Source organism: Ambystoma mexicanum, chromosome 12, assembly GCF_040938575.1.
Source record: "Ambystoma mexicanum isolate Mex_15411 chromosome 12, UKY_AmexF1_1, whole genome shotgun sequence".
Classification (NCBI taxonomy): Eukaryota; Metazoa; Chordata; class Amphibia; order Caudata; family Ambystomatidae; genus Ambystoma; species Ambystoma mexicanum.
Window position 1 is genome coordinate 1,211,439,624 of NC_090936.1, and position 144,179 is coordinate 1,211,583,802.

Consider the following 144,179-nt stretch of genomic DNA (forward strand, 5'->3'; position numbering starts at 1 on the left):
TTTGCAGGGCGCAGGCGGGGGGGGGGGGCTAATTTTGAAATGACTAACCATGGTTCGAGTAAAGCATTTCAAGGCTTACCCTATTCTGCCCAATATAGACACTGCCCCAGGTTTTTATTGAAGGTTAGTGGACTGTCTGCGTGTCATTCCAGTTGGTTCAGCTCATTCCAGTTGGTGCAGCAGATAGGAACCATGGCTGTGTCTGGACGCTACGGATTTGAGAAGTTAGTCTGGTTTGCACAGATTAGGACAATGACCGGTAGTTGGTTAATGAGCGATGCTCCTTCCATGACATGAACATGGACATGAGCGAATCGGGGATCTGCTAGGATAGTTTTCAGATGTTGGATCACAAGGTCGCTCCTGCTTCCTTTTAATTGCTCTAAATCCAGGCCCTGAAGAAGACGAGGCCACCGTCTTGATAGATATTTGTCAAAACTAGTGTTTAGTAGTTAACAGAATTGGTTTAGGACAACATCAAATATTGCCACGTTCGTTCAGTTAGGATTTCACAGTCAGGATTACTACTGAGCGCACATCTTTATTGTATTGTATTGTACTTCCGATTCAAACCTCTGACATGCCGCTCTGAAACGCAAGTGCAGAGCTTACTAGCAGAAGTGGAGGACTTCAGGCTCATCCTCGGACAAACTGGCCTGCCGCCTGCTTCAAAGGCAATTCAGACTCTCTGTCTTACAGCCTACTCTTCGCCCTCTTCAACTAAACCAGAACAGGACTGCAAGACTTATCCTTGGCCTCAAGCCCAGAGACCGCCTCTCTCCAGCTCTGAAATCTCTCCAATGACTCCTGGTGGCTGCAAGGATGAAGTTTAAAACACTCTGCATTATCCACAAGGCTTTCTCAACACCCTATACCTAAATATTGTCCTGCTAGAGCCCTCTGCTTAGCTACCTCAAACTCTCTGTGGTTCAGACGATTCTCCAAACATAGAGTTTGGTATTGATCACTCTCCTCTGCAGGAGCTTGCCTCTGGAATGGCCTCCCTGGCCCTCTTAGGCTTGAACCGCATCACCTGAGGTTTCAGGAGCTGCTCAAGACCTTCCTCTTCTCTTCTTCCTTCTCTCTCCCCTGATAATCAACCTGTCTGCTCATCCTGACTGGTGGCGTGGTTGCCCTCAGAGTCTCACAGGGTGCCACACCCCCGCCTCCTTGACCAGTCACCCTGTAGTGCCTTCTGGCCTAGCCAGCACTTCTGGTTTGGAACTGCACCCGTGTGGTCCTCTGCCGTCCCCGCACTTACTCAGAGCCATGCTGCCCTGACTGCACTTCCCTTCTTGCCCCCTCCTTGCACTTCTCCCCTCACCCTCTCCCCCACACTTGTCATTGCACTTGCACAATCTGAGTGCCAATTTTCTTGTGGCACCTAGAAACACTGTATTGGTGCATTATAAATACCAAATCATATCACATATCAAATCATATCATACTTGTCATTTGTATAGTGCCAATTTTACCATTATTATAGTCACAATGCGCTGTTGGTGAAAACACCCTCAGAAGATCGAAGTCCAGAGTGTTGGAGGTCGTGAGGCACGATTATTATGCATGTGTGCACTTGACCAGAAAAGGATTAGCAGGGCACGCCAGGCTCAGGTAGTTAAGCTACCCATGCAGTCAGTCATGTGGACGGGTGCAGAGAGGAGTAGGGGAGTCATCAGTGCTACAGACTCGATATGTGTTCAGCGAGCCCTGATTTATTGTAGAACTGCGCTGCATTCTGCTATCAGAGGTGTTGAGGCGTAGCCTGGTGGAGAGTTCATGTGGACAGCATGACTGCATTTCTGTCTAGACCTAGCTGTATACTGATGTTGTGGATAGCCGTGCCTGCATTTCTGTCTAGTCCTAGCTGTATACTGATGTTGTGGATAGCCGTGCCTGCATTTCTGTCTAGTCCTAGCTGTATACTGATGTTGTGGATAGCCGTGCCTGTATTTCCGTCGTAGTCCTAGCTGTATACTGATGTTGTGGATAGCCAGGCCTGCATTTCTGTCTAGCCCTAGCTGTATACTGATGTTGCGGATAGCCGTGCCTGCATTTCTGTCTAGTCCTAGCTGTATACTGATGTTGTGGATAGCCATGCCTGCATTTCTGTCTAGTCCTAGCTGTATACTGATGTGGATAGTCGTGCCTGCATTTCTGTCTATTCCTAGCTGTATACTGATGTTGTGGATACCCGTGCCTGCGGCCAGTCAAGTGCTGCATTATTTGCACCTTGCTGCCCGCTCAGATATTTGGCTTCTTCTAGTGGTTCTCGTGTGTGTGATAAAAACGGTTAACAGCAGCAACAGTCAATGCTCCAACTAAGTGCCACACGAGGTGGTACTGTTGCTCTGTAGGTGCATTGTTTAAGTTGAGGGTCATATTGATGAAGCGATCATGGCACAATCACAGGTTGTGAGTATAGTGTTGTAGGACTTATACAAGACTAACAGTATACAACATCTTCAGACACTAAAGAAAGGGGAAGTAGGCCAATGCTGGAAAGGTGTGCTTACTACTATCAAAAGAAAAGTAAAGCAGGTGAAATATATTGTTATGTTATTGTTATGTTATTTTATTGGGCATTTGTATAGCACCTTTCACCATTAATTCGATCTCTATGTGCTCTGGGTTGAATGCCCTCAAGGACCGTAGTGCTGTAAAGTGGTGAAGTAGGGTAGTAAGTAGGATGGCTTTGCACTCAGTATGTGTGCAGCTAGACTGAATTCTGTGCTGGGTAAGTGCATTCTAATGCTCGGAGTAGTGTGGGGGTTGTGAAAGACCAGTAGTATGTGTGCAGCTAGACTGAATTTTGTGCTGGATATCAGAATTCTAATGCTAGGAGTAGTGTGGCGGTGGAAAGACCAGTAGTATGGTGCAGCAAGGCTGAATTCTGTGCTGGGTAGCTCTATTCTAATGCTAGGAGTAGTGTGTCGGTTGTGAAAGACCAGTAGTATGGTGCAGCAAGGCTGAATTTTGTGCTGGGTATCTGCAATCTAATGCTAGGAGTAGTGTGTCGGTTGTGAAAGACCAGTAGTATGGTGCAGCAAGGCTGAATTTTGTGCTGGGTAGCTGCATTCTAATGCTAGGAGTAGTGTGGCGGTTGTGAAAGACCAGTAGTATTCTTTGTGCTGGGTAGCTGCATTCTAATGCTAGGAGTAGTGTGGCGGTTGTGAAAGACCAGTAGTATGGTGCAGCAAGGCTGAATTTTGTGCTGGGTAGCTGCATTCTAATGCTAGGAGTAGTGTGGGGGTTGTGAAAGACCAGTAGTATGTGTGCAGCTAGGCCACATTGTCATGGGTAGCTGCATTCTTTCCAGCAGAGGTGGTGCTCGTATATGAGATTATGTGTGCAGTTTAACTGCTTTATTCCTGGGGGATAGCTGTGTTAAGATTGTTGTGGTGTGCATGGTGGTGTGTAATTAGGCCAAAGTTAATCTTCTGGGATAGCCGCATTCTATTGTTTCTGGTGCAGAGGAGAGAGTCAGCATATTGGTGGGTAACTGTGAGTATTCGTGTAGTTGGAAGAGGTCCCCTGTTCCTGATTACTTTACTGTGCCTACCAAATTCACTTTTGGTCCCTTTTATAGAGGTTTGGTGCTTTAGTTCGCCAGGCAACTTTCTCAGCCTGGATTAGCAGTACAGTGCCTTGAAGCACACCTCCTCTTTTTACCTTAGTCTTGCGGCACCAGGATGCATGTAGGGCATGGGAATCTGAGCGCTGCGATTGTCTGACGAGCCTAAGGTATTCACGGACTGTCCCTCCTGTCCGATCGGAGCTAGTGCACACCTTGACTGGGAGGGGGCGGCCTACAAGCTGCTCATTTTGCAAAGATGCGAAGTTGCGAGAGAGTCTGTGGGAGTGCCTCTCGCCAGCAGGGAGCACTACTGAGGCCCGATTATGGATGCAGTCTGTATTTCTTACTCTGACTTCCGGTTCAAATGTCGAGTGCATTCCAAGGCCCCTCACCCATTTGCGGAGTGTCGGCCTCTGCCTGAATATCATGACTGTCCTAAGTGCGTCAGCCCACCCCTCTGGTGCCTGAAGATGATGTGTGTCATGCTCATGTTTAAGTTCAATCCACATCGTTATGTGGAAGGTGGGGCTAGGGCGTGGGCGGGACATGGGTAAGGTGTGTTTGGAGTTGGCGAGTGTGGTGTCAAAGAAGCGGGGTTTGCGGGGTGAGATCAAGGCTTTGCGTCAGGCGTATGTGGCAGGGAAGGAAGGGTGTAAGGTGTTCACGGATGTTTCGAAGGATCCGGTGTCTGGGAGGGTGGGTATGGCATATTATCTGGAAAGCACTAGGGAGTATAAAGTGGGGAGACTGACGAATGACGTGTCAATTTGTACGGCTGAGTTGGTGGTGATTGCATTGGCGATTGATAGGGTGTGCGAATTGGGGTTTGAGAAGGTGGTGGTGTTTTCGGATTCATTGAGTGGGTTGCAGGCGATTGTGGCAGGGGATGGTGATAGGAAGGATGTGATTTTGGACATCAGGAGGAAGATTGATCGGTGTGTGCCTGGGGGAATGGATCTGGAGTTGCCGTGGGTCCCCAGTCACAGTGGCATTTTGGGTAATGAGTTGGTGGATTTGGCGGCAGGTATGAGTAGAGGAGCGCTTGATGTGAGGATATCTTTGGGTGTGGATGAGGTGAAGGCCGTGGTGGTGAAGCGGGTTATGGATGAGTGGCAGGAGAGGTGGGAAAGTGGGGTGAAGGGCAGGTGAATGTTTGGTGTTCGTGAGAAAGTGTCTGTGAAGGTGGATTCAGGGAAACTGGAATGGAGGAGGAGGGAGGAGGTGATGCTGAACCGGTTGAGGATAGGGCATGTGGGGCTGAATGACAGTCTGTTTCGAGTGGGGAAGCGTGAGTCGAGGGACTGTGCGGTGTGTGGGGTGCCTGAGACTGTGGGACATTTTTTGCTTGCGTGTGAGAAGCATGTTGAGGAGAGAGAGTTGATGAGGGTTCGGTTGCCTGCGCTGGGAGTGGCTGAACTGAGTGGGAAGGCTTTGCTGGGAGGAGTCGAGGTGAGAGGCAGGGAGAGGAGCAGTGTGCTGCTAGATTTTGTGGAGCAGACAGGGTGGTGGGAGGAGTTATGAGAAGGTGAGGGCTGTGTGTAAGATTGGGGGGGTAGGTGCACATCATCCTTTTGGATGGGGAAGCGCGTGCGTGGGTCCGCCCACGCATTCGATAATTGGAAAGAAAAGAAAGAAAGAGGTACCAGGCCCAGTCATGGTCATAGCTATTTCAAAGCATCAATTATACATCTTTTAAAAATAGCTGCTGGTTAATAGGGGGTGGGCGCAGTATATTCAAGAGAGCAGATTCTGCCCCTGCCGTGAAACCCTCGCCCCATACACTTCCTGTGAAGCGCTGATTAGTTTATGGCTAATAAGCGCACTTTAAAGGCTACATGAATGTCAGGCCACAGACAGGGCATGTGTGTGATATTTTTAGAGATTTGCCGTCTCGGCGTTATCCTTGAATCGAGGGGACATGTCTGTGTGTTCCTCGTGCCTCCTAGCCACACCGTGCCACTCTGCCTTTCTAGGCTGGTGTTGACTATTCAACCATGCTTTGTTTTCAGGGTTGCCATAGGCTCCCAAGTGAAGTATAGAATGATTGGTCTCTAGAATCACTGCAACCACGCCCAGAGTAAAGGTGGAACACTGAATTGGTAGCATGTTATATCTGTGCTTCATTTTCTGATTATCGCCAATGCATGCGTGTCTGTACTGTGCTGGGTTTTAAGCATGGTCATGTTTGAAGGACAGCCCGCCTGGCTCACAGAATGACTGATGCCTTTTCATTACAAAAAAAGCGAGTCTACAAAATGCCAACAGAATAGTGAAACACAAATTGCCAACATCAATATGAATGCCAAAATGACTTGTTTTCATTTAATATGGCATTGGCGTCAGTGCCAAAGTGTGACAGTACGATAGCCGACATCAGTGCCTGGGACAAAGTGCACCAGTAGCCTAAACTATAGTGCCTGTAACACTGACTGCTACTGCCATTGTCAGGATCTTCACCTGTGCACCAGTACTCTAGTGTATATCAGTCATTGTGCCACAGAATGCCGGTACCTTGTTTATCATCCATGACAATGCCACAAAAATGTGTTAATCTATTTTAAATTATTGCATGTGCATTGGACTAACACTATTATGGTTTTATCTGTTTATTTATTTAGTTAGTTATTATTTGAATGGCGCTTATACAGCAAGACAGTGTTTAAAAGTGCCACAAGGCAAAGAGAGGGAACAAGGGAAGGAAACAATAAAACAATGAATAAACCCTTGAACAAATATCAAACGTACTAGATCTTGTGACATTCAAAACGTGCAGGTGCAGAGAGAGCAGAAAGGGGTAGGGGGTAAATGCTGGAGGATCCCTCGGGGGGTGGGGGAGTGCTAGATGTGCCTGTTGCAGAAGTGCAAGGGCGGAGATGTTGAAGGCACGCCCCTGAATGCTCATGCCAGAAAAAATACAACCCGCTAGGGAAAAAGGCCAAAAGATTTCTTGCAAGGATAACAAGTTTTAATCGCACAAAAAATTAATATCCCAGCAAAGAACTCTGCTGCTCGAGAACGTTCTGCCGAAAAACAGTACACGTTGAGGGTATAAGGCAACACTGCAACACATTGTCATTACTACATCATACATACAGTAAAAACCTGTGTGGCTGGTTGGTGGGACCCTATACATGGGTGGCCTTCTCCATAGGGGATGCCAGGCTGTGATTGCCCACAGCCCCGTCCGTCTGTCTTCCATCATTTGGGGTCAGCTGGGCTCATCTCTCCAGGGACTGAAGGTTGCATTCCTCATTAGCTAATATTGTAAGACAATGCTACTCTACAATTATGGTGTGCACCTGGAAAACTCAGGGGCTGGCAGAGGGGGAGGCTCAAGATCATTCTGACCCACACACTCTTCACTCACTTCATATTGAACTCTCCCCACGCAAGGGTTCCACCCTCACTTTGGACTATCATTGATCCCTCCCTGCAACTTGCATTACAAAGTGACTACATTTGTGCAGTGTGCTGCCAGTCAGGACATATTTTCTTACAATAGCATAGCATGTTTTACTATCATCAAGGGTAAAACCAACATGATAGGTTTTCTTAGTGCAGCCAGCCAGAGCTATCTGGAACAAGCAGTAACATCAGACTTTGTTCTGTGGAGGCCTGCCAGGTTTATTTGAAAGCAACATTCAGTTCATGGCTTAATTGCTGCTGACAATGCCTGCTGGTGTAATAAAAATGTCTTAACCAAGAGCGCGTTCAGCCAATTGATTTATAAACAGTGTGTGCCTTTGCCGATAACGTCTTGTTAAAAACAAGCATCTGAAGTATGTGTGCACACAAGTATAAGCATACGTAACGTATAAAGACAGATAGAATTAAGCAGAGGGGGGTTTTATTTGTATTAATTTGAAAGAAATGTAGACAGAACTTTGCTTAGTACTTAAGCCTGGTGGGTGATGGCACACCTGCTGGAAGGGCAGGCCCGGCAGCACAGATGGCCTTGTTCATTCGGCACTCTGCAAAATAACTGCCCCTCCTTGCATTCTACTTCGGCACAGCCTTTGATTATATTATAGACACAGGCTGTTGTAAGGATATTTGGCGTGTTACAGCACAGAGTACAGCACTACTGCACAGGTAGCAATTTTTTTTTTGCAGCACCACCACAAGGGTGCGGTGCATTGCTATATGTGTTACCAGATTAACAAGGAAAGACAGGCCACTCAGTCAAAAACGATTTTAACATATAAGATGCAAATCTATTTTTACAGTTAAAAGCACATGTGCACACCCAAAAATGCACACTATTTTTCACCTGAAATGCCTATGGTGCAAGAGACACATTTGAAAATAATAACTAACCTTACTGACAACTAACATGACTAATGAAACATAATCCACTAATAAAAATGTGTCTCCACTGCAGAATTAGGCCTATTCTGAAAGTGAACTTTTAAACGCACATCCATTTTTTTTTCTGTTCTCTCTGCTGCCCTGTCCACATAACTACAGGAAATCAGTGGTTACAAAGTATTACTATAAAAATGAGCCATTGTGTAGAGAAGGAGGAGATGGCGTGATTAATTCTGATTGGAGCAGCGTCATAGCAAGTATCATGCTAGAGGGAGTGATCAGGCTTTTGCTGGGGGGTTTTTGAGAAAGGAGAAAGGCAGTCGAGATTGGGGAGAGCTGAAAGAAGGACCTTTCCACTGGCTGAGGCGTTCCTATCTGCAAAAGCTGAGAATTCCAGGCAATGACCCCGGTTTGAGAAGGCCAGCGTTCCTTTTTACTGGAGTTAATCTTCAAGGGAGCCACATTCAGAAAGAGGACCGCCAAAGAGAACAACTAAAAAGATAAGGTAATTACAGAAATGTGGGAGCTGAGTGTGTACGATAATATGCAGTCAGTGTAGGATTCCTGTGCATGCCTTAATCAAATGCTAATGTTGCAATTTGAGTTCTGTTCTCCGCCACTCTCTTTGCAGTGTGTCATAGACAATGCTTTTACTGTACCATTTTATTTATTTCTGTAAAGAATGAGATCGTGTTTAATTGCAACTTTTATAATACAGAAAAATATTTGAAAACAGACGGGTGGTGTATTTACTATTTACCATTACAATGCTGATGATGTGGGGAGATTTTAAACAGTGCAATGGTCATTTTAAGACAGATGTGTGCATGTCAGATTCAGTATGAACAGTTGTGAGTGACTGTAGCATAGCTCGTTGGAGGTACATGAGCCAACGGGAAGAGAGACTCTCTGAACATAGCTCCCTGCCGTATATAAGGTAGTGGAAATTACCACAAGATTACCATATATAGCTCTCTGTCGTAAATAAGTCAGTGAGATCGCCCATGGTGGCACACTAACACTGAAAAATGTGGTATTCCTAAAATGTAGGTCTGAGGTCTCTCTAGTGATTACACGAAAAATCTAAGCAAAGATAAGGGATTCTGGACATTGGGGCCACAAATAAAACAAGGGAATTATGCTCACCAAAATACCACCAACCGCGCCTACCACCCACGCATACCAAATATGCATGCCTGGGTGCTGAAATAATGCATGTTCACTGTATTATTGTTGTACATGGCCCAATCTGAATACAAGGAGTGATTGTTGCTATGTTATATTTCGGCGGTAAGAAAATACCGTCAGGCCCCAAATCGCCACAAAATACCCTACATATTTATGGTGCGTTGCAGGCCGGGAAAGTGATCATAGAGTACCTACTGGGCGTGGCAAGCGTGTCTCACACTGCCATTTGCACATTAAAGGGAACCCATTTTATAATAGCAGTGTGCCACTAAAAACGAATTTCAGAATGTCACAAAGGGAAACCACATTCTCAGATCTAGTGCAATATTTAGAGGCAAAGTTATTTTCACATGGGAATTGGTCTTCGAATAGCACGTTAGAATGGAGTAACCGCATTCAGGGTGAGGTGCAGAAAGAAAAACTAGACAATATTTTTGCAGAAGGCAGCATAATTCAGGTCTGCCTTACAAGATTATTGAATGCAGCCGATAAAAGTGCAGAGAAAGACTGTTTAATACGGCTATGCGGCAAAATATGGTTTATTTTAAACAAGTCCCTGCGAATGCAAGAGAATGATACTCAGCTAATTAACAGGTTAAAGACTGAATTAGAGGGGGCAAGTAAAAATCAGGAAATGTTGAGAGCAGAATTGGATGTATGCCAAAAAGACATGCAATTAAAATGCAGAGACTTTGATACTCAGTTATCCAAAAGCAAGAAACAATTTAAAGATAGTGAGCAAGAATTGGCACACTTAAAAGCCTTAGTGGATCACATTAGGCAGGATAAAGATGAGGTTGTTTCAGAAATGCAGATTTTACAAAAAGAACATTGTGAAAAAGAAGGTGATCTCCAGAGTGCAGAACAAGAAATGATTAAAATGATCCAAGAAAGAGACAAGAGAAATAAAGAGTTCAATGAATGCCAAATGCAAATGTGCGAAATGCAGGAGGTGATTAATAAAATGAGTGATGAAAATAATTATTTGCATGATGAAGCCAACAGACTCCTTAAAAAGTGTAAGGACTTAGAACAGCAAATGTGCATTCCCAGGTCCCAGGAGAGGCGGCAGGGTACCACATTCAATGGAGTGGAGGTGAATTCTAGCTCTGCCCAAAGAGCTAGTGCTCCAGTGACTGGGCCGGTGACTGAACTTGGTTGCAGCGCCCTTGGGGGATTTGATACTCCCATTGGGGGGAGCCACCAATATCATACACCTGAAAACAGGATTGAATCACAAAATAGTGCAATTCCATGTATTGCAACAAGTAGCCCCATAAAAATAATGAAATCCATTAAAGCCCTGATCAAACCATTTAAAAAGGGAGGTGAATGCTGCATTGAGGATCACTTAGAAGCGGTGCATGACATTTTTAAAGCACTCCAGATACCTAAGGAACAGTACAGACACTATTTTCATTTAACTTTAGATGCCCCGACGGCCAGCATCATAAGGGGATTAAATGAACAGCAGAATATGACATGGCTGGAGTTTGAAAAAGAAATTAGGCGTCATTTTTCTCCTTTTCAGTCATTGCAGGAGGCAAAGAAAGTCGCGTACACAATTACTGCTGGACCTAATACATCCCCTCGCCAATTTTTACAAGACTTAAAAAGAGCATTCTCTCGCTTTGATGTATCTTTTGACTCAAATTCCAATGAGTTTAAAACTGCATACTTCTATGGGCTACAGAAAGACATCATACCCCAATTGGTCCGTGAATTTGACCGTGACAAGTCCCTTGAATGGATTGTACATCAAAGCACAAAGCTATATGAGGTACTCTATTGTCAGGGTAGAGAAAGTGATAAAATGAAAGATACTAGGCCTAAATCTAAAGAACCCTCAGCCACAGTAATGGAAATCAGGTCAGCCAAAATGTCCCTTGAGTCTGCTCAAAGCCAAGGTAAAAATAATGTGACACCTGAACAAAGGGGTAATCAACAAAGATCGCCATTTCCTGTACCAATGTTCCAAACACATGATCCTAGTAATAGAGAGAGCTACATCAGCCCTAGGTATTTAGGGGATAGACCCCGGGTAGGATATCAGCCTGATATGGCAGGTATGAACAATAACCAGAGAGAAAATCAAGATCAAAGAAATGATGGTCCCTACCAGTCATTGGGGACACAGAGTAGGTTTGATCCCAACACCATGATATATGGTAATCAGGATAGGCCCCGATATGTGGATCGATTTACTGATAATGGAAATCAACATAGGGGCCAGTACCCACAATCTGAGAGACAGGACATGAGGCAAAACGTGAACTACAGTCCACGCCAGTACAATGATTCCCCACCAGGGGACTATAATCAAAGGATGGGTGCAACCCGCTCCCCTCCACAAATGAATCAAGAGTTCAGAAACCATCCCAACCGGTATCAATCACCTGAGAGGTATCAGAATAGATCCAATCAGGGGGAAACCAACCAATATCGACCTAGGCCACAGAAAGAGGATCCTAGAGAGATGGAAAGGTTCCAGTGCCTTGAGGCCCAAGTGAAAATGTTAGCTGAGCAAATAGGAAAGCTCTATACAGCGCAAAAACAACCTTCCAAAGAGGGGGCTGATGGCCATAGCAATGACCGGGGGGCTTCCGAAAAGTGACTAAGTACTCATGATAACTGCAGTGCCAAAATGACAGATTGCTCTGATATAATTTTGCATAACGACTCTGAGATGCCTAATGGATTAAAAATGAAAGTACCAGTAAATGAAATTGTGATAGAAAGTGCAAATACTTCTAAAAAAGAGGTACGGTTTAACCTAGAGCTAAAAAAACAGTAAAGATTTGCACAAATGAAAAAGAAACATTAGGAATTCCCAAAGAACAAAGGAACAGATTTGAGAAAAATGACTCATGCATGGGGAATACCAGTGAACAGGGAGTAAGTGGGGATGCCATAGCTCCTTCCCTGGGCAAGCAAAACAATGACCAAACACAGACAGAAAAAGGAAATACTCACAAGGAGGGTACAAGTCAATCACCTGAAGAATTCTTTGAGCCACATATTTTTGAAGAGGCTGAAAGGGCTGGTATTACACTAAATGATCACAAATGCACAGAATTAAAAAATGACAAATTGCTGAATGATGTTGTTACACATGTTCAGTTGGAAGGTTGTAATGTGGTCTCTGATGTTACCCAGATGGATGGGCGAACAGTGGCCACACTCCAAAAAACCTCTGAACATGGAGAAATGAATAAAATATCTCGCACAGAAATGGGTAAAAAGGAGGGAAAAATGTCTTTTCATTTACCAATGTGCTTAGCCAAAAGTGAAAAAGACCTGATAAAGGTGAGCCCTGAAATCAGTAAGAATTCACATTTCTTATGTGTATTAGAGGAAGTTGAGGACAGATATTATGCACCCATCACTGTAGAAGAAAAATGCCACACCTTCGCTATGATTGACACTGGCGCACAGGCCACAATTATGTCCAAGGAGCTGGTAAAGAGTATCAATGAAGGGAGGCCTCCACAGAGTCAGATCACAGTGAAGGCAAATCAAGGCCCAGTGCATAACTTTAATGGGGAGGAGGTGCCCATCATAGGTGTAACTGAGGTTGACATAAAAATAGGAAAGCACAGAATGAAACAAGAGGTATTGATCACATCTATTTGTGAAATTCCATTTCTGATGGGGACGGATTGCCTGAAAAGATTGTCTCCTCTCATAGATGGGGTGAATGGAGTGCTGTGGTCCTTAACCAAAAAACCATTGAGGCCTACGAAACTAAAATCACAAAACAGCAATATAAATGAATGTCACACCGTTGCCAAAACAAATGATGCTGTGGAGGTATATCTCCAGAATAGCTGCATACCTAGTGTCACTGTTATATTAATGTGTCAAGACAAAATGCAGAGCGACAATGAAAAACTACCTGTACAAATATACTTGGACCCAAGGAAAGATTGGCAGACTGCCATAGATGAGCACACATTACGTTTCTATTTAAAAGAGAAAACATGCAAACAGAATATTGTTCCTAAAACAGATTCAGAAAAACACATTACCACTCTGGCAGAAATACATATGGAAGATGAGCAACCATGGGTTCATGTTGGTATAAATGATTATCTTAAAACAATAAAAGCCACTTTAGCGCTTGAACATGAAAGGAGTTTCATTAATGAGAAATTGTTGCAAAAAATTATGGAGAGGGAAGAAATCCCGAAATTTAGGATTAAAAACCAATATGTTACTGGGTTGGACAGTCCAGACTTTGAAAACCGAATTGCAGGCAGATGCATGCTTAAAATTAGCATTGGGCAGAAAACAATTTACCATAATGTATGGATAGTGAGTGGAGCACAAAATGAATTTTACATGGGCAATGACATCATGCACAGAATGTGTATGGTGTTAGATTTCCTTAATCAAAAAATATGGTCACGCCTAGGTGGTCCGGCACCTGAATTTGAAGACAAAAGAAGGGCTTATCATTGTGCACAACTGGTTCCTTATGCAGTCGAATTACAAATGAGGAAAAATACTATTATTCCTGCATTTACAAAACAGTTTGCAATAACACTGAAATGCAAAAATGGACAGCAGATGAAAGGCTCTGATGCATTTGTATGCCTGAATGAATCCATAAAACAGCAAGGCCTGGATTATGAATACATTCCATTGGTAGACATTGGTGAGGGATCTGTAAAAATCATGGTAAATAATAAAGGTTGTCAGGATATTCATTTAGAGGAAAACTCCCCATTAGGAATGGCCATACAAAAATCACATTATACGGCAGATTTAAATAACATGGTGATTGGGAATATTCCTGAAAAATATGTAGATGCCAAGGGCGAGTTGCCAGAACACCTGGACTCTCAGCCCAAAGGAATATTTAAAATTCATTCTGTGTATCCTTATGATTCAAATGAGACAGTGTGCTGCCATCAAGAGGATTGCATAATATTTAATTTAAATGAAAATGAAACAGGAAATCAGCCCATTGAAGTGGAAGCTGATATGCCAAAATATTTAAAAGTGGCAGCTCTACAAAAAGACACAGCCACACAGTTAGAGGAAAGCGCTGAGATTCCTTTACCAGAAGAGTTTCCAGAATTTTCCAGAATGGTAGAAGAGCAGATCTCCTTAGCGGATGCATGTGACAGCGATAAGGATAGGGACGACCTGAGGGAAATATTTATGGAGTTTAAGGATGTATTTGCAAAAGATGCTTATGATTGTGGTTTAACTGATTTACATGTGGCCACACTACCAGAAGGTTGTAGCAGAAATCCAGTGTTTGTACGCCAGTATAGACTACCGCTGGCATGTTTAGAATCATTGGCAGAGATTATTAAAAATTTGGAATCACGAGGAATAATCAGGCCCATTCATAGCACATCCAATACGCCTATTTTAGGTGTGTTAAAGCCAAATGGTCAATGGCGGCTGTGTGCAGACTTAAGAGAGTTAAATAAAAGAGTACCAATATCTAGATGGCCACTGCCATTCATTGATCAGGGCCTAGCTCAGATACATGGTTCAAATGTATTTACCACATTAGATCTCACCTCTGGATATTGGTGCGTGCCATTGGCAGAGGAGATACAACACTTATTTTCCTTTACATTTGACAGGACTCAATATGCCTGGCGTAGAGCTCCATTCGGGTACATCAATAGTGGGAGTGAATTTGGCATATTTTTGAGAAAGGCCATGCCGGATGCAGCGGAAAGAGGAACAATAGTTTATGTGGATGATGTCCTGATAAAAAATGAAAGCCTGAAAAGCCATTTTGATGAAATAAGACATGTACTTGGCCAATTGCAGAAAGCAGGCGCCAAAGTATCTTTGCAAAAAGCACATTGGTGCAAGAAAAAAGTGAACTTTCTAGGGCATGAAGTGACTGAACATGGGCTAAATCCACAAAGGAAGAAAATAGAGGCCATACAAAGATTAAAAGATCCTAAAAATGTGAAAGGAGTAAAAAGTTTATTAGGGATGACAGGCTATAACAGAAAGTTCATTGAAAATTATGCAGAAATCACTCAACCATTGACTAAACTGCTTAAACTGAATACTCCCTGGAAATGGGAAAGAGGGCAGTCTGATGCAGTGGCTAAATTAAAGGAATGTCTTGTAAAGGCACCATGTTTAGCATACCCCATAAAGGACAGGGATTTCTTTATAGGAATAGGTTTTTCTGAACATTGTATGTCAGCAGTGTTATCACAAAAACACGATTTGAATCACAAAACCATTGCATATGCAAGTAAGGCATTTTCCCAAGTTGAAATGAAATTTAATGAATGTGAAAAGGCCCTATTAACCACTGTGTGGGCGCTACAACATTTCCGCCCCATTGTTCAGGGAGAAAAGGTGATTATTGAAACAAATCATCAACCTTTGCAATTTTTAGAGAGTAAAAGAATTAGATCAGGCAATCTAGCACAATCCAGAATCACTTCATGGACGCTGGCATTACAAGGTTTTCCCGTAGAAGTGAGATATGGACAAAATAAAAAGAGCCCAATTGCTCAAGGGTTAGCTGACTTACATGACTGTGCAGCTGAACAAATACCAAATGAAATGGAAGTGGAAACTAGTTTACAGGAATTTGAACAATCACCACACAAAGCTTTTGATGAAAAAACATGCAAGGATTTGCCAACTGTATATGTGGATGGGTGTGCTTTTCACATTGAAAATGACAGTAATAAACAATTAGTGGCAGGAATAGGAAATGTCTGGTTGAAATGTGAAGGCGTTCCCAGTATAGGGATGAGGATTGGAGATAGGAGCAGTCAGGTGGCGGAATTGGCAGCCATTTATAAAGCAATTGCTACTGCAGTTGATAAAAAGTTCAGTGAAATTGTCCTGGTGACTGATTCTGACTATGCACGGAATAGGTTTGTGGAGTATTTGCCTGGTTGGAAAGCAAGAGGCATGGTTACATACAACAAAAAGCCACTTAAACATGGAAAAATGATACAAGCCATAGACAAATTGGTGTCAGAAAATAATTTAACAATATACTGGAGAAAAATTCGTGGGCATTTAAAAACACCAGGAGAGGATAAGGAGGGAAATGATAAGGCAGACCATCTGGCTAAGATTGGGGCTGTGATGGGAGAATTGCTACCTATTGATTATTTAATGGGTGAAATACAAATTGATGCAGTCACACGTTCTAAAGCACCAAAGGAGGTAGATCAACCGGTGGTGCAGTGGAGTCATGACACGCCAGACCAAGATTTGATTGAGGCACAAAAGAATGATCAAATTTTGGGAATCTATTATAATCATTTGATAGACCCTGAACAAAATCCTTTAACAGAAAATGATTGTATGGGAAAAGAAGAGTTGAGGGTGTTATTAAAGAACAAAACACGAATTAGATTACAGGATGGACTCTTGATTAGAGAGTCCATAACAGGGCAAATACAGTGGGTAGTACCCCTTTCATTCAGAGGACTAATGCTACACCATGCACATGATGCCATAACTGCAGGCCATAGAGGTTCACAAAAAACATTAGAAATACTAAAAGATTATGCTTACTGGCCTCATATGTCCCAAGATGTGGAATTATATACTAGAGGATGTCTAGTATGCGCCCAATTTAAACCTGCTTCACCAATGCATAGAGCACCATTGATGAAAAGAGGCCTAACTCTCCCATGGTCAGATTTGCAAATAGACTATGTAGGTCCTTTAAAAAGGTCGAGCAGGGGACACCGTTATATTTTGAGTGTGGTATGTTTGATGTCGAAGTGGATTGAGTGCATTCCTGCACCAAATTGTAGTGCGCAAACAGCAGCCACATTGCTGGTGAACCATGTGTTCTCAAGGTTTGGGTTGCCACAAAGAATTGAGTCAGACAGAGGAAGTCATTTCACAAATACTCTAATGAGTAAGGTATGGCAAATACTAGGTGTGAAAAGGAAACTACATATCGCATATCGGGCGGCGTCTTCAGGTACAGTTGAAAGAAGCAATAGGTCTGTTGTGGATATTTTAAAGAAATTTGTGGCAGAAGCAGGTTCCAGCTGGGATTTGCGTTTACCATTGGTTTTGATGGCAATCAGGTCGACTCCTGCCAAAGCAACAGGTGTTAGCCCCCATGAGGTCTTAACAGGTAGGAAAATGGTGTTACCACAACACCTACTATACAGAACACATGAGCAAACCCTTGTGAGTGCATCCACAGTTCATGAATATATTGATGAACTGAGGAGGCATTTGCAACATGCTTTTGCTTTTGTGCAGAGAAATCTGGAAAGAGCTGCTGACAGTGCAAAATCATATTATGATAAAAAGACATCAGTAAAGGAATACAGTGTAGGGGATCAGGTGTACAAGTTTCATTTTGGAAAAAGTAAACAGAAAAATTCTAAATTTCTAGCAGCCTGGCAGGGGCCATTTCGAATTATAGATAAGGTCTCTCTTGTGGTTTATAAAATTTTGAAAAATGAAGGTGAAACAGCAATAGAGCAGTTTGTCCATGTAAATCAAATCAAACCATGCCATCCCAGACATGAGATCAGGCAGCTTGAGCATGTAGAGACAGATAAAGTCCATTAAAAAAAAAGAGAAAATAAATGGGTGTAATCAGGAGGCAGTGACAAAGAAGTTAAAAAAAAAAAAGTTGATTGTGATGATGGTACATAAACACTGTAATATATGTAAAAATATATAATATAAATAAATAAATAAATAAATAAATAAATAAATGCACATATAATGGAAGCTCATGGTTGGTGTGCAGAGAGAGAGTGTGTTAAATATTGAATATCTGCTTGTTTTCTTTTAACTTGTGTTTAATTTCAGAAAACAAAAAAAAAAATAAATAAAAAAAAAAAAAAAAAAATGAAATATTTTTACCAAGCATGTTTTATTTTTGGCAAAAGGATGAAGTTAGTATTACGCTATGTACTTAATTTGTTATTTTCTATTTTGATTTAGACAATTAACATTATTTGGTCGGAGGTTCCGGGATCAGAGCCCACGGGAGAGACGATGGAGTCCTGGAACCCACGAGGACGGATTCCGGGAAAGCCCCAAAGAGGGGTGAAGACCAAGGCTGCAAAGGGATCAGCATTGAAGATGATACCGATGATCTGGTTGATGATGATGATATTTGGAGGGATCTTCAAGAATTCAGAAGCACAGGTTGTCATTGAACCTGGACCAGCATCTGGTATTGCGGTGGAAGAGGCACCAGGATTCATCATGAGTGATAGAAGGATGATTTTCCAAAATATATACATACCGTTAAATCCTGAGATTTTGATTGAAAAACACTTGAACAATACCGGAATTAAGATTGAACAGACTAAAGAGTGGCTGGAAATAAGAAAAGAGGACGCTAAGCAGTCAATAAGAGATTTATTAATGCAATTGGAAAAAACATTTGTGAATTCAGCAGACATTAAGAAGAAGAGAGGAAAGAGAGGTGCGGTGATGCTCGCGATATCAATGGTAATGTCTATAGTTGGAGCCATAATAGGTACCACAATATCAACAGCCAATTCTATTTCGGTAGGAACACTGAGTACTAAAGCACAACAACTGAGTATTGACCTAGAAATAATACAAAAAACATTAGATGGAATTAGAGGGGGACTGGATGAACAAGTGAGATTCATAAATGAAACTGCAATCATTCTAAATGAACAAGCGGATGTAATGCAACGGGCGACTAAAATAATACTTAAGCATGACAGAACTTTAAATGAAATATTGAACATAATGAGTCCTATTGATAGACTATTAACGAATTATATGAGAGAAGTTCAAACTGCAGTTTCACAATTGATTCAAGGACATATTCCATTGTATTTTGTTTCGCAGGATATCATTCGTCAAATGATAGAAATATTGACCAGGAGGGAAATTGACATAATACAGGTAAAAATTGCATTCGAAATGGGGAATGCAATGCCGTTATATGTGGACTTGGAAAGACTAGAGATCGGATTTTTGCTATGCATCCCATATGTAGCCCCTGAACTTATTTATCAAACGAAGTGGGTACACAACGTGGGATTTTGGCAAGAGGACAAATTCATTAAGATTAAGACTCCAGAAGTGGTGGCATTTCAGTCATGGGAACCTGAAGTTTATTTAATACCAAACCTGGAAACATGTGTAACATTTAAAGAACAAAATTATATGTGTCCAGGTAAACCGTTTGTTCCTGATGCCACAGATGCTATTTGTGGTTTGAAATCTGACCCAAGTATATCAGAGGGATGTGAAGTGATTATTAGTAATATGGGGAGTGAAGAAATGGCACAGGCTAAGATGGTCAGAGGTAAATGGTTGGTCAGCACCTGTTTAAAGAACATGACGGTAGTACATTTAAACCATGGAACATACGTGGTTAAACAGGTAAAATATAATGTTTTTTATTTACAGGTTCCAAAGGATGCAATTGTGTCAATTGGGGGATTAACATTGTTTCATGTAACAAATGATGTTTGGGAAAGCCAAGTGGAAAATATCGATTTTTTTCAAAGGGATACTTTTCCAATAGATCCAGATGTGGAATATTTATTGAATCACAAAGAAAGACATGTTATAAAAATGAATTTAAGAAAAAACAATATTACAATTAGTAATCTGGGCATAATAGAAGTGGAAAGATTTAATTGGGGAACCTGGGGGGAACGCTCAATAGTGGGTTTGGCTATCCTGGTGCTAATCATGGGTGGATGGTTGATTGTGCTATCAGTAAAAATGAAAATGTTACTGATTTTACTAGCTACGTCAGGAAGAGAAAGATATCCCAATACACATGCATTTTAAAAGAAAAAGAAAGAACAAGTTGTTTTAGGAATTGGCTTGGATCGTGGCCAGATTCTAAAAACAAAAGGAGGGTATATGTAAGGATATTTGGCGCGTTACAGCACAGAGTACAGCACTACTGCACAGGTAGCAATTTTTTTTTTTGCAGCACCACCACAAGGGTGCGGTGCATTGCTATATGTGTTACCAGATTAACAAGGAAAGACAGGCCACTCAGTCAAAAACGATTTTAACATATAAGATGCAAATCTATTTTTACAGTTAAAAGCACATGTGCACACCCAAAAATGCACACTATTTTTCACCTGAAATGCCTATGGTGCAAGAGACACATTTTAAAATAATAACTAACCTTACTGACAACTAACATGACTAATGAAACATAATCCACTAATAAAAATGTGTCTCCACTGCAGAATTAGGCCTATTCTGAAAGTGAACTTTTAAACGCACATCCATTTTTTTTTCTGTTCTCTCTGCTGCCCTGTCCACATAACTACAGGAAATCAATTGGTTACAAAGTATTACTATAAAAATGAGCCATTGTGTAGAGAAGGAGGAGATGGCGTGATTAATGCTGATTGGAGCAGCGTCATAGCAAGTATCATGCTAGAGGGAGTGATCAGGCTTTTGCTGGGGGGTTTTTGAGAAAGGAGAAAGGCAGTCGAGATTGGGGAGAGCTGAAAGAAGGACCTTTCCACTGGCTGAGGCGTTCCTATCTGCAAAAGCTGAGAATTCCAGGCAATGACCCCGGTTTGAGAAGGCCAGCGTTCCTTTTTACTGGAGTTAATCTTCGAGGGAGCCACATTCAGAAAGAGGACCGCCAAAGAGAACAACTAAAAAGATAAGGTAATTACAGAAATGTGGGAGCTGAGTGTGTACGATAATATGCAGTCAGTGTAGGATTCCTGTGCATGCCTTAATCAAATGCTAATGTTGCAATTTGAGTTCTGTTCTCCGCCACTCTCTTTGCAGTGTGTCATAGACAATGCTTTTACTGTACCATTTTATTTATTTCTGTAAAGAATGAGATCGTGTTTAATTGCAACTTTTATAATACAGAAAAATATTTGAAAACAGACGGGTGGTGTATTTACTATTTACCATTACAATGCTGATGATGTGGGGAGATTTTAAACAGTGCAATGGTAATTTTAAGACAGATGTGTGCATGTCAGATTCAGTATGAACAGTTGTGAGTGACTGTAGCATAGCTCGTTGGAGGTACATGAGCCAACGGGAAGAGAGACTCTCTGAACATAGCTCCCTACCGTATATAAGGTAGTGGAAATTACCACAAGATTACCATATATAGCTCTCTGTCGTAAATAAGTCAGTGAGATCGCCCATGGTGGCACACTAACACTGAAAAATGTGGTATTCCTAAAATGTAGGTCTGAGGTCTCTCTAGTGATTACACGAAAAATCTAAGCAAAGATAAGGGATTCTGGACATTGGGGCCACAAATAAAACAAGGGAATTATGCTCACCAAAATACCACCAACCGCGCCTACCACCCACGCATACCAAATATGCATGCCTGGGTGCTGAAATAATGCATGTTCACTGTATTATTGTTGTACATGGCCCAATCTGAATACAAGGAGTGATTGTTGCTAAGTTATATTTCGGCGGTAAGAAAATACCGTCAGGCCCCAAATCTCCACAAAATACCCTACACTGTACAGCAAACTGGAGAGTTGGGGCATCCCCCGAGGATTGTTAAAAATGATCACTCTGCTGCAGACTGAAACAGAGATATATATTCGGTCGAATTCAACAGATACAGATTGGGCTACAACATGCACTCTATGAAATGGTGCGTTATGTAAAAGACGATTATTTTACAAATGAATGCTGAAAAGGCAGTGATTATGATTTCTAATAATGTCAAATAAACATGTATATAATTGGTATATTATTAATAGGCTGCTGTTTGTAGCTCCATATTTGAAGTGTTCAGTGCTTAAGTTGTGGTCGTGTTTGCTGGTGGTGAACACCAACACCATTTTTTCACCACTGGGACTCTTAAAATCTGTGTCTGACTATGCATGCCATCTGCAAAGATCTTGGTGCTGTGCAGCACTGGCCGCCGTGTAGTGCGCTGTGTTGGGGCCTCTTTGCTTGAGACTGCAAGAGTAAACTGCCTGTCGAGTGAGTGAAGGTTCTCAAGCAACAGAGCACGTGGAGGGGATTAGCTCACGACTGCTGCCGTTATCGGAGAAATGGCAAGTAACAGTTCATTCTCAATGGAGCGAAGGCATCTGAGCAAAATGACTGCAGAATTATTGGTCACGCTAGAATAGATAAGGGAGTGGTGGAGTGGCTTATGGTGCTGCCATCGAAAGTCACTCTTAACACCCACTAAGACAGCATGCATTTGGTAACTTCAAATATACGACTCTGGAAATGACCTCACACACAGGCAGAGAACACACACTAACCTTCTATGGGCATGTAGAGGAGGGGCAAAGTGCCTCTACCAGAAGTCCTGCCCCTATTTTGCCTGTATTTTGGAAGCCGGAAATTGTGACATGCACAACGCCAATAATGGTCCCTGTACCGCGAAGAACCCTCGAAGCAAGGTATCCATTGAGAAAGCTCTATATGATGTTCCCGTGGAGAAATGACAGTCTTTTAAAGGAGGTTTCGAAGAAGTGTGATGATTAATGGAAGGGAAGACTGGTGACGTCACATGAAACAGAAATGATGCACCCAGAAGAGAGGCCAATGAAGAGAGTATATAGACTTTATAGAATCTGATGGCGAAGTGAAGAATTGAGCAACATTTCATGTGCGGAATGAAGATTGCACGTGCAGAGAGCACTGAAGAAAATGCAAGCCATTTTATAATTGTACAGATGCTGAAACGCAAGAAAACTAAGTAATCATGAAGGCTGGCTATACGTAGTGAATAGACTGCAGGCGGCGTTGCCAATATATATATATATATGCATATAGAATCTGGATGTTCCACAACGTGTTTTAGCAAACCAGGACCGCGTGAACAGATGGGGTGAAAGTTTGGCGCAGTAGAAGAAAACAGCTGACGATGAGGGAAAATTCGAGAAAGGTTGTCTGGCCCAGGGTCAAGGGTTGGGGCAGCCAAGAAACTGGTTATCTATTCGAGAAGATACAATGAACATGAGAAGCGAGGCAAGCTCCTGTTAAGGTGCAATGGAAAAACACTGAAAGTGCTAGGTGTTATTCATTTAATAGTGTTAAATACAAAATAAAGAGCTCAAACTCGGTCACCTGTCACATGGTCTAGATGAAAATAGACTTTGGGAAAGCTACACAGAGACTTGAAGATACGACCATGCTCACACTCCCTTCTATTCTCAGATGCAGTGCATACTTTGCAAGGCTGATTCTGTAAAGAGCTGACGGATGACAATTCGAATGCCAGACAGCAGGAGTGATGATGGATGTTGGTCTAATTGGGTGGGGAGGCATGGTCAAGTCCAACCCGCCAGCACCTGGGGTACCACCTTGCGTGCTGCTAGCGAGTGGATTATTCCAGAAAGGTGCAAGCGTGTCAACCAATCATAGAGGGCCACATAGCGAAGAGCCCTATAGTTTGAAAGCCAATGAAACGTTGTGTATTTCATGACACTGAAGATGACTTGCACTAGGGGTGGGAACAAGTTGTCCACCTGACCTTAGAGACCCAATCACAATCCTATTCTCCATAGCAAGTATACCTGGATGTTCCCCTTAAGCCTAGCACAGCCTTAACTAGGTGTTCTTATTTTGCCACGTAGTATGACATCAATGATGATGTGTTTTTACTATAGAACTGTGTTTTTTCATGTAAATCGTTGTGCCTTGAGCGAACGTCCGTTGATGTCCGTTGTACTTGGACAATTGCAGTTAAAACCGTTATGATTTGTCAACTTCCTGAGTGGGTCGTATTATTGATGTAAGAGTAAATTCTGCATTCCCACATAGCGCTAGCTTGCTTAAAGGGCCTACGGGTCCATGCACATGCTAACACTGTGAAACCATCTGGTTGAATGCATAGACAACCTCCTGCTATGATTTCTTCTATGATGGATTTCACATTAATTACTGATATTAACAAATCAATGATGTCCCTCAAAACAATTCTACAATTTGACCAGTGAATTTTTATTTGTTAGACATTATTTACATTTCTTTTTAAATGCATGGTTACATACATTTGCTACTCGTGATTTCAAATGTCAACATGCTATATTTAATATTTTTTTCTTTTTATTGTGCATTCTAGTTTGATTTTCAAAAAGTTTCGCACATAATACATAAATAAGAAAAGTACAAATTTGTAAAAATCATATATAATACAATGACATTCACCATTTAAACACACAAATCAAATGATCACACACATACTTAAAACAATAACGTTTGCCACTGAAATACATACATTAATTACCTAAGTAGCACATTTCATACTATAATAGTAATACATTTTCTGTATTCTGTATAGAATTACAAGAAGTGCAATCCATTTCAATTTATATCAATCAGATTCCCAATTTCTTTACCATTTCCTTCCATATACCAAAGGCGGCGTTTGTAAACACGATTGATTGTGCACTGTATTATGTTGACCAAAACTGGTTGTTCTGGATATTTTCAATTTTCCTGACAAAGTTCACATACCCTTTCATGTAAGATGTTACCAAATAAGGGCAAGCTGTCAACACATGGCGCGAGGTTTCTACTTCACCATGGCATCATCTACAGAGGTTATTACCTTCCCCAGAAGATACTTTACTCCGGCACATTTCTATATATTCATTTGTTGGGAGGAGATTTAGACCCTGATTCATGGATTATTTGTGCCGAGAAAAACAGGATTTGTGCGCCATTCTGCCCGCAAATCCCTCTTTAACAAATGGGGATTTGCGGCCAGGATGGCGCACAAATTCAATTTTTTTAGGCGCAAATAATCCATGAATCAGAGCGTTAAACTCAGGTACAGAATAAACCTCTTCAAATCAATGGAGCAGATCTTTGTCAGGTAACTACAGAGTTTATAGCAGGCAAAGCTTTGGTAGGAAAATTCTTTGTATCTTTTTTTGTGTGTAATGCATCAATGTTCAGAGACCAGTCCCACATTTATTTTCAAAATTCAGCGTGTTTTCAAAGATATCTGCCCGTATGTCCAATGCCACGAGATGTGTTTGCGCGTTATTTTTATATCCTCAATGAAAACATTTGTCTGGTCCTTTGCCATACTTTTACCCAAAAGTTTTAACAGCTCATTTGAGTTGGAATCAGTTCTCAAAAGTTTAGCATATAACAGGGTACATCTAATGATTTTAATGAACACAGACCATACTCCAACCTAAGTGCTTCAGCTGGGACAGATTTAGGAAGATTTATAATGGTTCGTAACAGTTTACCTTTGAGCTTGGCCAACCAGTGTACATGTGTACTAGGGATTGCATTGAGAACATAAAGAATAGAAGGTGTAATGCTCATGCGATAGACTTCCAAGAAGCCTTTAATGTTTTGGCCACCTCGACACTCTATATAGTTTTTTAGTACACGCCACTTCTTCGATATTTTATTCCCTATCCAAGCTTCATAATTTGGTGTCAGCTTGATTTTTATGGGAAAGCCCAGGCAAAACATTCTATTTTCTTCTGTAGCTCCATTCCTTCTAAGTACCATAGAAATTGATCTTTTTCGCAACTACCCTTGCTTAAGCACATATGTCTTAGTTTTTGCAATGTTTATTGTCATGTGATTTTTATTTGCATAATTTTCTAGCGCAGTTAGCGTCCGATGAAGGCCAATTGAAGTGTAGTCGAATCATATTAAGTTGTCCACATAGGACAGACAACTTGTATGAATGCCATTTATTTTTGGTGGGAAGTTACAGGAACTCTTTAATTCGCTTTCTATGTCAGCTGTATAGAAATTAGACAGAACCAGACCCATCACACAGCCTTGTTTTAGGCCCCTATTTGTATGTTGGAATGCTGTGTGCGTACCTTCAAGATTTAAACGGATGGTTATAGAAGTATTCATATACAGCTGTTGTATATGGTGTAATAAGGTTGTATCAATGCCACGTTTCTTAGGTTTTTCCCGCAATATTGATCGAGAGACAAAATCAAAGGCCTTTGTAGAATCCACATAACAGCAATGTAGATTTGTACCATTCTTATATGCATATTTGGCTATCAAATATTGCAGTGTGTAAATACTAGTAAGGGTGTGATACAACTTCCTAAAACTCGTTTGGTAAAGGCTAAGTATTTGATTTGATTTCAGCCAAGTTGTTAATTCTCCCAATAGTATGGTCGCAAAGGTTTTTTGGCTCAAGTCCATCATCGCCAAGAGGCAATAGTTGGATGGAAGCAATATGTCTTCGCTTTTAAAAATGGGGACAAGTACAGACTTTCGCCAGCTTTCTGGGATAGAGCAAGTTTTTATTACGTGTGTATAGATAGCATTTAAAACTTTGACCCACACTTCAGGTCTATCTTTTAGTACTATATTTGGGATGCCATCAGGGCTGGGAGCACGGGAAGGCTCTATTTTTTAATGATTCTTAATAGGTTATTTTATCCTATATAAGACTATAGTTTTTGTCCTTTATTTTTCCTGGATCTTTACCACTAGATTGCAGCCTAGCACAAGGATCAATTTCTGATAGGTCCATGGTAGAATATCGACCTTGTATTTATTTTCAAATTTCTTTATTGGCATTTATATAAGAGACAGTTGCATCGTAACATTGTGCGATCACATTGGTATAAGTCAGGATTAATCAAGATAGGCCAAATAGAAATTAACAATTAAACAGAAACAACAAAACGTAAACAACATTAACAAGTCTCCGTATGGTCAGTGGCGTAAGCAACGTAGGAAGATCAGGCAACAAATAAGTTCAAGTTATGGACTGCGCAAATGTTCTGTGTCAGATAGCATGTTTCGATAGTGGCAAGTTACTCAAGGGGGTTTATCGTCATTGGGGGGGTTAAGTAAGGCCCAGGTGAGAGTTTTCCAGGCAGAAAGTGCCAAGCTCGTGTCTTCGGGGGATGTGGTGACCCCATCCTCCCAAGCAGAGGTTTCTGCCCCTATCCAGCGCTCCAGTTCGTTACGCCATACCTGGTATCGTGGGCCTCCAGGTCGCTTCCAGGCCATAGCAATGGTCCTTTTGACCAGAATGCATACTAGGTCCATGAGCTTAACTGAGTGTTTGAACTTGGCCAGTCTGGGATACGTTCCGAGAAGGCACTCCTTTGGGGTCCACTCATATCTGGTCATGCCTGCCTCGCTACAGAGGAGTTCCACCTTCGCCCAGAGTTGCCGGACCTGGACACATCCCCAGAACATGTGTAAAAGATTTGCTTCATCTCTGCCGCACCAAGGGCAGTTATGTTGGGGTAGCCCATATATTTTGGCTATTCTAAGTGGTGTCAGGTACGAGCGATATAACATATTAAGCTGAATCAATTTAAATCTAGAGTTTCTAGATACCACGTTGGGAAACGCTAGTGCTCTACCCCATTCTGCTTCAGACAATTCATGCCCCAAGTCTCCTTCCCATTTGAGTTTGAGATCCTGACTGCGGGGATTGGGCCTATCGATTAGGTGGCTGTATATACGGGACACAGGCCTCCATCCATCTCCCAAACTATATAGGAGTGTTATGAAGGGGTCAGTTTCAGGTTCTTCTGGCCACGCGTCCCATTTGGTCCGAGCAAATTTACGGATCTTTAAGTACCAAAGGAATTGGCCAGCCGGGACGCCATCTACTGACTGCAAGGAGGAGAAATCCCGGAAGGAGCCCTCGTTATATAGATCCCCCCAAGTGTACACTCCCAGCCTTTCCCAGTATCTAATGGAAGCAAGGTCTACAGAGTTCTGACACAGGTCGGCCAGGAGCGGTGTGTCCGGAGTATATCTATGTTTCAAGTGGAGAAGAATTTTAACCCTTTGCCATATCTGACGACCCAGGGTAGCTAAATATGGGATCCCATCCACAAGACATTGAGGGGCCCAGATGAGTTCGTTTAGCCGGATCGGAGCAATTGAGCGTTGTAAAAGCGCTGTTTCGGGGGTGTCATCATCAGCTAGCCATTTAGCCACGAAGCTTAGTTGGGCAGCCAGGTAGTATCGCTCCAGATCAGGGAGCCGAATGCCTCCCTGCTCATAGGGTAGGGTCAGCGTGGATAATGCAAATTTGTGCCTACTAATTCCCCACAGGAAGTCTTTAAGTATCTTCCCCAAAAGGCGAAAGAAGGGTGTCCTAATATAATAAAAAATGTTTTGGAAACCATAAAGAAATCTGGGGAGAACAATCATCTTGATGATGGAAGCCCTGCCCATCATGGATAGGGGGAGGCGAGCCCAAAACTTAATCGACCTGCGCAAGGGAGGCAGCGCCGCTGCCGTGTTGTTGACGTGCATAAGTTCAGGCGTGTGATAAATATTAATGCCCAGATAGCGGAACGTGATGGGGCGCCAACTTATACCCAGCAAGGGGAGGTCATCGACGTGTGTGTTTTGGAGGGCGCCTAACGGAAACAGACAAGACTTATGTCTGCTGAAGTGTATGCCTGATACCTTGGCAAAGTTGCCGAGGACCTCCAGCATGGTCGGGACATTCAACTGCGGGTCCCTCACATAAAGGAGGACATCATCTGCATACAGGGAAATTATGTGGTCCACCCCGTCTAGCCTTATACCAGCATCGAAGAACTGTTTCCTAAAAAAGATGGCGATGGGTTCGAGCCCAAGTATATATAACATAGGGGAGAGCGGGCAGCCCTGCCTCGTGCCCCTTTGTATGTCCCATGCCGTGGAGATGAGCCGGCCAGATTTTACTCGTGCTCGTGGTTTAGTGTAGAGAACTGTGATCCATCTAACGAATCGTTCTCCAAAGCCGAACTCCCGGAGCACCGCAATTAGCCATTCCCAGAAAATAGAATCGAACGCCTTGATGGCGTCCAAAGAGAGCAAGGCATAAGATTCCCCCACATGAGTGGAATGTGATAATACATGTTGTAGCCTACGAAGGTTGGCAGTGGTGTTGCGGCCCGGCACAAAGCCGCTCTGGTCGGGGTGCACCACTCCTCCGATCACCCTGGACAGCCGCTTAGCCAGAATGGTTGTAAGAATTTTGACATCATAATTGAGCATCGCGAGAGGGCGATAGGAGTCACAGTCATCTGCAGGTTTACCTGGCTTGAGGAGCGGAACCACCAAAGTCTCACGCATGCTCCCAGGCAGGATACCCGTCTCGTAGGCCTCTAGGAACACCTCGTGCAGCAGCGGAGTCAATTCCGGCTCGTAGGTTTTGTAAAATTCGGCAGGTAGCCCATCACTGCCCGGGGCCTTACAAGTGGCCAGAGACTTGATGGCATCGGTTATGTCATCTATGGTGATATCAGCATCCAAAGCCTCCTTATGTGACGGCGGGAGTAGGGGCAGGCCAATTTCATCCAAGGTGTTTGAAATTTCCTCAGGGGGCACCACGTCATTATGGGAGTATAGTTGGGCATAAAACTGCCCGAAAGTGTCGTTAATCCCATGTTGGGTCCGATGTAATGTGCCATCAGCATCTCTTAAGGCTGTAGTCGGATGTTTAGGGTGTTCTTTCCTACACAGCCAGGCGAGCAGTCTACCAGGTTTATCAGCGTGGGCGTGTGCTTTATTGGTTCTGGTGATATAATCAAATTTGGCCAGTCTGTCCCAGGCTTCCTTGCAGGTGGCCCTTGTACTGGCAAGCCTGTCTTCCTGCGGTTGGGGGTCCAGGGTGTTGGATTCTAGCTGTTCTATTTCAGTCTCTAGTAATTCAAGTTCAGATCTTAGGCGTTTTCTCATTCCTCCAGCCTTTGCTATGACCTCTCCCCTTACAACAACTTTGAGAGCATCCCAGACTGTGCTTAGGTGGTCAACGCTGTCTTTATTCTCACGAATGTAGTCCTCTAGGGATTCCCTGAGATCTTCCCTGAACTCCGAATCTTTAAGTGCCTCGGTGGGCATCCTCCATGTAGGTATAGGAGGTCTGGGGCCCGTAATGTTCCATTCAATTACCAGGGGGGAGTGATCAGAGATGGTACGGCCCAAATAATTGGAAGAAGCAATCTGGGGAAAGCTTTCTCTGCCAGTAAAGAGGTAGTCAATTCTGGTGTGAAGATTATGTGGCGAGGAGTAGAAGGAATAGCCTCGATCCCCTGGGTGTTGCTCCCGCCAGATGTCTACCAGGTCTAGGCGGTTCAGCATGACATTCATGGCGGTGGTAGCGGTCGACGGGCCCCCCAAGGGAGGAGCAGATCTGTCAAGCACTGAGTCACTGACGCAATTAAAATCGCCTCCCCAGATAAAGAATGTGTCTCTATACAGTGTAATCTTTGTGTACAACATAGCAAGGTGCGCGGGGATATTGTTGTTGGGGAGGTATGAATTGACAATGCATACCTCAGTTTGTTCGATGTGGCCCCAGAGTATCACGTACCTTCCTTCCGGGTCCTGTTCGGCTTTTTTGAGCTGGAAGGGGATGTGAGGGCTGATCCAAGTGAACACCCCTCTTGCGAATTTAGAATAGGCGGACCCGAACCCCTGTCCACCCCAGTATGATTGGAGCGTCGCGGTGGATTCCTTGGTTAAGTGGGTTTCTTGTAATAGGGCCAGCCCTATCTTCTTCCTGTGTAGAAAGGATTTAACTCTGTTGCGGCGTAAGTAGGTACCCAAACCTCTCACATTCCAAGTGGCGATCTTAAGGCGTGTAGACATGATGGTGGCAGAGGAGTTGGAGCGCTGAACTCATGGTGGTCTCAACCGTCTTCAAGCCAGCTTCGTGTGCTGAACAAATGCCCCCTGGGTCGGCCGTCAGCAATGCGCATTGTAATCTTCCTGTTGCCCATGATTGTTGTGTTGATATATTAAACGGAGACTTATGAACAAATTTAACTTCCACTCGAACAGGTGGATCGAATATGAAAGATAACTGTGTGTTGCCCCCAGCAGTCGTTCTGGGAGGACAACGCTCGGGGGCTTCCGCTACCCATAGGCCGATCCGGGCCGTGAGGTGCGGATGTGGTGTTGGCCATAGGCCAGCCATGCTTGGGGTGGGGTGGGTTGTGACAATGTCCATGGGTAGTCCTTATAGCTCCCGTCCTTGAAAGAACCAATTGATCATTACAGCAAAGAGATCTGTTCGTGATCAGCCGTTGGGCGTCAGGGCGTGATCCTCTCCCTCAGCCAAATTATTGTGCTCCATCCACATAGTGGCTGCTGCCGGAGTCTCCATGAAGACAGCTTTGCCTTTGTATAGTATCTTAAGGCGCGAGGGGTACAGGAGCATGTATTTGAGATCCAGCTTCCGCAGTTGGGCTTTGACAGGTATAAATGAGTTCCTGGCACGCTGCACTTGTGGGGTATAATCTGGGTAGATAACGATCTTGGAGTCATTGCGTCTGATCTCGCCTCCGTCCCTCGAGAATTTGAGGATCGTCTCTCTATCGCGAAAGTTTAAAATCTTGGCTATCATCGGGCGTGGGTGTGATCCCGGTGGGGGTCGTTTTTGTAGGGAGCGGTGGGCTCTCTCGACGGAGAATCCCTGTGTAAGCTTGCCAGCTCCCACCTCTTGTATTAATAGGGATTCAATGAATTCCGTGGGGTCGGTACCTTCCATCCCTTCCGGAACGCCAAGGACTCGGATGTTACTGCGGCGGGCCCTTCCCTCTGCTTCCTCAGACCTCGCCTCGAGATGAGCCACTTGTTTCTCAAGTGCGATAACTTTGTGCTTTAAGTCCTTGGCAGTGTCTGTGGTGTCCTGCAGTTTTATTTCCACCGTGTTTATTCTTTCCGCTAGGTTGCGGGCATCTTGGCGGATGAGCTGCATGTCTACCTTAAGTTCATCTATCCTGGTCTCCATGCACGTTTGGAGTGTAGCAATGGCCTGCAGCACTTGGGCGTTGCTGGGGTCGTCAACTGTTGCAGGGGGTTCCGTCTGTGTGGGGATCTCATATTGGCTGGACTGTTTAGGTTTAGCCCCTGAGAACGAGTCCATGATTGTTGCACCCCTGTTTTTGTTTCGTGAGGTAGACATTAGTCCCTCTTAATGTTGTGGAGGCAGATACGAGCCCTTAGACGGTGAGTAACAAGGCGAGCGTTATGCAGTGATGCACAGTGTTAGTCCGTGATGGCACCGGAGAACACAGGGGGGGTGCAATTAAGTATACGCTCCTGCGCAGGGTATTCTCCCGGTTGGGCAATGGAGTGCTCCGCCGCTGTCCTGTAACCCTGCTAGGCCCTGCTGTCTGCGGCACGGGCGAGTTCCTGCTCCCCGGTGTTGGGTTAGGGTCTGCAAGTCTTCCGGTTCATCTGAGCGTGGACCGTTCCCTCTTCAACCGCGCGGTTGCCTGTTCAGGGAGGGAGGAGGGCCCCGTGCAGTACGCTGTAACGACAGCGGCAAGGGTTCGTTTACTCTGCTGCCTCTCTGGCCCACGGAGCCCCACCGCACTCGCGGCTGGCAGTTCACCGACGGGTCTCCCTCGAAATGGCAGCGGTCCGCTTACCCCCTGTGTCTCCTCTGCAGCGGTCCCAGGGCCTCGGATGTAGTTCCGTTCGCTCCCCTGGGTAATGCGGAGGCTCTCCTGTGCGCTCAGGGGCTTCTGGGGGGGAGGGAGATCTAAGGGCGGCCGGTCCTGCGCCTGGTTTCCACTGGGGTCTTTCCGCTCTACTCACAGGGACTCCTTCGACGCGACCTTCTCCCTGCTGCCTCGCTGCCGGCTTAAACTGCTCTTCCGTCAGGCCTCGGCGCCGTCCGCCATCTTGTTTCTCCCGGGGGTATCAGTTCGGATGCTGCGTTTTCAGGGACGCCGGCTCCGTTTCTCTTCGTTCCTGCGCCGGGCAGGGCCAGAATCGCTTCCCCCACCGGAGTATGGGCTTGGAACTTGTTCAGGTCAAAATTTTCGATCGAATTAAGGATCTAGGCCAGGATCGAGACGGGAGCTCCTCACAGACACGTCTTTACACCATCGGCGCTGGCCACGCCCCCCATCGACCTTGTATATAGCTATACCAGGTGTTTTCAGGTATCAGATTTGATTCTATAGGTGTTATCGCTTTACAAAAATCCTTATAATGTGACCAGAATCTTTGTGCGTCGAAGGTCTTCAACCATCAAAACAATCGTAGCCAGTTTGCATTTTTTAGGGAGCATTTATGTGTTTTTAACCAATTTCTATATTTGGTTTCCAAATTCAGGATTCTAGTTTGTTTCTCCCAAAAATCCAGGTCAAAGCGAACTCTGACTGCCGCTTGTGTTTTTCTAAGGGGGATTTTCCTTTTGTTTATAATGGTGTTGTATGGCACATTTGCTTTATTCACGTTGTTTTCTCTAGGCCCTTGGTTTTTCATTCCACTTTTCTGAATTATTACCGAAACCATGTTTCCCATATTCCAATTGGCCGTATGAAGGCCCTTTTCCAGACTTTCTTGATCGTGCCACAGTACTTTGTTCACAATCTTTATGTTTTTGCCCGGCCATTGTAGTTGGTTTGCCTGTATATTTGTAGAAACATCTATATTTCTAGTAAAGTTTGAATAATTTTCTTTGATGTCAGTGCACCAAATAAACCTTGCATGATCACTAAGGCCATCATGGGTGATTTCTATATGGCAACATCTAGGCCTAGTAACTGGATACAAGTACATAATCTATATGAGTGCTGACAATCCCATTTGAGTGGTTATATTTAGTCAGTTCTAAGAAAGAGTCCACAGCTTTTACCCCAATGGCCAAACCTCCACTGGCTCGCCCACGCTTTGAGTAGGTGGCGTTTCTAGTGATAGTCCTGAAGCCATCTATGGCAATATCCTTGCTGCACCAAGTTAATTGAAGGAAGAAAACATCACAGGACTCCAGGCACTCATGATCCTTTGGATGAACCAGAAAAGACCGATAACCTAGCATATTCCAACACATACATTTTTGTTTGTTTTGTCTCGAGGGAGATCAATTTGCACCGTTCGTCAGGCGTTCAAGCTTCCAGTATTCTACAACAGATTAGGTGGACCCTGCCATGACCATTTGTGCTTGGACTGCTCGCAATGCCTCTCTCAGAGGGTAGGAGAGCATTTGCCTTAAGGCCTTTTTTATGCTTGACGACAGGGCTCACACTCCTTTGTTCTTTGACTTTTCTGCAAATTAGCAGCGATAGACCCGCTGTAGTGAAGAGATATGTGTGTGAGTTTAATAACGCCACCGTCAAAGGTGATGCAAATTCCACCAGTGCCCAGTCCCGCTGTAGTGAAGAGATCTGCGTGTGACCTAACTAACGCCACCGTCAAAGGTGATGCAAATTCCACAAATGCCCAGTCCCGTTGTAGTGAAGAAATCTGCGGGTGACTTTAATAACGCCACCGTCAAAGGTGATGCAAATTCCACAAATGCCCAGTCCCGTTGTAGTGAAGAAATCTGCGTGTGACTTTAATAACGCCACCGTCAAAGGTGATGCAAATTCCACCAATTCCCAGTCCCGCTGTAGTGAAGAGATCTGCGTGTGACTTTAATAACGCCACTGTCAAAGGTGATGCAAATTCCACCAATGCCCTGTTTGTATGACTTCAAAACCAAGGTAGTTCAATTTTGGTTATATCTGCTGATGTGATTAAATCAAAATACAGCAATTGCTTAAAAATTGCTAGAAGACATGACCTATTGAGAAAAGGACTTTGGTCTGCGGGGTTTATTTCCTCTAAGATAATCAATTTTCCAAGATCTTTCAGGGCATATAAGGAAATTATTGGTTTCTCAGTTTCTTTGGCAGAAGTATTTTCTGGAAACTCGTTTTCATTAACTTCCATGATCGGATAGTTCTATGTGGTTTCCTTTTCACAGCATAAACACCCTATAGCCAAAGTCCCTTTTGCACTCGCTGAAATGGGTTTGGTGGGCTCAACCTGACCCTTACCTGCATTTTTAAACAGCCCGTGCAGTTTTACCTGCCGCACTGTTCCGTCTGGCAGGTTATTTGTGATCAACAGTGGTTTTTCACTTAGAGTCGTAATTTGCAGTGTCTTGAGAGAGCCAACGGTTTGGTAAGTCTTCCTTCCAGTCCTTTAGAGGAAGACGCTGAGTTTTTAAACTGCACCTTCCTGTTTTGCTTAGCAGAGGTCTTAGCCAGTTCCAACTTAGTAGGGGGTTGGGGGGTATGTGAATCTCCTCGTAGTCTCAGTCGTTGTATGGGGCCTCTGTTGAGTGGACAAATGGGCATGGGTCGGTCGTCGTTATATCCTCGACCGGGGATACCAGAACACAAGAGGCAGTCTTTATACTGACTTTTTGTTTCCTGTTTTCAACTTTTTGTTCAGTATGAAATAGCTTTGCCTCTCTTGCCAAGCAGGATATTCTTTCCATAACTTTTCCTAAGGTTACATCTGCCCTATGCTGTTTCTTTGCTATGATCTCCAGAAATGCATCAACTTTCAATATGATTGTGTTTCTGCCATTGAGCCCTGGTCGTAGGTTTCCCAGTTTGTTTCTTTACCCTTGTCATTTGGTGGCACACTTTCGTGACTCATCTCAGACACTTCCGCTGACGGGGAGGCCATAGTAGCCAAGTCAGGTGTATTAATATCCTCTTCACAGAAGTGGCTAGGTAAATCTCTGACCCCTCCAAGAGATGCCCGCTTTAAATTAGCAACCATGTTTACCAGTGAGTTGTTGTTATCTATTGTACGTGACAAGGATTGATCAGACCATATGGCAGATGACATCCAAGGGCTATTTCTTCTTGGATTTGATTTTGCCTTGAAACAATCTGTAATATCCGATTTTGGATGTCTTTGGGAGGATGCTCGCCCTGGAAGCAAGACAACACGCGTTCAATCCCCGGGTCTGCGCTTAGAAACCTCTGGGTATTAAGCACGTTATAAATAACCCATCATATTTGTGATTCCACAATGATAGATTTAGTTACTCTTTCAGTTGCTCTTCGAATTTGGCTGCACTGTCTACCGTTTGTGTGTTTTTAACGCTGGCACTTGGCAGAGTAGATTTTCGAGGTGATGGCGTACAGATGAGAAACAATTCCAAAAACAGGGAGCTGTTTCCTCTAGGAGAAAGCGCCTTCAAAATACTTCAGATTGCACCTCAGATGTCTGAATACCGAAAGTCACTGTAAATTGCGTTTTCCACGAGGATAGTTAAGAGGCAATTCCAAAACCAAAGAACAGTTTCCTTAAAGTGAGGGCGCTTTTAGACTAGTTCAGTTTGCAGCTCAAAGGTCTTCAGACCGGCAGTCACTGCAAGTTGCACTGTGCACACGTGCAGTTAAGAAACAATTACAGAATCGAAAAACAATTTGCCTTAGATGAAAGCACTTGTAAAGTAGCTCAGTTTACCGCTCAAAGGTCTAAAGGTCGGCAGTTACCGCAAGTTGTCCCCTTCCTTCCCCCATATTTAATTCAAGAAAACATTCAGTTAATTTTTGAAAAGCACATTGCTCACAAGATGGACACTTCCAAAATGTGTTTGAATAACGCACTCCATGTATATGCATCCTGAGCATCAAGAAAATGTACGGGTTTTAACAGGTGGGTGTGAAAAGGGCCGGTCCTTTAAAACAGCAATGCTTCATAGGAAAAATATCAGTGTGGGAAGGAGTTACAGTCATGTGCAAAGCAAGGGGAAACGGTCTTCTCAATTATTTTAAATTGAAGCATTAGTAATGAAATAGCTGTAACTTGGAAGATAACAACGTAATGCTGAATAAATATGTCCCAACAGATTAAAAACACCCTTCCACTTGACTGAGCCTGGTTGTTTTGGCACGGTCATATATAACGTGTTTTTCTTGATGAACTTGTGTACAAGCAAATTCACTGTGCTGGACCCGTGCTTCATTTTTGGGTGTGTGTGTCAGGGCTCAGCAATGGCACTTATTTTTAAACCCCGGCACTGATTGTCGCAGCCTCACTTTAATTATCACGTGGTGATACTCAGTGCATCCAGGGTAACCCAAAATATGCCGACATTGAGGGGAGCAGCTATGGATGATGAAAGCAGCAGTGCCCGCCACAGTGTCACAGGAGTGCGAGAACATATTTGGGCCCTGCCACTTCTTTTTTTTTTTTTTTTACAAATTAAGCACTTTACTTTTACTTTACTATATTAGACACTTAGACCCTTAGGCTTTAGGGCGCAGACCAACTTATGACAAAAATCACAAAGCACTGGCTGTATTTAGTCTAACCCCTCTATAGTAAAGCGGGTGACTCATCTAACCATGCCAGGCTGAGGTTCATAATATCTTTATTCACTCAAATGAGTAAAATCAAAATGAAATACTGTAGATTTTCTTACAAAACATCTACTGAACTTTGATAACTCGAACGTCATTCCTACTATACATATGACCTCGAAGTGGCAGAACCATTAGAGAGAGACTTGAATATGCTCGAGGACTATGCAAAGAATGTGCCCCCTAGCTTGCCAATGGAACTGACTATGCAAAGAATGTGCCCCCTAGCTTGCCAATGGAACTGACTATGCAAAGAATGTGCCCCCTAGCTTGCCAATGGAACTAATTAGACCCGAGCTAGGCCTGCAGTCTATTCAAGAGTCCATTTCAAAGAAGTATTGGCAATGCCAGCAGTTTGGGCTTTTGTGTAGACATGACAAAGGCACTTGCCAGGCACACCGGTACTAGTATTAACTGGCTAATGAAAGTAGCAGCTGTAAAATGGGGCTAGTACCTGGGCATCTAATGGCAGTGCCTGGCCAATGTCTAATTCTTTCACGCAAGCCAAAATTGTTGGCTTTGCCAATGCTTGTTTGTAACAGGACTTCACCAAAGGATATGCGTGGTGCTTATGAATCGAGTGGCTGAAGGCAGACCAGGTTAATACATTTACATTACACCAGTAGCAGGTTTACACCGGTCATCAACTCTCAGAAGACTTCTTTAAAAATCACTGGCAGGCACTTTAGTCCTCATCAGGAGTTGGGTGGTAAGCAGGCGCAAGAGCGGAAAAAGCGTTACTGCCGGGACCCGTGGTGCAAATAGCACTGCATCACAAGCATGCATACACGTGCACACGGCTGCAGCGGTAACGCTAAATGTGCCTTCTGGAAACAGCACCGGAAAGCAGGCTTCCGCCTAAAAACCCAGTGCTAAAAGTGATATTGCTGCCTGCGCTATTAGCGCCTGTGCAATTAGCATCCACTATTAGCGCCGGTGGGAAATACGCACAACCGGAACGGGAAGCATTGCAGTGGCCATTTTGAAAATCGCTATCCATCAAAAATCAGAGCCCCTGGCAGCCATCCACACTCCCAGAGTATCGGAAATGTCTCAGGAGGGGGTAAGGCAGCCCAAGATCGCCTGCGTATGCCCACATTCCCTGACTCAGAGCTCGTAGTCTTGGTGGATGAGGTTGTTGCCCACCATGCAGAGCTCTATGGGGCCAGACAGCGCAAAACAACATCCCATCACCAGTGGTCGAAGTGTACGAAAAGAAGTAGTGGAACTATGTTCCCTGCTGGCCTGCACCGCTCCCCACAAATCCCATCGCCACACCCCCTCCCATGCACAATACAAACCCCAGAACATATGTGCCTGCTGTTTAAGGGAACCCTCAGTACACTGCACTGAAAGTGCACGTTTCAACTGCTTCCTACACTTTTATTTTAAAATGAAACCATTCCGGAACGGTTTCTTTTTAAAATAAAAGTAGAGGAACAGTAAAACAGAATTAAAAGAAGTAAAGAAGCACCGCTCCCGACCGCTCCCGCCCATTTCGACCACTTCCCATCACCACACACACATCTGCCAGGTGGTGAGCCAGAAGGTGTCTGCAGTCGGCCGGTGTCCAGTGAAAGTTATGAATACGAAGCTTCGAAATGCAATATGTTCGAAACAAAAGGATAAAAAAAATGTTCTAATGCCTTTTTTAATGTATTTTTATATTTTTTTGGTTTCGTATAGGAAAAATTTGTGGAATTTCCCCCCAAAAATGGGGGTTTGAGGGCGGACCCCCCCCCCAAAAAAATAAACGGGCATTCAATATTTTTTTTTTTAGTTCCTTTTGGTTCGAAAGTATTGCATTCAATCCTTTTGTATTCAAACCTTTCACTATGAACCCAGACGTCCGCGTCCTCCGGGACGGGCAAGACTGCCATAAAAGGTGGAATGACCTGTGTGTGCGGGTCCGGGGACTCCTGTCCCAGCACAGACATGACACCCAGGCCACAGGGGGAGGCCCACCACCGGCACCTGACCTCACGCCCTGGGAAGAGAACTGTAGCTCAGTCATTGACATGGAGGGGATCAAGGGTGTTGGAGGAGCCGAGGCGGGTGCTGGCAGCCATGAGACAGAAGGTGAGATAACCCCCCCTGCCCCAATCTGCATGTTACTGCAACAGTCTACCACAGCACCCGCCAGTGGAATGACCCATGAGCCAGCCAGAGCGACTGGGGGCAGTGTGTGGGAGCCACTACAGGCACCTACCGCAGCACCCATGTGCCAGTTCACAGAGGCCTCCCCTGTGAGACAGAGCCGTGGGAAGGCCGGTCAAGGGACACATCCAAGCACCATGCACCACACAGCCCTGGCCGGGGCACAGCAATGCCCCATCAGGACCTGGCAGTGACAAGTACCATACCCCCCCCAAATCATCATGTGTAACTGTATAGTTAGTCATGGGATCAGATGCATGCTAGTCAAGCAACAGCTAGTCCAGCAATGTACCCCAGCCATGCCGCCATGGCCAAATACAATCCCCCAATGTGCCACTCCCTTCTAGCACGTGTCACCATTGTTGCCAATCCACTACCAAACGCAGCCAGACCAGGCCCGTGCATCAGTCCTAAAGCCCGGAGCCACACCAATCACCATGTATTTACCGTTGTGTAAAAGACGTGAGAGATTTTGTCATAACACCATCCCCTATTTCCCCTACAGGTACACAAGCAACTCCAGAGGCGTCAGGGGATGAGGACGCAGCGGGTCCATCTGCACGTATGCCCTCTTGCACCACCACCATAAGCATACTGCAAAGGGGATGACATGTCACCCCTAAGTGCAAGACGCACCCCACCATACTCCGCCACAGCAGGGGCTTGCCTACACCATCAACCCAACTCGACAGGAGCACACCCATTGCCACTGAGGACGACACTGTGGCCGTCCACACCACCAGGGAGGACACCCCCCACCTACTGTGTCTTTTGAGGAACAAGGGGACAGCAGCAGCAGTGACAGCCACCATGTGGCAGCGCCCCCGACACCAGTCTGCAGTCTGCGCCATCAACCACCCACCACACCCGAGAACCCAGTCCATGTCATGGAGCGCAGTCCTAGCCCACAGAGGCCATCATGCCACTGGTGTGCACACACACCCCAACCTGACACAGGCACCAGCTCCTATGGTTCCCCCGTTGCTAGCCACTCCATGCAAAGCACCCCCTTACCATCCCAGCATACAGCCACTCTGGGCATCATCATGGAATGGCTAATGTGGCCATGAGGAGGATGGCCCGCAACAATGCGAGGATCAGGAATGTCATCACAGCATGCATAGCTTCACTGAGTGGGTTTGGCCAAAGGGTGTGTGAGTTGTGCAAGGGGGTCTCTGCCCTTGCAGAAGAAATTAGGGAGACCAATGCCCTCCAACATCAGCAGCTGCAGGTGGCCAGATGAATTCCTTCCACTTCAACCACCCCCATGGAGGAATCACATCAGAGCACCCCTAGGTGGAGGACCCTGCACCAGCTGCGCTCACATTCCCCGGATGCTGGGAGTCGGGAGAAGAGGACAATGGCATGATTCTTGTTGGCCTGAGTGGACTTGCCATGGACACGATGGTGGGTGTGAGGAAGGGCGATAGTGTGCTGGGGGTATTGGTGGAGGATGGGGGAAGGTGGGATAGTGTGCTGGGGTATTGGTGGAGGATGGGGGAAGGTGGGATAGTATGCTGGGGTGTTCGTGGGGGTTGAGGGAAGGGGAGATAGTGTGCTGGGGTGTTGGTGGGGGTTGGGGGAGGGGTTATAGTGTACTGGGGTGTTGGTGTGAGCGAGGGGGAAAGTGTGCCGGGGTGTTGGTGGGCAGTGGGGATAGGGGCATAATGTTTGAACAAGTTACATTAAAATGTCTTTAAACGAAAACATGTGAGGACATTCATGATTGTGTTCTTGTGCACTTTAATCACACTGTGCTGGTTGTGTACGGAGTCAGGTCACCATTCTAGAAGTAATTGTCTATTAGTGCCTGTTGGGCAAGTCTCTCTTCCATCACGTCATCCCTGTGAGCGTGTGCTCTGGCTTCTGCCACATGGTCGTCCTCCCCATCTTCCTCTGGGTGTGGCCTGCCAGCGTCGGGCGATAGGGGCCCATTCCTCCTCAGGCAAATGTTGTGGAGCATTGCACACACCAATACTATTTTCCCTACTTTGTCCGGGGCATACAAGAGGGCTCTGTCAGTGCGATACTGACAGCAGAATCGTGGTTAAGAGTCCAAAGGTGCGATCTATGCATACGCAGGTATGTGGGCCATGCACAAGGGTCATCAGCGTCGCCAGCTGCGGATATCTGGAGTCACCTGCATGTTGTGAAATACGGACATTTCATTTGTCTCATGCATGGGTCTGCAGTCTCAATGTATCTGGCCATTGTTAGCCATGAGCATTATTGTGTGCATCCTGTTCATGCAATGTGTATGTGTGACGGGTGTGCATCCTTAGTATTTAATGCCATACGTTCCTTGTCCTGTACATGCACCCTGTGTTATTGTTGTGGGTGTCTTGTGGTGTGTCCCAGGGGACTGCACATGGGAAGATGGCTGTGGAACGGTGAGCATGCTATTGGGTGTGCTATGTGGATCTGTGATGTGCCACATTCGAGATGCAGTGTGGTCCATGTGGTTTGATGTGTCATTATTATGGCAGCAGTGTGTGTCCGTCAGCATGTGAGTGGCCAGGTGTGTACAACGTGTGCATGCACCCTTGGATACCCGCCTTCATAGGTGCAGGTGCTGCCAGGGTGCTGCCAGTGCATCCCATGCCATGCAGTGCTTCCTTTTGTTGTGGCTATCCCCCCCATTTCTGTTTTTGTGCTTCACCGTGCATAGGTGCCTGTGTTTGTACTCACCCGCTAACCAGGTCCATTGTCCTTTGTGTCTCTCCATGTATCCTGGCAGTGTGTTGTTGCATAGGACCATGGAGTTGTGTATTAAACCTGGGTAGCAGCACATCAGTGGGTGATGATGAGGTCTGACACAGGCATTCCTCCTCCTCATTCCAACCCTGCACCCCTAGTACTCCCTGTGCCCTGGCCTGGTTGGCCTACATCTCAAGCTCCAGGTGCAGCACGAGCAGCTGCCTGTCGCAGCGTCCAGCAAATAATGGTTGCATGGTGTTGGTAGCAGTGTTTGGGGCTGGGTGTGTTTTATGTATGCCGCTGGTATGCATGTGTGTACCTGTGGCTTTATTTATGACACCTAGGTTCAATGACTTCCAGCTATAGGCTGGAGGTGTTTCTCTGCTGTATTAGTGCCGTTTTTCTGGTGCTAATACCGCAGTACATGGAGTTGTGATCCAGCTGTAATAGCTCTGTGTGTTGTCAGCACTATTAGCGCCGGCTGTAATAGCGTTGGTACCTTTTGTGTCCTGATCCAGGGAGCGTTATTGGTGGCGCTAATACCGTTATTGCTGGATTGTAGGCATAACGATCAACTCGTGATGAATCCCTTTCAGTGCAAAGTTTGTTGGTAAGTCTTGATTAAAGTGAGCTCAAAGAGTTCCCATGAGGAGGGGTTTTGGGCACGGAGGGGCAGGAACTGGGTGGGAATGGCCATAAGGATTAGCATGGAAATGGGCAATCAATGGGTGGGAAAATAACCAAACAACACCCACCAGCTGTGTGTCTCTCCTCATATGCTATTTCTTATTATTTATTTATTTGTATTTATTTATTTCTATAGCGCCGCAGCTCGCGGGCATCAGGGCGCATTACAGAGAGACTAGGACGACAAAGAGGAGACGGGACAGCATGGCAAAAAGTACAACATATCAAGGTGCTAAAATCTCTAGGTTAGTCAGTTCAGTTATTTGAACAGCAGGGTTTTCAATTTTTTTCTAAAGTGTAAATATTTTGGCTCTAATCTCAGGTTGGCAGGAAGTTCATTCCATTTAGTTGCTGCTTTAATGGGAAATCCTTATCTGTACCCTAATGCAATAGAGATCAAGAGACACCTTATGGCACAAACTAAACATATACGATACTCCACAAAATCCTCAACCCCATAAATGCACTTTATATGAAGCCTAACGGCAAAGAGTTATTAGTGACAAATCACCTGTACTAATGAATTTTTTTAATGAGGGTATGCGTTATTTAGACAAGATAGGAGTGAGTTTAGATTGTCTAATACATATTCTGGGTAATGTAAAATACAAGGCGAAATTATTTGATTTGTTAAAGCAAAAGGAAGCGATGTATGAATATGTCCGATATAAAGAATATGAAAATATCTTCAAGAAGCATGAAACATTAATTACCCAGGTACTTGGAAAACGCATATGCTCTTTAGGTTCAATCTACACTAGAGGTTTGGGGTCCACACAGAGGCTTAAAGCAAATTGATAGACAGTCTCATCTATGCAAAGAAATTGACTTATTAGAAACAGTAAAACATCTTATTTTATTTATTTAATTGAGCATTTGTAAGGCGCTTTATTCAATAGAATTGCGTTTCAAAGCGCCACAAGGCTAAATGGGACGGGAACATGGGAAATAATAACAATGGCAAAAACAGTAATATACAGTCATGATCCTACTAGGCCTTGTGGCATTTGGCCGTGCAACTGCATTGGGGAGAAGTGCAGGTTAAGGGGATGGAAGGAGGAGCAGAGGGGTGGACAAGTGCTGGAGAAGGACCCTGGAGGGAAGTGCTAAGGGGAGCCAAGGAGATGGACCTCAGTAGTACAGGTGGCTGTCAAGGGTGGTATGTGGAGCGACCAAGCAGGAGCCCGCAGGGCAGTGCAGTGGGGGGCGGGGGGTGGTGCTGGTATTGACTGGGAGGAAGGATCGGGAATCCTTTGAGATTCATGAGGATCCAGCCACCGGTCACAGCAGCAGAGGGGTGATTAGCAGGGAAGGGAAAGAGGGAACGAGGTAGAGAAGAGCTAAAGTTCTGAGCAGTTTCCGGAACTTAAGGAGGTCCGGCTCAAGTCTGAGAGGGGCAGGGAGGCTGTTCCAAAGGGAGGCGCCAGCCGAGGAGAGAGACCTGCGCCCCACTCTCTGCTTGGAGAAGCGTTTGACTGCTAGAGAGTTGGAATTAAAGGAGCGTAGGGCTCTAGCAGGGGAATATTTAGGCAGGGAAAGTTGGAGATAGCGGGTACCGGCCCCAGAAGACTTTATGGATGATGCAGCCACCGGGTACCAGTGGAGAGATATTAGGGCTGGGGAGATACGGTCCCTGGGCTTGAGGTCAAGAGTAAGTCTTGCAGTCTTACTCTAGATTAGCTGGCAGGGGCAAAGGGAGGAAAGAGAGAGATTGAGAAAGAGGCTGTTGCAGTAGTCCAACCTGTAGAGGATCATGGCTCTTGAGACATTGAGAATCTGGGGGAAGGTGAGAAAAGGAAGAATGCCTTTGAGGAGGTGGAGCTAGAAGTGGGACTTCTTGGTAAGGTCTGTGGTGTGAGGGGTGGAGGGCAGAGCAGAGTCTAAAATGACCCCAAGGATTTAGGTCTCACAAGATGGTGGGGGTAGAGGGCCCAAAGAGGGTAGCCACAGAGTAGGAGGAAAAGAGGGCACAAGTGTCCCGATGAGGAGGATCTCCATTGTACTGGCATTGAGACAGAGATCATTTGCTGCTAAATGGTGGACAGACAGTCGGGCATGAGAGAGGAAGAGAGGGAAGTAGAGGGAAGTTTGAAGAAAAGCTTTGTGTCATCGGCATAGCACTGGAAATGAGGAGAGAAGGAGGAGATCAGGTGAGCAAGAGCGCCGATGTAAATATTGAAGAGCCATGGCAATAGGATAGAGCCCTGGGGATGCCAGAGGTAGCAAGGGTGGTGGTGGGGGAGAAAGGGCCCAGTTGCAGCTGGGAATGGGGGTTAGTGTAGAAAGAGCTCAGCCAATCCAGTGCCCGGTCAGTGATGCCAAGGGTGTCACAGAATCATTTTATCAGAACGGAAAGGTTGACCATATCAAAGGCAGAGGAGATATCGAAGAGAATGAGAACAGAAGGAGAGTTGGAGTCAAGGTTTGCAAGCATGGTTTAACTGTTCTTCAGGGGAGCAGTTTATATGCCTCTGGAAGCCCAGAATCCAGTCTGAAGGTTATGAAGGCAATCAAGATCAGTGCGGAGGGTCAGTTGGGAGAGGACCAACTTTTCCGAGAGTTTACCCAGGAAGGGGGTAGTAGAGAGAGGGTGGCAGTTAGCCACCCAGGAGGGATTAGCAGACAGCTTTTTTAAGAGATGGTGCACAAGGGAGTACTTGGGGGATAGAGGGAAAGAGCCAATGGCGAAGGGATGGTTACAGAAGTCAGCAAGAGCCAGGGTGAGAGCGCAAATGTTGTCCTTAATGATTCTGGAGGCGCAGGGGAGCACCTGTTTGGATGAGACCTTGATAGAGTGGACCACCTTAGAGACCACATACAGTGCTATGGGCAGGAGGGAGAAGAGCAAAGAGGTGGTAGTAGGGGGGGCCAATGGAGGCAGGGGACCAGGCATGAGAGGGGAGATGGGGGTGGAGGAGAGTGATGACAGGATGTCCTAAGTTTTGGATGTGAAGTGGGAGACCAGGGCAGTGCAGAGAGCCTGGAAAGGGAGGAGAGAAGTGAAACTGCAAGTGGATTGGCGAGTTCCTTGCAGATTTTGAAAAGTTCCGCTGTGTTGTTAGTGGCTCCAGAGATGTGGGCATCGATATGGGCCCATTTCTTGAAGCGGATAGAGAAGCGACATTGCCTTTGGAGCATGCGGCAGGCCAGTTTATCAGAGGATACACCCAAGGTCTGCCACTTCCGTTCAGCAACTCTGCACTTGCGTTTTAGAGATGCTAGATCAGAGTAGTACCAGCTGTTGTTCTTGGTGGTAGATTTTAGACAGATCTTCATTGCAGGGGCAAGGATGTCAAGGGTGCTTGAGATGGCAAGGTACAGATTAGCAAGGACAGAGTCAGGGGGAGAGTCGGGTGGCAGGGAGATGAAGGTGGAGGCAAAAGCAGCAACTGACACTCGCTTAATTAGTCGAAGAAGCCTATGTTCCTGCAGACCTCAAGGAATCTTGGATTACGCCTCTTATAAAAAAGGAAAACTTAGATCCATCAATACCGGGCAATTATAGGCCCATAACCAATGTGCCATTTTTTCCTCAAAATTATTGTTATGATTATTATTGTATACAGTATCAAAATTTAATGGATACAAATGAACTACTGGCAAATGAGCAATCCGGATTCAGGGCCAAACACGGAACAGAGTCTGCGCTCCTGGATCTCCAGGCCAACATCGCTAGCATCATTGAAAAAGGAAATCCTGCCTTACTTATGCTACTCGATCTTTCTTCAGCGTTTGATCTTATAGATCACGATGTCCTGGCTGAGAGACTAAGAACAACAGGCAAATGCTCTCCGTTAGCCATACATTGGTTTAAATCGTTCCTAGGCCCAGAATGGCTGCTGTTGTGAAGAGTAATTTCAGCTCCCTGAAAACATTGTTGACTTGTGGTGTCCCGCAGGGATCGTGCTTATCACTGCTACTTTTTAACATTTTTTCGAAACTCTTATGTGATATGCTCAAAAACATGGGTGTCCAGTTTACAAACCACGCTGATGACACCCAGTTGGTTTTTAAACTGACAGGATCTTATTAAAAGGATGTGCAAAGAGTTAATGAAGTGTTCAATGCCATACAAAAATGGATGGCAAACAACTCTCTTGCCCTCAATGAGGCAAAAACTGAACTTTTAATTCTTGGCACACCTCAGAAAATAGGAAAGTTAAACCAACAATACAAAATAATGAAGATTAACAACAATTTCATTGAAGTTTCATAGCATGTCAAGACCTTGAAAATTTTTATGGACTCTCACCTTTCTTACAAAAGACATGTCTCTTACATAAAATCATCATGCGCTTTTTATACTAATCTTATTTGGCAAATTCAACCATACTTATCTGAGCAAAACCTAGCACTGATTGCATGAGCAATAATTAATTCAAAACTGGATTATTGCCATAGTCTCTTTATGGGCACATCCAAAGGCAACATCACAAAACTTCAGACCATACAAAATGGTGCGGTTAGGGCCGTCTTTGGACTAAATAGACGGGAAAAAATCTCGGCAGCCAGAAAAAAACTTCACTGGCTACCGGTACAACAGCGAATAAAATTGAAATGCTCGGTTATGATCTATAAGTGCTTGGTTGGCTCTGCCCCAAGCTATCTTGCAAAGAGATTAACGAAGGCTCCCGTTCGAAGAAATCTTCGATCCAACAGAAAATATAACTTACAACAATCACAGAAAACTTTGGCAAGTGTAGGTGGTACTCATTTTTCTCACTGGGCTCCCACGATTTGGAATCCTGTGCCTCTCTCTCACTACATTTAAAAACTACTACTTCCTTATTTGTCTGTTTCTTGTGAGCGCCTTGACGCCCATGTGCGATAGGGCGCAATATAAAAACTATAATAGATAGATAGATAGATAGATAGATAGATAGATAGATAGATAGATAGATAGATAGATAGTGATTGCAAATTAGGCTGGCAGTACAGAGGGTGGCTCAGATAGCGGGCCAGGGGGCCCCAGGTGGAAGGTAAGGAGAGAGTGGTCAGACCGGGAGAGGGGGTGGTGACTGGATTAGAGATAGGGATGTGACCAGAGATAAGGGCCTCAAGAGTGTGGCCGGCAGAGTAAGTCGGGACGGAAGGAAGAATAGTGAGAGAGAGGGAGTCACAAAGGACACAGAACTGAGAGGTGGATGATTCAAGAGAGCCGAGGTGGATGTTGAAGTCAATAATACTACAAAATGGCGTATAAAGGGCTATTCCATCCTGCCTATGCACAATCATCTATAGCACCATATAGACCGAATTAATTAGTTAACAAACTATTCCAATGACTAAATCCCTGCAAGTAGATATGCCTGTGTAAGGTGGCTTACTCTCCCTAAAGAGGGCTCAATCTGGCCCTTAAGTGCGCTGATGTGCCGACTCAAAAGGGGGTAAGGTCCTTACCCTGTCCTCTCTCACTACTTTCCTACATCTAAAAGTAAGTGCACACTTCTTGGTGGTCGATTTTTATACTTTTTATTCTTATCGCCAGCAGTCTGTGGGACTCATTAGGACCCTGGCGGCCGCGGAATGAACGGTGCCGGTAAGGGACCGGCACCGTTCTTTCCGGGCAGCCTCATTACGAGGTCTGCTGCGGGTCCTGCTCAGGACGCCTTGCCAGACCAGGAGTCCTTAGCGTGACCCGCAAGCAGATCAGGATGCTAACAATGGGCCGTCATTAACGGGCCTATTATTAGCATCCTCCCCATTCCCATTGAGCCCTATCGGGCTCAAATGGGAATGGGGATTAATTTTTCCCAGCCCCCAGAAAAGGCCAATTACTGGGTCTGCCAAGGTCAGCATGACCTGGTTATTGCCCTTTTCTGGGCTCCGATAAAAAATAATTACCGGCGGCAGCCATGCCCTTCATAAGGGCACAGCTACCGCCAGGGTCGTAATGAGGCCCTGTGTGTCTTATTAGTAACAAAATATTTGATACACCTGATCGGATATGGATTTAAAAGAAATATGACAGCTGTTATGTCTTTCATGCTGTCTATGGTAAAAGATGATTTCTCTTGGTCGAGCCCACTGTCCAATTTGGATTGGGTATCGGGGTTCAGGTCATCACTCCCAAACCTCTTGGTTGTATCGACCGGTTTCAGCGGTTTTACTGTGTTTCTGCTTTCCTCAGGACATATAATGGCAACAGTACATTATATATAACCATAAAAGGACAGTTATGTCTAGTGTGTCCACTTAGTGGATTCTGGAGGACCTCTCTGGGTTTCTGATGGGCGCTGTAGTTTCCTTATCACGTAACCTGACTTCTCAAAACAGTGATGTCACCACTTTTCTATGAATCCCCGGATAAGATGACTGATCTGCCAGTTACTTAGTCTCATCACCTCAGGTTGGTAAGTATCTCTGGTCCATGTTCCTGCATACACGTTGATATCTGCTCTTTTCGAGTCCTTCGGGGTTTCTTGTCCAGTTGTTTTCTTATTTGGAGTGCGTACTTATTTCTGTCCTTTTGGCTCTTTTCTTGGTCTTGGGGTGTTACCTTTTTTATGTAAAAATGTGGTCCCCCTCTGATATCGTAGCTTCTGTCGAGATTTGTTGCTCGACCAAGAGAAATCATCTTTTACCATTGACAGCATGAAAGACTGTAATATTTCTTTTAAATCCATATTCCATCAGGTGTATCGAATATTTTGTTACTAATAAGACACACAGACTGGTGGTGATAAGAATAAAAAGTATAAAGATCGACCACCAAGACGCGTGCACTTACTTTTAGATGTAGGAAAGTAGTGAGAGAGGACAGGGTAAGGACCTTACCCCCTTTTGAGGCGGCACATCAGCGCACTTAAGGGCCAGATTGACCCCTCTTTAGGGAGAGTAAGACACCTTACACAGGGATATCTAGCTACTTGCAGAGATTTAGTCATAGGAATAGTTTGTTAACTAATTAATTCTGTCTATATGATGTTATAGATGTTGAAGTCACCAAGGAAGCAGAGTTTAGAAGAAGAGGTTGAGAGAGATGAGGTGAGGTCGGCCCATTCAGAGAGGAAGTGGGAGATAGGGCCAGGGGGTCTGTAGATAGTGGTGAGAATGAGAGTGAAAGAGGGGGAGAGCCCCAGCATACAGACGAAGCATTCAAAAGAGGAGTAGGACTGAGTAGGAATGACGGAGACAGGGACCCACTCAGGAAAGATTGGGGCCACTCCACCTCCAGTCCTGTTGGGTCTGGGTTTGTAGAGGATTTTATAGCCCTCAGAAAGGAGTGTGTCAAGGGAAGTGACAGAGCTAGCATTGAACCACGTCTCGGTAAGAGATACAATGTCCAGGTCAAAGGCTTTGAGAAGGAGACAGGTGTAATATGAGCATTTGACAGCAGAGCGAGCATTCAGAGTAGCTAAGGGAAGCTGGTTACCACTTTTGAAGGTTTTCCGAATGGCTGTACCGGGCGTGGTACTCCCATCAGTGCTGGTGGAGAAGTGAAGGGAGTGGAAGAAGGGGTGGCAGGGGAAGGGAGGAAGTATATGAGAGAAAGCAGGCGCTGGTCGAGAAGGAGAAGAGTAGGTTGAGAACCTTGGGCCATAATAGTGCCATTGTGATGGACATTAATGATACATCTAGAGGATGAGAAGCATGCCAGGAGCGCTTCCCACCTAGTGCCGTCAATAATGGGCGAGGAGGAGAAAGAGTGGAGACCAGATGGGGTGTCCATAGGTCAGGAGAGGGGACAGTGAAGACGATGTCTGGATAGTCTGTCTGGAAGTGGCGTTGATGTAAGTGTCCACAATAGGTAGTCCTGGATTAGAGCCCACATGAGGTTTTTTTCAGTTTTTGTCCTTCCAGACTTTGTGAGAGAGGTAGGATAGGTGACAGAATAGCAGTTGGAATAGATAGGAGAGATGGAGGGTCCCGTGGCATGGGAGTGGGGAGGGAAGCAGGGGAGTTGCGCAGTGCACAGGAATTCACCAAGTGGCATCTTGTCAGTGTATGTTAAAATACCTTACAAAGACATCGAAGGCTATTGTCTTGGGAGGATAGCTCAGGGGCAGCGTGCACCCTTGGAGACATGGAACACCACAGGTTCGATCCCTGGGTCCGCGCTTAGAAACTTCTGGGTATTAAGCGCGTTATAAATGACCTAGTAGATCATATTCCCTAAATGTGTTCATGATGTTGAAGAAGTGAATTCAAACGGGGTTTGGCGCAGCCGCGAGAATTGTAATTTAACCTGTATGATAATCGCAGGAATTCCTTTTCTACTTACATTACGTGCACTTCTTGGCAAAATCCCAGGTTATTTAGATAATGCACGATGATATTTGTTATATGAATTATTTATGTATTGTATATATTCTAATGATGTTGCAAGTATAAGGTTTTTAATTGTTAACCTTAATATGTAGTTAAAACAAAATGTCTTATTAAGTGTCAGTACATTATGTTCATTTTCATTTTGCCTTTGGTGCAATACATTCATTTTGCCTTTGGTGCAATACATGCATTTTGCCTTTGGTGCAATACATTCATTTTGCCTTTGGTGCAATACATGCATTTTGCCTTTGGTGCAATACATTCATTTTGCCTTTGGTGCAATACATGCATTTTGCCTTTGGTGCAATACCTTCATTTTGCCTTTGGTGCAATACATGCATTTTGCCTTTGGTGCAATACATGCATGTCTTGAAACAACTTTCTGAATCAGCATAACCATCACATGCAGAGGAATAATCATGAGGATTGGGGCATGATGTTTAGGAACAAAATGTGAAGGCCCATACTGCATGGCAAAGGCACTTGCAGGCACAGCCGTAGTGGTATTAACTGGGCATTCATGGTAACAGGTGCAAAATGGTGTAAATACCTGGGCATCTAATAGCAATGCCTGGCAAAAACTTAAAACGTATGCACAAACCAAAACTGCTGGCTTTGCCAAGGCTTGTTTTTGAACAGGACTTCAGCGAAGGACACGCATGGTGCTTATAAAGCTACTGGCTGAAGGCAGCACTGTTTAAGCCATTTTTTTCACACCCCTGTAGCCGGTTTACAGCTTCAATGTAGTCATTAACGCTCAGAAGACTGCTTTGAAATAGCACCGGTCGACACTTTGCTTGCAATGTTTTATGGTACGGCTTGATTAAAGCGAGCTCAAAGAGTTCCCATGAGCAGGTGTTTTGGGCGGGGAGGGGCAGGAACTGGGTGGGAATGGCCATAGGGGTTAGCATGGCTGTGGGCAGGCAATGGGTGGGCAAATATCCAAACAACACCTGGAATCTCTGTGTCCCCCTACATATGCCAATTCTTCCTAGCTGTAGCAAACTGCAATCGTTGTAGCTGAGCCGTGGAGTGGGAAAGGTGGTCTCTTGTCGTGCGTTAGGCTTGGAGAACGCCCGAGGAGCAATTTAAGGCTGACATTCCCGGAAAGAGCAGCGTGTACAAGTAAGCCCTTGGGTTGCCTGTGAGGGGCGCGGGTGCGGAATGTGAAACTTTTACTCTTTTTTGCTTGACCGTTTACTCGGATAACTGAGCAACTGACTGATGGGCAGTCAAGTTTGTAAAAGGACTAAACGGAACATGTGGCTTCGGAGCCATTGAGTTCCATACACCCTGAACGGCCTACAGTTAGCCCAGACTGGTGGAAACGGGCGTCTGGCTTTATCAAAGCCCTGGGTGAGTCCGGAGACCAGAGGCGTTGGTAGGGGGGGCTGAGGGGGCTATAGCCCCTGGTCTTTTGGTTGTAGCCCCGGATACAATCTCACGACCAACAACCAAAAGGTTAGCTAGCCCCCAGTCCTGACAGTTCTGACATTAGCGCAGCCCTGGGACTTTTCCAGACCTAACAACACCCCTGCCGGATACACTCAGGACATGGTCCAGGGATGCTCGGACGAGGAGTTGCTGTCTTTAAATAAAGCAGTGCATTTTACATTGCGATCACCGAATGATCTAAGGAAGAGAGAAAGTACTTGGATGGGATTGCGTACCCCTATTGCAGGCCAGAAAATTATTGACTTTTCCCCAAAATCTGGCACCACCACGAATGCAAAGATTTATGCCGAGGATGTTGACGCAAAATCTAATTAGGGCGGAGGGAACTAACACGAGTCATTTAAGTTTGTCTTAAGCAGCAGGTGAAGCGGGGTGTTAAAATGCAGGCAGTGTTCTCCAGGCGGATGAAAGATGTTTGCAGAGAGACCTTGTTTTGCACAACTCGGTACCCAGTCATTTTACCGAAAATAGAACAGAGTGGACAGTTTTTCTGAAAGCCAAAATACTGAAAAAATACAGAAATTGTTAATTAAATATATATATGGTAGTGGGGTAAGAGGTTAAAATGGGTTGCAATGGGGTTGGATTGGGGTTAAAAGGATAGAAAAACATCGGGATTGGGAGTAACTCCCTCAAATAAAAAGGGTTAAAAGGAGAGAAAAACATCGGGATTGGGAGTAACTCCCTCAAATAAAAAGGGTTAAAAGGAGAGAAAAACATTGGGATTGGGAGTAACTCCCTCAAATAAAAAGGGTTAAAAGGAGAGAAAAACATCGGGATTGGGAGTAACTCCCTCAAATAAAAAGGGTTAAAAGGAGAGAAAAACATTGGGATTGGGAGTAACTCCCTCAAATAAAAAGGGTTAAAAGGAGAGAAAAACATTGGGATTGGGAGTAACTCCCTCAAATAAAAAGGGTTAAAAGGAGAGAAAAACATCGGGATTGGGAGTAACTCCCTCAAATAAAAAGGGTTAAAAGGAGAGAAAAACATTGGGATTGGGAGTAACTCCCTGAAATAAAAAGGGTTAAAAGGAGAGAAAAACATTGGGATTGGGAGTAACTCCCTCAAATAAAAATGAAATAAAATCACATATAACCGCACAGCTCTATTTCACCTGTTTGTGCGCCATCTCGCCAGGACTCTCCTCCGTCGCTGACTGAGTTGATTTTTGCTGAATCTGACTCACCTACTTTCAACTACAGCAAAAGAGTGAGGGCCAACTGCACCATAGACTATAAGAAGCCAATGATAACATTAAACTGTCAGCCCCTGAAATATCGGCCTTAAACTCCATTCTTATTGGATTGGCAGAACTGTGTGATAATAGCAGAGATGAGGTCAGAGCACACACACTCATTTTAAGTAACTTAAACCTGAAGTTGGAGACACTGAACCAGTCAGCTGATTTGATGACTCCTCCAGTGTGCCAATTACAAATTCAATCTGTGCCTTCTGATCTCCCAAAAAGGCCTCAGCTTGGGGCCACAAAGGCAGATAGCGCAATGGCTGCAGTCTTAACAGCTTCGGCGGAGCCAGTGTTAATTTCTGGAACAAATTCAACAAAGGCAGTAGAAGTAGTAGAAGAGACTTGGACCCAATGCTCAAGTGGACCAGCTTTAGCCTCACCTGCGAAACAAGGGATGGGGAAACATAAGGGATTGGAAATTGGACAAAGGAGAACTCTGGCACGCGCCTGTGGGCATTACATCTTATGAAGGATCGTTGTCTCTGCTTGCCTCTGTTCCCCTCCCTTGCCACGTCGCGCCTTGAAACACTTGTGTGTGGGCGCCTCATAAATGCCCTATCATCTCATATCATATCATGGAGCACCCAGCAATAAATGGCCCCAGTGGCAGTCCAATGCTCGGATCGTTTTTGAACACAGATGCCATTGGCAATTGTGGTAAAGGATTGTACGGTTATGAAGTGTGATGTGGTGTCCCAAACAACAATAGAAGGTGTTGGACCTGGTGTCATTGACGGGTGTGGTAGACATCCGGGTCCATCTGGCCTCTCAAGGGGGCCTCCAATAAGGGCAGTTTTGGTAAATGATCGCAATGTTCTGCAAGAGCATAATGAGAGAGGAAATTAAATGGCCAGTGAGTGTACTAGAAAGGGATCACCGTGGAGTGAAGCTGCTACTCAGTGTAATGATGTTGGAGCTTGGGCTTTTGGTTGTGGCCTGGTGACTGAACCCGAAGAGTTGGGCATGGTTGAAAAACATGCCATAAATACCCAATGTGGGGAGCACTCCACTTGTGGTAGGGTCTTAGTGTGTGGCCCAAGTCCCCTGCAAGGCGTCCCTCAAGGGAATGCAAATGAGTGGGGAAATGTGGCTGTTTATTAAAAGTCCCCCCTAGCGAATTGGGAAATAGTATTCTCCATTCTGAGAAGGCTGTAACATCTAACTATATTCCAGCTGGGCCTCTTGGGCAATGTGTAAATATGGGACTTGGTGAACATTTGCTGCGGACTATGAGTAAGGAACATTTGCAAGATGTGTGCAGCAGTCGTGCCAGTAATTATCCACATAAGGTAGAGCATTGTGGTAATTGCAAGATGTGCAAATTAAGAAGAATCTTTGGACATGTGGTGTCACCACCCTGAGATTGAGTTTGGAAGTGGAGTGCTTGAAGAGAGGACAAAATATTGTAATAAAACTCCATCTAGGGCAGTCTATTCAATATAATATGGAAGTGTTAGGAAGTTTTGGCCCGTTAAGTTTTGATCTTCGTCTGTGTACTAATACATTTGTCGATCGTCTGGAAAATAATTTGATGGTGGGAAGTATGATTGGTAAAATGGTGGATCATTATTAGAAGGAAACTTGTCCGTTATGGGATCGGTCAATGGTGGAATGAGAACACTTTAAGGTGTCACTTCCAAAACACCAGCGAAGTTGGGAGTGGCTCCGAGCATTTCTCTTAAATAAAAAGTATCCCTAATAATGGGCCAGACCTAAGCGCAAGTGCGCATATGTACTCTGAGAAAGTGACTGCGTCCTCATGCTTAACAATTGCTTCCTGGAATGTCAGGGGCTTTAGTAAACTCACCCAGCACACTAAGCTTTGTGAGGTCTTGAGAGATCCTACTATGATTTTTCAGCAAGAAATCTGAACAACTAAAAATCTTATTTGCGCTGGCCATATTATTTTTCAGCAATTAGCATTGGTGCCAAATGGTGGTAGGCAGTCGGGCAGTCGTGCAGACTTGTATACTTTTGAAGCATAGCCCGGAGTACTGGAAAGCTAATTTTAGCGGATGTCATGGGGCTTTAGTCCTTAAGGTTGAGTTTTCCTGTAGTAAGTGAATAAAGGAAAGAATATTGCTGCTTAAAATATATTGGCATCCCATGCACTCAGATTAAATGGTCTTATTGGAGAAAGTGGGGATATTTATTGAAAAATGTAAGATCAAGTTCCCAGATGGGGAAATTGTTCTAGCTGGGGATTTGAATTCCAGGTGTTTGACCTCGGCTGAATGTCAGGGTGGGTGTGATAACAATGAGCCAGTGTATAATTCAAAGCCGGAGAAGTATGGACAAAATGTGTTGGAATTCTGTGTTGACTGGGGTTTGTATATTTTGAATGGACAAGTGTGTGGGGCTATCACTAGTCGCCAAAGCTGGTGCCGAGATGACCAGAAAACTTGGATCGACTATGTAGTACTTTCAGAATCCCTCTTTCACTCGTGGCGTGTGAGATTCTCAGTGCTTGATGCCAGTGATAACTGTTTAGTAGTAGCCAGTTTGAAGGATAAATTGAAATAATATGAAATATCCACTTGTAATAATATAGAGGTCAACCGTCAAAAGAGTAAGGTATCTTGGAATATTACTAAAAATGGATTTGATGAAAAGTCTGACTGTAGGTTTCTGGAAATCGTCATCCCTGAGCCAGAACTTAAAGGACCTGTTAGTAATACATTTTCCTAATTGTATTCCAAATGGGGTAAAAATTGCCGGCGGCCATACTCACCCAGCGGGACGAAATGATAGAGTACATATGTATGACTATAATTCACTCTATTTAGCTTTCATTGACCTCGATGGAATAAATAGAGACCGTCTGTTGTCAAAATTGAAGATGTGGGGATGTCCAAAGGACCTGTTGGAAGCCATCCAAGCCCTATATACTGATACCTCAATCAAGGTCCAAATTACAGGCAACGGAGGGCTATCTAGGAAGATTAAAACCTCCAGGGGAATTAAACAGGGATGTGCGTTAGCTCCCTTCCTCTTTGTATTGTATATGGCCGACATGAAGACTACCCAAGAGCAGATTTGTGCATTCCCGCCGAAGGTAAACGGAAGAGAGATACCGTGGATGCTATATGCGGATAACGCGGTATTCGTAGACCAGACGCCAACAGGCCGGCAAAGACGGATTGAGTCATTCAATAAATATCTAAAAGATAACAGCATGAAGATCAACATCAAGAAATCTATGATCCTAACCATGAGATCTGGCAAGGGAAGAAAATCTGCAGAAAAATCTCAGACGTGGTCTCTGGAAAATGAAAAACTGGAGGAATTGGAAACCACAATGTTTTTTGGGATAATGATAAATAGAAATTGTAACGAACAAGCACATTACACATTGATTCTGGAAAAACTAACGGCCCTGACAAATCAAGGAATCTGCTTACATCGCAGGTATGGCAAATTTTCACTAGCTCCAATAGTAACCTTTTTCAAGCAAAAAGTGGTGGCGGTCATCACGTATGGTGCTGAAGCACTCTTAGCCTTGAGATGGGAAGTCTGGAACATATGTGAGGCCTACTTTTGGCAAAAGATCCAGCACCTTCCGACATCGCTACCGGTGGAGCTCACAAGCACAGAGCTCAGGCTTCAGTCTGTGGCTTCAATTGCTCTTTGGAAAACCCTATCCTTGTATAGAAAGTGTATCCTCGACAACCCACCCAAGCCGTTTGAAATCTTAATGCAGAGAGAAGTACCAAATGAGGATACTATGATTCGAAATTGGAAAAGAAGATGCAAAGCTAACTTGAAACAGGCAAACCTTTCGGAAGACACCCTAAAGGAAAACCCAGATAAAGCCAACAGATCCATCTGGGTAAAGGACTGGGAGGAAACACAGGAACAAAGATTGAAAAGAAATCAATGTCATAATATTGTCTGGGGAAAAAAAAGGTTTGAATATGCTACCACCCTACCTTCTGAAATTCCCCTCTCACCATTACCGAGATCTGTTGATGCGCTGCAGACTTAACATCTGCACTGCAGAGAGGTAAAATGGAAAAGAAGGCAAATTGAAAAGTCAACCGCATACTGTAGATTAAGCAAAACTAAAGACCAACTTGAAACTATCAGACATGTAATGTTATCCTGCCCGGCCTTGAAATTGAAAAGGGAGAACTACTTGGGTAATTACACGAGCAACATCACTGAGGAGATGGAAGAAGAATACTGGGAACGTCTCCTGACCGTTGATAAGGTCGGCAGAACCCTTGACGCATTAAAATTTGTCTAACTATTAAACTTGGACCAGGAGGAAGAGGATATTGGACCTAGAGATAATTCTAATTCTAAGATCTACTTAAATAACTATTCAAATAACTCCTTCATTAACTACCTCTGGCCAATTGATGGGACAAGGTGCAGTTGAGGGAACAAACTATGGATATAGTTCTACTGAATGAAAATGAACTAAATAATGAAATAATGGAGTAATGAACTAATGTTTAAGGTTTAAATATGTTTAACCAATAAAAAAATAAAAAATATATATATATCTTGATAATTCGGCTCATTTAAAAATTAACCTATGTAATCAGCACATGAAGGAGGTGGTAGAGAGGCCATCAGATGACAGCTGCTTCATATGTTCTAGCATCATCTATGCCATGAATGCAGCCAGGACATTTATTGCAAAAGAAATGTCTGCACATGCTGCAAAGTGTCTCAGTCAACTAGCAGCGTGTACAACCAGAGGGCAATTTTAAGGATAATGGGCAACTCCACGCTGGTTATCAAGTAGGACATTTCCATATGAAGATAATAATGTGAAAACAAGGAGGATGTAAAAGAAATGGGTTGGACAAGCAAAAACATATGCATCCATCCCGGATTGGAGAACGAAGAAAGGTTGTCGAAAGTAAGAGGGTGGACTGTTCAGACATAGTGGAAAGATCAGGAGTATCACAATGCTGTGTGAGACCTCAACTATTGGTGTATGGACGAGTTGTCACCAGTACCCGATGGGAAGAAGAAATGTTATCTTGCCCTGCACACTTATTGAAGAAGGAACTAGAAAGTGTAGTGCAAATAGTGAATGATATGTGCCTAGATTCATAGGCCAAGTACTCTAATCTACTAGCATGGGTTGACAACGAAGCAGGACCAGTAAATATAATACCATTATGAATGCAACAACATGCTTCAGGAATGAAGGGCTGGTTCTGGTTGGAGAAAACAAAGCATGCGAGCAGGTACTCAAGGTTCCAGGAATGTATGAAGGAACTGCCGTTCTGATGGATCGATATTGGGCCTGTGGATGCAGGACTTACATGCTGCTGCCCAAATATTGGGGAGGAGTATGCTCCATTGTAGGAATACACATTCCTGCATTAGTAATTCTGCAAACTGTCCTCCATATTGATGAATTTCCAAAAATGAATGATCACCAAAGGTAGAAGAGGTACCTCAACCTTCGACGGCTGAAGAGGGAGAACCATTTTTCATCAAAATCAATAGAGGCCTGCGACAATATTCCAGATGAGCATACATTATTTAGTAAGGCAGAAAAGATAATGACATCTATATGTATGCCAGGACATCAGACTGCAGGGAACGCCATGTGTCTACAGATCACAAGATGGGAGTGTCTACAGACAATCAATGCAACAATAAAAGGATTTAATGCAATCATAGAAGAATTGATGGCCTTCAGGTGTATTTCCTGGATTTAATTACAGCAATGGAACGAGGCGTGTGTGCCAAGGTCGGGCATTCTTGCTTTACATCCATACCTTCCCCTGATGGAGAATATGGAACCCTGACAGAAGCAATAACTATGCTGACAACCCTGCATATGAAGATGGAGGATGAAGTTGATGAGACAGCAGGAGATGACTGGTTTTAGTCTCTGTTCTTGTGTATTCCAACCTGGCTGGCAAATGCCTTTAAGCTGATCGGATCAATACTAGTGTTGGTATTGCGAGGATTCTCTCTCATGAGGATCATTTTGGGACAATGCCAGAAGACTGCCAAGAAAGTTGTTAGGATAAAGATAATGATCGATGTGAATGGAGACCATACACCACAGACTGAAGACACCACCCAAGAGAACATAAAGAAAATTCCGCTGGCACCCCCAGGAGCATAGTTCTACTACACTAAGGATCACAAGAAATATGTAGGTGACATGATTTGGAGTGTGGATGAGCATATAAAGAATGCAGGTGACCTGAGGGGGCAGGTGAAAATATGGATCCCAAAGAAGCCTAGGAGTGAAGAGAAGATTGAAGAAGACGAGGTGGTTGAGGACTTGACCAGAGGGGGGAATGTAGAGGAGCAGGTGGACACCTTATCCCTAGCTTCTGCCCCCTCACCTCCATCATACTCTTACAGTAGGAGAAGCACCCTATATGGGACACCATGTATCATCCCAATACTGTATTGACTGTATGAGAGACAATAGGCACTCAGACAACCATACCGAATGTACCCGCACACTGAAAGGGTGAAAGGATGTCTGCACACACCATCGGACATTATGGAGCGATAAGTGAAATATGATGAGGGCAGAGTGACGTCATGAAGGAGACATCCAAACACACACTGAACCGATATAAAAATACTCAAGATGTAACTGAAGTAACAAGAGAAACATGTACATAAGGATCAATAAATCATATATGCAAAGAAGATAAAGTAACCTGCTGACTAAAAGTCTATATACGCAGAAATGCAAGGTAGATGAGACATATAGAAGCTTGCTGTAGAAGAAGCCTTAACGTGACTAGGATGGCCACAATGGAAAGATGGACGTCGAACTTGCATTAAAACCAATTAAACTACCTCAGAGACAGACCAGGGCTGCAGAGTCAGGAGATGCTGGAAAAACATCTTTGTGTGAGGAATAAAGAGGAGTCTATTTGGCATGGGATCAAGGATGCTACTTCAAAGAATAATTGCAAGGCAAAAGGGTTGACAAAGTGATAATCCATGTACGTAAGACATATTCTTCTTAGATTAAGGAAAGAAGAAAACATCTGCAAGATCCAAGTATTGGACAATTAACGATGCGCGAAACCTGTCCAGGGTGGAATGAGCACGTTTCCAGAGGCCAAGAGGAGCAATGACACCATGTATAATTGAATCAAATAGCAGTAAATAAAAGGTTGATATTGATGCATTTGCAGTCTCCTCACATGTGATTCAGAAGTCCAAAACAAGGGCTAGTCATTAAACTTCGGATGAAGATAGTCGTGTGCATACACTCCATTAAAAGTCCCAGAACAGAGAACAGAGAACAGGCTGAAAGGTCAACTACAAACAAGAAATCTTGGCTTAGGGCTGGACTGATGAGAGATGATGGACTCATTGGGAAAGTGGGGAGTGGTCTGACTTTATCTTAAGCACCTGGGGTCCATTCTGCTTACGTGCTTCTAAAGAGCCAAAAGTCCAAGGTTGGGACAGCATGCCAACCAATCAGGGGATCTATGAAGCAACATACTTTACAATGTTGCATTGGCCAACCCACTGCCATTTCTCTGTTATAATCAGTGTTATAAGTATTTATAGATGGTTTGAGGCATGCCTAACAGATAAGAGGCAGCCAATGGTGTCATTAACACTTATTTATGCTCTAGGTAAAACTGTTCCATTAAACAATCCCTCCCTTCAATAGGTTGTATAGTTTGCAACGTAGGATGGTGTCATAGATGACGTGCATTGAGGTATAAAACCTCTGTATAAACAAGTGTGTGTGTGAGTTGTGGACTACAGACTGATGTTCACCAGATTGCCCTACTTTATTCTGTGTTAAAAATAAAGTAGTATTTGCCATGGTCCTAGAATCTGTCCTGTTATTTTGGTCTGAGAGCTTTATTGGTAATTCCATCTAGCACAAGAGACCCTTCAAGGTGCTAGAGCACAAAAACTTGGATGAGTCAAACTAAAGTACTGTAAAAATGTCAAACTGGTTTCAGGATGGGGATCGGGACAGATACCAACCGGATGGTAATTAGGTCATTGATTGAGTATGTTTGTGGTGAGGGGCTATTGCACTGTAATTGTGTATTTGTTTATTCTACTGTATATTGCTAGTGTGTACCTGAGTCTTGCATTCAATACAGTGGATTCAGCAAGACTCTGGAACAAACTCCTTAGGTGGAAGCTTCCAGACCACCTGTTAGATATTTTACTCCACATCCATAATGAAAACCAGATCCAGGGGAGGCTGAATGCACAGGGTGATTGATTATGAATAACGCGCTTAATACCCGGAGGCAGGGGCGTTGCTAGGGGGGGGTAAGGGGGATGTAGCCCCTGATCTTTTAGTTGTAGCCCCGGATAGAATCTCAGGAGCTACAGCCAAAAGACTAGCTAGCCCCCAATACCGACAGTTCCGACATCAGCTTAGCCCCAGGTCTTTTCCAGACCTAGCAACTCCCCTGCCCGGAGGTTTCTAAGTGCGGACCCGGGGATTGAACCTGTGTTGCCCCAGGTCGTCTTGCTTCCAAGGCTAGGGCGTCACCAGAGCAATTTCAAGAGTGGAGGATCCGAGGCAGGGGTGCATGTTGGCCCCCCGCCTCATTAACCTGTATATTTAAGATCTTGGAGACTTTTTAAAGACTGCAGTATATGTGCCCACGGTACTTGCTAAGGAGCATTGTTTCGGGCTGGTTTGCACTCATGAAATTCTTTTAATGGCCAAAACTCCCATAGACCTACAGCGCCTATTGAAACGATTTGAAGAACACACCATACAACTTACATTGAAGGTTAATCCTTCTAAATCTAATATTCTGTTCTTCAATGAGAAGAGCCATGAACTATAAATGTTCTATGGGCACGAGCCCATTGTCCGCTGTACAATCGGTAAAATACCTGGGTCTCCCTGTAGGAAGGTCTTGCCAATCGATAATCTGGAAAAACACAATATGGGCTAAAAGTAAGCATTTGGGGCACAGATGCTTTTTCTTTCATGAAACTACTGTAGATTCTCGCTACGTCCGTTGCGTTTAGTTCATAAGCAGAAAATAGTCTGTCTATATTGTAGGGTTTGAAAAGTTCCTCACTATCTGAGAGATTGGAATTTCAGCGTTTGAGGGCTTAATTTGGCACAAAGCCTTCCTATTACCCAATTGTGTACCAACAGTATTTCTGAGAAATTTGATGGTATTGATCTTACTGTCCTGAATGGTTTCCTGGAAACATTTATCATTATACAGGAAATTGTTTTGGTGGGGACCTTAAATCCTTGTATATGGGGCGGTAGTTAAACAGCTAGGATGGTGGCTGACCTTTTGTTGGGCAGTAGTAACCAGCTCATTTCTACTGAGGGTCAGGACCCTGGAATGGCTCTGATTAATGCTACGACACTTGTGTATGAGCGCGATACAAATAAAATATCATATCATATACGACAGATGTGGCTGACACTCTAGCTCCAGTGGAGTTGCGTGCATGTCGATCTAAGCTCTCAGCAGCTTGGTTCAAGCTGAATCTGCTGGCCTGTAAGCGGGCCTGTCGTCGAGCGGAACGTCGATGGTGCCTGGAAAATGATCTTGAAGCGAAATTAGCCTATAAGCAGGTGGTGCATTCGTATTATGGTGCAGTTAAAGAAGCAAAGTCTCTTTTTGTTGCCAGTCATATCACCTCTGCATCTTGCTCCTCACAAGAGCTATCTTCACTACAACTAGGAAGTCACTCATCTGGCTCCCAAACTCCACGTGATAAGATCAGTACCTTCTATTCAGAGAAAATAGGTCGAATCAGGCAAGCTATTGCTCTGGATGTACGGAGAGGTCCTGAGTCCACAGGTGAGACTATGCCACCTATATTGGCTAGCTCTGTGGAATCTTTCCACCTCGAACAGGTTACTGACGAGACAGTGGCTACTGAGCTCAACAAACTTAAGTCAGCCTCCCCATGGACCTTATATTCCTTCACATCTTTCAGGCTCTTCCTCATAAAATCATACCTCTGTCCTTTTTATCTGGCAGTATTCCTTTCTCTTTGAAACCTGCTCTTGTCACTCCTCTTTTAAAGAAGGCGCATTTAGATCCAGACATAGCAGCCCATATACCTCCTTCCGGTACTTATGAAGCTCATGGAAGGGATTATAACACAGCAGCTCTCCCACTTCCTGGAGGCCAGTAACTTCTACACTCTTTTCAATCAGGTTTCAGAGCACGTATGGGTACGGAGTCGGTCATGGCCTCACTGTTAGATGACTTTGCGCTGCTCTTGGACTGTGGAGAAGTCGAGGTGTTGATCCTCCTTGAGCTGTTTGCGGCCTGTGATGCGGTTGACCATGCAGTTCTCGTGAAGCCACTGGAGCAGGCCGGCATCCGGGGTACTCCATTGGCATGGCAGATCTTTTGCAAACAGTATACCTGCGGTCTCTTTCATGTGGTGTTGCCCAGGGCTTTTCTCATTCACCGCTTCTTTTTAATCTCTATCTCCGCCCTCTTGCAGATCTTATTTCTCAGTGTGGGGCGCACTTCTACACCTGTGCTGATGATACGCAGCTAGTGTTCCGCCTAGGTGCACCCGGTCTTGAGTCCCTAGGGAATCTGAAAATGTGGCTTGCAGCAATTGGGGACAGGATGGCAGAGAATTGGTTAAACCTGAATGGGGAGAAAACTGAGTTCCTGGTGTTGGTGCGCCAGCCCCAATACCAACGGGATCACAGGATTTTGGCCAGATTCCCACGGGCAATGCCCTGCTCTAGTAACTCAGTAAGATCTTAGGGGTGAATCACATTTTCCATCTGGCTCTAGAGACGCGCAGATCATGGCAGTATGTAATGCCGGTTTTACTAAACCAAAAACTCTCAAGAAGATTCTCCCTTTCCTCCCTCCCAATTGCAGAGCTCAGGTGGTTACAGCAGCTATTATGGGGTCGATTGACTACTGCAACATTATATATCTTGGTCAACCTGCCTTCCAGGTTCAGAGATTGTACATTTTGCAAAACTCTGCCGCGTGGCTGCCGCTTGATGCCCATCGTCGTACATCTACTCAGGCCATGCTACACCAACTTTATTGGCTTCCGGTGAGCTCCCGGATTAAATTTAAGACTTTGTGCATTACTCACCATGCAGTCCATAATGTAGGCACAGCATATTTACTAAATAAGTTATTTCGTTACCAGACTGCTAGGTGTTTACGCTCAGCCTCTCAAAACGGACTACTAATTCCACGTCAGTGTAGAGTACGTCTTCGTGGTTGTTCCTTCTCAGTACTGGCCCCCACTTTGTGGAGCGCCCTGCCTCTGATGCTGCGGGAGGTCACTGATCATTCCGGGTTTTGTAGGGCTGTGAAAACGCATCTGTTTTAGTCGTATTCGTGTTGGCTTACCAGTCTCCTGCTTTAGCGCCTTGATGCCCTTCGGCCTTAGTTGCACTCTATAAGTACTATAAATACAAATAAATACAAATACCAGAGGGCGGAGTACTTTGTAATTAATTAGAGTGATTGCTTTTTTTAAAGTTGATGAAATTGAGTGATGTGTTTTAAATTGATGTTGCTATTGTAATTTAAATTAAAAATGGTATTTAATGGGTTCCGTGTTTTTTCTTTTCTCTGTATTTGCTTCTTATTGCCCTTTTCAATGTGTAAGGTTTGTAATAAGCATATGTATATGCTATATAGTCTATTTTAATTGTTTTTATATTCCTCTTTGTTTGAGAAGAACAATTTTCTTTGAGTGGTAGTTTTCTTTTTCTCTACTTCTGCTTTTTTATGTTTCATTTGCTTGTTTTTTTTCTCTTACTCGTTCTTTTGTATATAGTGCTTTTGTTAAAGGTTGAATTTTGTTAACCAATAAAACAAGAAAACAAAAAAAATAAGCATATATACTAATACAAAAAACATGTTACAAACATTGTTTTAGCTTATAGGTGGCGCAAGCGTCACCTAGTAGCTCAAACTAAAAGTTTGCAAAATGTCAACTGCAAACATCTCAAAGTTAACTGCCAGGCTATTATGCAAGTATATGCAAAAAGGAGCATACGCGTCCTTGGCACTTAAGGGGTTAACCCTACCGAGCTAGTCTGAACCTGCTGAGACTGGGTCCATTTCGTTATTATACCAGTTCGAATGTGCTCGTTTTATCCTGACCGTGGAGGCGGGCTCAGCGCTACAGGATGTGGGACTATTGGCCACTGGCAGAAGTCTATTAACGCTCTGAGGCCTCATCACTGGCCCATTATGGAGCCGTCACACTCAGGCCAATGGCGCGGCTTTGGGTAAAGACTACTGCAATCAGTTCTTTTCACTAGAGGTCCCTTTGACGAACCGAGCTAGCGCCTTAACAAAATTGGGTGGTAATTTGTCAAGTACAATATTTTAAGTCAAATAGTGGAAACTGTGTTTGGTGATACAACTGAAAGTATAGTTCTTGTACACCTAAATATTGAATTTCATTATCTTCCCCCTTTGCTAAAATTGTGAATGTGTTTACTATGTAACCAATCCCGGCTCCATTTCCAATCACGTGATGTATCTATTGTTTGAAAGATGCCCTTTTTAATTGTGGCACTCACCCACCATCAGTTGTTTATTAGACGTATGCCAGGGGGTATTTTTTGAAACATGGTAAATTGTTTCACAGATATTTCCTGTGTCTGCATGTCACTGTATCAAAGCACATGTATGTTGTTGCTCCTGTTAATCCAGACACATTTCGCCTAGTGTTTTTCCTGCACACTTTGCAGTGTGCGGCGGCTTAGTAGGTTCCTATGTGGCTGTTATTCCATGCATTTGGTGTCACTTTTTAAATCCACTTTCACGCCCAGGTAGTTTTCTGGGATAGCCATTCTCTAGCTGCCGAAAAGGGATTAGAAGCAAGTCCACACTTTGATTTTTATTTTAGATTTTGGCTATTGGGTGGCACTGAAACCGCTTCATAGAAGCCAAAACTGTTGTCATGGGAATTTAGGAGGGGCACAGAGCCTGTGGGTGCAGTTTGGCGTTTACCTATCCATTGGCCACCATTTTCCAGCTGTTGCGATCACATGGCTAGGTAATATCATTATGGCAGTGCCTGGCAAATGTCTATCCCATTCCTACACAAAAACCAAACTGTTGGCTTTGCCAAAGCGTGTTTATCACTCTTTTCAATACATTTTGTATGGTTTTCATGAACGTGTGAAGGCAGTCCCCGGTACACATTCTACCCACACGTTGCTCATTGATTAATTCCCTGTGGTTTCCAAGCTCCACATGTATGCTAGTGTCGATGCTGAAATTGGATATTGGACTTTCAAGAGCGACCTCTTGCCGTCCGTCTTCTGTGTTTATTAAAAAAGGTTCAAACTGTTACTTGTTCATGTTTTCTCTGCAATGATCGCACACATGTCTCCTGTATTTGCAAACTATGTGACTCATAGCCCCTAAAGCACTGCACTTCACTCATCCCGGGGCGGGGGACTTCTGTGTTATCCGCCAAGGGGGCAATGGGGCCCCACCCACTCACCAAGCGGGTACACTGTGGAGTGCTGGATTCAGCTGCTCAAGTGGACCGCTTTGATAATTGCTTGCCTGCTTAGCAGGTGCTAGGCCTTCATTGTATCATTGGATGGTCTGTGGTGGACAAGACCCTTGAGATGCCCCCCCCAGACCTTTTCCTTTCATTAAAGCTCCACCAGCACAGCTGTCACCACGATTTGCAATGTCCGAAAGGCTCAGACCAACACTTTGAGGCCAGATACTCTGCATTCAACTCTGGTAGGATCCCAATTGTCTCAAAAGGGTTTATTTAAGCAATATTAGAAAAAAAGGTGGGCTCTTCTGGTATCTAGGGACCAGATGTTAAACCAAATGAAGGCGGGCTCTCCAAGGTCGCTATTGGCCAAATGCTAAATCAAATTAATGCGGGCTCTCCAAGGTAGCCATTGGCCAGGTATTGAATGAAGGCGGGCTCTCCAAGGTAGCTATCGGCCAAGTGTTAAATGAAGGTGGGCTCTGCAAGGTGGCCACCGGCCAAGTATTGAATGAAGGCAGGCTCTCCAAGGTAGCTATTGGCCAAGTGTTAAATGAAGGCGGGCTCTCCAAGGTGGCCACCGGCCAAGTATTGAATGAAGGCGGGCTCTCCAAGGTAGCTATTGGCCAAGTGGTAAATGAAGGCGGGCTCTCCAAGGTGGCCACCGGCCAAGTATTGAATGAAGGCGGGCTCTCCAAGGTGGCCACCGGCCAGGTATTGAATGAAGGCGGGCTCTCCAAGGTAGCTATTGGCCAAGTGTTAAATGAAGGCGGGCTCTCCAAGGGGGCCACCGGCCAAGTATTGAATGAAGGCGGGCTCTCCAAGGTAGCTATTGGCCAAGTGTTAAATGAAGGCGGGCTCTCCAAGTTGGCCACCGGCCAAGTATTGAATGAAGGCCGGCTCTCCAAGGTAGCTATTGGCCAAGTGTTAAATGAAGGCGGGCTCTCCAAGGTGGCCACCGGCCAAGTATTGAATGAAGGCGGGCTCTCCAAGGTAGCTATTGGCCAAGTGTTAAATGAAGGCGGGCTCTCCAAGGTGGCCACCGGCCAAGTATTGAATGAAGGCGGGCTCTCCAAGGTAGCTATTGGCCAAGTGTTAAATGAAGGCAGGCTCTCCAAGGTAGCTATTGGCCAAGTGTTAAATGAAGGCGGGCTCTCCAAGGTGGCCACCGGCCAAGTATTGAATGAAGGCGGGCTCTCCAAGGTAGCTATTGGCCAAGTATTGAATGAAGGCGGGCTCTCCAAGGTAGCTATTGGCCAAGTGTTAAATGAAGGCAGGCTCTCCAAGGTAGCTATTGGCCAAGTGTTAAATGAACGCGGGCTCTCCAAGGTAGCTATTGGCCAAGTATTGAATGAAGGCGGGCTCTCCAAGGTAGCTATTGGCCAAGTGTTAAATGAAGGCAGGCTCTCCAAGGTAGCTATTGGCCAAGTGTTAAATGAAGGCGGGCTCTCCAAAGTAGCTATTGGCCAAGTGTTAATGCAGAAGAATATATGCTTTGAAGGTAATTTGTAAGGGCCCTCAGTCTGATGGATGTAAGTCTCTGAATCACTCATAACCACTGAAATTGCTTTGTTCAGCCTTACCTGCCATTGTTGCAAATCAGCCTTGGCTTTGCCACTAATGTAAACCTTTGACTAAATAGCTATTGTTTAGATTAGCGGGGTGGGCTGTTTCAATGAAGTTACTGAAACCCTTTCAGGCGGGGTTTAGGAACTGATTTTCTACGATGGAGCATTGCCTACTTTTAAATATTCTTATTGCAAAGCACGGTTTGATTAGGGTTGGGAAGCTGTACAAGGCCTTCACTGATTTCTAAAAAGCCTTTAATTCCATCGGCCGCACTGAATATGCCGACAGGGCTCCTTAACCTAATTCCACTTGGTTATGCAGACACACGCGCCACAGTGTGAGACCTGGCGGCATCTCAGCAGATTTCCCCACAAACAAAGAGGTGAAGCAAGGCTGTGCACTTGCCACATTATTATTCATTTGATTTCTTCCAGATGTTGACTCTTCAAATAAAAAACGTAAACCCTCCCTCGTGGCAAAGTACTCGATTTAGGGCACACTTCTATGCAGATGACACAGCCCTACTAGACTTGACGCCAGGGGGACTGCAGCCCTACTAGACTTGACGCCAGGGGGACTGCAGCCCTACTAGACTTGACGCCAGGGGGACAGCAGCCCTACTAGACTTGACGCCAGGGGGACTGCAGCCCTACTAGACTTGACGCCAGGGGGACTGCAGCCCTACTAGACTTGACGCCGGGGGACTGCAGCCCCACTAGACTTAACACCAGGGGGACTGACACCAGGCGGACTGCAGCCCTACTAGACTTGATGCCAGGGAGACTGCATCCCTACTAGACTTGACGCCGGGGGACTGCAGCCCCACTAGACTTAACACCAGGGGGACTGACACCAGGCGGACTGCAGCCCTACTAGACTTGACGCCAGGGGGACTGCAGCCCCACCAGACTTGACGCCAGGGGGACTGCAGCCCCACTAGACTTGACACCAGGCGGACTGCAGCCCTACTAGACTTGATGCCAGGGAGACTGCATCCCTACTAGACTTGACGCCGGGGGACTGCAGCCCCACTAGACTTAACACCAGGGGGACTGACACCAGGCGGACTGCAGCCCTACTAGACTTGACGCCAGGGGGACTGCAGCCCTACTAGACTTGACACCAGGGGGACTGCAGCCCCACTAGACTTGACGCCAGGGGGACTGCAGCCCTAGTAGACTTGACGCCAGGAAGACTGCAGCCCTATTAGATGACAGGGGTACTGCAGCCCCACTACACTTAATAATAATAAACTTGATGCCCTCGGACTGCAGCCCTACTAGACTTGACGCCAGGGGGACTGCAGCCCTACTAGACTTGACACCCGGGGGACTGCAGCTGTACTAGACTTGATGCCAGGGGGACTGCAGCCCTACTAGACTTGATGCCAGGTGGACTGCAGCCCTAATAGACCTGACGCCAGGGGGACTGCAGCCCTACCAGACTTGGTGCCATGGGGACTGCAGTTCTACTAGACTTAATACCAGGGGTATTGCAGCACTACTAGACTTGATGCCAGGGGGACTGCAGCTCTACTAGACTTGATGCCAGAGGGTACTGCAGCCCTACTAGACTTGACGTCAGGGGGACTGCAGCCCTACTAGAATTGACGCCAGGGGGACTGCAGCCCTACTAGACTTGTCACCAGGCAGACTGCACCTCTACTAGACTTGATGCCAGCGGGACTGCAGTCAGGACTTACCTATGCAGAGGAATATTTCAGTGCCCAGAGCTTATAGCTGAACATGCAGAAGAAGGCATTACTCGTGGCACTTAAAGGGGGAGCCTATTGAGGACGTTCACTCCTATTGTTATTTGGGATTACTTTTGCATAAATAACAGGAAGTGCCCAAAGCGTATACAAATGATTGCGCTAATAGCTTCAGCTAGGTTCAAATTCTATCATATGCGTGGTGACCGATTACATGATACGTTTCTTAGTATTTATAATGCTAAGCAATGCACCCTATTGTTATAAGCGAGTGAGATCTGGGGGCGCTGAAATTGCTCTCATATTGAGGTAATAGAAAACAAAACCTTAAAGCAATGATTAGCTCTCCCACAAGGCACCCCTAATTACATGGTACACTTAGAATTGGGGATCCCAAGCATAGAAATTCAGGCAAAATTGAGGTATGCTTCTTATTTCCTGAAATAAGCTAGCGATTGGCCAAGTCTTTAATCAAATGAAGGTGGGCTCTACAAGGTAGCTTTTGGCCAACTGTTAATTAAATCAAATGAAGGTGGGCTCTCCAAGGTAGCGATTGGCCAACTGTTAATTAAATCAAACGAAGGCAGGCTCTCCAAGGTAGCTATCTGCCAAGTGTTAAATGAAGGCGGGCTCTCCAAGGTAGCCATCGGCCAAGTATTGAATGAAGACGGGCTCTCCAAGGTAGGTGTTGGCCAACTGTTAATTAAATCAAATGAAGGCGGGTTCTCCAAGGTAGCTATCGGCCAAGTGGTAAATGAAGGCGGGGTCTCCAAGTTAGCCATCGGCCAAGTATTGAATGATGGCGGGCTCTTCAAGGTAGCTATCGGCCAAGTGTTAAATGAAGGCAGGCTCTCCAAAGTAGCTATTGGCCAGGTGTTAAATCAAATGAAGACGGGCTCTCCAAGGTAGTCATCGGCCAAGTATTGAATGAAGACGGGCTCTCCAAGGTAGCGATTGGCCAACTGTTAATTAAATCAAACGAAGGCAGGCTCTCCAAGGTAGCTATCGGCCAAGTGTTAAATGAAGGTGGGCTCTCCAAGGTAGCTATCGGCCAAGTGTTAAATGAAGGTGGGCTCTCCAAGATAGCAATCGGCCAAGTGTTAAATGAAGGTGGGCTCTCCAAGGTAGCTATCGGCCAAGTGTTAAATGAAGGTGGGCTCTCCAAGGTAGCTACTGGCCAACTGTTAATTAAATCAAATGAAGGTGGGCTCTCCAAGGTAGCGATTGGCCAACTGTTAATTAAATCAAACGAAGGCAGGCTCTCCAAGGTAGCTATCTGCCAAGTGTTAAATGAAGGCGGGCTCTCCAAGGTAGCCATACGGACTCTCCAAGGTAGGTGTTGGCCAACTGTTAATTAAATCAAATGAAGGCGGGTTCTCCAAGGTAGCTATCGGCCAAGTGTTAAATGAAGGCGGGGTCTCCAAGTAAGCCATTGGCCAAGTATTGAATGATGGCGGGCTCTTCAAGGTAGCTATCGGCCAAGTGTTAAATGAAGGTGGGCTCTCCAAGGTAGCTATCGGCCAAGTGTTAAATGAAGGTGGGCTCTCCAAGGTAGCTACTGGCCAACTGTTAATTAAATCAAATGAAGGCGGGCTCTCCAATGTAGCTATCAGCCAAGTTTTAAATGAAGGCGGGCTCTCCAAGGTGGCCACCGGCCAAGTATTGAATGAAGGCAGGCTCTTCAAGGTAGCTATCGGCCAAGTGTTAAAGTAAGGCAGACTCTCTACGATAGCTATTAGCCAAGCGTTAAATCAAATGAAGGCGGGCTCCCCAATGTAGCTATTGACCAGTTGTTAAAATTTTGGTCTAGAAGCACACTGCAGGGCCCTACTCCCTCCCGAGTGAACTTCATCTTGCTGGAAATAGTTTTTGTAAATCAGACTATTTGCATTAGGCTTGAATTACAATAGTATTTGGAAAGTCATCAGTTTGGGCTTTGCTAAATGGAGCTTCTTATGTCTTCAGGTGTCTGCAGGTCCCAGGGAGATAAGAGAACAATTTTGATATGGGTGAGCCAGATTTGTAATCGGGAGGAGGGTAACTTCCATTTTGGGTGTGGGTGTAGGAGTACCCTAAACAAAGTGTTGCCGTTGAGCAAGATTTCTCAGATCCGTCTTCCCGGATCTGGAAAAATCCATTTGCACCCATCAATTGATTTGGTCTTCTAGATGGCTTTCAAATTTGCATAAGCCTGGATTCAAACCCAGGTTGTTAGGAACAGAGGTGAACATTTACCTGCAAGACTACTTGAATGTCTGATAAAGATGCTTGTTATGATAGCTCTTTGTGGCTGATTTAACGCAAAGGGATTCTTGGGCAAGACTGACAGATGGCCCTGAGTAGGAAGTACCTGGGTGTGGAGTTAATGACGAGAATATTTAAAGGTTGTCACGAGTGCAACAAATGATGCATGTTTTTTAAGTTGTCTCTAAGTCTTTTATGTGTTTCTGCTATTTGAGTTCAGTCTTTAGGTGCATGACTCTGGTTGGAAACAGCCTGGTTATCTCACATGAAGTGATTTTCCCAGGATCACTCAAGAGGGAAATTTGCTCCGACCTTCCATAGCATGTTGTTGCCTTGCCAGTGTCTGTTGGTAAGCCTGTAACCCATGTGCAACTTCACAGAACACGCTAAGACTGAACTCAGACCTAATGCTTTGCAGACAACTGTCTTATCTCAAACCTAGATGCTATCAATGTACCATAGTCATTCTGCCTGATGTTAAATCTAGATGTCACCCAGTGCCTCCAGCCATACTGCTGTACCTACCTGAATTCTAGGCGCTACCACAGGGCACTGTACAGCTAAGTGTATCCCTAGCTTACTATATTTTGGTCGAGAAGTGATGACACAAACCTAGATATCGCCACAGGGCACTGTACGGCTAAGTGTCTCCCTAGCTCATTGTATTTTGGTCTAGAAGTACTGACTCCAACCTAGATATTGCCACAGGGCTCTGTATTGCCATTGCATCTAGCACTCCTAAAATGAACACTACTAGGAGCCCATTGACCTGCATGACTCTTGTCCGAGCCATTACACTGTTAATAAACACATTGGTGAACTATTACCCTCCCAACATCATAATAGCACCACACCCACTTGGGATCAATGTAGAAAGGCCTTCCAAATTAACCATGCAAGAATCACTGTTATCTCTACCGTGCACGACCCCTGTCAGAAACAGCAGACTCCGGGCAAGACTGCCTAAACTGTATGAACCGCTTGCCAGAACACTAGCACCTAGTAACAACAGATCCCGCATTTCACCTGTCACCAATATTAGTAAAGCCAAAGGTAACAAACCACAAAAATTACACAGTCCACAGCACCAGCCAGCCTACCTTGCCTTACTCTTAAAGGAGCTTTAATAAATGCTAGATCCCTGGTAGCACATGCCATCGAGATATCGGAGATCATACAGTTAAAACAACTAGACCTATTAGCAGTCACTGAATCCTGGTTGCACGCCGCGGCAGGCCCAGCACTATCACTAGCTATCCCTAAAGGCTACACTATCCTTAGATCAGACAGAACTGAGGCACGAGGTGGAGGAATTGCACTCATTGTAAAAGATAACCTACCTATCAGACTTATACTACACCTGGATACCAATTCGTGCGAGAACCTATCAGCCAAACTTAACTTAAATTGCACCCAAACTCTTACAATCCACCTAATATACAGGCCATCAAATTCCATTGGTACCTTCGAAGATGACTTATCTAATATCATATCAAACAATTTAAAAAACTCTTCCCAAGTCATTTTATTAGGAGACTTTAACTTTGGATATAATGACCCAAAAGACGCACATGCCTCTACTGTGGCAAATATCCTCACAGAACAAGGTCTCACTCAAAAAGTACTGGACCCTACACATTCTAAAGGAAGAACTCTGGATTGGATAGCGGACCATAACTGTAATGCGACCATCTCTTCCAATTCACCTGTGTTATGGTCAGACCACCATCTGACAACCTTCACCATCAACACTGAGAAAACTATTGCCCCGCCCGCACTACCCGCTCCCTCAGTCCCTACTCGCAACAAAAAAAACATCACTTGCGATAAACTACTCCCCTTCATCTTACCCACCCTCAAAGCCCTCCCAAAAAACCTGGGACCAGATGCCCTGATCAAAGTTTTCAACAATACCATGACCACCTCCATGGATATAATTGCGCCACTTAAACTCAGAAAAAGCAAACCTAAGGCGTACCTCAACTCTTGGTACACACCCCACCTAAAAACATTACGTACCAAAAAAAGATCATGCCAATTACTATGGAAAGCTCACCCTTCTGAAGAAAATAAAACCAATCTGCGCGCTATCTCTGCCCTCTACAAAAAATAAATTCTCATAGCCAAACGTGAATCTTACAATTCAAGAATAGCCCAAGCTAATTCCAGTACTAAGGAACTCTTTGCTATCCTCAAAGAACTTGAAGCACCCATTCCCCGTACCTGACAACTGCATTAAGGACAAACCTTGGTGTTCGAATATCCAACAAGCATTGACAGGTAAAGTTGCTACTCTTCAAACAAAAATTAAGAATAAAAAAGCCTTACTATTAACCAACTTGCCCAACAATACCATTATAACCCTGCCCACTATTTCTGACACACTAACACGATTCAAATTCTCAAAAGTTACTATTCTCGAAACAGAAAAGACAATACTCTCACTCAAACCCTCTAACTGCCATGGTGATCAGTGCCCTGCCCAACTCATAAAGGATGCAGCCAGAGAACTGTCACCTTTTATTACTAAATTGATCAACGCATCATTTAGGACCAACAGCATCCCCACTAACCTTAACGAATCCTGGGTTCTCCCTTTACTAAAGAAACAAACTTTAGACCCTCTAATTCCCACGAACTACCGACCTATTACCACGGTATCATTCCTCCTGAAAATCATAGATAAAATAGCCTATCTACAAATTCAAAAACATTTGGAATCCAATCATCTGCTGGGATCTAGACAATCAGGCTTCTGGCCCCAACGCGGGACTGAAACTGCGTTAATTGACTTGAAGGCCTAGATCGATGACCTCAGGGACAGAGGCGACCTAGCTCTCCTCTTGCTTCTGGACTTATCGGCCGCCTTCGACCTGGTCGATCACCAGGTCTTGTGCAGCCACTTGGACTCGGCAGCACACTTCTCCCCAGAAGCTATAGCTTGGATACAATCCTTCCTCGGTGATCGTACCATGAGAGTATTCTCTCCCATTGCTTCAGCTGACCCTATCCCTATCACGTGTGGTGTTCCCCAGGGTTCATGTGTCTCGCCTACCTTATATAATATTTTCACTAAGCCCCTTTTCGATGATTTGGATCATCTGGGTATCACCTACACTAACTATGCAGATGATACGCAGATCCTCCTACCAATTACCGGTGATTATGAAAAGGATTTGGCCTTGGTAAATAAGGTTTACCTCATCATCCAGGCATGGATGGCCTCTCATGGACTATGCTTGAATGATGACAAGACAGAGATCATCATCCTGGATACACAACTATTGTTAAAGAAGCTAAGCCCAAATTACTCTGCCTTTAGCGTCGACAATAACATTATTACAACTGCTAAGGAAGTAAAAACATTAGGTTTTTACTTGGATTCTGCCTTAACGTTTAACAAACAGGTAAACACGTTGTCCTCGGCCACAGCCTATACCTGTAAATTAATCAGAGCTGGCAGAGCCTTCCTTTCTAATGAGAGCTGTATCACCCTTGCTAGAGCTCTTATATTATCAAGACTTGATTAATGCAATGCCATGTACATTGGGGCGAGCAAGCAAACCACTAAGAAAATCCAACTCCTGCAAAACAACGCCCTTAGAGCCGCGCTCGGAATTGACAGGAGAGACCATATTTCGGACACCAGAAGAGCTTACAAATGGCTGTCGACAATGGACAAAATAAAACTTAAAGTCGCCCCCCTTAGACATAAATGCGTAAACAAAGCGGCCCCTCGCTATCTTATGGACAGAATCATTACTAAATCTGAGACAAGACCAACCAGACAGTCAAATACTAATTGCCTCCTGACCCCTAGATTCAAACTGGCCAAAGTGGGAGGTAACAGCTTCCAGGTCAAGGCTACCCAACTATGAATTCACTCCCTACCCTACTCAGACTAGAACCATCCTTCACAAAATTTCGCCACACCCTTATAAAAATGCTCAAAGACTCTGATGGCTAAGCGTGATTCTGGCGCTCGCCCTCTTCACCTAGAACCTACCCTCCTCTACTCCGGACCCCACTCGGTATGCCGTTCGCAAAGATTTTGCATAAATTCATTTTGTATATAATGTATAAATATTCTCTGCGCTATTACCATGTAAATTGTAAAAAATTGTAAAAGTGAATTTTGTATATAATGTATATTGTATTGTATTGTATATTATGTACAACTAAGCTGTGAGCTGTCTTATATGATGCGCCCGACTACCTGTGGGTTTGGTGCGCAATACAAGTAATAAACTAAACTAAACTAAACATTCAACCCTTCTAAAATCACATGATTCCCAGTACCGCTTCCAAAGTCTTCTGCTCTCGTCTTCTATCTGCGCCGTTCGTGCAGGTGCAGGTATTTGGTGGGAATGTTGAAGGGATTAACATGGCAATGAGTGGGTAAATTACTCAATGCGCCCATAGGATGTGTGACCCTCCTAACATCCGATCCCTATCCTATCTGTGTTTCAATCTAGTCATTCTGGCTTACACCTAATAGCCTAATTCAAAGACTTGCATCAAATCACTTTTTGATTTTACTACACAATGCCGTAAAGAATTATATTTTTTATAGTAATAACCTGTTTTGTTCACTTATACTCAAGTATTTAATGCAGCAGAGTATATGCTTTGAATGTAATTTGTAAGGTCACTCAGTCAGATGGATGTAAGTATCTGAATCACTCATAACCACTGGCATTGCTTTGGTCAGCCTTCCATACCATTGTTGCTAATCAGCCTTGGCCCTGCCACTAATGTGAACTTTTTACTAAATAGCTATTGAGTAGATTAGAGGGGTGGGCTGCTTCAATGAAGTTACTAAACCCCTTGCAGGTGGGATTTAGGAAAGGATTTTCAATGATGGAGCATTGCCTACTTTTAAATATTCTTATTGCAAAGCACTGTTTGATTAGGGTTGGGAAGCTGTACGAGGTATTCACTGATTTAGAAAAAGCCTTTCATTCCATCGGCCACACTGAATAGGCGGCACTGAAGAGTACGAGACCAGGCAGCATCTCAGCAGATTTCCCCACAAAGGGGTGAAGCAAGGCTGTGCACTTGCCACATTATTATTTATTCGATTTCTTTCTGATGTTGACTCTTCAAATAAATATAAAAAACGTAAACCCTCCCTCGTTGTGAAAACAAAAAGAAGATATCGAGGCTGAGTACCCCAAAAGGAAATACACCGATCACGGGTTACAAAGGAACATATAGAGATCTTTATTTTATACTGAACAGTTTCAAAAGACAAAGCAACAGATAGCTATCGGCCCTCAGTACAACACAGCGAACTCCAGCGTGGTTCGGTGTGCTCACTGAGTAGGACTGTACATTAGAATAGTCGCACTTTATATACCTTCGAAAACATGATGTTCAACCCATTTCCCAGTTAATATTAGTTAATGCATTACGGATCTAGGGTTTGTGCCGAGTTCACGCATCTGTGCACTTAGAGTTTACCTTCAATGTATTCACTAACAAGCCTTACTGGCAACAGTATATCTTAGGATTTCATGGTAAGCCTTCTAAACAGTTTTATACAATGTAGTCAAGCAAGTGTTCACATTTCAGTATTTGAATACATTGTGTTTAACATATGCTCGTGGATTAGCTTTGTTGGTTCAAGTAATCCTCTACACACAGGTCAGCGAAGGACAAGGTCTCAGTTCATGACCCCAACATATAGCCTGCAGGCAAGTTATACATTAGTTTATACACAGAGGTCAAGACGGCCATGTTGTATTCGAAATGACATTGTCCACCATCTTAGAACACAGGGTGACTTTAGAGGGAGAGCCTAAAATGGCAGATAGATCTAAAATGGCGGCTTACACTGATCTAAGGTCAAGACCTTGCAACGCGGATTTCCTCGCAAGTGGCTTATAAGCAGCTTGGCGTAGGCCAATATACATATATTCATACAGTATAGGAGGCACGATATAATTTCCCGTTCGACAAAGTGGGAAAGTACTTGATTTAGGGCACATTTCAATGCAGACGACACAGACCTACTAGTCTTGATGCCAGGGGGACCGCAGCCATACTAGACCTGATGTCAGAGGGACTGCAGGCCTAGTAGACTTGACGCCAGGGGGACTGCAGCCTACTAGACTTCATGCCAGGGGGACTGCAGCCCTACTAGACTTGACACTAGGGGGACTGACGCGCTACCAGACTTTACTCTAGGGGGACAGCAGGCAGCCCTACTAGACTTGACGCCAGGGGGTCTGCAGCCCTACTAGACTTGATGCCGGGGGGACTGCAGCCCTACTAGACTTGACGCCAGGTGGACTGCAGCCCTACTAGACTTGACGCCAGGGGGAATGCAGCTCTACTAGACTTGATGCCAGGCAGAGGGCAGCCCTACTAGACTTGACTCCAGGGGGACTGCAGCCCTACCAGACTTTACTGCAGGGGGACTGCAGGCAGCCCTACTAGACTTGACGCCAGGGGGAATGCAGCCCTACTAGATTTGACGCCAGGGGGACTGCAGCCCTCCTAGACTTGGCACCAAGGGGACTGCAGCCCTACTAGACTTGACACTAAGGGGGCTGTAGCCCTACTAGACTTGACCCCGTGCGGAGTGCAGCCCTACTAGGATTGATGCCAGGGGGACTGATGCGCTACCAGACTTTACCCCAGGGGGACTGCAGGCAGCTCTACTAGACTTGACGCCAGGGAGACTGCAGCCCTACTAGACTTGACGCCAGGGGGACTGCAGCCCTACTAGACTTGACACCAGGGGGACTGCAGCTCTACTAGACTTGACGCCAGGGGGAATGCAGCCCTACCAGACTTTACTCCAGGGGGACTGCAGGCATCCCGACTAGACTTGATGCCAGGGGGACTGCAGCCCTACTAGACTTGACGCCAGGGGGACTGCAGCCCTACTAGACTTGACGCCAGGGGGACTGCAGCCCTACTAGACTTGACACCAGGGGGACTGCAGCTCTACTAGACTTGACACTAGGTGGAGTGCAGCCCTACCAGACTTTACTCCAGGGGGACTGCAGGCATCCTGACTAGACTTGATGCCAGGGGGACTGCAGCCCTACTAGACTTTATGCCAGGGAGACTGCATCCCTACTAGACTTGACACCAAGGGGACTGCAGCCCTACTAGACTTGACTCCCGGGGGACTGCAGCCCTACCAGACTTTACTCCAGGGGGACTGCAGGCAGCCCTACTAGACTTGACGCCAGGGGGACTGCAGGCATACTAGACCTGATGTCAGAGGGACTGCAGCCCTAGTAGACTTGACGCCAGGGGGACTGCAGCCCTACTAGACTTGACGCCAGGGGGAATGCGGCCCTACTAGACTTGACGCCAGGCGGAGTGCAGCCCTACTAGACTTGACACTAGGGGGACTGACGCGCTACCAGACTTTACTCTAGGGGTACAACAGGCAGCCCTACTAGACTTGACGCCAGGGGGACTGCAGCCCTACTAGACTTGATGCCGGGGGGACTGAAACCCTACTAGACTTGACGCCAGGGGGACTGCAGCCCTACTAGACTTGACGCCAGGGGGACTGCAGGCAGCCCTACTAGACGTGACGCCAGGGGGACTGCAGCCCTACTAGATTTGACGCCAGGGGGACTGCAGCCCTACTAGACTTGACATTAAGGGGGCTGCAGCCCTACTAGACTTGACCCCAGGCGGAGTGCAGCCCTACTAGACTTGATGCCAGGGGGACTGATGCGCTACCAGACTTTACTCCAGGGGGACTGCAGGCAGCTCTACTAGACTTGACGCCAGGGGAACTGCAGCCCTACTAGACTTGACACCAGGGGGACTGCAGCTCTACTAGACTTGATGCCAGGGGGACTGCAGCTCTACTAGACTTGACACTAGGTGGAGTGCAGCCCTACCAGACTTTACTCCAGGGGGACTGCAGGCATCCCGACTAGACTTGACGCCAGGGGGACTGCAGCACTACTAGACTTGACGCCAGGGGGACTGCATCCCTACTAGACTTGACACCAAGGGGACTGCAGCCCTACTAGACTTGACTCCAGGGGGACTGCAGCCCTACCAGACTTTACTCCAGGGGGACTGCAGGCAGCCCTATTAGACTTGACGCCAGGAGGACTGCAGCCCTACTAGACTTGACGCCAGGGGGACTGCAGCCCTACTAGACTTGATGCCAGGGGGACTGCATCCCTACTAGACTTGACACCAAGGGGACTGCAGCCCTACTAGACTTGAGGCCAGGGGAACTGCAGCCCCACTAGACTTGATGCCAGGGGGACTGCAGCCCTTCTAGACTTGACGCCAGCGGGACTGCAGCAGTAAGGACGTACCTATGCAGAGGAATATTTCAGTGCCCAGAGTTTATAGCTGAACATGCAGGAGAAGGCATTACTCGTGGCACTTAAAAGGGGAGCCTATTGAGGACGTTCACTCCTATTGTTATTTGGGATTACTTTTGCATAAATAATGGGAAGTTCCCAAAGCGTATAGAAATTATTGCACCAAAAACATCAGCTAGGTTCAAATACTATCATATGCGTGGTGACCGATTACATGATACGTTTCTTGGTGTTATAATGCTAAGGTGCACACCCTATTGTTATACGGCAGTGAGATTTGGAGGCACTGAGGTAATACAAAACAAAACCTTAAAGCGACTATTAACTCTTCCACAAGGCACCCCTAATTGTGTGGTACACTTAGAATTGGGAATCCCAAGCATAGAAATTCAGACAAAATTGAGGTATGCTTCTTATTTCCTAAAAATATACTTGCGATATTCTTAAAACCCCTGCATGACTAAAGTATTGGGGGAAATAGAAGGGTTCCCTTTAATTAATAAATGTGTTTGGTACAGGGAAGGTCATAATCTTTTAGTAAGGTAGGAGTTTAAAAATCTAGATGGTTTTAAGTATATTTTGTTGAATTACTTAAAAACATATTCTTAAACTGAACGCATTAAGGCATGATATGGAGATGAGCAGACAACACATGTGCACCTTATCCTACTTGATATGTAAATACTATGCAAGGAGGTACATTATGCAGTATGAAATCTGCAGACTGCATAGCACTGGTATTAATAATCCTCTAGTCTCGGGAGGATAGCTCAGGGGTAATGTGCTCGGCTTGGAAGCAAGACGATTTGAGCAACACAGGTTTGATCCCCGGGTCCGCGCTTAGAAACCTCTGGGTATTAAGCGCGTTATAAATAACCAATCACAGTCTGTTTGACTGTGCTGGTGCTGCTGTTAGATGTTCAAAGGAAATGGGACAAGAGCCCCATGGACGTGTGTCACTTTTTACTTTTTTTGCAAAAACTACTCCGATTTGTGTAGTAAATGTCTAAAACACCATTTTAGCTTGCATAGTGTTAGGTTTTCCTGGGATGCGTTGTGTTTTATAATGAGTTGTAATGAATTGAGTTCATAGTTTGCATGAATGTGTTAGTGTAGCACTTTTGTTGTGGTTTAATTCTTTGTGTATTTAGATTTTTTAAATTGTGATAGGATGGGGTTGGGACTTCTCTATCAATAATTCTATGGGTTAACAGTGTGACATTTTATGTTTCCTGTGTGAATTGAATTTATGTGCTTAATTTTGTCAATGGAGAAATTCAATTTTTAATAAAGATGTATTGATAATGTGTGCAGAACCGTCCAAACTGCTAGACCATAAGGATTAAGAATGCCTGCAGGGCTTGTATTCCAGTGCAGAGTGGGCATGGCCTCGCAACTAGATTGAACTGTGCTCTTTGATGGCAGAACCAAGACTAATGGCTTGTCCCCTTCTGAAATGGCACAGACCTACTAAAGACTTGTGGAGTGGAAGACTGCCCAGAGAAATTATAGTGGTAATGTTTAACTGAAAGCCTTGCTACCAACCTCATCTTTTCACTTCTTCACAAGTAGTTAATGCAGCCAAATATATACTTTGAATGTAATTTGTCAGGGCCCTCTGCCGTTTATGCACCTGCTGTAGAAATCTGTTTCCAAGCCTCATCACCTGCCATTTATTGTTTGCTAGAGTTAACCGTTTTATTAGGCATGATGGGAACAACCGTTACATTCCAACACAAAATAAACATGCTTTAAATTACAGGAATCAACTTGATAGGTTTGGAATGTAGCTTTCTTGTAACTGAGAGGTTGGAATTGTAAGAGGAACAGTGCAGTTATAAAAAGCAACACAGGATCTTGCTAGACAGTTGTAGGCAGCCTGCTAGAGCAAGTATGCATTATGCTCCCTCACTCAGAGGTGTGAATGGCATTCCATCTCCCTGGTCATTTGTGTTTTCATGGCTGTAGGGCATAACACAATGCCTAGGCCAAGCAAACAAATACTGGCTCAACATCCTGTGGTGCAGGCGCTTAGGATACTAATCATTCTGAATTTGCTGCCACACATTTAGAGAGGAATCATCTCTGCCTGAAACGCCAGTGCCCCCCACACTCCCAGGTCCCAAGGTGGTTAACACCGCTGGCAAGGCCTCTTTTTTGGGGGTTGGGGGTATGGCAAGACCTTGAGGGGGCTGCATCCCCTGGTTCACCTTGCAGGAGATGGCCGGCATGGCCAAATAAGCCATGGAGTGGAGTGCAGTGTCGCTGCCCTCTCTGCTCTCCACCCCCCCCCATGTCTTTCAGCGGAAACAATCTGTTACATGCCACATAACAATGTCTTGACTCTCTCTCTCTTTGCCACTAAAGTGCCATCCAGCTTCTTAAACTAATCATGCTGCTGAAGAGTCGCCTTTATAACTCAAAAACTCTCACTAGGTGATGCCAAAGCACAACTGATGAGCCAGAACTAACCATTAAAGTGCCACCTAAACTGTAACTAATAGTAGTGCTAACCCGTTCTCAAGGAGCTACACTAGAGTACCATCTGTGCCCCGAAATGAAGGGCGGAACAAAAGCATCCCCTTAGCCAAAGCCTAGTAGCCTTAGGCCACCTGCAAACATGTGCTTCCTCCGCAATGTCCTCTCTTCATCTACACACACACTAAAGTGTGTGCCTCAATAGGTGCCATTAAAACTCGATCAAAAGCACAGATCAAAAAGGAGGACCTTCCAATGAGGTACAGAGGAACTGTATTTAGTTTGTTTAAAAAACAGAGAACACATATTTATTTTTTGGGTAGAAAGTAGTAATATTTAGGAGGCAGAACTGGTAGCCAACAGTCTAGGCTTTCTTGGTAACATGGTCTGTTGTTGATGCTGAATCTGAGCGATATGACATTTGGTTCGAGCTGGGGTGTGAATCCTACTGGCAGCCATTTTGTTTGGATGTGTTCCTGAGTAACACACATTCGGTTTTGACTGTGTTAAGCTGGGGTAGGTGCTTTTCATCCATCTGTGGATGAGTGTAAGTTATTCCCGGAGGAAGATGACGCCCTGTACATATTTGGCTTTGAGATAGAACCGTGCGTCGTCAGGATATTGAAGTCCGGATTGGTAATGATTGCCCTTAGGGGCTCCATATAAAGATTGAAGATGCCCCGTGAAAGGATGGAGCCCCGACAGGCTTTGCACATGACTGGGTTGAGTTCAGATCTGGGGTTGCCCATCTGAATAGCCAGGTGTTTGTCTGCAAAGTAGGAGTCGAGCCAGTTCAGGACAGCATCGGCAAACCCCATGCAGGTGGTGAGCTGGTTCATTAGCGTGTTGTGATAGAACGGGGCCGGCAGGTTGAGAAGAACCAGAATGTCTCGTACTCCCTTGTCCATAATGTAGAGGGAAAACAAAGGAACACAAGCTCAATTACCCCTCTTTTCGTCCGCCTTGCAAGGGAACAGGGACAAAGGGATTTTTTGATAGATATATTTCTTATCTAAGAGTCGCATAGAAGTATTTCATTATTCAGAGAGCAGTCAAAGTAAAAACACAAATTTTAATAGTTTAAGTTATACACTTTTGTAAGTAGTCGGTGCTTTCCACAAGGCACCTCCAGACTTAGAAAGAAATACATGAAATTAAAAAGTCCAGCAAAAACACACACATATTCTGCTCGTGGTGTCTAGGGTTAGTAAAGTGACAATTCTGATAAGACACTTTGTCAATTTAATTGTTAAATTTCTTATTCAGATTTGGGGAAACCAAGACATTAAGTGTACAGCATACAGATTTTAATGCTGCAAAAAACACAATTATTTTAGTGTCAGGATGTCTACATATGTTTCGGCACACAGTTTGCATCAACACCATCCCTGGTGTTCTGCTGTTTTAATTGTGGCCCTCTTCAGGACAGGATGTTGTTTTTCAAAATGACAAAAGTTCAGAAAACCCCAGGTATTCACGCTATTTTCCAGTGCTTTATATGCTTTTATAGTCAGACTCAAGATTTTTAGGTTTTTTTGTAGCGACAGGTGGATTCACTGCCATGTCCTGTATGTCGTCATACAGTGGATTGCTTTTATCTTGTTTGGGCTTAGTAGTTGGTCCTTGCGTCGAAGTAATTCAGACTTTTAAACCTGATGATTTTGTCGAGGTCATATAATCCAGTTTGGCACTAGTTGTTTTTGCAAATACACGTTTCCCCTGTATGTAATTTCCTAGGGGTACCTTCTTTTTCTATTCAAAAAGACCTTCTGAATGATTCAGTAGGACGATCTTTTCTCATCGCAGTGCAGCTCCTCTCAGTATCGACGCGGGAAAATCAACTCGTCGATACTGAGAGTAGCTGCACTGCGATGAGAAAAGATCGTCCTACTGAATCATTCAGAAGGTCTTTTTGAATAGAAAAAGAAGGTACCCTTAGGAAATTACATACAGGGGAAACGTGTATTTGCAAAAACAACTAGTGCCAAACTGGATTATATGACCTCGACAAAATCATCAGGTTTGAAAGTCTGAATTACTTCGACGCAAGGACCAACTACTAAGCCCAAACAAGATAAAAGCAATCCACTGTATGACGACATACAGGACATGGCAGTGAATCCACCTGTCGCTACAAATAAAACTAAAAATCTTGAGTCTGACTATAAAAGCATATAAAGCACTGGAAAATAGCGTGAATACCTGGGGTTTTCTGAACTTTTGTCATTTTGAAAAACAACATCCTGTCCTGAAGAGGGCCACAATTAAAACAGCAGAACACCAGGGATGGTGTTGATGCAAACTGTGTGCCGAAACATATGTAGACATCCTGACACTAAAATAATTGTGTTTTTTGCAGCGTTAAAATCTGTATGCTGTACACTTAATGTCTTGGTTTCCCCAAATCTGAATAAGAAATTTAACAATTAAATTGATAAAGTGTCTTATCAGAATTGTCACTTTACTAACCCTAGACACCACGAGCAGAATATGTGTGTGTTTTTGCTGGACTTTTTAATTTCATGTATTTCTTTCTAAGTCTGGAGGTGCCTTGTGGAAAGCACCGACTACTTACAAAAGTGTATAACTTAAACTATTAAAATTTGTGTTTTTAATTTGACTGCTCTCTGAATAATGAAATACTTCTATGCGATTCTTAGATAAGAAATATATCTATCAAAAAATCCCTTTGTCCCTGTTCCCTTGCAAGGCGGACGAAAAGAGGGGTAATTGAGCTTGTGTTCCTTTGTTTTCCTTCCAGAACCAAGTCCCGTTTTCAGCTCAATCCCCCTTTAACAAAAAATTGGGACTTACCCTCCTTCATACACATAATGTAGAGGGCCTTGTCCATTATCTGGAATGCTGCACTCTCTGTGCAGTATCTGGGTCTGAAGATGCATTGGTAGTCGTCAAGAGGTCTGTGTTGAGAGATACAGTCATAACACTGGAGTTTCTCTCGGAATGTGCCTCTGAGGCACAGGCAAGAGATGTGACTCTGGTTATGGAGATGGCTGTGGTTGAGTGTTTGTTTTATAACTGGAACAATTGGTCCATTTGAGAGCACTCTGCAGAATATGCTTTATGATAAAAACATGTTGTTGATCTGGAGGAAGGTTGTAAATGCTGTATTAGGGATATCCTTCACGAAGGAGGTGGGATGAAGTTGTCTTTTGAAGATAAGGATTTAAGAGATGGCAGAATATGGCCTGGTCAGGGCATGTTCAATTGGCCCAAGGATGGCATTTTGCAGGCCAGGGAGTTGGGTTAAAGAGGAGGTGGAGTAGCTATGTCAGTGTGTTGTCTGGTGTTGTTTACTATGTCGAGGAAGACATTGTTGATGGTATTACATCCAATGCAGGGCTCTCTGGTTCAGGTTGTGGGTTACAGCCATGTCTGACTACCTCAAAGAGAGCCATCCTCCTGTTAGCAGCCTATGCTATGATTGGTGAATAGCAGGCTGCTTTGGGTGTGGTGATGAGTGCACGGCGTGGACTCAAGTTGGTGTTTAGATTGTGACAGTGTTTCATGTAATTATTGTTTACCAACTCTTTCCGTTTCTCCAGATTTCATGTTGCCCGTTAGCTTGTCTGTGCACCATGGAGCAGATGTTCTAACCCTAGTCTGGCGTAGCTTCCCGAGTGCATGTGTGTGTGTTGAAACGTTTTGGAGTTTTTTATCGTCTGGTTGTAAGTTGTCAGGGTCATGGCAGCCTCATCTGTGTAGGATTACGGATAGTAGCTTAGTTTGGATACTTTGTTCTGGAGCTGATTCATGTAAGTTCTTGAATGAGTGGGATAACAGGCTAGTGGGTTTGTCCAGTTCCAGTGGTTGGGCATGGTATGGGAGATATGAATGTAGATTACGGCCTGGTGTTCAAGTGCGATAGCAGGGATGCAGAGGGCATTAGGTGATGTTTGTTGCACCTGTTATTGATGGTGTCTCTGAGTTCTGTCCACTGAATCCAAGATGTTCAGGAGGGTGTTGTTTGCTCCATTGGCAGTCTGAGAACCGAGTAAGTTGAGATCCCTCAAGAAAATGGTAAATGAGTATGTGACTGAAGGTGCTGTGATGGGATTGTTTAGCTCCTGTAAAAGGTTCCATTTGTGGAAGACAACCGTTTCACCTGGTGATCAGGAACATGCTGGGCAAGCACTATAGAATTCAGGGTAATAGAGTCCTTCAAGGAACATAGCTAAGCTAATGTATGGACCACTGCGAGAGCAACACCAGCCATTCCTATCCAGTCAGTGCCTGGAATGCTGCATGTTATGGGAAGGGGGTTAGCTTAATGTGAGGAGGTGGGAGTAAATAAGATCTCTGTGATGAAGAATGCGTCTGGGTTGAGTACTGCGATTAGGTTCACAATGTGTGAGGTGCGTTGCACAGTAGGCTGGGTGTTGATAACCATGAGTCTGTGCGAGCGGGATGGTGGGAATTGTTGGAAGGCAATGGGAGGGATGGCAATGAGGTTGCAAAGGTTTGTGATACAGTTATGTGCCCTAAAGTATTATTTTTGGCAGGAGATAGTTGCTGATATTTTACTTGATGGTGGTGAGGCACAGATGGAGACCCTTGGCCCTTTCCAAGCACTAACACATCCAATCCAAAGACATTCTCTATATCTGTCATTTGCTTGGGGTATCCAGGTATGGGACGCCCTAGGAAAGGAGTGTTAAACAAGGGTGGGAGAGGGAGTGGCAGGCAGAGAGAGGAACTCAAAGAGGTGTGGGGATGGACCTTTAATCACCTTAAATAAAAAAAGGCCCTCCACTTAATAAGCAAGTTCACGGTTGTACATAAAGCAAGTTTATTGTACAAAGCTCTGGGGAATGGTTAGATGGTGTTGCAGGACCAAACTAACCCAATTGGAAACAATACAACACCAGTTGTCAGTTTATAAACTTTTTACAACAATTTAAAACACTCCCAGATACATGTATTACTCTCCACCCACCAAATATGATTGGACAAAACTTCTTCAAAGAAATCCCATCTTTCCCTAATTCTTCAATTTTCATTGGTCAGGCATATCTTCATTATTATCTTTATATCATATTTGAAAACACACCTCTTTTTGGGATTGGGTGTAGTAGATCCTGACATTGGTGCATAGTTTAAACATTAGTATTGAAAACATAATTCATTGCTAGCAATAACTGGCCTAAAACCTTTAACTTTAAGTATGATTGCACATGGTTTCGCTGACTTATTTTTGCAAATAGAGGAAGGTCTGCTTAACCATTATTTCTCTTGAACTATAGATATCCATCTCCATTCCACAAACATCTGGCACTTTTAAAAGACCTTCTAAGTTATATAGCTACATACAACCTCTGATGACCCAGAAAAATACTTAACCGAACAAATTACTAATCCCCTATAAAGATATTAATACAAAGGGCAAGATAACATCTGTTCCTTTGCAATTTTTCCAATCTACAAGGTTCCCACTTTATCACTCAATTGAAACTCCTAAATGGCTTTAGGCATTTAGCTTATTCCGTGTTTGACTACTGACCAGAATAAACAACAAAACTCTTTTGGTCACGCTCTCAAACATCAGGAGATTATCTCTACTATCTCCAAGACTTAGCAGACCAGAAACTCAAGGCTATTTCTACAGATGCTGCCTGCAAAAGGTTGAGTTTACTCATGTAGTCGTCTGAAAGAAAACCTGTTTAGAAGTCAAAGTGCATTTTGCAAGAGAGCCCTAACCACTATGTTCTGATTCCATGTAAAAAGGGCATTTATATTGAGATTCACGAATTTCTCGTGTTTTTATATTACGGTACATGTATGGTTTTACATTTAGTAGATTTGATACATTATCTTTTTGCGTGCGTGCAAGATAATATTGTATCAGTTCTGAGCAAAATGTGAACCACGCTCAGTTTGCTGCACCCCCAGTCATCAATATGGAACTCGCAACATGAATTCCTCATATAGAACGGACCCTCCCTGAACTCCACAACAAAGTGTGGAAAAACAAATAAAAAGGGGGAACAAGCAACCGGGAGGGCTATTTGGATGTGTTATTTTAGAGACATTTTTGACTGCATTATCTGTGCCTGAATCAGTCATTATGGAATAGTCATTCTGCACTACAGTGAAAAGGAAAATATATTCAACATTTGCCCATCCTATAAGAGGCGGGAACAGAACATATATTAGAGATTAAACAGCAGAATAACATGTGCAGATAAGTTCACCTATGACAAGCACTATCCATGTAACTTTCCTGGAATGCTGTATTATTTAGAATAATCGAGTCCTTAAAAGGCGCACAGAGTCAAGAAGGTTGTATTTATTTTTGTTGGTTGCCTACAAAATCATTACAAAGTGACACAGATTAAGATAAGGTGTGGATTAATAGCTGCTCTCAACCCATTTCATTTCAGACAGTTTGTTCTGCAGGAAGATCTCTATGTCTGCTAAAGATCACTCTCACACAGTGCTTTTCTAAATGTCGCGTATGTACTTTCCATGAATAAATCATCCACTCCAAGTGCAATAGATTGTGGCTAAAAGGATTTCACGTATGACCCATAGCTAAAAACATACCCTACCTCTCAAGAATTATCAGTCTGCTGCCCCTGGTTAATGTGGCTATAAAAATATAGCTTCCATTTACCCACTGTTTCCAACTTTTAATAAGCTACTTTTGCATTTCAATTAAAGTAGCATTGTTTCAGCTATTTTAATAACAGAACCTAAAACCAGCATTGAGCTATATATTCTGCTCTTGGATTACTTGATGATAATCTTCATTACTACTAGTCCTACTTTTCCTCGTCACAGTACTTAACACTGAGGCCCCACCTCCACTCCAGGAACTCTTCTACACTTTCTTTTCTTCTGAGTTATATTACCTCCTCTTTACCCATAAACCCCAGTCAACAATATTGAAGCCGGATCATGTAACCTTTCCTGCAGGGAGGCAGAGGAAGGTCGGCAGTACTGTGAAGAGGAAGGCTAGCACTAGGAGTAATGAAGATTACTGGTAAGTAATCTGGGCATTACCTCCACGTCCTTTTCCTTGTTCCAGTACTTACCTCTGAGGTATACCAAGCCACAGCCAGTGGGAAGAGGTCCCAGTGAGACATAGAGAGCCAATGACAACACAATTAATCCCCCAGAACTTCACATGCAAACAGACAAAACGGCAATCCCAAAGGAGTCTTCCGAGGGGTGAGCCACATTCAGCCTGTAATGGTTGAAAAAGGTGCCCTGATCAGAACGCGCCTAGGTAGTAGCCCTACAGATCTCCTGCAGGGACACTCTGCAGGCATCAGCCCAGGAACCCGCCATAACCCTAGTGGAACGACCCTGGACCTGGTCAGGCACAGGAAAACCAGCGGACACATAAGCCTTAGTGCTGATGGACACCACCTAGTCCTTCCACCCCGCACCAGCAGCCCGAAACATGACATGTAGGCGATCAACCCAACAGAACAGTTCCGTCCTATAAAGGTACTCCAGGACAGCCTGTCGAACATCAATGGCATGCCAAGCCACCTTGTCAGGAGTCTGGGAGTCCTGGAAAAAAGCCAGAAGACCCAGGTCCTGCAAAGTGTGAAAATGAGACACTACCTTAGGTAGAAACATGGGGTCACAGCGCAAAACAGTAGAATCAGGGAGTAACTGTGAAAGAACATGCAGCTTTCAACAGTTCCTCTGTTAATGATTCATTCAAATCCATCACAGACCCAATAACCGAAAAGACTCCTGGGTATTTCTGCTTCTAGAAAAACCCTCCTTAGACCCAAATAATCCTTCAAACTACAGACCTTTCACAACAGTGCACTTTTTATTGAAAATCCTAGACCAAGCAACCTACCTGCAGATACATCAATACCTTGAATCCAATAACCTGCTGGGTCTCAGACAGTCAGGATTCAAACCCAGACATGGAAATGAAATAGCACTGATCGACCTCAAGGTACAAATCCAAATCCTGAAAGACAAAGGTTAAACTAGCCCTGCTTCTCTTACTTGATTTATCAGGGGCATTTCGATTTGGTGAACCATAAATTCCTATGCCAACATCTAACATCTGCTGCGCACTTCTCAGACCAAGCGAATGCCTGGATCCAGCGTTTCCTTAACAATAGATCCATAAGGGTCTTTGCGCATTCAGCCTCGGCAGAACCCACCCTGGTCACCTGCGTGGTCCCCCAAGGGTCCTGTGTCCCCCCCCAGTCTCTATAATGTATTCACCAAGCCTCTATTTGATGATCTTGACTATTTGGGTGTCACCTATACCTATTACACGGATGATGCCCAAATACTTATCCCTATCACTGGTGACTACATTGTAGACAGTAAAACTCTCAATGACATTTACCTCATTATACAAGCTTGGATGGCCAAGCATGGGTTATGCCTCAATGACGAGAAGACAGAGCTGCTCCTTTTAGGATCGCCTGCCAACCTAAACAAGCTTGACGACCTATGCACCTCCTTCACTATTGATGGTAAAATAATTAAAGTCTCTAAGGTTGTAAAAACTCTAGGCATATACATCGACTCCACTTTATCATTATCAAGACAGACTAACACCTTGGCCTCCTCATCGGCTCACATTTGCAAGCTTATCACGGCCTGTAGACCCTTCTTGACACCGTCAAATTGTATCACTATAGCAAGAGCCCTGGTCCTCTCCAAATTGGACGATTGTAATGCACTATATTCAGGTACCACTCAACAAAACCTTGACACGATGCAAATAATTCAAAACAACGCCATTAAGGCAGCATTGAACATCTCTAGGAAACAACATATTTCTGAAACCAGATATGCCTTAAATTGGCTAAACGGGCTAAATAAATATTAAGCAAAGAATTCCACTCAAAACGTGGTCCTCACCCACAAGTGTTTATCAGATGAGGCACCTAAATATCTATCCAACAGCATCACCCGCTACACCTCAACCCGGCCAACTAGAACTGCCCAGACTCATTGCGTCAATATCCCACGGTTCAAGCTACAAAGAGCAGGTGGAGTAAGCTTCCCGGTCCTTGCAGCTAAAAAACGGAACACCCTCCCTTTATCACTAAGAGGGGAACCATCCTACCTGTTATTTAGGGAAAATGCTAAGGTATGGCTTCTGGGGCAAGATGTCTGCCCTGTTGTTTAACCACGTCCCGCGTTTTCCAGTGCACTGTGCTTGCATATTGCCTTCTAACTGTGTGCACATGGGCGAATCAACTTTTATGTACATATATATGTATCTCCTTTCAATTTGCATTGTAAGTTTTACAATTGTACCTATGTAATATAATGCCCTCGATTTTCACTGTCTGTCTGCCTATTGTCCTTATTGTAATATATTGTTGTAATGTATCCTGTAACCTGTAAGCATAGCGCCCAGATGCCTACGGGCTTGGCACACTCTACAAATAAAATTAACTAAATTAAACTAAACTGCAAAAAGGGAGGGTGACAGAACAAAGCCTCCAACTGCCCCAGACCCTGGCAGACGTGATCGCAATAAGAATGGCAATCTTGAGAGTGAGGAGCCAGATGTTGATGACTTCACGGGGCTCACATAGCAGACCCTGGAGAAGCTTCAAAACCAGAGGAACCTTCGGAGGTAGGCCCTTATAACGACAGGGACAAGAAGCAGAAAGACCCCTAAGGAACTTCCTCACCAAGACATCCTCCACTGTACGGCCCTCAGAGTTGCCTTGAGGATCTTAATGGAGGCCCACTGGGAACAAAGAGTGGACACAGCCAGCCCCTTGTTAACCCCTCCGGTAGAAACTGAAGAACAGAAGGCAACCCACACAGAAGCGGGAGAACCTGTGACCTCTGACAGCAAGGCAGAAATGTCCCCAGTGTCTGTCATAGAACTTCAAGGTAGAAGGGCACCTAGCCCGGATGATGGACTCAACCACAGGACCAGGAAACCCCTCGAGACCATGCAAGAACCAAACTTCCAATTGAATCTGCTGAACCCTGCACTCCAGCGCCACTTACAGAGGGCAAGGCCACTTCAGAACCAACCACGGCCTCCGAACCTGGAGCTCCAGGAGGGAAGGGAACCAACCCCGACAATTCCAGAAATGAGCCACCAACATAACAGTTGCCCTGGGTCCCCAGACCCGCTGCACCACCCGGGGAACAAGAAGGAGAGGAAGGAAGGTGTAGAGGAGACCCCTTGGCCATACCAGATTCACAGTGTCCACCCCCAGGCACCCACTCATGGAAACTGGGAGTAGAAGAAGGGCACCTTCGTCGGGGGTGAAGAGGCAAAGAGATCCAGAACTAGACACCCAAACCTGTGGCAGATCTCTGCAAACAGCCTGTCTGAGAGGACCGGATCCAGGGAAGAGAGGAAACGCCTACTGAGACGTTCCACCTGAAAGTTGTCTGCCACCTGATGTGCGCGGCCTCCAGAGACACCAGATATTCCTCCTCCAAGGCAGCAATCAGACAGGCCAGGGCATTCAAGGAGCAACCCTTGCCCCCCTGACGATTGACATAGGCCAAGTCCATCATGTTATCCATCCTGACCACCTACGCCTTGCCCCTCAGGGACTCCCCGAAAAACAACAGGGCCTGGTGAACGGCACATAATTTCTTCCAGTGGGACGAACAATGAAGCCCCTATGGCTCCCACATGCCCTGCACCAAATAGAACACCAGAGTGGCTCCCCACCCCCACCTACTGGCATCGGTAGTAAGAGTATTCTGCACGGGATGAACCAGGTCCACCACCACCCAGAGATTCCAGACCTGCAGCCACCACAGCAGACCCACCTTCAGAACTCAAGAGATCAGGACAGAGACCTTGTACGCCTGAGAGCCAGAGACAGTGGGACAGAAGGTAGGAGACCAGGGGACACAGATGGAGGCAGGCCATGTGCCCCTGCAGAGCAAGTAACATGTGAGCCGGGGCCTACATCCACCTGAAAACCCTGAGAACAGACAGAAGACGCCGGACCCTCATCAGAGGCATGACGACCTTCCCCACCCTGTTTCAAAACTGGGCCCCAATGAAAACCAGATCCTGGGAGGGACACAGGTCGGATTTGGTCCACTCGATCAGAACCCCCAGTCTCGTAGAGCCGGTCAGACCAGACAGAGATGCACCAGAACTGTATCCCGCCGCATTGCCTTGACAAGCCAGTCGTTCAGTTAGGGAAATGGCTGAAAACCTTGTAGGGAAAGATGAGCAACTAGGAGAGCCACCAACTTGGTAAACACGGAGGAGCTGAACGCAACCCAAACGGGAGAACCAGTCATTGAAAATGTTGATGACCCACAGAACAATAGAAGTGCTTGATATGGGAGGGGCGCAGAGTCGCATGTAGTAAGTGTCCTGGAGATCCAAGGATGCCAACCAATCCCCTTTCTAAACCAGAGGGAGAATGTTCTGCAGAGTCTCCATCTTGTACCGTTCCCTCCTGATGATACAGTTCAAGTGACTGACATCGAGGACAAGGCTTAACTTCCCAGAAGGTTTTGGATCTAGAAAAAACCTTGAGTAAAAACCCTGATCCCGCTGAGCTTGAAAGACTAGCACAATAGTGTTCTTCTGATACAACTCTGACAGGGCTGTAGCTTGCGAGGAAGTGGCATCCAGACCAAGAAGGGCTGAACCAGGGGAGACAGGAAGTCCACTTGATACCCATCCCACACAGCTCGAAGACCCCACGTGTCGGAACACAACTGGATCCACACCGGAATAAACAGCAGTAGATGACTGCCCACTGGCCCACTGGAACCATAGGACTTCTGCACAGGGCCCGAAGAGTGAGAGGTGCGAGGTGGAGCAACACCCCCCTTCCGAGGTCTATGAAAGGAATGGGACTTGGAACCAGAAAAAACAGTGCTCGACCTGTCAGAGGATTTCTTGGAGGCTGAGGGAGGCTTTCTACGCAGCTTTTCTGCATATTTGTTCACACAGAACACCTTGTGGCCCTTGTCCTCCAACATATCACTGAAAGGTTTTGCCCTTTTGAAAGGAATTTTAAGAGCCGCCATCTTCTGCAGACTTTCAGACTTCCAATACCGAAGATGAACATGCCTGAGCTGAAATACTTGCACCCAATGCCATAGCAGCACCACGCACATCATCATAGGCCAGGTCCGACAACAACTCCACCTAGTGCTTCATAAGGCCCGAGTTAACCTTGCGATCTACCTTGTCCTGGACAGCCACCTCCTCACCCGACATGTAGGACTGCTCTGCCAGACTGGCAAGAATATTGTCCACCTCAACAGAGTCTGAGAGCAAGTATTGACGTTCAGGGTCCTTCCATCCCTTAGGATCTTCCTGAGAATATCTGCAATAAGCGGCAACCCCGTCCGTGGGTTTGTACTGTCTAATAGAGGGATTGGAATAGTTAGCCTGGACCAAAGGCTCTGAAAACCACATCCAGTCTGACAACTGCGTTAAGACAGCAGCCACAGCATCACGGTGCAGGTACTTCGCCTCAGCATCCACCTCCAAAGAAGGGTCATCCAAGGATGAGGCTTCAGTCCCAGAAGACAGAGAATAGGAAGAGTAACCAGTGGACCCAGATGCAGACCGGATAAAAACACAAATCTGGATAGAAACATGTATCTCACCCACCTCCATGTAATACAAGAAAACATTGGGTGAGTGTTGGCAATAAAATGCTGTGGAATTTTATTGCATTAATTATGCTAATAAACAAACATAATCATAATTACAGTAACCATAATATGCTGTACTTTTGGGCACCGGGTCCTGAGGTTGCACCCTCTGGCCCATGCCGCCTTCCTTGTCCCACAACAGTGTGGCCACCGTATGGTGAACTGTCTTCTTTCTCTTTCTTCTCTCCCTTTTTCTAGGGTGGGAGGGTTCTGGGAAAAAGAAGAGAGCGACTCTTTGTGCGCAAAGTACTCTTTTCGCTTTTGTCACATGCAGGGTCCCTAACTGATTTCTGGTTTCTGCTGCCAAAGCAGCTCCTTATGTTGGACCCAGGGGCTGGCCCTGGGTCTTTGTTGTGCCTGTGTGGGGGGCTGTGTTACCAGCCCCCCGGCCGGCAGACACCGACGGCATGCCGCACCCCGAGGTGCTTTCCCTGTTGGTCCCTGTCTGGTTCCTTCCTCTCCTGACTTGGGTGCTTGACACCTCATTGTGAAGAAGGGCAAGGTGTTGAGTCCACCTTGCCCTTCCTTCCTCCTGCTTGTCTGGTGTTGTTGTGACTGCTCCCGGGGGTGGGGGGGGGACATAAAAGAGTAATTGGGGCGAGGGGAGAGGGGGTATGCGGTATCCTTGTGCTCAGGCTGCCCCCGCCCTCTCCCTGACCTGTCAGCCATGGGCCACAGGTTCCCTGCCCACGCCTGGTACCCTTGCAGCGCTGGCTTGAAGTTGCCCCTACTCCCATGTTTGCGAGCAGCCAGCCACAGCAAATCTTTATTAGTCTTTTGGGACAGGAAAACCGCTGAGGCCTCAGTGAGTCAGAAGAAGACGAGGACTCCAGGTGACGATGCTTCGCCACGTTTCCCCATAGTGCACGCAGGCAGAGCGGGGAGATCCCCATTGGACACCCCCACCTCCTTAGGTCATTATCATAACACTATGAAATGAATAAATGAATACACAGACAACTGTATTAAAGTTCTTTGGAAAAACACAAGGTCACAGTTTATTTTGGAGCAAGACAACTTGGGACGGTCCCAGCCACATTACAAACAGTCAGATACGGGTGAACCATGTCACCACTTTAGCCACTGGCCAAACTGACAAACTGCTGGTTCTTCCAGCTACACTGGCACAGCCAGCAGGAACCAGGGGCACTGACCAGGATGATTGTTGGCCTAAAGCCCTAAGGAAGGGAGTCAGTGCCCGTCGAGGGATCGGCTCGAGCCCGGCCAATCCCGAGCCGCTGCAGCTGCAGCGTGAAGTACCTCATTGGCTAGGACCGCCCCGATACTCCGCCACGCTTTGATGGTGACTGACGCTGCCATCAATGCCCCCAAACCCTAGGACCTTGCTTCTCTTTCCCATTTACTAGACAATTACAGCTTGCCTTACTCACCATTGAATTCTTTCAATTTTACTAGACAATTACAGCTTGCCTTACTCACCATTGAATTCATCTGCAACCTGCCCTCTTTAGCTCGCCCAATAAAGCCGTTAGGAAAACATCGTTGCCTTTATCAGATAGGTGGACCCCATCCGCTTCAAAATGGGAAGGCAAGGAGCTCAAACAGCAGTGCCCCACGTACCCCAGGCCCTCTGCCTTGGTGAATTTCGCAACACTTCTGTTGAGGCGCTTTCTGGACTTCTCCATGCCGGCTACAGAAATGGCGTCTCTCCATACTTGCCTTTGCACGACTTCTGACCAGAATATTTCTGTGCCTGGCAACTCGTGCGCCATTATACGAAAAGTAACCTGTATTTGTGCGAGCAAGCGTCCGCGACCCAACTTGGCCAGATCGTTGCCCCCCAAATGAATAACTAACCACTTTGGTGCCCGCCGCCACTGGAGTCGCCAGTGAATTGCCGGCAGCAAGGAATGCCACCTCATGCCCGGAGTGCCCAGCCACACACATTCGGTAGCCTTGAAACCCAGGTTGTGGCCGATCGTCCATTGCCTGGCCCTTTTTTCAGCGCGTGTCACAAATGAGTGGCCGATCAGCCATACTGCATCATCTAAGGGGAAAAAACATACCATCCCATAAATCCTTTGATCCGCCCGGATCCAACACACACTACCCCGCCCCGCCCTTGAGTGCCCTCTGTATCTAGTATTCTTCAGGGGATGCATTATGCTGGGGGCGGACATACAATCGATAACGGCCCGACTCCCACCTCCCCACCTTCATGATTGCCCGTGGAGACATGCCCTGCTGAAAGGCAGTGGTAGCCGCGCCTATCCTGAAACTATGGGTAGACCACCCTTCCCCCTGAATTCCCAAGGCCTTCAAGGCCATTGTCAGCACCTTGCGAAATTGAAATACAGAGAGGGGGGAAGTGTCGGCGTGGGTTAGCGGGGGGCCAGTGCTTGTAGCTCTTATTTGTATAAACCTCTTGAAAAGGTGCACAGGGCAGCAATCCGCCAGGGGGGCCCCATGTAGGCATATGTGAAAACCCTTTCCTTGCTGATCCGTCTTGATTTTCCTCAACCATATACTGACCCCTTCACCTGAGTCTTTGTGGCACAGGGATGCATCCCCCAAAGCAATGGCCCTCCCAGATGTGTCTTTCTTGGATGCAGAAACTAGCTCACTAATCCTGAAGGCCCCAAAAAAGGCCCATGCGAACGCCCACCTGAATAGCGCCGTTTCGTATTCGCCGAAGCATATGCTAGGTAATGTGGCCAACAACCTCACCAATAACCCAAAGTCAATTGGTTTGCGCACGTCCTCGGACCTTGGCTCCGAACGGGCCCAGCCTTTCAATGCCGAGCACACCAAAAACCCCTTTGTGGGATCACCCCTCCCCTCCAACTTGGAGTGGAAGGCAACCGCCGCCAGGTGCGACGCCGCCCAACTCTTTGACAATCCTTCTGAGTGCGCCCAAACCACAAAAGTGCGTACCTGTTCCTCCGCAGTCTGTTTTTCGCACTGTAGATAAGAAATCACGCTCTTGAACTTACCATAACCTTGCTGGTATCTGCATCTTACTCCGGGCGTGAGTGAGCGCTCACTCAACTCTGCGAGTGCCCTGTCCACACCACCAACTGCCACCATTCCTTTTTGAACTGTGCTCCCTCCAGCTTGCCCTCCGGGTGGGCATTCCGGAACTTGGACCACTGAAAGCGAGAAAGAGCGTCAGCAGCAACATTTGCAGTGCCCGGCACATGTCGAGCCCTAAATTCAATGTTATGATATAAACATACTTCCACTAGTTTTCTGAGCAAGCTCAACATTGCTGGGCAAGAAGCAGACTGTAAGTTAATGGCTTGGACTACCGCATTGTTGTCGGACCAAAAACGAACCCTCTTGTTGGCCAGAATTGTAGGCCACAACAACAATGCGACTACAATGGGGAACATCTCTAGGACCATTATGTTTTTTGTTCTGCCCTTCTTGTGCCATTGCTGTGGCCACTTCTGAGCACACCACTCGGGCCCTAGGATCACACCGAAACCTTCGCTTCCTGCAGCATCCGAAAACATCTGTAGCTCAGCGCTGGTTTCCCACAGGGTTCGCCATAACTGAACCCCATTGAAGCTATCTAAGAATCTGCACCACATCTTCAAGTCCTCTTTGAGGGCAGCGCTTAATCTAATGTGGTGCTGCTTCTGAGCCACACCAGCTGTTGCCCTGGCTAGCCTTCGTGCAAAGACCCTCCCTGCCGGGATGACTTTGGCCGCAAAATTCAGCTTACCCAGGAGTTGCTGCATCTTCTCCAGGGTGGTCTTGTCCTTCGACAAATTATTCCTAATCTCAGCGTTTAGGCCTTCGACTTTGTCCTCTGGTAACCTGCAGGTCCCCTTAACAGTGTCAATCTCAATGCCAAGGAATGTTAAAACCCTACATGGACCCTCTGTCTTCCCAGGCGCTAAGGGAACCCCCATCTCTCCCATCATTTGCTGAAAGGCAGACATTGCACTTGAACAGTCATCGGACCCATCCTTGCCAGTGAATAGAAAATCGTCCAGGTAATGGACCATTGCCCCCCGCTGCTCTCTTCTGCGCGCCGCCCATTCAAGGAACGTGCTGAATGCTTCGAAAAAGGAACAAGACACTGAGCACCCCATGGGCATGCACTTATCCACAAAGAAACCCTCCTTCCAATGGAACCCCAACAAATGAAAGCTGGCCGGATTTACAGGCAACAAGCGAAATGCAGATTCTATATCCACCTTGGCCATCAAAGCCCCTTTCCCCATGTTGGCCACAACCAGCATAGCCTGGTCAAAAGAAGCATAGTGGACAGAGCATGTCTCAGGGCTCAACCAATCGTTGACAGACTCTCCTTTTGGGTATGAAAGGTGGTGGATGAGCCTGTACTTACCTTTCTCCTTTTTGGGAACTATGCCCAGTGGTGACACAATAAAGTTAGGGAGGGGTGGGGCATCAAATGGCCCCGCAATTCTGCCTAGCTCCAGTTCTTTGCTCACTTTTCTATCAACTTCCCCCGGCAGGTCCCTTGCTGAAGGTAGGTTCTTGGCAAAGCGGCAGGTGTGTGGTCCCTCGTAAGGGATAACAAACCCTTCCGTGAAACCCCGAAATAGCAAATCCCTCTCGCGCTGTTTGGGGTAGTGGTTTAGATGTTCACCTAACACCTGTAAGTTAACTGGAGAGGGGCCCTTAGTGGACAAATCCAGTTTCTGTGCTGCTGCACTGATTGCCGGGGGCGGGAGGGAAAAGGTAGTGGACTTACTGGCCTTTGCGCTGACCCCTGCCAGCGGAGAAACCTTCCCGCTTGAAACACTTGACCAGGGGGTGGTTCCCGCCACATTTCCCACATTCGTGGCTGTACCTACACTTCGGACCCCAGTTGCAGCTGCCTTTATTAAAATAACAGCATTTTCTGTTCCCTGTTTTCTTCTCCTCTTTATTTCCCTTTGCAACACCAGATCCTGTGGCTCCTGACTCCTGACCCCCCCGTCCCTGGGGGGCATTGTGAAAGGGTTGCCCCTTACCCCCACTATTTTGCTTACCATACCAATTACTCTTACCGCTTTTTTGTACATCAGCCCATCCAATGCTCTTCCTTTGCTTACCACCCATGAAAGAGACCCAACCATCCATCATCTTTTGATCCCAAGTCATCTCGGGGCATTGCTCCATCATAAATCTAAATTTCCTGTCATAATCAATCCACCCGGTAGAACCGTACTCTTTTGCTTCCTCTAAAATGGATTCCCTATATATGACCAAACATGGTCCCTGCTCAGGATTCCTTTCCATCACTATTACTGACAGTATAGCGAACGCTTTCTCCCAGTTAGCGATGTTCTCCTCTGGGTGATACTTACGGTGCCTCTTATTATTCTCCTCTGCACTTAAGGTGACATTGGGCCCGGCATCTTCTATAGCCAACAGGCTGAATATGTCGATATTCTTCCTAGCCCATATCTGTTCCTTAATTTCCTGTGGTATATGCCATGCCAAGGATGACCTGCCTGACAACAAGGGTGCGACTGTCACGGGCTGCACAGCATCCAAAGGTACGGTAGGTGGGGGAAGAGTAGGGATGACCGAGTTCATGCCTGGCCCCAGGGCTGTTGCAGGGGCGGTGGGTGTGGAAACTGTGGGTGGATTGTTATTAGTAGTGCCCACATTGGTACCCTCCCACACGCTCCTAGCAACTGGTAATTTGTCCGCTGCCACCACAGCAGGCGCCCCACTGCCCTTAACTAACAACAACAGTTCCTCCAAAATCATCCCAAACCTTTCATTCCCAACAGCACCGCTGATTGATGGTGTCACCTCTGAGTTAGCCGCAGACACCTGTAACAGGGGTGGTGCGATGGTCAATTGCGCTTGATTTATACTCATAACCCCTGGCCCCGCCATCACCCCTTGCCCAAGTTCACTTGTAATTTGAACAGCAGGCGACATTTGCCACACCTCCGTTTTCTTACCCTTCTGCTGGCGTTTTCTCTTTGCCGGTAAGGGCTTTGGTGTGATTTCGCTGGGGGGGGGGTGTCAACCACGGGGGTTGGACAGATTTGCGCCTCTACCACCACTTGTTGGGGGGGCAGCGGTTGCTTCCTGGCTAACACTTCCTTAGCCCAGCCCTTCCCCTCACTGCGCATCCTTTCTCGGAATAACGCCCATATGGCACCTTCGTCCTCTTCCTCACTTGAACCCGGGGTGTTGGGCACTTCCTCAATTGAGTGGAACAGGTCCTGAGAATCCTCCACAGACGACATCCTATACTGGAATGAGAAACAGTTCAATCAATACCCTCTTTAGTGGATTAAACGGTGCTTGGCCCCAGAAGTGCCTTACTAGCCCCCTGTCGCCAACTTGATGAAAAAACAGTATTACATGCCCTGTACCTTACCACTCTTCTGTCTTTTGGAAAAAAGGGGGGGGGGTTAGATCCCTCTTATTTGCAGCTTCTTTGCCCGACCTGTATTCAAAATAAAGCATGAAGTTCAACATAATGTGCAAAACCGAATAAACCTGCCAAAAAACCCCTCGGAAATCAACCTTGCTTCCCTTTTCTGGAGGAGCAGCTGTGTTAACGTGTTCCGCATTCTGCACAAAGCGCCTCCTCTGTGCCCCCAGCCTTCCCGGTTTTGCGAGGGCTTTTGGTTAAACCCCAGTCATCTGCCGTGGGGGGGGTGGGGGGGGTGTTGTGGGGGAGTTGCAGTGGTTTGGCACAAATACTCAGGCCCGCCTGATGCGGCGCCCCATGCTCGGGAAAAAGAAAACATTTGTGGCCCTGCCAAATTGCATACAATAGGCAGGCTGGAGGGCTGAAATGAACCTAATAGACAAAGCTTACTGCGTTACTGTTAAATCACTTGGCATTTATCAAGCGCTATGAACCCTCAGGTATCGGCTACTCAAAATAGAGAGTCCCAAACACCAGCCTGGCACGGCGGCCATTCCCTTGTTGCTCAGCGACAGTTCCAACCCCATCCCTCCGCGGTTTGCGCCCACAATACCCTCATTGCGGCGCCCCAGATCGCGGCCAAAGAACAGTTATGGTCAAGGGGGGGAGACCAGACATCTTTGCGTACCCGAGGCGCGGGGCCCCGCTCGAACCCGCACTACGGCAGCCCTAATTTAAATTCATAATTAGTTTTGCAACTATTTGCGAATTTTTCCGTTGGCGGTTTGGCTCGAACCCCCAACCAATTCAGAAATACTAATATTTTGGCACTATTATAGTGCTACGAACCCTCTGGGTATCTGCGGCGGATGAAAAGGCTGACTATGTCCCCCGCCGGGATTCGAACCTGCGTTAGCAGGCTCTGCACGGATATCAAAGCGAGCGCTCTACTCACTGTGCCACTCCTACAGAATCTAGCTCGACAACAGAACAGACCAAATGAAGCTACCTCGAACACCCGAAACTCGGTGCTCTTGTAAATAAACGCGGCACAGCGCCTTAATATAAAAAGAGCCGGCCATGCTAGGCATCTTTAACTACCCTGATGCACGGCGGCCCTGTTAACATCCCCGCGGTTCGAAGGCCATAATATAAACAGAACCAACATAAAATTCGGCTTCGAACACATGAGGCACATAAATGCGGCACGGCGGCCATAATACAAACAGAACACGCCATAAAAATTCCTTTGTGATAAAAAATTCCTTTGTGGACACATGAGGCACGGCGGCCCTGATACATGCATGCGGCACGCCATAATATAAACAGAACCAACATAAAATTCGGCTTTGAATACACGAGGCACATAACTGCGGCACGGCGGCCATAATACTAACAGAACACGCCATAAAAATTCCATTGTGGGTACATGAGGCACGGCGGCCCTGATACATGCATGCGGCATGCCATAATATAAACAGAATCAACATAAAATTCGGCTTTGAATACACGAGGCACATAACTGCGGCACGGCGGCCATAATACAAACAGAACACGCCATAAAAATTCCTTTGTGGTAAAAATTCCTTTGTGGACACATGAGGCACGGCGGCCCTGATACATGCATGCGGCACGGTGGCCATAAAATCCCCGAACCGACCATAATAACAACGTAATTCTTTATCACAATACCTTAGAAAAATTAATTTTTTTTTTTTTTTTGAAGTCAGAGGACTGACGCGACCCCACTGTGCCACCGAGATCGGCTATGCATCACTCGGCGGCCCAGATTACATAAAGCAACACGGTTGACCTGACAAAGCATCTGGACCTCTCCAGTTCGGCGCGTTCTAACCACGCAGTCCGCAATTCAAACTGAAAACGAGAGGGGGGGGCCCCAGCGCTGGGAATCGTACCATTCATCATCTAATGCATTCCTCGGGTCCGCTCCAGCTGGCGCGGCGGCCAGCGAGCAGACCCTTCTCCCCTCCCCCCGATACTTACCAATTCCGTTGTGACGACCGATCGATGCTGTGTTAATTCACACTGGGCGGGAGCTGCTGGGCAAAGAGACTGATGGCCAGCAGCTCCCGCCCTTATAAGTGTCCGCAGGGGGACCTGACCGGAAGCCAGGTCCACCTGGAAACGCCTCTTCCCCTTCAGAGGAGGAGAGGAAGAGGAGAGAGGCTTGACCAGAGACCGGAAGGGGGTGGCCAGAAGGGACAGCCCGCTATGTAGGCTGTCCCTCTAGCGCCCCCTTCGGGGGCCGGTCAGCCTCTGAGTACAGTGAAAACCAAAATGAAAAACACACTGCTACCTTTAAATCCCGCAGTGTGGGAACAAACCAACCAAGTACCGGCTTCGCCGCACCCTGGCAACAAGCCCATCCCCACAGCATACCTGCCCAAGCTGAGGCGGCAGAGAAATAAATATACAAATAAAACTCCCCAGCCGGCAGCGTGGCCACTGAAACAGCCACGCAGGGGCCCCATAGCCCGCAGCTCCGCGGCCAGGTGAGCCCCTGGCAAATGCCTGATGCCTCTCCTCAGCTGACAAGTCCCAGACACAGGAAGAAATCAAAAGTGGGTGAGGGCTGTGCCTTAATCCCCCATACACCCAGCCCCACTGAACACACGCAAAATCACACAGAAATCCCCCAGCACTCACCGGCACGCTCTGGCCCGATAACTTGGAGCAGTCAGCAAGCCGACTGGAAGCGGCACCTCCCAAAAGTCTCACTCCCCGCAGAGAGTCTGGGAGATGTACCCTCACTCAACTGGCCCCCAAAAACCTGCAGGGGAGACCAGGAGTGCACCCCACAGGAGGGGATTTATGCCCTGCAAAGTTATCCTCAGTAAAAACTGGATCCTGGAAAGTACTGAGGATCGGTTGACACTATACAAAGACATGAGATTCAACAGACCCATTAAATCATATGACTAAATAAGTCGAGAGTTCTCTTAATACCTCATAACTCTGAGTCCATGTGGTGAGATGTTATTAAGAGAACGAGAGAATAGTGTGAATATTGAGGACATTCTCTCGAAATGTATTTCAGGCTCCTGTGAGTGTGAGGACAGAAGCGTGAAGGATTAGTTCCGTTGTTGTTACTACCCCCGACACGATAGGTTGGAGGTGAGTGTTGACTGGTACCATCATTGTGGATGGATACACACACGATTGCTGTGTTGTCAAAAAGAGAGAAACTAGAGATTAATGGTTTGTTATTGTTTGTTTGATTGTATAGAGGAGCCCCAGGGGGCATCACTCACCTTGTGTTATTGGGTTATACCTGCAGTTGGGTTGACCCTGATGAAGGTCAGAAAATATTGGGCCGATTGGGCCACAACACGACCGAAACATATGTAGATCTTGTAGAAAAGCGAGTTTTGATATTCTAGGAACACACACGAAACAGTGTCTGTGGTGGAACAATACTGTTACCAAGGGGATTGTTTTACGTTAGATGTCATTACCTGTGTTTCACGTTTTTTGTGTATGAAGTAATCATTGAGTGTGTGAAATTAAAATGAGAATGAATGGTGAGAGAGAAGAGAAAGATGTTTGACAATTGTGATATATGATTTGCCATGAACAAACAATATTGAAAGTGTTTTTTGAAATAATCACAATATTTTGATACAAATATATTAAATAATAAATGTTTGTTATACAAGTGATCTCTCTAGCTTCATTTGCCTAAGTCCATTGGGTGTTTTGTGCACTGCAAAGTTATCCGAAACACTCCTGGCCGGAGGGCAGGACATTTAAAGCTGGGGCTTGTGGAAAGTGAAGACGGGTTTCTTGAGTGGTTGAGTGGAGGCGGGGCCTCAGAGGTAAGTACTGGGACGAGGAAGAGGGACATGGAGGTAATACACATTGGTGACAAACGACCCTTCTTTAATTGGAGCTCTTAAGCGAGCAGAGCAGGTGGTGCAGTGAGGGATGTATAGTAAGGACACAGCATTGTCATGAAGCATGTTCAGAGCATGATCAGAGCAGCAGTGGTGCACTTCACACTGCTGCAATTCCTGTAAACCATCTGGAAACACAGCAAACAATGTTTATGACTTGGCTTTTGATATTTCTGGCACAGAGGGGGGAAGACAGGAGGTCACCTTTCTAGAAATAGCACCAGTGAACTCCAGATTGCCCTGCCATAACAGATGGTGCATAAGCCCACTGAGCTATCTCTGGTATGAAAATCCTTTATACCAACCGAGTGAGACATGACTCGAGCCTGGACCTGCGTTGTCATAGCACGTGTATTTTAACAGTGATCCCATAATGCTGTAATGACTCTTTAAATAATAGCAGAATTAGTGCACCTGTTGTAGTAAACTGACACTGTAAGAAGAGTCCTGCGGAAGAGGATACAAGGCCGCTTTCCTGAACGAGGACAGTAGCTTACAAATCAGAATCGTGACAAAAACACGTGCTTAACACAGCGTGGCATTAACATATATACTGGCCCTTAATTCAGTACAGAAGCAATATGACTTGAAGATTCTCCCGAGCAATCTTTCTTAACCAAAAGGCAAATAGGATCCAGAGCCTTTGCCTTTTATGGTGAGATAGCTCAGACGGTCACTGCTGGAATCTATGTGTGATCTGCAGGTCACAGGTTCTAATCCCGGCAAGGCCAACTCAACCTTTCATCCTTACAAGGTCGATAAATGAGTACCAACTTCAGTTGGGTGAGATTGTATGTAAATATGTTGTCTGTAAAGCGTTTTGGCGAAAGTGCTATTTAAATAACATATCATTATCATAAAAACAGATAAGAAAAATTAGATTAATATTGCACTAGACAAGACTAAGGGCCTTAGTTACAGAATTTTTTGCACGCTGAAAGCAGTAATCAGCTTGCAAAACTCCTTCCGTCGATTTATGGATCAGACTTTGCATGCATTTCTGGGACCTTGAGGGGACTACGCGCAGGTCCGTCCCGTTTTTGTGTGCAGTCGGCTCTCTGCGCGAAACTCCATCCAAAGTGTGGGACTTGCCTACACAAGGAAATAAATAGGAGGCAGAACATGCATATTCCCTATTCCCTACACAGAATGAGGAAGAACAAGGACTTACGTGGGTGTGTTGAGGGACGGGCTACGCAAATGAATCGCACACCCAGCAATGCGCAAACACAAGCATATTCATGGATCTGACTGTTCAGCGTCACGTTGGGTGAGGATACACGAAAAGCTTGCAATTCTAACGCCACATGAAAGGACGTGCAAAGACCAAATCGCATAGGAAACAACGGGCACAGGTATGGTACTTCCAGGAATTTAGGGGTGTCAGCACGCAGTTGAGGTGACGATTGAAGTTAGGGGTGCGTGTATACAGATCAGCGGGGTGCAGCCGTCATTTACTGCGGTTCGCACACAGATTTACTGGGGGCCAACTTGAGTTACGTGACATGTAACGCATTTTATCCGGGTGAGGTTGGGCTTTACGCGGGACTGTATGCCATATCACCGGGGTACTGCCTTGATTGCAGGAGGCGCCCCGCAGTGTTGACGAGGTGCATGTTAGCGGGGATCCAGACTGCGCAACGGTTGGCATATGTGGCTGGATCTGCTTTGCGCAGTGGCATGTTGTGGGCGTTCCAGCCGCTACTTGAGCCTAGGGTTACTTTGCGGTTGCAATTCTATGAATACAGGGAACTCGCATAATATGCTTTTGCGTGCAGGTACTTTGCGGGGGTCTATACACTGAGTCGTAATAGTTATAACTAAGGCTCTGTGCTTTCGTTTTTACTGATTTTTACAAATACATACAGATTTCAGTATTTATCTGTAAACAAATGAAAAAGAAATGGAATGCGTGTCTCTTGGTTTGGTCCTTAAGTTGTCAATGATGCATTGTGCCCTGTAACAGGTGGAAAGAGGAATGTGTTTCCTTGTTAAGGTCTTTAAATGGCTGCATATATGGAGACGTCCACTTGATGTGCGTGAACCCAGCTCTTTAAGCTTCCCATTCATTGCAGGCACCCACATGCTGATCAAATAAATGTGGAAAAATACTAATAACAACTTATTTTTTCACAGAGCAAAATATAAATATGCATCAATACACAAACGGGGCAAAAATTAACACCATAAAACTGTGAGTTACAACATATTAGCAATAATATCAAATTGCTAACATCTAGCAAGTATCATCACTCTCTAATCATTCTTTCCAGATAATCCATTCTAAGGTTCTATTGAGGCTCAATGAAACTTCCAGAAATGCTGACTCAAGGCTGATCACGTGTCATGCATGATGTGTAAAGATGTTTTAGGCTTCATCTTTCATCTAGGGTCTATTACAACTTGCAATGTCAGCAATTGATTAAAACTAGGGAGGGTGTAGCTCCTCTGATTATGTTTGGTTAGAGATAGTAATAGGCAATGCTCTCTCTTGCCATCATTCTTTAATCTTTTACTGTATTTTGTAACAAACAACACATTTAAACTACTGAGTTGTTTTAAAGTTGCAACAGTCCCAAACGTCTTTTGTGGTGAGTTCCTGTTGTATCCCGGGCCCCGCAATAATCGACTCTAGGCAAAAGTTCTAGAGTAAATTTAAAGTGCCAAGTATTATGAGCCAAATGTAGGTATCAGGGCCATCAGATGGACTTCTGCAGACAGAACCTTGCGAGTGAAATTAGTGGCCTTGTTGCCATCGATTGCCAAGTCATATTATCCAGCTCTACATTAATCAGCAACAGCGTGGTGGATTTAGATCAGTCCAAAAGTCTTCCATGGGTAAGCTTTTCCAGTTTTCTCAAATCAAAACAGGCCAAAAGGTCTGCACCGTAGACAACAGTAGTGATCAGGATTATTAGAAATTTACCAGTGATTTGTCAAATATCAACATAACATCTCTTAATTGTTCTACTTTTATCCAAGCTTTTCTTTGATGAGACCGTTAATGTTATTATTTAATGTAGCTCGTAAATATTTAATAGAGTTAGTAAATTTGTGGTTCCTACACATGCAAGCAAGATGTTAAAGGAGAGTGGGATTTATTGATAAGTAAAGGTGATCTTATGGCAATAATTAAGAGTTCAAAGAACTCCAGAGCTCCCAATTAGCGTGACCAAAACAGATGTAGATTTTTGGTCCTCGATCTTGAAACACTTATTTCATAATATGGTTGTCCTACTGCTATTACTGTCACGTCTGGAATTTGGTTGTTCTGGAAGTGAAATTCTACTTGGTCAGATTTTTGTTCAACCATGTGGCAGGTGCCATTTAAACTAACATGGTTGACACTCTGTTTTAATTTTATTGGTCGACTAGTCTGGGTCTAGAGGACCTTGTTTACGCAATCTATTAGGGGTGACACCTTCTCAGGAGGTCATTCCCTAGTAAACAAGGGGTGCCCTCTGGAGTTACTACTATGACCGGGTGTTTCACCTTGTGTCGCCCAATCTTAATGTCCAAGTCTGCAGTCCCCTCAAATAAATTCATAATATAATAAAAACTCAAGTCTTAACAGCAATATGGACGGACGCAAATTTAGCCCCGATATGCAAAAAAACTGATATGGACGATCCCAATAACGATCGTTTGATTGGTCTCCTCGACACTTAAGTAAACTATTTGCTTCCAGATTAGTACCTAAATTGGAGAGCTGGGTACAATTTTATCCCATTTCCAGACTGGATTTGGAAAAGGCATATGAATGAGCCCTTGTAACTTATGCATAAACGCACTCATTTGGAAGGCCGCTACTTTTGGTAATCCTCCTTGGTATGTGGACTTTCTGGACGAAAGAACATCGTTTAATGTGCTAAACAGAGCTTTATTATAGAATACACTAAAAAAATGGGGACTAGATAGTGGCTTATTAAATCTTATTGTTGAAAACTGGGCAGTCATAGCGGGAGTTTTCTGGAACAACGTGATGAGGGTCCCACTAAGTACACCTATGCAAGCCCTGAGGATGGAACTGGGCCTAACAGTGCTAAAATGTATAGTGGTATGGAAAACCCTAGCGTTCTACAGAAAATGTATCATCAGCCCAGGTCAAAGAGCATTTAAGACGATAAACAACGCTATCAGTGAAAAGGGCAAAGAGACAGTGATAGAAAGGAAACAGATATGCACAGACATACTCTGGGATCTAGATGAAACGGAAGACACCTTAATAGGAAACACTGACAAAATAAAGATCAAATTGTATAGAGCAGACTGGTACGCTGCACAAGAGGCAAGATACCCACTAAAAGGATATGGAAAAAACTTTGTAGACCGTCGAAAATTGAACACTCTGCCAAGATATTTAGAACAATTTCCCAATTCTTTTTTTCGGGATCAAATTCTCAGATTTATATTAAATCTGTTTCCAACAAGGGCAATAACAAAACATTGGGGAAAGGAAGAAAATAACATAGGCTGGCGTTGGTGTGCAGAGCCGGAGGTGGAAGAAGATTTGAAGCACTTGGTAATGTTCCGCCCAAGGCTAAAAGACAAAAGAAGACTATTGCTTGGTGAAAGCACCAAAAATTACGCCGACAGAACATATGATGAATGGTGGCTGGAGCTGTTGAGAGGAGAACGAATTAGCTTGAATATTGCTCTAGTAAAGCTATTAAGAATAATCTTCGAAAAAACCGTGGACTAAGAAAAAAATGAGAAGGGTCCAGACGGTCATCAGTGAAGTGTGATGGATGTTTAGAAACAAGATGAGCCTCGTATGGTGAAAAAAGGATTTGAATTCATTGGTTATAAGGTTTTATTTGTGAAAACCAGAAAGAGCCAATAAAAAATAAAATAAAAAATAAAATAAAAAATACAAATATTGTTCAATTACACAAATACCACAGTGCGTGTCTCGATAAATGCTCAAGACTGCGCGGCACATATACAAATACACGGTGGATTGAAGTAGGGGTGCATGTTCACCCCCCCTTCTTGTTGATCTTTATATGGCTGACTAACTAGACACCTTCCTCATAGTTAGAAATATACCTCCAAAGCTAGGTGAGAGCCACAGACATTATCTCTAAATGCTGATGATATGTTCCTTGTTGATATGACAGTGGTCGGCCTTCAGAGATGTTAAATGTCATAGACCAGTTTTCTTCAAGGCGCCCCTTAGTTTACTTTACTTTTTATTTAAAATATTTGTAAAGAGCAGTCTTGGACCCTTGGGCATTAGGGCGCAGACAAGACAAAATAACCGAAAAACAGAAAATCTAGAGGCGCTCGAGACTAGGCTAACAATACAACGTTGCGTAACTCCCATGCAGTATTCAAGAAAACAGCCAGGTCTTCACTTCTTTCTTAAAGACCACTCAGGAGGTCTGACTTCAGAGAGCTGAAGGTAATCGGTTCCTAGACTTGGGTGCCGCAATAAAAAAGGCACTTCTGCGGAGAAACAAGTCATTCTGATTGCTGGACCTAAGAATGCTGCTGTTGACCTTCTCTATGATAAGGTCTTGCAGGTAGGAGGGCATAAGACCCTGTCTGCATTTAAAAGTAATAACCAACAGTCTAAGCCTAGCTTGTGCCTCCACAGGGAGCCAGTTCAAAGAACGTCTGGCTTCAGAGACATGGTCATGGCGAGATAAGTCGATGACCACTCTGACTGCCCCATTCTGTACGACTTGAAGTCTGTTGGCGTCTACCTTTCCAAGTCCAACTAAAAGGCTACTACAATAATCTATTTTTTTAAGTGAATATCGACACAATGAAATCTATGGTTTTCACACTTACCCCATTTAATAAAAGCATCTAAGGCAAAGGTTGGGCCAATGCTACATTTTTGGTTTGGAGTGCTATCAAAAATTCAGATAAGGGCTGGTTAGAGAGAGTGGAGGACAATCTTTGGTGCTGTTGGCTTGATTTGCTTCCTGAGACTCCAATGCAAATGATGAGGACCACGCTGAATCTCACAACCCGCGTAGCCAAGCTTCCGGCAAAAAAGTTAGATCTTTACCTTACGATGAGAAAACTAACCATGAATCCCATGTGCAAATTGCTATTAAATTTATTTAATAAGAGACTTGGCTCACAAACATATTTCACGTAGATCAAATTGAATTGTAGTTCTGGTATAATTGTAAACAAATGAAGAAAGAAAGCCAGGTGGCATGATAGGCAGAAGAATGTGGAAGATTTTGTGGGGGAAAACCCCACAACAGTGTATTTAAAGGCAGGAGGGTCTATTTCAACATATAGAATTGGCGTAGGTGCCATTTCCGGATCTGGTTATTCTCTTGCATTTTAATCAGTTACAGACCAGAGAGATTACGGAAGCTCGGAAAGGAGTCCGCAGACACGACAGTGTTCGTAGACTATTTAGATGGACGGAGGAGATAGAGACATTGAAACATCTAATGGTATACTGCAAATACCTCAGCATGGCGCATACCCATCAGATGGGCATGCTTTGCACACAATCTACTTTTCTTAAAAACAGAATCCTTTTAGTACAGGATTCTGAAGGGTAATCAAATCTCCCTTATCATGGCTGCACTTGGGTTTCGAAAATGATTATTACAAATTAAAAGTCGAAATATATAAGTATTTTTACCTGTTCCTACCTATGCCATTGTCTGGATGCATGTGTGTTGACAAGCTTGAGGGCTGTGCCCACTAAGGTGTTAGGGTTTCATAAACTTGTAAGTATAATGTAATTTGGAGGTGAATTTATGCAATTTCTTTAAAAAAACCTTATGAAATGTTAAATTGTCACTTCTTATGTTTGAGTATTTTTGCAATATTGAGTGTACCTTTTGGCTTTTCCAGTGCTTGTTTCTCACTATCTCCATCAGCAGGAACAGAGGCTTTAGAGTTCTAAACCTTCCAACCCATCACTTTTGTGGTCACAGTTTGACCTGGCCTAGCAGTTCGGGCTGGGCTGCTACCATTGGTACCATTGGTACCAGTACCTGACTGATTTGCATATGGCTAGACCCCTTTTGCAATGGCGCAGAGGGGCTAAAAAACGGTGGTGTGGAAGGTTGCCCAGAGCATTGCCAGTGGTTCAGATTCCTTCAAAACCTTCCTCCCATCACTTTTGTGGTCACCATTCTTTCCAAGCGATGTGACTTAAAAAATGACAAGTCCAGGAAGTTGTTCATCTCTTGTGGATAACAAGAGTCGTGGTGGTTGAAAGGAAGGCCCTTATTTTCTGTAGGAATTTTATTTCGGTCAAGTTTCCTTATCCCCACAGCTGATCACAAGATTATAATCTGTAGACAACAAAACTGTATTTATTTTCATTATTGATCGTTAACTTTTTGGGGGCTCACTGCAAAGGCAATTGCTTTGAGGTGCCCGGCAGAAAAAAAGGGGCATAGTGTCAAACAGATGGGGTACAGGGTAAGGCAGAGCGATGGATGATGTCATTATTGGCAGTCTTATTGCAGTGCTGATCAGGCAAGTTGCTAGGAACGATTTCTGTTCTGCTTTCCCTGCATGGACATCACTGAAGTTCCACCCCCCCCATGGGCGTAATTTTAGGGGGGGACAGGGGTGTTTGTCCCCCCCAACTTTCATGGCACACCATTTTGTTCCCATTCATTTGGCTGGGGCACCTTTTCTTCAGATGTCATGTCCCCCCCAACATTTTCAGAAAAGTTACTCCACTGCACCCCCCTCCATCATCACCCCCCCCCCCACCCACCGTGTCGTTTTGCTACTGTTGGATTCCGGACCTGATTTTTTTGCTTTACTTACCTTCCTAAATCCATCTGTTTTTGGGTACTGATCAGTCCCTATAGGTATTTGCACACATTGCCGTACAGTCAGATGCTCTGAGATCGCCCACAACATGGTGGTCCTTCTTCATACGGCAAGGGTCGTTGAGCTGTCTAGTGCCAGAAACCATCTTGCCGGAGAACAGAAATACTGACCATCTGGACATAAATCCTGCCACCGAATGTGACGTCTCCACCAGTGACCCCTGTCCCACGGAACCAAGACACAAAGCATTTCAGAAGCCTCTGAAGTGGTACCTGAGGAGATCTGAGTAAAGGGGGTGGGTTAGAAAACCTCTTTCTACCCACCCACTACCTCTATATGGTTTAATTGTCCCACTTATTGTATGACAACTTCCGTCTGCTAAACCTGCGTTGCCAGGGAAAGCGGTGCACTAAAACACGCTTCCATATGTCAAATGGGAAACACATCTGGGACGAGAACAAGGCACGCCGGCGGTGCAGCTTTCGAGATTAGGACATGCGCATTTGGACATAGGGCTCACACAACAATGGCAATAAGGCACGTGCTAAATATGGCACTTAGCATTGGCTGAGCGTCATTGTAAAGAGGCTTAGCATTTCCCCGACAGTTGTGAATGTTTACTCTAGTAGAAGGATGAAAAGTATAGTTCTGATGATGATTGTTCTAATGCTACTCACACTTGCGTTAACGCTGCTGATGCTGACGCCCTCTTTGATCCTGAAAAGGAGGAGCCTAGACTACAGGATGTGCATTTGATGTACAAGTTGGCTAAAATGGCGTCTGGTAGAGAAGAGAAAGAGAAGGACAGGTCTTTTGAGCTACCACTTGCAAGACTGAGTTAGGATAGAAACTCTTAGGGGGGGGGGTGTTCTGGGAATGACTCTGTCTCCTCCTCTCATCCGAGGTTCCCGAAGGATCTGCTTTGTGCGTATGATGAAAAGCATGATATCATAAAATGGCTGACTGCATTTGAATTTGCTTCTGAAGTGGTAGAAGTTGTTGAGACTGATAAGATTGCTTGGCTTCTCAGCAGGCTTCCTCGGAGTGAGTACAGTGCCAATGTGGCACTGCCTAAAGCAGATACACAAGATTTCAACAAATGTAAACATCCTCTGCTCCTACCGTTTCGGAAGACTCCTGGCCAATACATAAAAAAAGTTTTAGAGATCACAGAAAGAATTATAATTGGTTATTTATAACGGGATCGAACCTGTGTTGCTCTTGCATCGCCTTGCTTCCAAGGCAAGCAAGTTGTCCCTGAGCTATCCCCCCCGAGACCCTGAGCTATCCTCCCGAGACCCTGAGCTATCCTCCCGAGACCCTGAGCTATCCTCCCGAGACCCTGATCTATCCTCCCGAGACCCTGAGCTATCCTGCCGAGACCCTGAGCTATCCTCCCGAGACCCTGAGCTATCCTCCCGAGACCCTGAGCTATCCTCCCGAGACCCTGAGCTATCCTCCCGAGACCCTGAGCTATCCTTCCGAGACCCTGCGCTATCCTCCCGAGACCCTGAGCTATCCTCCCGAGACCCTGAGCTATCCTCCCGAGACCCTGAGCTATCCTCCCGAGACCCTGAGCTATCCTCCCGAGACTGGGAATGCCATTTGTTGAATGACTCCCTCAAACACTGATGTGGGTGGGTTGAAGGCCATTAAGAAACCACTTCTGCTGGCATGAGGCACCTTGTGATGCTTACGCACATATTTGCTTCTCGCCCCTCAGACCTTAAGCAGAGTCTAAGGCATTAGATCCTAAGAAACTGGCTCTTGCTGAGGACCTGTTGGTTTCCCATAGGGTGTCGCAAGAGGATAAAGTAGGTCCTTATAGGTCTAAGCAGGTCAGAAGGAGTCAGACGAGGACAGCGGTTCTGATAAAACTGGATCCCATAAGACCCACACACTATAAGGGAGTAAATCACAGGGGGTTCATGGCAAGAGTAGTGGGACTTCTCATCCCAAACAAGGGATGGTCACCATTGGTTTCCTTTCTTTCACAGATCCATAGGATCTTGTGTCACATATACAGCAAGTGACCCCAGATGTAAGTGTAAGACCTTGGGGGTCCACTCTGTGAATCTGGCTTTCCTTTATGAGGAAGGACATACTCTTACAGGGGCATCCTTCCCTTCAAACTCTGTCCAGAGGTGTAAGAGCTGATGTTACATTAGAGTCCCTTTGGGGCTTGGGAGCAACACGTTGTTGAAGAGTATCCTGCCGTTCCAGATAGCACTATCCGTTACGTCACAGATATTCTACCGGCAGAAGGAAGAGATTCCACAGCTCTCAAGGACATTGGGGCGAGTTGATCTGTGGTAGATTCCATATAAGTACACCCAGAGAGCTTGACGAATCTCCTCTGAGGCCCACCACGTTTCCAGAGGGTCCACCTCAAATGGTCCCACCAACGCCTGTCACTTTATCTGTAAATAATGGACTAGTTAGGAGATGACTGTGAGTGCTCATAGGCAAGTCCCAGGGAGGGTTCTGCAGGGAAATTACCTTAAAGAGATACAGCAGCAATACTCAGTACTAGGACTTAGACAAAGAAGGCTGTGTATGCCAAGCCTAAGGCAAAGCCTAAGCAAAATGGGAAACCCAAGGCCAACGAGTCAAAGATGTCAAAGAAGGGGAAGGAAGCGTCGCTATCTAAAGTACTTGCAACTGGTTTTGAGGTACCTGACCAAGCACCTGAACCTGATAAGGTCTAGGTGGTGCCTGAGATTATTAACTGTAATTGTCACCCTGAATTGAACAGCTTACTTTCCAAAGGAGGTGCTTTTAGAGAAGAAATAGGCGAGAATGTCCTTGATGGGAAGATCTCAGGAAACAGACCTGTTCTCAGTAGGAGGGTGAGCCCCCTGGCAAACGTTAGATGATTTTGGGAGGATGGGTTACTTTACGTTAAACCCATAGAATCCTCAGATGGAGACCATAGGGGGTGGTGGTAGCCCAGTCTATGGGACCCTTTCTCTTGCAGCTGGCACATGATGTCCCCTTTCCAGGTCATCTCGGAACAAAGAGGACCAAGGAGAGTTTAACCAGGTTTTTTTACTGGCCTAAGATTGGGGTTCAGATAGAGACTGACTGCAAGTGTTGCCCCACTTGTCAGTCATCTGTCAAAAATGGAGAAAAGGTTGAAGCCCCTTTGGCACCACTACCAGTAGTGGGTATATCATTTGAGAGGCTGGGGCTGGACTATGTTAGTCCCTTAGCAACCCCCTACAGCCTCTTGCAGCAGGTTGATCCTGTGGTTGTTGCTTATGCCACCAGATATCCTGAAGCCAAGCCACTAAGGGCAGCAACTACCAGGTCAGCAGCTAGGACCTTGCTGGGTATTTTATTATCAGAGATGACGTTCCTAAAAAGGTTGTGTCAGACAGAGGCACAGACTTTATGTCTGACTATAGGCAGGCCAAGAGGGTGGAAGGTGGGGGTTCCAACAAGCTTTCCTCTGCATGCAAACCGCAAACCAATCGACTGGTGGAGAGATTGCATAGGATTTTAAAAGCAAGATTGGGGTTCTTGAGGAGCCCCAGAGAAGGAAGTGGGACCTTCTCTTTTAACATGTATTTTATTTTCTCACAGAGGGGTGCCACATGCAGGGGTTGGTTTCAGCCACTTTGAACTTCTTTTGGACACCCAGTCTGGGGCCCCTTGGCTCTGGTGAAGGAAGGGTGGGAAACCAACAATACGTCACCCACCTTAAATGTGCTGGACTATGGACCTCAAAATGAGTGTGGCGGTCCAGAAATAAGGGTGCGGCTAGCAACATACCTGCACCTTTTCTGGACTACCACACTCAGACTCTGCCGGAGGAAGCTGTTACGCCCGGAAGATCTGAAAGCCGGAAGCGACTGCACCCACCCGCAGATTTGTCACAGAAGTACCGGCACAGTTAACAATGGGGCTGGTGCTTCCGTGAACCAATTCCAGGGGAGTCCTGTTGGACTCCAAGGGAATGGGAACTTACTAAAAACGCTGCCTGACTTCCCACTTCACCGGGACATGTAAAGTGCTGGTGGCACCGGGAATTCAGGCGGTGGATTCAGTGTTATGAGAACGGTGGCAACCTGCTGGTAGCACCGGTGTGTTACCGCCGTCCTCGTAATGAGGCCCTATGTTTTCTTGGGTCTGAGGATGAGCATGGCTCTCCTGAAGGCCGAGGCTAAAACGCTACAGCCTGGCCAATCACAAGTAATGGACTGGAAGGACCAGAAGGCCTCACTTGTCCATTTTATCCCTGGTCAGGTAGCACTGATCATGGCCCTGATCATGGAAGGATCCTATAAGGCCTAGTGCTTTGCAGAATACATCCAAAGAGTTTTAGACAGACTAGGTGAGGTCAACACTGGACCTGGGATGCCCTGAACAGGGCCCCTAAAGTTTTCGACATAAATAGGCTGAAGTCTTTCATCCCTAGGGTGGAAATTGGAGCTCTGCTTTTTGAAACAAAGAGGGAAGAAGAGGAATTTGAATCTCACCCTGACCTGTTCTGAAGTAGCCCTTCTCATGGCTACATAGAGGTTGTCAAATTGTCCCCTCGACTGACCCTAAAACTGCAAGAAGAGGTTCAGACTTTTCTTAGGTCGTCTACCTCCTTGTTTTCACTGACTCAGGAATGACACCATCATACCAGCAGGATATTGACACGGCAGACAGTGTTCCTACCAAGTCCAGGTGTTACAGGATGTCAGATAAAATGGGATCCGACATAAGTATGAGGTTAGCAAGATGTTCGAACTTGGGCTGATGGAGCCCTCTAGTTGCCCATGGACCAGCCCAGTGATGTTGGTACCAAAGGCAGGTACCCCTGTATGCATTGTGTTGGAACCTCACTGGCCATCATGCATGGCTCCAACATATACAACTACTATGCAGTGCCATACACGGAGATCATCTCTGCCACCACCCACTGCACCACTGGGCTGGTATATGGGCAACTAGAGGGCTCCATCAGCCCAAGTTCGAACATCTTGCTGACCTCATACATATGTCCAGAGAGACAAATGGATGTAGAAAACTGAAAACCCAGAGTCAAGTTGGACCCCCTCAAACAGATCACTGCTAAATATAAAAGGTTGCAAGAAACAGAGTCGTACTACACCACACCAGCAGCACGCGCACATGCAATACCTACCTCCAACCCTACCTACCCAAGTGCAAGTTACCCACATTAACAAGGTCCCAGCGCCAGCTCAGCGCAACCCTCCAACGGCACCTTACGCCTGCCCATCACTACATGCAGGTAATCAGCATCCAAGTCACATGTATCCACACACCAAGGACTTGTCTAGTAGACGCCTGTGTGGAGCACTCAGCGCAACCCTCCAACGGCACCTTACGCCTGCCCATCACTACATGCAGGTAATCAGCATCCACATCACATGTATCCACACACCAAGGACTTGTCTAGTAGACGCCTGTGTGGAGCATCAAGTGCACTGTCAGACAAGGACACAGTGCTACATCACAATGCCACAAACATGTGTGTGCTTTGACTTTGCCACTGGAAGTGGAGACGCTCTTTCCCTCGGTCCAGTTGCTGATAAACAGGCTTCCATTTGTCTCTTATTTGAGCGACAGCAGGAACGCTGTTTCTATTTGTTGCACTACATAGTGTCAAATACGATTGTTTAATTTCCCATCAATTACTGGATTTGGTAAAGATCAGTTGATGCATTGAGTCCTGGAGAGTCAAGGTGGCGCACATAGGTCGACTGCGCCTGCGGAATCCTGGCCATGTGTTGGCACTGGGTGAGTGCAGTCACGTGTTGGTGCTGGCCTGATCACAGCGCCATTGCATCTTCACTTTGCACCTTAGGATTTCAGGATGACTACGTACGCACTTTATTCAAGTTTTGGCTGCCACCCGTCAGGATTTGGCAACAACACCATACATATATCACTACGTTTTCTCTTTTTGCCACTGAAAGATACAACAAAATACAGATCTCCTGAGGTCGCTTGCCATATAACAAGTGTGTGTGTGTGTGTTTGATGTGTGTGTGTGTGTGTGTGTGTGTGCGTGTATGTAAGGGTGTGTGATGTTGTGTTATGTTCGAGTATGTGTATAAAAGCACAGCAGGAGAGCTCTTTTTTGCAACCCGTATTTGAAATCTTTTTCAATTTGTGCATGGCAAAGGAACTTGTAAAGAGATTTGCGTTGTGACATCAGCACAGCCACAGGGCTTGTGTGGTGTCACATAGTTCGGGTCACATGTCTGACCATGTGACTGTGTAAATAAAAGGGGCACATGGCTTCCCCTGCGCCACACAAACTCTCAGGTTCCCGTGTTTTCCTCCATGATTGAATGCTGGAGGGGGCCCGGCCTTACCCGGCCCTGTAACAACTGGCGACGATGATGGGAAAACCTGCGTTCAGTTCAGAGTTCAGCTATGCTGCAGCACGCTAATGTGAGCACCCGCCATGCGGAACTTGCGTCTCCTATCAGGTTCTTGCACAACGACCATCGGTCCATCTGACGAGGTCCCGTGTTAAGCGAGTGCCGGCCTCTGGAGTCCCAAGAGCGGGCTGGTATGAGGGCATGACGTGTGCCGCGGCAGTGCCCTGCTTGAGTCCGGGGCGGGCCTCCCAACCTCCCGAATACCTAGCTGTTAGGCAAGATTTATGTAGTAACCATGCAGGAGACTACATCAGCCAGACTTGTCCTCTTGGCAATAGGCAACCCAACCTTTGGTATAGGTCTGTACTACACAAGTTGGTAGAGTGACTGAACAGCCAGACTTCTCTCAAGAGGGGTCAATGTGAGCTGTAGAGGTGTAACATAGAAATTCACAATGACAGGTATTCAAATAACACTTGTACTCAAGGTTTCTTATTAAAATAAGTATTTATTAATTTAACAATCGGTTTTAAAATAAGCCTTCTTTAGAAAGGGCAATATGCAACAATAAAATACACTTAAAAAATACACTCCTTCAGTTTCAGCAAGTAAGTAGATACACTTTAGGGATTTCACACACACACACTTCCTACACCCTGAGGTGACTTCAATTGCTAGGACACTGGTGACATTGATATGTCACGTTTACACTTAAATACAATACTGTGATTGTGGAAAAATTAACAGGCTAGGGAAGGAAACAAAGGTTAACAAGTTTCTCCAAGCAGGTAAGCACTTTACAATCTCCCAATGACATATAGGTTAACCCTTTCCCAGCTATACAAGTAACTTATGTATGACTTTTTGAGGGACAGTTAAACACAAAGTCAGAGGGTAAGAAGAGTCTTCAGGGAGCCAGGGAGCCAGGACAGCCAATAAACAATTGAGCAAAGTCTAGGGATGCTGAGGCACTTCTTGAAGATAGCACAAAAGTCTTGTTGTAAAGATAATCACTGTTGGGCCACAAGCTGGGAGGCTTGTGAAAAGCAAAGCTGCAAGCAACTCTGCAAAGGCCAGCCAATGCAAGTCTCCAGCAAGCAAGCTACACACAACAAGAGGTAAGTACCCCTAGTTACACAGTACCTTGAGTGTGAAGAAAAGGGTACAGCTGGCTTCTGATCCTGTTGTAGTCCTGCAGATCCTGCTGTTCCTGGGCTTCAGTCATGGGGACGAGAGGGACGACATCTGGGGACTCCTGCTATGGTTTGTAGGTCGGCGGCAGCAATGGACTTACTCCAGATCAGCAGCACTTCACTCTTTCAGCTACCGGCAAGAAGTACCACCACGGTTCTTGGACACCTTGTGCGCTCCCCTTGCTACTGGGGTTCGGCACTTTGTTAAGGTGGCTCAGGCTTGGGTCACCCTGCTTCAAGGGAGTCCAAAGGATCTTCCTGGAGCTCAGGTCTGGCTTAAAGACGAGGCACTCGTTCCTGGTGTTCCTGTCCCCTGGCACTCAGTTCCAGCAGCAGCAATGAAGTACATCCAGTGTGGAAAGGGGTTCAAGTCAAGTTCGTCTTGGGGTCAGTTGGTTCCACCAACCCAAGGGAAAAAGTCGTCCATGCCGGGTTTCTTTAGTCGATATAACATTTGGAGCTTCAACACTGCAGCAGGGCTTCACCGGGCAAACCAACGGTCCAGGAGGGTGCAGCAAGCTTCTCTTCCAGTTTCTTCTTCAGTTTATGCGTCCAGTCGTGGACTCTACCTTCCTTGCAAAATACCTCAACTTTTATTCAAGTTTATCCCATTCATTTGCAGCCTAGCTGTCACTCACACAGCAGGGTGGCTGTCCTCCAAAGACGGCCATCCAGCCAATCAGCTTTGGGTGCATCCCTGTAACCAAGGAGACTAAGCACAGAGAGTTTCGGGAACCTCCCTCGCTTCCTGCCCTGCCAGACCTGCTGGAGCCAGAGGCAGGCTTCACCCGTGAATCCCGCCAATAACAAAAAGAACAAAGGAACCAAATGTGGTTTGGCGTGCAGAGTAAATCTCAAGAAGAACCTTACAAACAAGAAGGACCTTACAAACAAGAAATGGCAAAAAAGAAGACCAGGGCCATTTTGAAAAATGGGGAATCATGGGTGCAATACAGCAGCTGAGGATTCAACCTGTGGTAAAAACGCACAATGGTAGGAAAATTAAACCACTGCCACCAGTCATTAATTGTAGTAAGGGTAACATTACATTTTTTACATGAGAAGAAAGACAAAGGGGATACTAATTAACCCCGCAGCACTACACATAAAATGGTGTGTTCTGGGTCTACAAAGAGAAAAAGGTAAGTAAAGTCAATTTTTATTTACTAATCTTGTAAAAAGTATTTCATCCAAGAGAAGGTATTTAAACCATTGCAGAAATCCAAAGGACTTCTCTGTGACACTGCACTGAAGGTGCTGTGTCACAATACAAAAAGATGATGCCCATGGAGTTTGTCAGACTCCAAAACCACAAGAAACACAGAGTCCAAATTAGAGAAAAATACTTGAGAGAGTGAGAAAAGGTCTCACTCACTCCAGGATAAAAATCAAAACTCCTAAAGTTCAGCAAAAGAGATGGGGGTCTCTAAGGTAGAAGGGAATTAGCACAGAAATGAGAACTCTTCTTAACTCTGGCAAGGTCCGTGTGTTCAGCTAGAGAGCCGGGGGCATGTGTGGAGAGAAGAAGCAGCGCACTGCCGCTGCCGCATTGTGGTGGGTAATACTCCCGCCTGGAGAGAGAGGAAGTAGCACGGCCTCCGCCGCTGTAAGAGAAGTAAAACTCTCGACTGGGCAAGAGATAGAAGCTATGTGCTACCGCCATGCTGTCCACAGAGCTCCTGTCTGCGAGAGATAGGGTGCGCCCCGGCATTCTTCAGTTTGCACATCTACTGACTGGGGGAGAGAGGGCGCGCCAACCACAGCCTTTGCGCGTTCCACTCTAGACTGAGGGCAAAGAGTGGAGCGTGGACGGCCTCTCCCGACGCCGTAGTGTCCTTCATGTGAAAGACCTCTCTGCCTGGACAAACCTGACATCCACGCAGCAGATGGCACACAGCGGCTTTGCCTGCATGCGTGTGGAGAGGAGCCTCTCCCCGGCTTGAACTAAGTGCGCTTGCCCACTGTTCCGCATGAACCCCAATGTACTTTTGAAACCGTGCTGCGGCAGGTGGGTCGCTTGCTTAAGTGAGAAATCAGTCTGAAGATGTGACCCTACGTAATGCTTGTAGGCTTAAAATGGGCTGAGGGAAAAGGGGCATCACTGTTGTTCCCCAATCACCCGTTAGTCTGTGACGTCGGTCCTAGGCCGTGCTCACGCACGTCTAGTGTGCTGAAAAGGGATTCAGTAAAGGTGCACCTCATTGTTGCCCCACCTTCCCTGGACTGATAATAATATTTTGGTCAAGTGTTGAAGCCAAGATGTGGCTACCGATTGACCAGGATACCAGAACCAATGCCCCACGCACCAGGTCCTACACAGGACTTGCCATGAGGACCTGGGAATTCGATTTAACTTTCTCTCTGTGTGAGAGCCTTCAGGACCACCCACAAATGTCTCCTCGGCAGCAAAAGATGCAAGAAACCGAACTCTGGGACGAAGAAACTTCTGACCAAAGCTCTGGAGTTATGGAATACACTGCCAGAATGCCTTACGCTGCAACATAATTAGAAATTATTTGTAAAAAGACTCTAAATTCTGGTCACTGTGAGACCCCCCCCCCCACCTTCAGTGGGTTCATCTTGCAGCTTGCTCCGTCTCTCCAGGAAGGATCACCCTAAACCCACCAGGGCTATATTAATTGTCATCATTTTTTATGATAACCCTGAAGACCACCTGTGGCTGTGTCACATTTGGTATAATACACCCCTCTTTCGCCCAACACCCACCCGCACGTCAGCGCATGCACATTCATCCGGCTTGCTGACAATGCAGCCAGGCCTCAATGGTCCAAGGTCAGCAACCTGGTTCTTGTAACCCCCCCTACCGAGCTAATAATATCATCTTTATATGTTTTTTCAGAGTTTGATGATACTGATCTGCCAGATTGATTAAGTTATTCATCTGATAAATACGAGTGGCCATTTTTACTGATGCCAACACTATCATAGTGGGGAACTGGTTAACATATTTATATGAAAAACATGGCCAAAGGTGTATTTCTTCACATGACACCTTTTTTCATTTTCTACCAGTTCTTAAAAGAAGTTTAATCCAGAGGTGGGGCCCTTGCTCTTTGTGCCTGTAGAGGCTTGGAACACATCACTGATGATGCCCGAGGAGTCTGCGGTTACTCGTGGTACTCTTGATCAGAGGAGAATTGCTTAGCATGGTGCCTACAGAGGCTAGGAACAAATCACTGATGATGCCCGAGGAGTCTGCGGTTACTCGTGGTACTCTTGATCAGCAGAGAGTTGCCTAGCATGGTGCCTGCAGTGGCTAGGAACACATCATTAATGATGCCCGAGTAGTCTGCGGTTACTCGTGGTACACTTGATCAGAGGAGAGATGCCTAGCATGGTGCCTGTAGAGGCTAGGCGCACAACACTAATGATGCCCGAGGAGTCTGCGGTTACTTGTGATACTTTTGATCAGCGGAGAGTTGCCTAGCATGGTGCCTACAGTGGCTGGGAACACATCACTAATGATGCCCGAGTAGTCTGCGGTTACTCGTGGTACTCTTGATCAGAGGAGAGTTGCCTAGCATGGTGCCTACAGAGGCTAGGAACACATCACTGATGATGCCCGAGGAGTCTGCGGTTACTCGTGGTACTCTTGATCAGAGGAAAGTTGCCTAGCATGGTGCCTACAGAGGCTAGGAACACATCACTGATGATGCCCGAGGAGTCTGCGGTTACTCGTGGTACTCTTGCTCAGAGGAGAGTTGCCTAGCATGGTGCCTACAGAGGCTAGGAACACATCACTAATGATGCCTGAGGAGTCTGCGGTTACTCGTGGTACTCTTGATCAGAGGAGAGTTGCCTAGCATGGTGCCTACAGAGGCTAGGAACACATCACTGATGATGCCCGAGGAGTCTGCGGTTACTCGTGGTACTCTTGATCAGAGGAGAGTTGCCTAGCATGGTGCCTACAGAGGTTAGGAACACATTACTGATGATGCCCGAGGAGTCTGCAGTTACTCATGGTACTCTTAATCAGAGGAGACTTGCCTAGCATTTCGGTGCTGAAAAGCCCATGTAAGCGGGACCAGGCTGATATGTAAAGGAGAATTGTTTCTCTGATAAGGTACAGTGGGCTAAAATTGCCACATAGAAGGCTATTTGAATATGGTTCTTCTTTGGTAGAGGGGCTCTCACATTTTCGGCTAGGTTTGCTAGATTTGGGATTTCACCCTAAATTAGGAAGTGTAATGGTTAATCCCCCTCACTAACGGGAGAGGGGGTTTAAATTCTGTTAAAAACAAGGAGGCAAGTATTATGGATACCAATCTTTACAATCTGACACCACAATAGCAAAGAAAAACCTTTAAACAAACAAGTTTCTTTAACTTAAAACTGCAAAACAGTACTTCATAGGCAGAGACCCTCCCCATATAAGTCCTTTTCTCTAACATGATATCCTCTTCTGCAGCTGCACCTTAGCAGATGCCATCTCTGAAGACCAGATACTGTAGCATGGAAAGATGATCCACAACCAGCTCAGGGGCCTTCTTACACCTCGTCATCCTGGGGCACTCGAGGATACTCCTTGATTGGGCCACCTCACCCCGAAGCTGTATGCAAAAACAAATAGAATAGTTTACATGTCTTTATAACAAATTATTTTATAACAAATTACTATATAACAAAAAAATATATAATGAAAAAACATAACCCATTTTTATTATGGGGTCCCCTCCACCCCCAGTTTCACACAGCTAAAAACCAACCCCAACTATTTCCCCACAAGATTTAACCCTTTACCCCACCCCCACATACATTTTCGTTATTTTTTCACTATATAATGTTCGTTATGTAGTCATTCTTTATAAAATGTGCATTATAAAGACTGTATACCATAGAAAAGGGTGGGTGGGTGGGTGGGATAATACTCACCTCCATGTCTTTAATCAAAATCTAAACCCCTTCTCACGTTAGTGAGGGGGATTAACCATTCTATGTCAAAAGAGGAGGCTTCATATTATGCAAGTTTAAAGCACTTGCATCACCTTAGGGGGGTAATTCATAGAAATCTGCGCACAAGTGGTGCACGCGGCTCGTGCAAAGAGGGCGCATGCAGCAGTCTTCACCAGCCGCGTGCGCTGTTAAGACGGATTTCTGAACTCTGTCCTGGTGGAGCAGAAGTTCAGAAGGCCAACCTAATTACTTGGAACAGGGTAACCTCTGGACGAGCCAGACCAATCAAGGTAGAGATTGCGGCGGTCAAGACTAGGTCTCAAGAGGGGTGAGGGTGACTGAAAGCCCGCAATGAGCACACAAAGCAAGATCACTTACAAACTACTCCAAACAGTTGTTATATTAAAAATTTATACACATTTATTTCAAGGCCTTTAAAACAATGACCGTAGCGAGAAAATCACAATATAACAATAGTAAACCAACACATACCATATCAACACAATATATATACAAATACGACAGTCGCAAGCGTTATATGCACCAAATGTGTAGTCCACCTAAAAGGGAGGGAAAACAGGCAGTGTGAAATAATGCTTAGACCCAGTTCACCTTCAGAGGCACCTAACTAGATGGAAGTCCGAGCCCTGCGAAGAGTGGAGCCTTGTGCTCAAAAGTACCTGCACGCGCTGGTGCCAACGGGCAAAAGGAGAAGCTCTTCGAGGGAAATCAGGCAGTTCAGTTTAGTGCACAAAAGAAGAAGAACAAGTTCTGCGACTCCAGCGCAGCCTCCACAGTGGGCAGAAGCAGAGCGCGAGTACGGAAAAGGGTGCTGTTTGACACAGCGGGGAAAAGCAATGGGCTCCTGCAGGAGGGCGACCAGATCCTAGCTATGCTACTCACCGGTCCCCGAAGCAAGCAGACCCAGGCTTCTCCGCGTCCGTTTCAGTAGCTGGCAGGTTCAGAAGAGCAGGGAACGCCTCGTCGTCGTGTTGAGTAAAAAGACGTCCCAATCGAAGAAACCCGCACAGTTTGTTACCACAGCAGGGCAACGGAGCGGCCGTGTGTATCTGAGCCAAATGTACACTACTCACTTCAGACTTGGGAACGCCAAGTGTACGAAACGTGTGAGAGTGACAAGGACTCGAAATACTGCACAACCTGGCGGCAGTTACAGAGCAAGACTCCCGTGTAAGCTGGTCAGTCAGCTGGATGGCCCAGAGACGCTTCCGAAGGCTTACTGGCAGGAGATGGTGAAGATGCCGAGAATAGCTGTTCCCGCTATTCCAAGGGTCGAAGTACCAGTACAGGCCTTCTGGTTCGATCAAAGGTAAAAAGGGTTTCACAAGGCGACAGCAGTGCAGAGAAGAAGTCCTTCAGCGGGTCACCAGCGATTCCTCGGTCCAGCCTCTTGGTTGCAGGATACTCGGCTCCTGTATTCCTTCGTTCGTGAGAACTCAGGAGATCGACATGGTAGTGGTGTTTCCAGCCCCCTCTTATCCACGGTTCCCTTCGCGCCAAAACGGAGGGGACCCAATGGGAGATCCGCTCATCAACACTCACACCATTCGTGGACCAATCACGGACCAAGGTGGTCCCAGGCATTCACACCACCCTAGACTCTCTGGCACCCAGGATGTGTATTGGGACCAGACATCCCAGCCCACATCCTGGAGGCACACAAAAGACATGTAGATGCCCGCGAAAGCATCCGTGTTTCGCGGGAAAGTACATGCCCAAATAAGGAAGGCCCCGGGTCGGCTCGACCTGGGGAAGGTGAAGGGAGCAAGACGGTCAGCGGACAGGACAAAGGAGCCTCGTGGTCTGGGCATTTTGGGAGCCAGGCCACCATTTTGGGTTAAGCGCGAGAAACGCGCTTAGAACGCCAAAAGGAGCTCAAAACACAAGAAACGATCGCTGCCACCATTCCCGTCCCTGAATCACTTGCACCGATCAGATACAATCCTAAACGAGTAGCTAGGGCCTGTAGAAGGCTAGAGACCCAAGAGAGCTGTAACTTAGCTTACAGTGCCCTCTTGTGTCATGTTGCACGAAAGCCGCAACATGATAAAAGAAACTACGGGAAACAGCGTTCCCCGGTACTGACTGTCTTAAGGGCATGTCAGTTTCCCCGTAAGAAAGGAGCGAAAGCCCAGAGGAGTGCGGCAGAAGGCTGCACTTCTCTGGCAAAGTCAAGAACAAGGTGAAAAACAACAGCAAAAAGTTTAGGGGTTGCCACATGGAAGGAAAATTACCTACAATTACGAAATCTTTCCTAACATGCGCCAATACCCATTTAGGCACACAGCGTATTCATGGATTAAAACATCCAGCAGCCGTGGCGCAGAGTGGCGCAGCAACCCTGCAGCAGCGCCAGTTATGCCCCCAACCCCGCTCCGTGCGCCAAAGAAATTACACAAATCCAGTACCTGGCGCAAAGACCAGTGAACCAGCATACAGCCCCCCAACCACGAAAACGCATGTAAAACTCCCTGCGCACACCCCAGAATACATGTTCCCCACTTGCGCCAGGCCCATCGCGTGTAAAACTCCCCGTGCACCCCTCCAATACACGTACCCCGCTCGCGCCAGCGAAAACGCATGTAAAACTCCCTGCGCTCCCCTCAGAATACATGTACCCTGCTCGCGCCAGGCCCATCGCATGTAAAACTCCCTGCGCACCCCTCGGAATACACGTACCCCGCTCACGCCAGCGAAAACATGTGTAAAATTCCCCACGCACCCCTCGGAATACATGTACCCCGCTCACACCAGGCCCATCGCGTGTAAAACTCCCTGCGCACCCCTCGGAATACACGTAACCCGCTCACGCCAGGTAAATTGCGTAGAAAAAGCACCCCCTCGTAGCATGGGCTGCCTGTGGGGCATGCCCAGGGTGGATAGCCTGCCTGTGGGGCATGGGGAGGGTGAGTGGGCTGCCTGTGGGGCATGCCCAGGGTGGATGGCCTACCTGTGGAGCATGGGGAGGGTGAGTGGGCTGCCTGTGGGGCATGCCCAGGGTGTATTTGGGGTGTGAGTGGGAAGTTTTACATGCGATTGGCCATGGGCGAGCGGGGAACATGTATTTGGGGGGTACCCGGGAAGTTTACACGTGGTAGGACTTGGGCGAGCGGGGAACGTGTATTTGGGGGGTGCGCGGGAAGTTTTACACGCGATAGGCCTTGGGCGAGCGGGGAACGTGTATTTGGGAGGTGCACAGGAAGTTTTACACACGATAGGCCTTGAGCGAGCAGGGAATGTTTATTTGGGGGTACGCTGGAAATTTTACACACGATAGGCCTAGGGCACGCGAGGAATGAGTATTTGGGGGGTGCATTGGAAGTTGTACACGTGATAGGCCTTGGGCGAGCGGGGAACGTGTATTTGGGGGGTGCGTGGGAAGTTTTACATGCAATTTGGCATTGTGGGCCCACCCGGGTGTGCGGTTTCCCCCCTCCCCATGCCCTGCAGGCAGCCCACACCACAGGGGACTACCCTACAACCCTCCCCATGCCCTGCAGGCAGCCCACACAATAGGGGACAAGCCTACAACCCTCCTCATGCCCTTCAGGCAGCCGACACCACAGGGGACAACCCTACAACCCTCCCCATGCCCCGCAGGCAGCCCACATGGCACCATGCACTTGTGAGAGCACTTGTGAGCCTCGACTCATGTCCCCCTGCACCTCCACCCACCCAGCAGTGACCGGCACCTGCCAGAAGGCCCCGACTCATGTCACCCCACCCGACACGTCATCATGGGCCTTATGGCCACCCAAATCCCACCCAGGCCACCCCAGTCCAAACACCCCACACTGAATTCCCAAAGTCATGATAAAAAATACATAACCAGCATGCCCATGAATACATGTCCCTCAGACCCACACAATGGTGACACATGACTGTGAAAAAGTAAATTATAGAAAAAAAGTGTATTGAAGAATCAACGAAATGAATAAAACAAAATCACACAATAATGCAAAGAAAGAATCCAAGTCCGGAACTCCAAAAATGAAAAAAAAGCAAAGTATTCCACCATGGGTCCAAGAAAATGAAATCCACATCGAAAACTATTTCCAAAAGAACATCCAAGGGTCCATGAGCCCAACAATCCAAAGGAAACCTACAAAAAACTCTACCTAAAAAATAACTATATACAAAAAGGTGGGGCATAGTCCATGCACCCCAAATGAAAAAAAATATAAAGGAAACTTACACTAATGAACTATATAGAATGGCGGTGGGCAAATCCAATGGCTCACTTGTTGATCTCCCGGGCCAGGGCATCATCAAACTCCTCTTCAACATCCTGGAGGCTGGCCTCTTCCCTGGCCCCAAGGTCTCGCAGGGATAAAGCCATGTCCACCTCCAACTCCCTGCGCATTTCCTCGAGGCACTCAGCCCGCCTCAACGCCATGCGCATGGAGTTCTCCGCCCTGACCATAGTGAGCCGTGCCTCTTCCCCCCGCCGCCGCTCCGCATCTATTTGCCGGCACAACCGCTGTCACACGGAAGACACTCCCAATCCAGGGTCCTCCTGCCCTCTGGCCGTTGCCTGCCCCTGTGATGTTGATGGCCCCAAGCCATCATCGCTCCCACCTTGAGCCTGCTGCTGCCGTGCACGTGCCCTGTCTGTCGATGCCTGCATGTCCTCCTCCTGCTGGGGTCCAGTTGTTGTGGTGGCCACCCCTGCTGGACCTCCAACTCCCGACTGTGGCAGGGATGTGTCCTCCATCAGCCTGGCCGCTGGGTCAGAGGCAGCTCCACAGGGTGGCCAGGTGATAGGTGGGCAGGAAGATGGCACGGAGGACGATTGTCGTATAGGGGGTTCAGTTGAGGAGGGGGGTCGGTATAAGGTCCAGCACACAGAGGAACCCAGCACCGGTGATCCCCCCTAGCCAGTCGATGCGGTCAACAAGGCATCTGAAATAACGTGCAGCGTCCTCACGAGAACCCTGCACGTTATCCCGGATGCCAAGTTGACGCAATGCCACTCCAGCCAGGACAGGCTCAACACGGTCCCGGATTGCCACGTCTGCAGGGAGAGGAAGGCCAGTTGTTGTTAGCGGATCCCCTCGCTGAAAACGGGTCTGGACGAAGGCATTCCTGCTGGTGCGGGATGATGCAGTCACAGGATCGGGGACAGGATTACACACAGGCACCTCTGCGGCTGCCTGGGCTTCCTCCTGTCCATGCCCCTGGACTGCACCACTAGCACCAGTGGAATCCCAGCTCCAGACCCTGTGTGTGGCCCTTCCACGGCCTCCTCCTCAACCAAACCCTCCATGATGACTCAGTGACATCTTATTCCATAGGCCCCTGTGGGGTGGGGTCTCAGCTGCCCCTTCCGCGGCACAAGACTCCTCACTCCCCGATGAGATGACAACATGGGAGGGGAGCTGGCCCTTGCTTCTCCGGCTGACGGTGGGATCCCTGCCGCTGTGCTCCACAGCACCGTCTCTGCCCTCTTCATCAGTTGACGCTGCAGACAGGGAGAGACAGAACACAGGCATCAGGGCACTGTACAATTGCCTGATACACACTTGACAGTTGCACATGAGTGGCAGTGTCAAACTTCACAGATGGCATCACAATCCCTCAACACACATATCATTTGAACCCACACACATGCGCAAATTAACAGGAATGTTGCAGCAGGCAACACCATCCATACACATACAACAGCATGAGCATCCGAAGGTTAGCCTGACGTCACATGCAACATGGGGAATGCCAAACACATGCACACACGCCACCAGACATACATGCATCTGTACATCTCCACCACCTGTCGCAGTTAAATCATTGGCATCCATGTCACATCTGCCAATCAGCCTCCTACATGTCGGTGTCACATGCATCCATGGTGTATCACAGTGGCACACATGTCAAATACACACACACGCACATGTACATTGTGCACATACATGAAGGTGGAACCAGCATCCATGTGTCACACCACAACCATGCCACAGTACATACACATCATTTCAAACATGTGTGGACCAACACATGCATTTGAGCACCATGCATTCGAACACATACACCCTTGATGTGCCTCACACATGACTGGACTCACATGCAGCAGGCTCATGTCCCTGTACATACACATCCATACATGGGCCTTCTCAGACATATGTCCAACCTGCACACTCCTGACACACCTCGACATGCACAGCGTCCAATCAATAGGCATGGCCACTTACCGCTCGACTCCGGACGGGTCTGCCTCTGAAGGATCTGGAGGTGGAGCGCTGGGTTTATGTGTTCCAGGACCCTCATCTGGATTTTGCAAAGGCGGACCTGGCACCCCTCTGCAAGCTTTCCCTTCAAGAGGCGCTGGGCCTTGCTGAGGGTCCTGGAACTGAAGTCCTCCCAGCGCTTCCCGACGTGTTGCATGTCACGGGCTGCCCCCCCTCCACGTTGATGGCAGCCACGATGTCCTTCCAGATCCTCTTCCGTCCTTCATTGTCGGCGCGTGAACTTCCAAAGAGGGCATCATAATTCACCAGGACTTGCTCCACCAGAATACCAACTTCTGCGGCACTGAAGCTGGTAGCCCTCTGCCTCTCTGGCTGGGGGTTACCAGTGGTCTCCCCTGACATGGCAACCCCCGAGGCAGGTGTGGGTGGGCAACTGGGTCCTGGTGCTGGGCTGTGGAGTGATGGAACTTCAGTCGGGAGTCTTCTGTTCCAGCAGGGGTGGTCTCAGCAACTGGACCCCTGCAGATGGCTGACGTGCAGGCACCAAATAGCAGGGCACGTGGCCAGCAGGCAGGCAGGCAACAGCAGGTGGCAGGTGCGAGCGTGCTCGGGGTTTTGGGGGACAGGAAAATGGCCTTCTGGGCAGGAGCGTGGTCTTCCGTGTTTTGTTGCGTGGCCAGCTTGATACGGAGTGATTTGGCACATGAAAAAACTGCACATCAGCGTATAATTCGAGGAAAGGCCCTTAGCGCGTAAGCGCGTCTGTGACGTGACACGCGCAGGCGTTCCCCTGGCACGGGTTGAAGATCCCACGTGGGTTTCCATCGCTCTGTACGTACTTTTCGTGGGAAGCGGTGCGTGTGTTTTCCAGGCGTTGGGGTTCACACACGATTACTTCACAGTGGGTGGGTGTTGGCTACGCATTCTTCTTCCGCACGCAAGGCAGACGGTGAGTCACACACGCTATATTTCCCACTGCGGGTGTACATGTTTGTCGCGGACCCCTTTTTTTACGGGCATACTAGCCTGCGTGTTGATCGCGTACGTATCTTTTTGGCTCCTGGCTGCCACAGCGTACTGTGTGTGTTTTTTTACACGCACGTGGGCAACAGGGGTCACTTATCTCTTTTTTTTGCTTTTCGGGGATACCTAGGCTATTTCCCTGCCTTGGCAGATCCTGGACTCTAGGCCTTGTTCTCAGTAAGCTGTGTCTTTCACAGCTTCTGCGCTAATCTCAAAACTGATATAAGGCATTCCGTTCACAGCTCCTCTGGACTGCTCTGCTTAGTACGATTAACTACTATCTGCGTGGCGTTTTCCCCTCCTTCAACGGACTTTGGCTGCTTGAAGATTGGCTGGTGGAAGCATGAATACATTCTGATTAAATGGACAAAACAGAAGCTCCAAGATGCTGCCTAGTTCTCTAATTGGCAGAAGCTGCATCCTCTAACTGGGCCTAATTAAAAATGGCAGAACTCTTGCTAACGTGGCCGACATTCCTTGTGTTTCTAAACAATCAACATCTATCCTTCTTATCCCAATGCCTTGTGTCAGGCCCCATTTTCTGAATCATGGAGTGGGATGTAGGTGCAACAGGAACTGCCTATTTTGGTGCAAATACTGCCCTCCATGGCAGTGAGAAGGTCCTGCAGTAGCAATGTAGCTGTTTTGCAGTCTCATTAATCAGATGGCCCACAACTACTCTCTCATCACTTTGAGGCCATGCCCTGTGTCATTTGCGATCTGTATAAGCTCCCAATGCTTTATTTGTAACTATTTGAAGTTTGTAGCTGTTTATATTCCTGAAATGCACAGAGATATAAAGAAAGTTTCTGTCTTGCTGAATAACCAATATTGTTTGGGAATTATATTAATCTTTTCGGCAGAGTCATTGGAAAAAATAGTTTGAACGTTCATGGTAGCGAAGGCCCATTTATCAGTGGGCCTGCTGATGGGTACGGGTTACAGGTGTGATTGGGGGGGCACATTTGTTATGGTGAGATGGGCATCTGGCACAATGAGCACCAGGTAGTGTAAAGTTATTAGGGCGCCGACCCCCTTCGAGAACGGTGGGAGCTGTATGTATGCAAAGCTCCCACATGTCCAGAAAATGTCCATGGCCCTCATTACGACCCTGGCGGAAAGTGACTGACCTGACCGCCATAGCGTAAATAGCGTTTCCGCCATTGCACGACGGAGCAAAGTGCGGCTAATTCCGACCCATCGGGCACGAGCACTACGCCATGGCAGAAGTGCAAAGTCCGCGATGGCGGAAAAGTCCCCAAAACGCCCCTCACCGCCGTCGTACGGCGCCCTAGGTGCAATTCCGCCACCCATCTGAGCGGTCACCGTAATGAGCGGCAATCGGAAAGTACGGTGACCGTAAATATACGGAAACGGAAGTAAAAAAATGGTCCCGGAACGGGAAACAGCAAGCTGTACACCTATAAAATCTGAATTCCCACACAACCATAAAAAATACTACCCTGAGACACATCCCAACCCGTCATCCACCCTAGTGAAAGCAATAAAAATGGGAAAAGTAGCGAAAAAAGCATGCGACCGCAAGCGGCAGGTCCACTTCTCCCGTGAGGAACTCACCGTGCTCACAGAGACCCTCCAGGAGAATGCTGCCGTCGTCTTCTCGACGCAAATGACCAGGACGGCACTTGCGAACAAGAAGGCCATATGGGCCCTGGTGGCACAGCGGGTAAGTGCGGTGGGGACCGCACCCCGCAACCCACAGCAATGCAGAAAGCGATGGGACGACCTGCGGATACGCGTACGGAGCATACTATCCGCCAACCGTAACATTGCCACAGCTACCGGGGGAGGATCGGAATCACCCATCAAGTTGACCCCCTGGGAAGAAATCTGTGCCTCCACCATTGGAATGGAGAGTATAGAGGGAGTCGGAGGGATGGAGAAAGGAGTGCAGACATCCGAAGAATCAGGTAGGTGGGCCAAATAAAACAATGCTAAATCCACAATGTCCAATCATGTGAAGTACCATGAGTCCACATAGTGCAACAGTAACACATGTCCAGGAGAACGTCCACATACATTGGCCTGATAGCGCACTTTAAAACTCACATTAAATACATAAATAATTAAAAATCCTAAAAACACCCTCTACACGTGCAGCAGGCACACCCTAACTGCAGGCTGCAAAACAACTGCATCCTCAATCCACACAAAAATGAAACCACCTCCAAGGCCCCGACCCAAATCACCCTCAGGTACCACCCCAATGCATGTGATACATTGCCATTCCAATTTCAACAGACCCATTAATAACGCTCGCCCTCCTTTACTCCACCACAGGGTCCGATTCAAACGACGAGCTCCAGGACACCCCTACCAGCACACCTGCAAAGAGGGCCAAGACCAATCGGCCAAAGACCCTCCACCTCAGCTGCACGCATCAAGACACGGCAGCAGCACAAATCAAGTGGCAGCACACAGGAGGGAACTTCAACAGGCACCCCAGCAGCCAGCATGCCCACAACAGCACCACCACAGGTCCCCCCAATGGATGCCACAGAAGGCACTGCTTCTGGTGGCAGCAGCACCATAGGTGACACTGCATTAATGGCAGCATGCTCCGACACAGAAAACGGGGATGTCGAAGTAAGATCCATCCATGACCTGTCTCAATCCCCCTGTTTGTTCCATCCCGTACACCATGAGGATACCACGCAGGGGCACCCACAAGACGACGACTGGCCATCCCCCACAAGCCCTGTGGCAAGGCAACATGAGGTGACCAGCCCCTCTGTGACACCACCGCAAATGGCCATGGCACAGCAGAGGCAACAGTCCCTCGACCAGGTGATCGTGCAACAGCAGCAACTGGCCACGCTCCTCAAGGACCATGCTGATGAATGTGGGGGTACTAAGGCAGCCATAGAAACATCAACTGAGACACTTAGGGCAGAAATGGAGAGAAGTACAGAGACACTAAGGGCACAAATGGAGAGAAGCACCGAGAGCCTGAGAGTACAAATGGAGAGAAGCACCGAGAGCCTGAGGGGGGAACTGCATGCGACGTCCAAAGACGTATGTGCTGAACTTGCCGCTGTGCGCCGTGTGCTCACTGAGCTCTCACAAACCCTTAGGGACATGCATGGACGTGAGCAGGCAGAGACATCATCCGTTGCAAGTTCCGTCCAGGGCAGCCCCCAACGTAGATCTGGGAGGAACCTGCGCTCCACAGGCAGGGGTGCCCCTGATACCCGGAGAGGGGGCTTGCAATAGCGTCTGCCCACTGACAATGAGCATCTTCGGACACTGGTGTTCGGGGGGGAGGTAGGAGGGTGGAGGGGGTGTGTTGGGCTCACTTGGGTGGCGGGTCGATGGGGTGTGTAACATAATTTCACATATGCTATAAACAATGCACGATCATCCAATGAGATGTGTGGACATTGATCTTTGTGTACGAGGCCTTTATAGGCGTACAGTCCATATTGTGCATGTTCCAGACACACACAGGGCCACAAGTCCCGTGTCCATGTATCAGCCACCAGGCGTGAGTGCTAGAAGCATGAATCAATGAGAATCTGACGAATGTCACGGCCCTCCTGTGCCTCGCAGACTCCTTGAGGTGCTGCCACATCCCCACCCTCATCATGACCATCATCAGGTGCTTGCAGTTCTGCGTCAGGGGGCATGGGCACATTTCTACGTACGCACATGTTGTGTAGCATGACACATGCCATGACCATCTTTGCAACCTTCTCATGGCGGTACAGGAGTGCCCCGCCAGACCTGCTGAGGCAGCGGAAACGAGTCTTCAGTAGGCCGAATGCCTGTTCTATGACTACACGGGTACGTGAGTGGGCATGGTTGTAGTCCTCCTCATGCTGGTTCTGTGGGTTCCGGAGTGGTGTAAGGAGCCATCTCTTCAGTGGATACCCGGCATCACCTGTATGTGGACAATAAAGGATGTTTGTGGAATGACATTGCTACGTACGCCCCCCCCCCTTCCTGCCAGGTCATTGCCGCATCACAGACCCCACATTATCATGCATGAAATGAGACTCACCGAGAAGCCAGGATCTGTTCCCTGCGTGTCGCTCCATGTAGCGTGGTATTGTAGAGTTCCTCAAGACCATAGAATCATGGGTTGATCCAGGAAAGCGTGCACAACAATGTGTAATGATCCTGTTGGAGTCAGACACCATTTGTACATTAAGAGAATGAAATTGTTTTCGGTTGCGGTACTGGGCCTCCATGGCATGTGGGACGACCAATTCCACATGGGTGCAGTCGATGGCACCAATGCAACCCGGTATGCCGCCAAATGCATGGAATCCCACTTTTGTGTTCGTAATTTCCTGCTCTGAGCGTGGTAGAGAGATGTAGTCGTCTGCGTGCTTCAGGAGGGCATCGAGCACTTGCAATAGTGTCCGTGAGAACACTGGCTGTGAAATGCCATGCAACTGTCCGACTGTGTGCTGGTAGGTGCCTGTGGCCAGGAAGTGGAGTACAGACACCACCTTCAGTAGGGGTGGGATGGCGGTTGGGCTATCTATCATGCTGACAAGGTCAGCCTGTGTCATGTCCACAATGGCGGTTATGGTGTCCCGGTCCAAACGGTAGAGGGTGTGGATCTGCTCATCCGTGAGGTTGAACGGATGTGCTCGGAGGCGTGGGATTGCGGGCTGCCTGCGTGGTGGTAGTGGCTGTGCTGGCGGGCCTTGCTGGCCCTGCCTTGCCCTCCTCCTCCTCCTGTGTCTCCTCTGTGCGGCCGGTTGTTGTAGTAGTTGGTGTTCGTCTTCTTCTTGAAGTTGGAGTACTTGCAGTGCTATCAGGTCCCCCAGGGCCAACATCGCTAGTCCTGCCGGTAGCATTTTGGAGTGGGTGTGGTTGTGTGAGGGGGTTGGGTGTGCAATTTATGTGTTTTCAAGCTGTATTGCCTCCACCTGTGGTGATTCATTCCACCTGTGCAAGCTGCAATCCCCTTTGGGCGAGCACGTCCCGCACACAACACTGCAATTCGACGCATGGCATGTTGCTATTACAATCATGTATTTGATCCCGATGGCAGTGAAATATTGGTTCATATGTTCATTCTGCTATGGTCCCATTGTTTCACATACTATCTTTGCAGTCGCGAGCAAACTTGTGAAGGGTCAGTGGAATGTAGTACTCGATTAACGGTGGACCCTCATGCAGCACTGTACCGCGGTTCACCGACGGGCGAGGCGTCCCATTTGTGAGTGAAGCCACTTTGCATTTTCACACATTGCCGCACTACATGGATGGATTTGTGATTTTAAGCGGTCACAGATGCCTTTTCGACGTGATGTTGCAAATGAGGAATTCGAAGGACGGCGCTTTCGGTCTTCAGCTAGCGGCGAGGAGACGCCCACAGGTCTGACTGCAAATATAACGTTCTATTGTTTAATGTCCTTGGGACAGGGGTCATGGCGAGAATGCAATGATTGATATGAATAGTATGGGATGCGCAATAGCGCAGTGGACGATAAGGCAGGACGTTCCCAAATACATGTTACTTCACAACACTGGAATTCCGGCCTGGAGCACAGTGGATTTTGCAGACTGCATTACGCACAGACTCAATGGAAATTTCACATGTTATGTGAGTACATAATCAGGCGTTTTCATACCGGGATGAGGGAATGATGTATGGATGCATGGACAGATGATTTGATGGAGAGTTTGCCATGTACAGGGCTTTTTGGAATCTATCCACCTCCCCTGCGCTATGTGATGCAGAGCTGCCATAGTGGGACCATCGTCTATCTGCCCTTGTTGAACCCTCCCTGTCTCGACGCGCCTTCAAACACTTGTGTCTATGCACGTCACTAATCCCATCGAATGGATTCTGTTTTGACAGACGCATGCACACAAACACTCGTTTGTAATAGTGTTTTCACCTCGATTTTTATAGTTATGATTCGCAAGTGATTTTTGGGTGGGAATAATCCTTTGGAGTGGGCTAGCATGCATATGGCTGTAGATTTAGTGTGATCATTGAAGTGAGTAATACAAATCAAGTTCTGATGGCCATACTATTCTTTTTCATTTCATTTGGGTGACAGGTATCTCCTCCCCTTTTGCCGCTGCCATCTGTATGCCACTCCTGCAGATGGCTTTTACTCCCGACACCTGCTGCTTCGAGTTAATCAGTGGAGCACCATTACGATCTTATGGGACGATCGCCATTGGGCCACATGCCCTTACGCAGTACTAGTGGCTAGGAGCAACATTTCGACCTTTCAGCTGGACTAGTGCCTACCTAATGAGACGGTCCTGCGGTTCTAGGCGCTTCCATGTTGCCTTTTTGAACGTGAATGTAGCCCCTGTGTACCATGAAGGAACAGGGCGTCACACAAGAAGAAGCTGGTCATTTATTGCGGATGCAGCCCACAATAATGAAATATATTTTGGGGTTCATGACCTAATGGCTGTATGGGCTTGGTGATTTTGTGGTCCATTAAATTTCTATTCTGATATTAACCGCGTAGCGTTATTCTTTGCAAGTAATGTAGCATATTCCTATTTGTGGAGCGATGTATTGTGAGAAGATCTGCATTGGGTTCCGGCTTCTGAGTATAGCTGCGTGGTACTGTACTGGCCGCATTTGCCTACGAAGCCCAGTGTGGTCAGGGATAGGGGCTACCATTATGACTGTTTTAATGATGTCATGCTCAGGGGCGGGGGATTAGCTTTTGTGTAACAGATGCCGGTCAGCCAGGTGGATTGGTGGAATGATGTGATTATCAGAATATGGCTGGTCACAGGTGCCTGTGTTTGCGTGCGTTTCTTGGAGGGAGACTGAGGTCATGTCCATTGGAATGGCTTCTGTATTCGTGCCATCTGTGCCCTGCAGCTCCCATTGGCCCCTCTTGAGATGAGCCTGGCTGCTCAGTCACTCTGCCAACTTGTGTGGTACATGCTTATGCTGATGGTTGGTTTGTTTACTGGCAGGAGTACAGGGCTGGTGCAGTCTCCCTCAGGATACTGCTTTGAATGTTGCCTTACACTGGTGTCAGTCGATGGGGGGGCCTGTTTTTGTTTGTCTCATTTTTCTGCTCATGTTGCTGTACTTGAACCTTCACATGCCTGTGCTGCATCAGTGCGGCAATGGTGCCATGGCAAATATGGATGGCCACTCACAAGGCACTTGGAGCCCCTAGATTCATTTGTTCGTTGGCATGCATGGGTGACTTGTACATTTCACTGGTTGCATTGTGTGACTTCATTGCACCTACGAGGAGTTGTGCAATGTGGCCAGGGAGTGGTGTACAGGCACTCAGTAGGGCCGTTTACGGTTGATTCACGATGCCGTACTTCTCACCATGGCGGAATGGTACTTTCCGCCATGCTTGATGGCGTTAGGTACATGTCCGCTAGGGTCAGAATTCGCGTACCATTGCGCCATGGTGGTAATTACGGTTTGGCATGGCGCGCGTGCGCGTACTTGGTGCAGTTAGCGTTGGCGTTCACGACGGTGTCGCTAATGGCATCGTACTTTACGGTGACGGGTCATAATCGCACCGAGCGCTATTCGATGGCGGTATTGCATTTCCGCCATCGTTTTTCGATTTCCGCCAGGGTCGTAATGAGGGCCCATGAGCGCTGAAGATCCTCCATTGAAATTTGGAATATAAATTGTTATATTTCGTCGTCCATTAGTGCAGACAGGGATGCTGCCATTGCCCCTGAAACACAAGGAGAATTGTGTAAATATCTGTACTTTCTTAGGTCGTTCATGTTGTTTGACCCATGTCAGTTGTTTTACATATTGTCCCCACACAGCATAACATGCCTTATTGATATGTGCCACTACTTCCTCTGAAATCCCCATCAGTCCTCCTGCTTTGCTCCCCATCATTCCTTCAACTCATTTATTTCTGTGATAAACAAAGCCTTCAAGCTGCAATTAAGGTCTTATTCTGCACTACAACCGCTCCTGCCCGTTATTCTCAGAACAATCACGGTTGTTTGCTTCTAACTCGACTGCCTGCACCTTGTGTCCCTGGAATAATCCATGCACCCTACATAGTGCTATTTGCACTAACCATTGTGCTAGTAGAGGTGGTATTTCCTTGGGAATCAACAGTCTGGGTGTGCCAGTTGCATGGGGTATTAAAGAACAAATATAACATGAGAGATTTGACTTCTCTCTTTCAACCTTATACAATAAATCGTCTGTGTCGGGGTGATGCACCTCCAAAATACTGTCTGAAAGAGCCTCCTGATCCGCAGTGTCCCTTTTGCTTCTGGTCACGGATACATTATCACTTGCTGACCTAAATTCTATGTCGGTATCATTAGATCCGCCCATTCAACCCCAAAACACATAAACTTTGTCATAAGAAAGGAAAGAAAAAGCGAGAAAACCAAACAACCAATACACAACTTAGTTTTTCTACTATTATCTGCTGCTTCTCGAGGCTGTGAAGAGTTAGTGTTTGCTCATCCAAAAGGACGCGCTGATTTCAGAAATGTCAATATTATACTATTAAAAGTCATCTTTAGGGCTCCCCATTTTCATGACCTGTTCCAGGAGAGGGGTGCTGGTGTCCATCCAAACGTCCATTAGGTGAATCCAGGTTTTGTGTCCCTTGACCTTCACAGTGGTAGGTGTGGCGTAGACGACCTCATAGGGCCCTTGGAATCTTCTTTCCGCTTTCTCACAAATGTCTGCACAAAATGGCGATCGCCTGTGAAAATCTGTGGCCGGCTGTTGTGGATGTGACCCAAGCTGTTGAGATATAACTTTAACAAATTTGGTTAGGTTCCTACGATATTTATTTATTTATTTATCTATTGGATATTTTTAAGGAGCCTTTACAACAAATGGTGTTTCAAGGCACCACAAGACAAAAAAGGGGGGGAACAAGGGAGAAAGATAACAATAACAGTCCCACTAGGCCTTGTGAAATTCAGATTGTGCAAGTGCAGTAACAAGAAGTGTGTTGTGTTTTGCACTGACTCAACCCTTTTCATTGGAACTTGTATGAGTCTCAATGTATTTGTTGATTCTTGGAGCTTGTGACAGTATCAGCCAATTATGTTATCTTTCTGGGCCTTCAAATTCATATTTTAGTTATTTATTTATGCTTTTATAAGGCACTTATACATCAAGAAAATTGTGTTCCAAAGCGCCCACAGGACAACAGGTAGGGAACATGGGAATGAAAGGCAAATCTAAACAATAAAAGAGAGAGCCGGTCCTGTTAGGCCTTGTGAGCATTCAGAACGTGCAAGTGAAGAGAGAGAAGGGATGTGGGGGGTAAGTGCTAGGATTAACACGGAGGGAACTGCTAGGGAGAAGTTGCAAGCAGCTGTTAGGTGACTGGCAGAGATCACTTGGTAAGAGTGGTAAACTGCCAGTACATAAGTGCAGGCCTGTGATATCACAGGCCAGAGGGCGCCCGAGGCAAGTGCTGGGAGTTGGCGGTGGCTCAAAGGGGTTGGGAGTGGGAGACCAGGACCCAGGTGGACACATAAGGGCCCTGGTCACCAATCTCAGCAACTGTGGAGTTTAGCAAAGGAGTTGGGTGGGCTCAAAAGGAAAGTCTTCAAGAGATTCTGAAATTTGCAGACATCCGGCTCAAGATGAAGAGGAAGGGGTAGGCTGTTTCAAAGCAGGGCACCAGCCGAGGAAAGAGATCGGCCACCAGCTCGCTGTTTAGCAAATCACTTGACATGCAGAGAGCTAGTGCCAGAGGAACGGAAAGATCTGGAGGGAGAGTATTTAGTGAGTGCTAGTTGTAGATAGCATGGTACCCAGACAGCCTTATGGATGATGCAGAGGGATTTGAATTTGATTCTTGCAGCAACCGGGAATCAGTGGAGAGTTGTTAGGGAAGAAGTGATGCAGACCCTGGGCTTGAGGCCGAGGATAAGTCTTGCAGCAAAGCACTATTCTGGATTAGCTGGAGGGGACGCAGAGAGGAAGAGGGTAGATTTAGGAAGAGGCTGTTGCAGGAGTCTAGCCGAGAGAGTACAAGTGCTCTAGAGACATTGAGCCTCTGGGGAAAAGTGAGGAAAGGAAGGATTCCTTTGAGGAGGTGGAGTTGAAAGTGGGCCTTCTTGGCAAGGGCCTGGATGTGAGGGAGGAAGGGAAGAGAGGAGAAGAAGATGACTTCAAGGTTTTTGGCTTCAGATGAAGGAGAAGGGGGAGACTCCATGGAGGGTGACCAGAGTTAGGGGAAGAACGAGGGACCAATGGGAAGGATCTCAGTCTTGCTTGCATCTATGCCACAGTTCCAACCCTCAGAAACAGGCTAAACATCAGCCCTAGGCGCTATTCCTTCAACCTGACAGCACAGAGACACCCTTCATTTTGGTGTATTGCGCTGTTCAAGTCGGCACAATTCCTAAGCTTTTCAGATGGGTGAGAAGATAGTTAAGGCTCTACCCATTCAGTTCCACGTCCGAGCCAACGCGAATGCCAAGTTTGTGGTAGCTGTGATGGTGTTTTGATAGTAGTGGTATATGAGAACCCTTCCTTAACTATCTGTGAAACAGGGCACATAGTGCTGTGGTTGTG